The sequence below is a fragment of the Melopsittacus undulatus genome, chromosome 2 (assembly GCF_012275295.1).
Source record: "Melopsittacus undulatus isolate bMelUnd1 chromosome 2, bMelUnd1.mat.Z, whole genome shotgun sequence".
NCBI classification, from domain to species: Eukaryota; Metazoa; Chordata; class Aves; order Psittaciformes; family Psittaculidae; genus Melopsittacus; species Melopsittacus undulatus.
The window spans coordinates 120,449,797-120,593,975 of record NC_047528.1 but is presented as its reverse complement, the minus strand read 5'-3'; the positions used below and the strand labels follow the sequence as shown (position 1 = coordinate 120,593,975).

Sequence of the window (144,179 nt, the reverse complement as noted above, 5' to 3'; positions counted from 1 at the left end):
ACAGGTTGGTTTTGGTTTTGCTGTCTAGCTGTTGAGATGAAGAGGTTGGCAATGCCTTTATAAGCCATAAGAGAAGGAAGCTTAGGATTGCTGAAGTTTTAGCTGTTAATAAATTCTTCAGTTTCTGGCAACCAGCAATTTCTTTTGGGAAAGCACAACTTCGTCAATATTGTTTTCCAAATGGGATTTCTAACACTGAAGATGTATTGTACTACAACATTCTTTTCCCCACCTGGGGTTTTCTTTAAATCACCTGTCATGGCAAAAGCCAGGTACATCTTTATTCCATAGCATAAAGCAATGTGCGTTTATATTATTCCTTGAAAAAATCTGCTTCTGTCTTTCATTTCAATAAGTCCCATCAAAATGTGCTTGGTTTTGCTTTAGATAAAAATAGAGAGACAGAGAGAGGGGTAACGAAGCTCCAGCTTCTGGAGGTTTTAAAAAAGCTTCTGATTTCAGCAGCTGCAGAGAGTAATTATTATAAAGGCTGTAGTCCCAATTGTTTTGACTTGATGTTGTAGCCATGCTCTAGCAGATACTCAGCAGATGCAGACTGAAGCACACAACTTGAAACATATGGCAAGATAAAACCTGAAAGCTATGCTAGCTAGCTACCATAAAGATTTTGTAAGGGAAAAGAACCTTAAATCAACATAGACTTTTAAGGAAGGACAGCAAAAATGTTATGGGGTAGAAATAATGATGCCTCTCTATCACTTCTGCATCTGCAGCTGAAATCACTGGAAATGGGAGTTACTGTGGTTTATTCTAATTGAGGGAAGTTAACAGTGCTTTTTCCAAGGCATCCAAAATAACTGTCATAATCTCAAAGCTCAATTATTGCACATTCTATTATTTCAGAATCTTTCTGACTGAGGTGATATTCCCAAGAAGGCAGACTAAAATTCCAGGTAGTAGCAACAAGAAAATAGATTTTAACTGCAATAGATGTTACTCACTGATTAAACCACTGAGACTTCTGCATTTAGGAAATTGTTTTGGTGTTTTCCACATGATGTAAATAAGGTAGTGCCTGCCTTTTTCCTGGATGGACATGTGTAGTTTTAATTTCTGTGGTAGAATACATGACCGAAATAAAATTGACATTCATTTAATTTGAAGTATTCTGGGGCAGAAACAATTATATGCATCTTAGAAAGCTTGTAAAAAATTATGCTTTATAAACAACATATATTCTGACATTGATGGTTATCATGCCTTTGAACTGAGACAATTCCTTTTGCTTGTGGATGTGTATACCTCCCCCACGCGCACACATTAAATATACGCACAGACAGTAAGAATCTGTTATCTGTACTTGTCTGTCTATTAGCTTGGTTTTCCTTTCACAACTACTTAATACTCTGGTCTGCTAACTATCATTATTACCATGGTTTTCCATCTTTCACCCTTCTGGCACCCATCTTCTGTAAAAAGCTTCCCTGGCATGCCTGTTCATATTGAAGGAGGTCTGATGAGCGGTAGCAGACATCAAAGAACTACCTTAACATGTAGATGACATTTAAATTATGCATTTATGTTTTCTTCCATATATTTTGCTGAATGTATTTCTTGTTTCAATAAGATATTTGCATATATAAAATAAGTGCTGAGAAAGTGGGTGCTCTTGCATACAGTACAATGTTTTTTTCCTGTTTTGATAGTGGTTTTGTATCACACTGGTGCTTGCAGAAGTGTGTGGTTTGCCTAGTGTGTTGCTTGCCATAGCATCTTCTTTTTGCCTCTGAGCCTTTAAGATCTTACTTTTCTGGTTAGTGCTAATGGCACATGAGTGGGAAAGATCTTACAGTGAAATGTATTGACCCTGTCTGTATATATTAAGTGCCTGAATGCATTTTCTGTTTACTACAACAATGCTTAGGGGGAAAAAAATTGTTTCACTATCCATTGACCTGCTATCCATTGTCCTGAGCAGAAACTCACCCTCAGCAGATAGCAGGGTATGTCTGCATACATCTGAAACGCGTTCACATCTTCAGAGATAAGAAACAGCATGCATCATGACCAACAGATATGTAATATTGGAAAGGATGATTTATGTCATTCTGGGTATGCATGTAACTCAAGTGAAAGGCACCTCACACCTGCTGTTCAGCTGTGATACACCACAAGATAACTATGGCATGGCAGAATGTGATAGGATGTGGAAAGCTTTTACTTCAGAATGTTGTAGTCCGTATTGCTTGCTCTGAAAACCCTTGGTGATGGGGAGTGTCATCTGGCTGAGGCATTCCATACTCTTTGACTTAGGTGAAATATCTTTTGTTTTAGGAACACGCAGTCAACGATGTGGATGAGCTGTTCAGACATTCTGTTGAGACAGAATGAGCTCGAAAAAGAAACCCCATGGCGAAGTACAATGAAATGATCTTCATGAATGTGAAAGAAGACTGGTGAGGACTCTGTGCTGTGCTTGACTGTGTCCAGAGAGGAGCGTCTGAGTTAAATAAAGGTATGTGTGTTGCTGTTATTAATATTACTTTTGTGACTACTGGTGCATTCATTATAATAATTTCTGAGGTTACTGACAGATGTATTGCTCCAGATATATTTACCAAGACATTCTGTTTGTTAAGAAGTTAACTACTCCACAGTTTTTGGCTGGGAACAAAGCTTGTGAAGCAGATGAAAATGCAGCTGGGGAAAAGGGAAATGAATATGGATTCTTTTTCTTCCTATTTTGACCCAGATTTTACCTCATCCATAGAATTTACAGATGCACAGATGTCACATCTGACTAAGGGTTCAAACTATTGCAGAGGGCTGGATCGAGTCTTTCATGGAACCGCAATACCACATGTAGTACTTGCTGCGGTTGGGAGTTTACTACATGATGTTCTAGGGCAGAAAGCTGAATCCAGCACTTCCTGTTTTTCATTGCTGGTAATTTGCAGCTGTCTATGAATGTGAGAGGAGAGCCCATGTGTTTCTGAATTGTGCATTTCTGTGCTCTTTTGCAGTTTTACTTTTTGATATAGCTGAGAAAGGGCTTTGGAATAAGGATTAGTGCCCCATCCTGCACAGTTAACATAATATACATATCTGGACCTGGTTTATGGTCTGTGGAAGGGAGTGGGTAGAGTTCCAGTGACTGCAGTGGATGTGTGGATCAGGTTCAGGGAAGTAATGTGTTTGCCCTTGCAGCCCTGAAAACAATATGTCATAGTCAGTGAGCTATTAATTAACACATGTGTACAGAAAATGTACAAGTATTTGAAGTTAAAAGCAGTGTCCACTTTTTCCCTTCCCGAAAGTCTTGTGTTTTTGATGTCTTAGAGGAAGATGTTAATCAATTAAAAACTGAATTAGTAAGTGTTATTGGAGAGGTCATTCTGAGGAATGCATGCATTTTACACATATTTTTAGATGAGCAAGATGTTTTTCATTTACATAAATAGGTAATTTCTGTGTTATTTGTGTCCTTGTGTTCAGTCATGGTGAGGACAATGCAGCCCTGTAGGTAGGACCTCGTTTTCAGAAAGAGGTTCAGGCATAGCAATATCAAATCTAGTCATGTAATCAGCATGCTCTGCAATATTACTACATTAGGAACAGTGAAGTTTATAAATCAGCAAAACTTAGTAGCAAAAAGCAGTGCTTTTTTAAAATGGAAACACTGTTTAGAAGAATAATGATTAAGTGAGATGGAAATGATGTTACTCTTAACAAAACAATTTACTGAGACATTTTGTAAATGGAAATGCCAGCAGGCAATTTGTTTTGTTTTGAAATAGGCTTCAACATTGCCTTCTGCCACTGCGATGGTAGGATGAGAGAGGCATGTATACAAATACACGCTTATATACAGATAAATAAAGGTACACACAGTTACACATGTACATATACACTTATGTGTGTGTACATTTGTGCATAGAGATAATGCTTTCTTTTATATATTTATGTTGAGCTCTTTAAACCTGATACCTGCTGTAGTGGCAACTCTGTCTTAGAGACTGTAGAGTTGGGTTTTCCAGCCTAAAACTTGGGATCCTGTAAGTTTACCATTGTGTGCTCTTCCCATTCTCATTTTGACCAAATTTACTTCTTGCACAGCATTAGTAGTAAACACTGAAATCCTTTAACATCAGTTTTTCTTTTACTATGTTATGCTCATGTCTGTAGGCTTTGGACGTGCTGAATTTGGCACAGCCCTGTGATGTGAAAGGTGTCAGAGTATTTTGGAAAGAAACCAAAATACATGTGAAAGTGCATTTATATGCAAAATGTGCGTGGAAAGGATCCTTGTGTATGCTGGGGATCCCTGAGTATGAGCCTGTCCTTGCAGGGGCATTTGGCAACTGACCTTCTCAAGCAGTTGTCAAAATCATTATTGTCTTCCTTTCGAAGCTCAGATTTCGTCTCTGAGCATCTCCAGTGCTGGTATTTTGGAGTTTGTGTGAGGGACCATGCAGTCTTGTTCATAACCATCTGAGGTGACACTTCGGTGGCTCTTTCGCAACATGTGGGTATCTGCAAATAGGATTTCAGAGCCACACAAGCTAGGTGAAAGCAGGCTGGTCAAATGTACATCGTAGGCTTTCAGGCCCTAGGAAAAGCAAAACGTTGTGTGCTGTCTTGCTAGCATGTACACATCTCACCCATCAGAGAATGTCACTCCAGAAAGGCTACACTTCCTCATGTATTCAGCAGAATCACTGCAGTTTAAACTTGAAGTTATTCAAAGCCCTTAAAATCTGTATCTTTTTCTTACTGCTTGGGATACAGTTGTATATTAGTGAGTTAAAGCTAGAGGGGGTGGTCCAAGTGCAGGGTTGTTTGAATGAGAGGTACAAAGTGGTGGGAGCAGTAAAAGGAAGAAGACAGTGTCTACCTGCTCTCTTGGCTTATGATCTGCCAAATAGAGAAGCATCCAAGATAATGCCACCATGTTTTGTCCTCTGACATTCAGTTAGAAAAGATAATCCACACCTTAAGAAAAGCTATATTAAGATAAGGTTATCTTGCAGAATATCTGGGAATACCATGCTGCCTTTATGGCATGTAAAAATTTATCCAAAATACTTAATTTCAGTGTCAATCTTTATGTCTTCAGAGAACTGGAAAAACATCAAATCTCATAACCAGGAAGGGAATATGTTATTCATATAATGCGTTGCTTTTATGAGTGAAAATACTAAACCAGGTTGCAACCCTTCTTGCTCAAGAGGTGTAACATGTCACTTCATAGTTTTTCCTGTTGGAATCAATATAGGGCTGTTTGCAGAAGAAGGAGCTGTGCAGCATGAATCCAGGTGGTTTAACTTGGTACTGCTTATTGCCTTGCCAAGGGCACAAAGGGAATCAATGTCAGACACAAAATGGGAATTCAGATGTTCCAGGTGATAGTTTCAGAAGTATTGACATAGTGTGTTTCTTTTGCCCTTGAGAGGTTTCATATGAGACAGGGATATTAAGACAATACCTTAGGATCTCCTCCTGTGCACCTCGCCTTCTCCTGGACGACACTCTTGCCTCTGTACTTTGTTCCATTTAATGTTAAGCATTTGTATTTGTGGTTCTGATGCTATCTACAGTCTGTACTATGTAATTCCTGCCAGCGCTGGCTGCCCTGGCACTGTGCTGTGGTACTGTCACCTTTCATCCTCCATCAGCCACAGCTCAGAGGGGCAGCCCTTCCTGATTTCAGCAGTTAGTGACATCAAAGGCAAGAAAATCAGGTACGAAATCAGGACGCGAACTCCTCTCTGGAGTTTTCCTATCTGACAGACACACAAGTTGGTTGCTTGGGTTCATCTACACCTTCAGCAGCTTGATCTCTCTTCTGGCCTAGAGGATTCCAGAGCCACACTGGGCAAGTGGCTGTTTATGGCATAGTTCCCCTGAAATTAGGACATTAATTCTGGTTAAGAAGCCCAGGCTGCTCACTGACAATGCTGCATAAAGCATCTCTGCAAGCTGAGGGTTCTGCCTGCAGCATTTCAGTGATAGGAACAAATGTACCTCACCAAGGAATGACCCTTGGGACAACAGGAATCTGTCATAACTTCCTAACGCAGCTGTTTCTGATGCAGACATCATATTTTGCCTCAGAAAGTGAAGTTCTTTGTCAGTTCATAGGCAGCCTGCTCTGGCTTTATGAACTTACTGGAGAATTCAGAAAGTTATTCAAAGATGTGAGCAATATTGATACTGCACTTAAGGCAATAATTGGGCTCTGTACTAACTTGTTCTTTCATATTGTATTGGAACAGCAAAATACCCTATGTGATAGACTCTGGAGATAGTTCTTGATTTATTTTTGTACTTTTGTTTTATCAATATTTTTAGCATGGCTTTTTCTTCTGTTGTTTGGTTTTTCGTCACAACATGGAACAGATCCTCATCTTTCACTTCTGTCTGTGGGTCTCAGATTTAAGATAGAACCAATGCATGATGGGCTGAGAGACATTTTTGGTAAAACCCTAATTATCTGCTGCCAGCACAGGACAGATATTAAAGAGGTGGAGAGGATTTGTAGTAAATCAGTATAAGAAGTCTTTCTTATAGCATCCAATTAGAAGTCTTAGTTATGAAAACATCAAATTATGTTTGCATTCTAATTTAGCTTAAATAGCATCCTGATAAAAGGGGTTGAATGTAAATTTCTTCTGTCAGTTAGAAAATTGCTTCCCTGGGTGTTGTGCAAAGCATCTGAGCTAGTTTTAAACTCTGCTGTCAGGATAGACACCTGTACTAGCAGAGCTGGTATCTCTGCAGGATATAGGATTATTTCATAATGCCCCTGAGTTATAGACTGAACGCATGAACACCCCATACCAGATGCATTTCCTGCATCGTAATAGTTTTCCCATCTGATCACAAGGATTATTGTGCAGATTCTGAGGTTTTCCCCTGAGTATTGACCACAGGTGTAGCATGAGTCAGGAAATGAGGACCAGACAAGTTCCATCAAAATACTTGGGAGTTTTTGCTGTTAGCGTCAGTGGAGCTGGGATTCCACCCACTGTGCAGTGTGTAGTAAAGATAACCTTGGATAAACAAGCACAGGCACGTCCAGTGGGCCTGCTGATCAAATCATGCTGTCCAGAAGGAACAGGATAGATAATCTTAGCCCCCTTAGAAATACACATCTCCCCTCCCTTATACTGGAAAGGTTCTTGGCCCCAGATTACAAACAGATACTAAAAACCTGGGAGCCCCCTTAAGTCTTATCCTTGGCCAGTCACACGGATCCTCATTGCTATTAAAATCCCTCCACTGAAGGAATTCTGGGAATTACTAGAACAAGATTTTCAAGTAAGTTGTTTATTTTTTTCTCAGATAAAATGGTATCAAGTATCCAGTTACTGTCAGTGTTGGATGCTTTATTCCATGTTCCAGCTGCTCTAGCTCCATGTTTGAATATCAGCTTTCATTCTGAATTCAAGTTTGTATTTTGCACATTTTCCACGTTTTTCTCTGCAAATATCACCCAATGGCTTTTTAAAATGGTAAGTCCAAAGCATAAAACACTTCCCTTGTAGGTAAGCCCTTGTAGGACTCATGGCTTCCAGAGCCCTTTTCAGTGGGGTTTCAGCAGCCCTATACATTTTTCTAGTGCTTAACTCACTTTTGAGATCTGAACAGATAATACTGAGTAACATCAAAGGGGAGAGAGAAGCAGGCTGGAGAGATCCCTCAAAGCACAGCTCTAAACAAAAGAAAGATGGGGTTCTCATCCTGTCTGCTTCACATTCCTGCTGTAGCGATTTCAGTTCCTTCTGGCTTCCTTATCTCAGGAAGGAGATAGCCTGCCTTGCTTACCACACACAAAGGCTGCGGGAATTAATTGATGTAGACATACAGGCTGCTTTTGAAAGCCTGGAACATTATTAATATGAACCACTACCCACCAAAGACATGACCAGCTAACCACTGTACCCTCTGTGACAGTGCTTTACGGAATCACTGCAATCACTTCCACCTGCAAGGATTAAGGAGGCTATGCAGAGCTTTCTGTTCAACAAGTTCATTTCCCATTCTATCCCTAAACTGTACCCTTCTTCCTGCTTTTGCTCATTAGCATTCAGCTTCTAGACAGGCTGCCTGTGGGACCTGCCTAAGTAGGACTTTAAGGGGCTTCCCACATTCTTAGTATCCGTTTGTAGCTTACTTGGGGCCGAGAACCTTTCTAGTAGCTGCTTTGTCAGAGCAGGAATTCACACTGCTAATTTTAATGTCTGTAGAGCAGTTGTTTCCCTGGGGCTCCTGGAGGCATTTATCCATCTCAGACTTCCTTCCACAAACCCCTGTTTGAGCACTGCTTTTGAAATGGCAGCTGGTTGTGGTAGGCACCAACTCACTGTGCTTTAGTCGTGACTGTCGCTTCACACTTGTAAGTGGCACTGCACTGAGTTAGCTTCTTTCTTCCTGATTGCTTCCAGCTCAGCCCTGCACAGCAAGAAAGTATTTCTGTGCCTTGTTGATCTTCTGGATTGTGCAGATATTGTGGCATTGGCTTTAGCACCATATCCTCTGTGCCTCCAAGCTATTTCAGTACTTCTCGCTCCTCACTTTCTTTTTCACTTCAAAGCTCTGCAGTTATGCTTTGTTGGACAAGTTACATTCCAGCAAGAGTTAAAGTAAGCAATAATTTGCTGGCAAAGATGTGTATCTTTTATATAAAGTAAGCGTAGCAAGCCAGCATGTTACTTTAGCTTTCACATGTGTATTTACTGTTAGTAGTAGTGAAAATAGTTTGGAGTGATAGATTGAAAACTCTTTCAAATGTTTATGGGATTGAATAGAAACATTCTGTAGGAAAAAGCAGTTTTATCCATGTTCTGAATTGAACAAGACATTCTGTGGTTTTGCTTTCAGAACATTTTGCTGCGTTTCCTCTTGATGTTAACATTTTGATTCTGCATTGTTGCATGCACATTTTATAGATTATTGTGTGTGTGTATGTGATGACAAACTGAACAAAATGCTTTGATAAGTTTGTGCTACTGTTCCATCAATGTGTTTTTCATCTTGTACATGATTTTGGGTGGGGGAAAAAACCCAAGTTGTCATTCTTCAATGTGGAGGTACAGCAGGAGAAGGCACCATGGTGCTCTTACTCATGGACTAGAAGCAATAATGCACCAGTGTGTCCTGGCACACAGCTCTTGAAGAGTATTTTAGCCATTCCATCTTTTATATTCCATAGTATTTTACCTCATTCCATTGAAATATTTAGAAAATCCCTTCCCTTTTCTCTAAATAACTTTGCACACTTTCAAAACACCACAATGTTCTAGAAATGTATAGCAATATAAAAATGTGAAGACATTTTATTTAATGGTAATTGACTTGGGGATAGGCTGATGTCACTTGGCCATCACTAATCTAGCTCTCCAACACTCAATGACATTTTAGCTCTGATAACTTATATATTTCTTTCCCATAGTCCAAACTGAGAGGTGTTTCAGGGATTCAGTCATACTCTGTTGTAGACCACAGTTTTATGTTTTTATCTGGAACTCTATTTTCAGTAGGTAAAAGCTGGAGAAGAGATTTTAAAATAATGAAACTCTGGCTTTTCTGCGGAAAATGCTTCCGTATTTTTTCACTCTTGTATATATGTTATTCAAGCTCATCCAAAAATGGGGAGGAATAGGAGGCAGGAAACAACCTTCCAGCAAAATTGTCTTTGTAATTGCCAGCAGTCCTTTTGTTATGCAAGGGGAAGTGAAATGTTGTGACAAACTTCAGTGTTGCTTTATCCTCCCAAGGACTCTTAGACTAGCCCCATACACGAATCTGGATGAATTTAATCAGAGTTGAACTTCTGCAACATGCTAACTCAATAGGCATAGTTCTAGTCATGATTATTTCTCCTTCACTCTAAATATGAGCTGCCTCAGTTTAAAGTTCCATGCATAAAAATCAATTATCTGCAATTGTGTCTGCAATTCCACGTAATGATTCAATCCTTTTCAGAGAATTTTCAGGGTTTTTACTCAAAATCAAATTATCCATGTGGAGTTTTGAATGCGGAGAAAGGGATGGAAGAGTGATTTTTGACTCTTTACAAAGCTGTAGGAAGAACCCAGATATGTCAATTGCAGGCATCTTTTCCTGCACGTTGCTTCCTGTCTCAGTTTCATGGGCTGAGCGGAGGTCAGGTGTTCTTATACTGATAAAGGAGCTCTTGAGGGAGAAACTGCTTGACCGTCCGTATGATGAATGGCTGAAGAGAAATCAAGAGAAGCCAAACCTCAGCTTGGCATCCAGTAAAAACACAAATGTATGTTTTGTGCCAGACATCTGTGCTTGTTCCAAGGAAAACCCTAGAAAAGAGGCTCTGGCCTTCCTCCACCTGGAAGCATGAGAGCTCAGTTTGCTTTTCACTTAGTGTGTACTGTGTTATGTCCCAGGATACTGGAAGCTCTTGAAAGTGGAGCAGTGTATTTCTATTCAGACCCTAAGCTTTACTGATCACCAGCTGCATCGTATAATTTCCAAATCACTATCCTAATGTGGGCCAGGGGACAGTATTTCTTTAAGTATTTCTTGCCTTTGGGCTGGAAATAGAGCATATACCCTCATTGCATTGCACTTTGGAATATTTACATATACGTGCAATTATAGTGTTCTCAAGGAATGTGTGATGCTGTCAGTAGATGCAATTAAAGGTTCTCAGCAAGTGTGGGAATAGGGGTGAATATTTGCTTTCAGTCCCTTTGTGCTTTATTGTTCTCTTGAAGATGAACATCACATTCCTCTTCTTGTATAAAGGTCTCTGGGTTGATTGCTTTGTTTATTTGCTTTATTGTTATACAGTTAAAAATGGAGATCTTGCCTATTTTGAAAGACTTTTCAATTGAGTGAGAACACAGACTGTAAGGGTGTTCACTTTAAAGTATGCTTTGGTTTGAACTTGCCAGCCTCTTATAAAGTAGAATATTTGTCTTTGATTTGTCTTCAATTATCTCTTCAAGGAATTCTCAGTTCACATCTCTTTCTCATTCAAATGATTCTTCTACTAGAAAGGTTTCAAGCTCATTTTTTGTCATTGTTAAATCATGTTTTATTTCCTATGGATATGAATGGAACCTTTAGACCTAGCTCATGTTTTGGCAGTCTGAGCTGTTACAGTGTCTCTGGACAAATTAGGAAAATACTGTAAAGATGATTTATTTAACCATTTTTAGAGCACTTATAAATGTTTGCTTAATCTTTATGATGTAGAACCTAGAGTAAAGATATTCCTGCATTAATCATGTTGCTAGAAGAGGAGCAAGATTATAATCAAATGATAACTGCCCTCAAGAAAAACAAATCAGGCTGGTATACAAAATGGATGGTGGGGCAGAGGCAGGAGGAAACAAAGCAAATGATAGACTTAGTATTCATTTTTGCATATGGCACTTCAGTAGATTCTGTTTAGTTCTACAGAAAGTGATAAATTTGATAAGTGAGGATGCTCTGCAGATTTCAGCTGGGCTTTTGCAGTCCCCCAGAAGAGTTCCAAATCAGGTTCTGGTGGAAGAAAAGACAGCTTAGTAATAGAAACAGAGCTATAGCTGAGTGGACCTTATTTTCCAGTTCTAGTGTATCCTGTGTAAAACTACCAGGCTATTTCCCCAAGCACCCTTAATAAAGCGAAAAGTGGAATTTTTCAGGAGTCGTAACATCAGCCCAGATTCTGCTGAGTGTACAAGTATGGGTTGTTGCATGAGAAAGCAATATCTAAGCTGCAGTCATGGGACTGCTCGATGTATAAACACATGCATTTGTTTTATGAAATTCAGGATTGAAATAGGAGATGGGAGGTGAGACAAAAAGTGCCAGTGAGTAATGGGACCCCACTAGAGTTTCATAAAACTGTAATGTGTTTTGATGGATGTTTCAAGTATTTGGAGGGAAGTTACATGTATAAGTTCAAATGAGCTTGTAATACTGAAGAAAACCCATGTTCTGCACACAGCACAGAATTACACATCTGCCACGGGGAAGCCACTGCAGTGTGAGTCTTTAGCATGAAAGCCATAAGTTTGATGGAGAAATGTGAAGGCGAGCTTGAGTGCAAGATGACCATAACCTTGCTCATTGGCATTTGTTGACTTCTGTCATCTGACTCTGTGGCATTGACATGAACATGGCTATGTCAAACTATAAACATAGCACTGTGGCAGTGTAGTTTAGTTCACTGATTTTAGCTTTGAGAATGGCTGGGCACTGATAGTGGAAACCAACTAGTTCCTGGCATACTGGTTTAGGCATATTTGACAGTAATTTGCATATCTTGTCTATTTGAGGGCATTTTGGCTTGGTGTAATTTTAAGTCAGGTTAGAAGCTATTAGTTAGCTGACTACAATAAAATAATAATAATAATAAAGAAACAACCCAGCTCCTAAAATCCCAGGTGTGAATGACACACTTCCAGGATGTCAAGGCCAAATTCTTCTAGTCTTCTAAACCTGTAGTCCAGGTATATTCCTGTATTACATCAGAGGTGCTTGAGGACACATACAAATGTCTGCATGTTTATGGGATACATAAAGCTCTGTCCCTGGCTTTCACGCTCACTCATCCTTAACCCCTCTAGAATGAAGAGATATACATAATAAATGATTCATTATGAGCGATTATCTCCAGAGATTTTTTTTAATCTTATCAAAGCACAGACTATGTCAATCATACGCAAAGTCTGAAATGGAATTACTTCTCATAATAAACCACTCAAGTTTGTATCTCATTTTACTGTTGTTTTAAAAGGACGTCTGATTCTTAGTGCCTCTTTTGCAAACTGAAAGAAAGAAATGATGTATTTCTAAATCCATCTTCAGGACTCAGAGCCATCAGCTGAACGGTCTCTGGAGTCTTAGGGCTTCCAATAAACTTCCATCAACAGAAAATCACTTCAGGGAAAGAGACATGTACCCCAGTGACTGCACACAAACAGAGGAGAGGTAACATGTATTAAACCAGATGCCTTTTCATGTGGCACAGTAAAAATGGTGCTAATCTACATAGCTCATTGCAACAACACCCTGTAACACAGTGAACTGCGCTGTCAGCTTTACTAAATAAGTATTTCTGAATGTAGAGCAGATAACCAGATAGGTTTTGAGAAAAAGCAAATACACTAAAAAAATCAAACTTTTGAGGCTAAAAATGGAAAAGACATCCAATAATTATCAAGCTTCATGGAAACTGACTTGAAAGTTTCCACTGTGGATTTGTAATATGCATGTAGGGACACTACTATTGAAAACTTGATGAGAATTAGACAAAAAGGATTTTCTAAAACAACATTAGGGAGTACGTATGCAGTCTGAATTTGCACAGCTTCCATTAAAGGTAATGGGTACTTCAATGTGTATTTCTCGCATTGACAATTTGCCCTTAATAGTCTTATTTAATCTCACTAAAAGAAAATTCCAGACAGAAATGTGCTATCTATTAGAGTGTACAAGAACAACTGTGCACAGCCTTCATTTTGTTCACTTGCTCAGTACTAATGCAGAATACAGCCCTTAGACAATAGGACCCAGGCTGGGAGCTGCATCCTTGCTGATCCACAAGCCCATGATTTCTTACCCTGCCACAGGGTGATAACACAGCAATGTGGCCCAGGAAATACTTAGACCTTTAGCTAGAGGCAAGAAGGAAAGGAGCTGTTCTTGACCTGGACGGCTTTTGCTGGGTACTGTCCTCAGGTAGTTGCTGTGCAAGGTCAGTCCCACTCTAGTCAGCATTTGGGCTGGTGGCTCTGAAAGAAGGGAAGGGTCCAGTGAGAGTTTGTAAAGGGGGAACTTCCTGAGATGTATAAGGATCCTCCAGCCTCAGAAGGATGCTGAGGTCTAGGATACTGTGCGCTGCCACTGAGACATCAGCTGGAGACTTGTTTCCATTTAAACAAGCAACTTCTAAACCTTATTTTAAACGTTGGAGATAATTAAATCACAAAACAAAGACACTAAGGTGGGTGTGATTTTGACCTCTATGTTTTAAAGAATATGTTTTCGTATACCATATGAGGGTGCCAGTGAGCGATCAGTCTGTTCTCAGTGCACACGGTGTCTTCACATCTCAATAAGAGCAACATCCAACTCTGTGTCTTTTTAACAAATGCTGTCTGGAGCCAGGATCTTGAGCAATGCAGGTGCAATTGGAGTTTCCAGTGATGATTTGGCCACATGTATGTGAATTGCCAGACCTAATATTGGCAAGAGGAAAGGTCCCACCTGCATTTTGTGTGAGGCAGGTGTGACTCAGTCTGTTGACTCACAGTAGCAAGTGTAGCATCATTATAAACTCTGCTACGCTCTTTGCTAGGAGTCTTCATGCTGTGCTTGCAAAGAAGAGTACAGTGCACAGCCTTCTGCCATTTTCCTCTGTACTAAATACCTCCAATTCTGCTCCAGAAAAGGCAGAATGCAAGGGGTTAGGAGGTGGAGGATTGCAGCAAGGTTTTTAGATCCCAGAGTCCTGCGTGTGGATATTCTTAAGTCCTGAAATGACCAACTTCTATTTTTATACATATAGAACCATTTTCAGGCATCACAGCCTGGAAATAATAGGAATTAATGTTCCAAGGGGGGCTTTTAGGATTCCTTTGAGAGGACTGAGTACAAGTGTGGTTGGTGGTCAGATGAGTGATATTAGAAACCCTACTGTCTTGACAGCTGTTGTTCAGACTGTGTGGAGAAGCCTCTATCTTACAGCCCATATAGAACTGACTCTGCTTCACAAGAGTGAAGTGGGACAGGTCCTTGCAAGTCCTTCTGGAAGAGTAGTCATTTTGTATCATAGAGAAGAGGCATCTCATGGCCCTGTCACTTTTCCACTTTTTCCAGTAGCACTGGCAGGGTATAGAGAAAGATCCATTTCAAAGAAAGTGATATGCTTCCTGTGGTGGCTCCACATCATTCTCCATGTAAGCCATTGCCTCAGACACATATGTTAACTTGCTGTGTTCTGGTTATGTTATTATTATTACTATTAATCCTGAAAATCTGGTCTTGTGGTTCATGGATGATTTTGTTTCAACCTGTGGATTGTGCATTCAGTTCTAGTTTTCTGTGTGATAAAGGCTGTTGAACAGTTGCCAAATTCAATGCCAGAGGTGTTTGAATGTAATGGTAGATTTAATAATACCCACAAACCACATTGCTATAAGGGCTTCTAAAGCATATTAGGACCTTTTAGGGATGTAAAGCAATTGTAAACTGCAGTTATGATTATCATCCAGCTCTCATGTGTTGTTGTAACAGAATGAAGGGAAAAAAAGCTATATAATGGCAACTGAAGTGATTATGTGATGTGTTGATCTTTGGTAACAAACACAGCTTCTTTTTCATGTGTAAAGGTACCAAAATAGTGTCTGAATCACAATTTAGTAAAGTTTCATTGTCATCCTCTAGAGGTGCTAACCTGTATTTCTCAGTTACATTTAACATGACGACGACCCAGAAGCAGAGTAAGTGAGAGAGGAATTGACCAGAGTGTCTTAGCACAGGATATTCTGGAGTCTCAAAGTGTGCTTTTTTTTCTCAATTACAATGTGTCTCTCAGTTAGACTAAAAATGGTGATTTATTCTGAAACTGTGAACAGCTTTAATTTAATAATGCTGAAGCAGGATATTCTATTAAACCAAAAGTCTTAAGAATAATATGTAAAAAATTTGAAACCTTATAAATTAAGGGTAATCATGAAATTAAATTAAATGCTTCAATCGTTTAAAAATCCAAGTTTCTGGTACAACTGAATCAAAGCAAAAGGTGAAATGATTCAGTTTTATGTTTTTCTCTCAATTTTGGGATGAAAATTGGTATTCAGCTGTTTTAATTCAACATTTCCCAACGTGAAACAGTCCTTGGAGATGCTTTTGACCATATATTATTTATTAAGAAAACATGTACATTAGAATAAGACTTGGTTCCTTCACTCTGATTGCAAATCATTATGGTTGAGAGGTCTTCCTCACAGCAGAGAAGACACCACTCAAACAGGTTCCTGCTGGCTATATACTAGTATCAGAAACTGTTTGGCTTAGATGCATACCTAAAGGGATGTATCAATCTTTTCTCATCCTTAGGTCTTTTCTTCATACATGGTTAGTGCTGTGCAAAGCTAGTGTATGAAATTACAATGTGGTGGTGTGCACAACTCTGTCTACACTGAGGAAGAAGGAAATGGTGGTGTGGCCTTGTTTCATCACATGCTTTGGGAAACACAAGTACCATACTGAGTGATATTAGTAGAATGAGAGTACAGAATAAGGAGTAAGAGTACAGATGCATTTTCTTACCAGTAAATCCAGCCTTAAGCTGGGTACTCCATACCTGGTCTAAACATTTCTTAGCAGTAAGAGAGGTAGCTTACTTAGAAATGTGCTTTCTAAGCTGTTTGTCTCACAAAGTTTTGTTTAAAACTTACTCTCTTTGAAGATGGATTGAGGTACTTCATTCATATTTGTGCTGTTAATAAACTACTCACAGAGAGTGATTATGGAAAGGCATGTGTTCAAACCCATACTAACTTCCTAACTTGCGCAGCCTACCCTTTAGACCCAGTTGCTTCAGCTCAGGGTTGACACAGGGCCACTGGCAGTATTATCTTGTGGCTACATGTACACTAGTGTTTAACATGCTCTCCCTCTGCCAATCTCCAGACAGGCTAGCGTCAAGCAGCTGCCACCAGCAGCTGTGGGCATTCAGCACCTCTGAAAATTAGCTGCAGGGTATCTTAAGTCTGGTATTCCAAAAGTGGTGAATCATCAATTAGAAGCTGCAGTTGAAAACATAGCTGTAGTTATTGAATTTTTCATAAGAACTACTACAGTTTAAAGCCTTGTAGCAGATGAAAATAAGTAGGAAAAAATCCAAAGGATTGCTGTACCCACTTGAAAAGGAGAATTCATATGAATGATACTCACTGTAATTGTTTCAAGTAACATCTTAAAAGTGATGTTGATAATTCTGAAATAATAAATAAGATTGGTAAATTACCAGTTAAGTGAAGCTACAGCACAAGGTCAGCAGCTGGTGTGGCATCAAACTAAACAGCAAAATGAACAAATCTGTTGGCTTCAGGTTTGTGAAACTTACTGGGAGTTTGGCAGAAAAAGCTGAACATCAGTAGTATTTAAATTGGGATTGGAAATGCCTGGGGAAAAGGAAACAGAAATCTGAAAACTGAAATGCCTCATATACCCAATTTCACCTTACAGTTTCTTACCCAAAATCCCACATGCTTATCACATATTTGACAGCCAAGATATCTGATTCTACTCTATAACACAGTTTAAACAGATAGTGAGACATAGCCCTCATTTCTAAATCGGTATTGGTACTTAATTTGGTGCCAGATACCATCAAGAGTATTGCTAGAGTCCTATCGCATATCACAAACAGTGCCATGTGAGCTGTAAATCAAGAGCTCCAGGTCTAGGAAACCCCCTTTCCTCCAATCAAGCTTTGTAAATAAGAACTATTTAAGGCTCCAGAGTCAGTGGGACAATATCCAAATCAGTTCATGTTACTGAGCTGTCCTAAAGATCCATGACTCTTCTAAAAACTTCATGGATGCATCCACATTAGTGGTTCACTTTGGACTGGTTTTAGAGCTAATATCCTCATTGTCCACAGTTAGCAAGCTTGCACATCATGAGCTAGTCTGCGAGTGCTGAAAGTGCATTTCTTTTGGATGAAGCTAAACCAGGAGACATGGTCTAGTAGCGCTTCAAATGCACTGGGCTCAGAGCATGGGGCCTGTCTAGAGCTAGTTTGAAGTAAAAGCTTTCTGAAATGCAGCTAGTGCAGGTATCAGTTCCTAAGCACCAGCCACTTCTGTCTCCAGATCTTCTCTTTTTGGCCTGCATTACTTGATAATGTAGATATAGCTTATCTATCCATCTGCATTGCTGGCTGGAGATTGCCTGTGGGCCAGGCTGCCTGTAATTCCTACACTGCCTGGCTGCATGCAGCATCCAGACCCTTCTAAGAATGGTTTGCTTCTGCAGGGTTTGCAGAGGATAAAACAAGCTTTGCAATAGAACTTTCCTTGAGCCCACTTTGGATACAAGGCAAGCTGGGGTTTGAAAGGCAACAAATTTAAGACTGTGAGTCTTTGTTCCATCTTCATATGGATTTTCACCAAGTTTTTAGGAAGGAATTGTCCTGCATATATTTTTCCTCCAAAGCCCAGTTTCTTCCATTTCCATCTTCTTCTTGGAAATAGTGTTTTGCATTGACCCATAGATTTTTGTGGTCCTAGAAATGCTGGAGCACTCTGCATTAATGAAAACTTGAATGTCTGCGGCAAACCTCACCAGTTCTAAAACCAAGTGTCCATATGGTGTTCTAAAAAAGCCCATATTGTTTTTCTATGTCAGAACCAGCATGTAGAATCCACAGAAGGCATCCAGTCAGTGGCTTAAGGTTGTTGCAAGTCCTTAGTAAGCAAAGACTACTACAATTGGCTGTGTAGCAATTCCTCCTCTCTGGTCTTTATTTGCAGGCAGAGGAAGGTACCTCTCATGCCTGTCACCAGGAATAAAGAGCTTCACACTTCACATTCTACTGTTGTGGGTGTACAAGGTCTCTGTAGGGTAGCAGAGATGATGATTGTGGTGGTTGTGTTGCAGACTCAGTGCATCTGCTGAACTTCTATTTCTTTTAGGACGTTAGGTCTTGGTTTCCTTGGGGTTTTCTTTCTTAAGATGGTTGCATTAACAGACTTCTCCTAGCAGCCCATGGATGTTAATATTTCAGCGTTTACTCGCATATCCCAACTGATTGCCAAAAAAGTAGTATTTAGCAGTACACTTCATTTACTGCAATGAATTAAAGTAGTATTATCTCAGAATAAATACATTATGGCTCTCATGCATGATAGGATATTTAGTAAAGAACCAGGGGCTAGAAAGAAAGTAAAGAAAAAAGAAAGAGAAGAAACCAGTAGCCATAGACCCCCGTAAGCCAGACTGATGCCACAAAAGGATCATCTAATGCAGTGGAGTCATGCCAGCTGTCAAAAACTCATCTGAGTAGTCAGCGACCTAGAGTATGATCTGCTCCCTTGTCAAGTTTGTGAAGTTAGGGCACTGCCTCGCATTCCCTCTGCCTACATCCATTGTAATAAATTTGGATTGCGTGTCAATTACTGCAATTTATGACTACCCATCTCTCCACTGTGAATATGTATGTGATCTTAATTTAAGGCTTCCTTACTGTACAATATTTCTTATCAGTTCTCTTTTAACCAGCATTGAGATAACTGCCATTTTACACACTTCTAATATCTTCTCTTTTCAAGGTCATCAGTTTCGCGACATTGCTGAAAATGAAGTAGAACTTATGGTTCTGTTTAATCAAATTTCATGCTCTGTTGCCTCCTTCTTATGCCCTCTGTGCTAATTGATCAAGTTTTCAATTAAAGTCCTCCATCTTTGTTTTAATTCTTTGTTAAGGTTTTTATCCCATTACATGGTTTCATGAAATCTAAGCTGTTACAAGTGCAAACTGTGTCTGCCTTTCCAACTGTCTAGTTGCAATGATTTAGCTGTTTAGTTCTTCTCATTTCCCCTTTCTGATTATTAAAACCCTCAGTGGATTTAGACTTGAAGTCCAAAACTTTGTTTCACCCATCAGGAGACATTAGTTTCCCTCACAAATTGTCATGGCTAAAACATCTCTGTGTACCTCAGCACCTTACAGCCATCTTGTTCAGCCACAATTAAGCAAATTGCTGTTCCTAAAGAAATACTGAAATGACTCTCACTAATAAATGGGGCAGTGTCAGGCATGTGTGGAAAGCAAAGCCTTATGGAGAGGTTTTCCTAATGAGCAGTGATTCTGTTTTCATTCTTTTTTTGTGTTTATGTGGATCAAGTAAATATTAATATGGCAAATACATATTGGTGCACGGGGTTGATTACTCATTCTGCAGTTTATAACCCTGTGTTGCAGCCTCTAAGTAGCACTGTATCAAATGTGTTTTGAAATCCACCAACATGGTCATTTTTTAAAATCAAATAATCTTTGAATGTGATTGTTCTTTAAAAGGCCAAAAGAATGTGCTCCAGAATGCAGATAAACACTTGTTGTTTCTCAGGGAGGCTTTGTTCAATTAGGGACAGTTGTTAATTCTAAAAAGTGGGTTTTTTATTTCAGTTCTGGTACTTTCAACTCTGCTGAAAATAGACCAGATCATTCCTTGAAGGAATGGCAGTGACTGTCAGAAGTCTCAGAAGGTTTGTGATTTAGAGTCTTTGCAGTATGAAAAATCTCACTTTATGATAATCTTCTAATAAAGCGTGAAAGCCTATAAAACATTTTCCATTTCCCTGTTTAAGATGCAAAATCAGATTTGCCTTCCAACCTCAGTTATCTGAATGTTAAAACAGAGCCAGTGTGTCAGCAGGTGACTGTAGCAGACCAATTCCACTGGTATGTTTTTGCATGCTGTTTTAGTATAAAACCCTGTAATTCTTAAATTTTTTGCCCCATGTTGTGTTGAAGAGCATGCTACAAAGCTCTGTGCTTTGGAAATCTCTTTATCATGCTGAACATTCGGGCAGTCACCAGGAGAAAGCCTCGTGTCGGTGGTACTTGAGCCATGGGACTCCCTTAGTATGAGGTGAGATCCTGCTTCCATTGCAGGGCATGCCAGAATTCCTGCTGATGTCAAGATTTCATTCTTCCAGCCAAGATGAAATAATTCATAGATGATAACTTCCTCTGTGGCACCAAACTCTGCCAGGGATCCATTGGGTTTCTTTGGGCAAGTCCACTGATCACAATAAACACTACAAGTATCTATATCAGCATAAATGCCTGTATTTGTAAAGACCATCTTCAGACCTCTGAGGCATTTTTTAAGGGATGGTAAAATTCAGCTAGCTTGCATCTGTATTTTGACAGTAGTCAAGTACTGAATGCCTGAGGAAGATATAATAACAGGGCAAGTATACAATGGTGCTTCCCTGGCATATTGCCTCAGCTTTCAACAATCCACAGTGTAGCAAATTCCTTGGTTATAAATGGTATTTCTGGGTTTGTCAGCCTTGGTGCTCTTACTTCCATTAATTGTCCTGTTACTCTTTGAACTGTTAAGAATGAACAGTATTTATTATAATCTCGGGCAAGGAAATTCTCAGTTTAACTATTCTGCTTGAAAAAGTACCTTCTTAATCCAATTATTTTTACTTTGGACACTATTCATTAGTGTATATATTCTATATTGTATATTGCCTTTCTCATCCTAGTACAGCCTTTCTGACCAGAAATCCAGGACAGTGTTGAGCTATAGGCAGACCATGGGTTTATACAAAGGCATAATTACATTTGCAGCTTGGTTGTTTTCTTACTGGTAATTCCTAGCATTCTGTGTCTTTTTCTCGGGCCAACTGATGTTTTCATGGAACCAGCTGCTGTAATTGGGAATTCTCATTCCACAGACACAGCTGCTAATGCAGAACGCACCCTTGCACACACCAAGTTAGGTTGTGTCTCTCAGGTGCACCACTGGATGCTTACCAACACTGCTGCCTTTCTCTGCTGTTGTGCCATCTTTCTGTATGTCAGTACACTATCCTTTTACTTCCACTCTTCAGAGTAATTCAGCATTAACAGATTTATCCTCTCACTCTTCCCTCATTTTCCTGGGACATTTTTGAATATGCTTATTAAAAGCCTTTTGAGAGGAACCTTGTTGAAACCTTTTTGAAAGTTCTTTCACTGTGATGTGAAAAGCCCTTGAAAAGGCTTGCACCTTCCGTGTGCAGTGCCTACAAGTGGAACCACCTCAAATGCTCTTTCACTTCTGCTCACAACAATATAGGTCAATAATGCCCCTCTTTGCAAACTATTTTAAGGGTTTGAGGAGTAAAGATCATATAAGTGCTAGCTGTTGGTATTTCTTAATTTAGCCATTTCAATAATGTCTTATGTGGTGAATGCTTGAAGGAAGCCGTAGGAAGCGCACGAGCTGTTCTTTAATTGTATCTGGCAGCCATAATAATTAATAATTATAAAGCAAACATTGTCTGCATTTGAAGTATGCAACTACTACAGTGAAAGAAGATTATAATGTCACTTTGCTTTTAAAAATCCCTCAAAGCCATTATGGTCTTTGATAAGCATATTCTGGAGTGTATTTTCTTATGCAAGTGGGCAATTCAAGAAGCACAGAGATGAATACACTGCAGTGCATGTTTAAATCAAGATTAAAATATATTCAAAGACAATTCAAATTATTACTAAAGTTAGTGAAGTAAATTCCCGTATCCTTCCCATGATTATTCCACACTGCTGAGCTTGCAAGAGAAAGATTAGAAAGAGCGATTCTACATCCCCACAAATATAGAACATGCCAATAAATCGCTTTCATTGAATATTTCATTATTTTAAGAGAATCTGTTTGTGTTCTGTCTGGACACTGTGAGCCACAACACATAATAAATTGTAAACCCATTTTGTCTCTGGACACTATTGATTTAAATAGCATTTATTCACATTGGATTGCTTTAAGAAGAACTTACTCAGTTGTAACACCAAGTGCCATGCACACCAGTGACTTTCTATGTGGGCAAAAATACATTGCCAACAGTGGTTGCCAGCATGAGATTCCATCCCTCTTCACCTGTCCCCAGTCTCAGTATTACAAATGGTTGAACTGATAATGAAGATGAGACAAACCCCTGAGAACACTTCCGAGAGTACATTTGTCAAGCAGAATTTTAGTCAAACCCTTTCATGCAGGACCTAATGAGTATGCAGGGACCTGATGCTTTAACAAAACACCCAACAGTATTCATGCTTCTCCTGTGTCTGCAAACCTATCAGTACGTTTTTCTATGCAATAGGAAACACAGACACCCCCATCTTGTTTTCCAGCAATGGTAGCTCATAGTCTAATTAAGCTTTAGATTTTGCAGGCAGGAAAAATCCATGCATTCCTAAATTCACCCTCATTCACCTCACATTCATTTCCAGAAAAGCCATGTCTGAGATGCTGGTAGATGGGTAGGCACTAGAAGGCTTTTTACAGTTCTGAATGAATGGCGCAGCTGGTGTTGTCAGTTCAGTTTAGATGGTTTTAGAATACCTGAGATTCCCTGGGGGAAGTTGTTTTGCAGCTCAGTGGGCTTGGCAGGAGCAGCAGTCCTGCCCAGGTTGCCAAATTCCTTCCTTTTGCTTACTTCATGGGGAAAGGGATGCTCGTGTGAGGAGCAGCATTTGATCTTTCCCCTTACTGCCTAGGTAAGTAAAAGGACTTAGTAAAATAGAGAGCAGGTGATTAATTAGAGGCCCTTTCTAATAACACTTCCTGAGGATGCCACGAATATCACCGTTACACATGGGCTTCTCCCAGAATTTAGGTCTACCGACCCATAGACACCACCTGCATTTCTCATACTAAAACCTGCAAGTTTGTATCGACAGCTTAGTCTTGACTTTGAACCCCCCGTGTGGCAATAATAGTGGGATGCAATAGGATAAAGATGGCCGATGCCCACTGGTGGTGTGCGTGGGTTTGCCCTTGCTGCTGCACACAGAACAAGAACATAGAGAGAAATGTGCTGAGAAAACACAGGATGACAGAGCTCTGCTGGCCAGTCAGCCTAGAAAGTAAAGTATTATAAAAGTGGATTGCATAGCAGGCTTTACACAGTAAGAAAGCGAATAATAAAAATAATGATGTGGAAGCCCAGAAGGATGTTTTGAACTGAAGGTGATGCTTTAGATTTAAGGTTCTAAAACCAAAATATCCTCACCCCACTTTACAGAAAACAAGCACTCTATGTGAGGAATAAATACACAGGCTGTGTTATCCTAAGCCTAGCCTGTACTATGGTAATGTTTAGGTATTCTTAGTTGCTGGCCATCATGTATTGTTTTTTCCTTTTTTGAGAGTAGCCAATGTATTTGCAGAGCAGACAAGTTTGTCTTTGATTTCCAGGAGTTTTGGGGAAGTTCACATCATCACATGGTGAAGTGAGATAAAGCACTTGACACTTCACATTTCACTATGGAAAATTCCTCTGCAGAGACCACATGATGTGCACTGCTCGTAGTTTCAGATGTTGCTCATTAGGCTTACTTCACATGACAGTGTGGGCTGCACGTTGATCATACTGGACTGTTAGCTGAGCAGCTTGCTGTGTGAGTTCAGGGTGCTTGTTTCCCTCTGTGAAACAGCACCGCTTACTCAGACCAAAACAAGAATGAAGCTGTGCGCGTAAGAAAGCCGTTTCTGGATTACATTACTTCGAAGGGGAATCTGCGATCTTTAGAGCAGCCAACTTCCACAGGTGACGAGCCCTCGTTTCCTCTTCAGCGCAGGTGTGACAAAGTGTTGTAATCTCCTTGCCTGTACCCAATCATCTGCTACATCAGTTAAAACAGGTGAAGCTAATTATTAATTATCACTGGCTCCTTTTTAATTCTCCACTGCGGCTGGGGCGAGGGATAACATAGGACCCGTCACGTTTCTAAACGCACAACAGAACGCGCATTTTAAGTATTACCAGTTTTAGCTTTCGGTTTGAAATCCTGGCGTCCTACACGCACTCTGAGAGCAGGACTCGGACAGAAGCCCATGCAGCGAGCGGATGCAACGAGCGGTAATGAAGCGGGCCCCGGGGCAACGGCTCCTCCCCGGGCCAGGCAGGACCCGCGTCCCCGGCACCGACAGCCAGGCTGCGCCCGTGCCTTCCCCAGGCTCTTCCCCGCGGCTCTCGTTCCTCCTCCCCGCTGGACGGCAGGGGCGGGCGCACAGGGGGCCGGGCTGAGCCGGCTCCTCCTCTGCTCCGTAGCTCTCAGTCCTGGAGCGCCGCTCGGCTGCCAGACGGAAGCCGCCACCTGCTCCGGTGCAGAGCAGCTCCGAGGGAGAGCAGCCGCCCCGCCGCCAGCCCCGGGACGTTACCGCTGGGGAGGACGAGAAGCGTCCGCTCCGCTCGGCTGGAGCAGGAGCCCCCCTCGGGACAGCCCCGCAGCGGGAGGATGGAGCCCCCCGCCGCCGCCTGCGCCTCCTGCCTCCGCCGTCCGCTGCTCTGCCTGCTGCTCGCAGCCCTCTGCCTGCCGCCAGGTGAGCGCCCGTCCGCGGCAGGGAGCGACCGCACCGTCCTGGCCATAAGGAACTGGACGGAGGGGCGGTTGGGGCTGCAGCGGTTGGTGCGGAGCCGCTCGGCCCCCCCCCCCCCCCGTTCGCCTTTCCGTTCTCCGGAGCGCCCCGACACCGATCTCGGGGTCTGCTCGCAGCCATGCTCCGGGGTCCGCCCCGATGCCGGTGCCCTCGCTATCCCGTTTCGCCCCGGCAGGGAGCGGGCTGGGGTTGGTGTTCTGTGTCCCCGCTGCCGGCCCTGGGGAGTGCGGAGCGGGCTTGTGCCGCTTCTCCGGAGGGCAAGGCAGGAGCTGCCCCGGTGATGATGGGGCTGCGGGAGGGCTGTCGCCTGTTCCCGTGGGCAGCGCGGAGGGGTCCCGCCGGGGCGTTGCCAGGAGCTGCCCCCGATGCGGAGAGAGCCGTGGCTCGCTGCGGCTCCGGTTTCCCGTTCGGTGTGAGCCGCACGTCTCCGCAGAGAGCCCCCGGCAACTTCGGCCCTTCAGCCGCGGCTCCGCTCCGTGCCGACGGCGCTGCGTGCGGGCGAGGAGCGGCCCCGCCGCCGGGTCCCCTCGTCCTCCCCGCTCCGTGCGCCGGGTCGGGATCGCGTGGGTCACTTCCCTCTAGCCCCCCGTTCCGTCAGTGGTCCCTTGGGGCGGTAGGGCAGTGGGGAAGCGCAGGCAGTGCTCAGCACCCTGATTGTCTTGGGGCTGTTTTGGCCGTGAGGTGTTCGTAGGCTTTATTGTGTAAATATTTAGAGTGCAAGCGAAGTCTGAGGGAGAAGCTGTGAAGTGAGGAGCTCCGCATTCAGCGCGGGGAACGGCTCGTTACTCTTGTAGAAAGAGCGTCAGCCTGTGGTCGCGTTCTGTACTGCTTTAAGGAACGGCTTTGCCTTTACGTGCCTGCCTTTGCAACCGGGAAGGGTTTGCAGAAGTGTTGGAGTCGGTGCGTTTTCACTCCTGGCCTGTGCCTCATGATTACGGGCTCTCCACTTAACCATTTACATGCAGCGTGTTCTCATTGGCATGAAAGATAACTACAGACCTTTTTCACTAGATGTGTTTCTGTTCGTTTTGTGCAAGCTCTAGTTAAGTAGGAACTAGGTCCAGCAATAAGGTAGGGTTGCTGAAGCTTTAATTTCAATTAGACAAGTCAAAACGCTCCAAACAGAAGGAAAAGCAATATTGGAATCGTAAGCAGCATGCGAGGCTGTTTTGCTAGGCTTTTTCTTTGGTAAATGCAGTCACCGTAGGACATAAACCGTACCTGACTTGGTGGCAGAGCTTACAGATGATGCTGGTTTTTGTGATGCAGAAAAAGTCTTCAGGAAAGATAGTTAATTTTATGCAATCTTGAAGCCATGTGAAACATCAGGAGAGAACCACCTCAGCTTCTGAGGAGCAGGAGTTGGCTCCTGGGGAGAGATTGGTCTCAGTAAATGTGAATTGATCTCGCTGATTGTGCTACTGTCTACGTTTTCCCATTGAGGGGAACTTGAAACCGTAAAGTATTAAATCTGAAGGGTTGTGTTGATGCAGGTGTATAAAAAGGTAGGACTTGCCCAAATATGATCTAAATAGATTGGAGGTAAAGCCATTTACCTCTCTCTTTCTGTTCTTCATTTGTTTTTTGTCCTCTCAAGGAGAAGCTCAGGCTGTATAGGCAGATACATATGGGGAGAAACCAGCCCCACCTCAGCTTAGAAACTCCCTGTACTGCTGGAAATGCCTGGAAAACCTGGTATAACATTTAAGCCTCTAGTTCTGTTTCTTCTGGGGAATATAGAGGATCCTTAAACATAAAAATATGTATAAAAGATTTTACTATATACTTCACATTTATTTCTGCTTGATATTTCTGCTGGTTTAGATAGCTAATTTGCTGTTATCTACAACAAATTCAGGATCTATTACTTCAGGTGCTTGGCTTTTGGGAGTTTCCTTTCAGGCTTGCATATAGAAAGCAATAGATAAGGTATTAAGAGCATATTAAAAGCTGATGTGCATCAGGTGTAGATATGTCCAGCAGTATTCAAGCAGACTGGTGATTGGGAGTTTCTTCACAGAATAACTTGGCTAGGAATATACCCATTTAAAAAAGGAGGGGGTCCAAGCCTGCCTTTGGTGTGGGGGGACTACCTTTAAGTTGGGTTAAACGAGAACACCAATTAAAGTCTTACACTGATCTAGAGGAAATATTCTGTATGTGAAAAGAAAGTCAACTCTTAATCAGGAACTAATCATGATCTTTGTAACTTCCCCCTAATTCTGGTGAAGTATAACTGTGAAGCTCAGTCTCTCATACTATGTTTTATTACATTATTACTACAGACTTGTTACATATTGCTACATTGCGTACGGGTAGGGAGGCTGTAATGTGTAGTCTTCTTATCCACATGAGGCTGTGCTCTCACTCTGGAGCGTGCTTTTTGGTGGTTTTATTTTACTGGTTGTCGTGGTTTAAACCAAGTCCCCCAACTCCTGGAGAGTTAGGAAGGAGAATCCAAGGAATGTAGCCCCCACGGATTGAGATAAGAACGGTTTAATTGCTAAGGCATAACACAATAATAATGATACAGCCAATAACAAGTGAAAAGAATACAACACCCCACCAGCCACCAATCCATAACTCACTCCACCCTGCCCGGCCGAGCACCGCATGCTATTTCTCTACCCCTCCAGCCCTCTCTTTCCCAGTATGCATCCTGGGCATCACGTGCTATGGTATGGAATACCTCATCGGCTAGCCTGGGTCAGGTATCCTGTCTCTCCTTCCTCCCGGACTCCCCTCCTCCACCTGGTTGGAAAAAACCTTGAACAAAAACACCCTCAAAACATGCTCAAACCATGACATTATCCACCCCTTATTCCATACCATTCACGTCATGCCCAGATCCCACATTTTCAATACACTATCACTCTTAAGTCCACCCCTTGATCATGAGACATCTCTGGAATGATGGCCTGAAGTATCTGGGCCCACCAGGCTCAATATCATTCACCATCACCTTCAGCAGTTCTACAGCTTGCTGCTGGGGACTCCATACAGCTGCCTTCCACTTCCAGTGCTTCCAAAGCACTGGAGGGGCCCAGTGGATCAGATACTTGGCCATACTGTCCCACATGCCCTGCCACTCATGACTGTCCAGTCTTGGGGACAGTCTCCTGGTGCTCCTATGTACTTGTCTAACCTTAGACAAGAGCCAAACCTGACTCTGCTTAACTTTTGCGACTGGGGCTGATGTAGCTGCCCTGCTTGCCAGTTCTCCCACCACCAGCTTCTCTTCTCCTGAGTCCGGATCTTCCTTCTCTGCCTTGCTGGGAAGTGCTGCATGGTCTCCTGTATCCTGCTGGGGGTTGGCGGGTGACTTCCGGGGGACACCCTCGGCCGTCGGGGGGTCGGGAACGGCCGTGGGACTCACCTCCCCCACTGCCTGATCCTGCTGCTCAGCTACCGCCCTGCTCTGCTCCTCCCCCGCCTGCTCCCGCTGCTCTGCCACAGCCGTTTGGCTCCCTGTGCCGCTCTCCCTGGCAGCCTCAGCTGCCGGCAGCTCCCAGGGCCGCTTCTTCCTGGCTTCACGCAGCTCCACGCAGACGACGACGAGGATAAGGACAAGGACGGCGAAGAGCAGCAGGACGGCCTGGTACAAGTCCAAGTCCATGGCCACGTCCATCCCCCCCTGCTGCTGGAGCCCCACTGTATTACAAGCCTCTGACACAAAGTACAGTGAAACAAAAACCCTAGTCCAAGCCCCATGATCGACAAACACAAACACATCCAATCCATACACAAAGTACCCGGCAAAATCCCAAAACCGTGAGATCCAAAGAAAAACCTCTAAGAGCCAATAAATCAGCATTGTGACAAGAGACCATAAATCCGCTCAGATCTGTTCTTATCTCAAACCCTCGGGCCCCACATTGGGCGCCAAAAATGTCGTGGTTTAAACCAAGTCCCCCAACTCCTGGAGAGTTAGGAAGGAGAATCCAAGGAATGTAGCCCCCACGGATTGAGATAAGAACGGTTTAATAGCTAAGGTATAACACAATAATAATGATACAGCCAATAACAAGTGAAAAGAATACAACACCCCACCAGCCACCAATCCATAACTCACTCCACCCTGCCCGGCCGAGCACCGCATGCTATTTCTCTACCCCTCCAGCCCTCTCTTTCCCAGTATGCATCCTGGGCATCATGTGCTATGGTATGGAATACCTCATTGCCTAGCCTGGGTCAGGTGTCCTGTGTCTCCTTCCTCCCGGACTCCCCTCCTCCACCTGGCTGGAAAAAACCTTGAACAAAAACACCCTTAAAACATGCTCAAACCATGACACTGGTATATATGGTGTGACATTGATCTAGGAAAGCTGGGTTTCTGTGTTAAGATCTGAAATTTACATGTGTTTTCTGAAACTGAAGTCGGGAAACAGTTGAACCATGTACCTATGTTCCAACACCCTGTGTGTCTGTGGCCCAGTACATAGGTAGCAAAGGCAGACTAATTTTTAGGTGGGTTATAAATTGTCAAGTCGTTTGCTTTGAGAAGTGCTCAATATGTTTAAAACCAATCTTGTTTGCTTTTTCTTTGGGCATGAATATGCTGGAAAAGTCTCTTAACATGAATTATCTTTCTTGTACTCTGCTGGCTTTCTAGCACCTCTCGTAAGGCAGAGGGCAATAACAGAAATCATTCAGTCTCTGAAGTTTCAGCCCATTGATTTTTACTGGAGAAAATATATGTTATGTTCAGTAAATAAATATCTCTATCATAAGTCATATTTAATTCCAAGATGTCTTATCTCCACTTTGCAACCTATGTTAGAGTAACACCCATCCTTACAGTACCATCCACTCTCCTTCCTGAAAGTAACCTACGATGCTCATGGGTAAATCCCAGGGTAAATAGTTCCAACTGTCTTTGTAGTGAGATTTAACCTGTTTGGCTTATTTCTGGCCTAAAGTTTCAGGGAACAGAATCTCTCTGAGTATTTATGCAAGATGATGCATGACAGAGAAAAGAAAGAAAATAACATTGTTTTACGTAATCCAAATTACATCTGTGTTATCAGAATGAAACTACTGTTTTTACACATCTCCTACCTCTCTAGTGTGTTTTATGCTGCTAAGCTGTAAGTGCTCACTGCAGATATCCATGTCATACCTGATTACATATGGTGCATAAGGATCTCATATCAAAAGAGGCATTATTGTAGTGTCAATAGCTTCAGTGTGTTGGCTGGTCATACATCACATCACCACAGGCTTTCTGGAGAAAGGTAGCCCTTTCTGTAGGGCTACCACAGGGACTTCCCAAAGAGTATTTTTTGACAGTGGTTTTGGACTGGTTGAGTGAAACAAAAGCACATTGCTGAATAGGAAACCAGCTATAGAGGAGCCAGGCCTGTCTGTACATACTGTGAGCCTATTAATGCTTGAGACACAGAATGGACTTCGTACGAGCTATAATTTGTAATTGGATCTAGATGATCAATGTTCAGTTTCCTCTTTATGTGGCCTGTGCTATGCATAAGCATGACGGTCAGATATAAGTTGGCTCAGGGTCTGGTCTGCAGTGCTTGTTCCACTGGGGTTTCACACATTTATGTTACCATGATGATTGTGGAAACTGGTTTGTTTTGTTTGTTAGGTTTTTGTTTTCACACAACCAATAGTATAGCTGTGTGCAGACTGATACAGGGCTAGAGTGTTGAGAGAGATTGCCTTATCTAAACCCCATAGTCTTCAGGCTCTGTATTCAGTGCTCCTCAGGGTTCTTCTGGATTGGCTGGGGTCTTTCTTTTTCCTCCGGTAACACAGTCATCTTTTCATTAGAAAGTGAATGTAAGAGAATTGAGGACCTGTTGCCATGTGCTGATTCCTCTTGAGCTCCTCTGCTTTCAAGAAAAACAGTTCTGCTTCCATGCACCGATGCTCAAATGAGACTCTTCAAGAACTGTAAATGCTGTAGGGTGATAATTAGAATTGAATTGAACAGAACGTGATGTTTTCCAGGAAAACCCTGAGGGTTGACAGCTCCCCTTGATTTGCAGTTGTTGAGCCTTCTTTGACCTACATGTTCTGCATCTTTTCTTTAATAAGAGCAGGATGGATATTAAAGGAGGCTGTACATTCCTGTCTTAAATATGCTTGAAAATGAATCTTTTAAAGAGGAGGTTGTGGTACAACTGATATGCTGACACTGCACTACTGGCAGTGATCCGAACAAGTTTTTTCCCTTTATTTCCCAGTTTTGTTTTGCCTTTCTTCTTCCCATGGTGTTTTATTGAGGATGGCTTGGATCATAGTTGCTCCTACACCAGTGGATATTAGTCTGATCCTCCGAAGTGGTGGCTGGCTCTTCTGAGGACTATCTGTGTCATTTAAGATGGAATTGCCTTTCTTCTCATCCATATAGGTCTCTAGAAAGGCAAATAAATATTTAGTTACTAAAACAACTGCTGTTTCTATTGAACTGGTACTTTTGTTGTTGATAAGAAACATGCCTCTTCTGGGACGTAGAAACAGAGAGAGAGGGATAAAACAGTGGAGAGAGTGAGAGAGAACGCCTGCAGCTTTAGGGTATGATTTTTAGAGGTTATCAGGGGTTAGAGCAGTTCTGTAATGTTTGGTTAGAAAGCGTTTCAAGTGCTTTCAGTAGCAATGGAAATACTAAGCTGTTCCCTTGATAAGAAGCAAAAAGTGCATTTGTGATTTAATGAGTGATTTGGCAGTCTATATATCCAAATCATCTGCTTTCAGTTAAGTTTTACTCTGCATGGTTAACCCCTTACTGGTTTCTGCTGTGGCAGCCCCATCTGTAGAACCTCCTGGCATCGTTAAGCATGGGTATTTGTTGCAGCAACTTAGGTCCTGAGGGAGAGCACTCAAACAGCAGCCAGATTTTAAACATCACCTCAGGTCTCATGGACAGAAGTCCCCAGGGCTGGAGCCCTGGCAGGGGAGAGACATTTTGGCATGTGTCAGCTCTGTACTGCGGTGGTCCCCTTCCCTTGGCTGGTGCTCACATAGTGTTACCTGGTGGGTGCATCCCAGCTGGCTGGGCTGGAAGGCTTTGGGTTTTTAACTGAACATTGATTCTGACCACAGTTGGCATCCTTTAAACTTGAAGTGATATTGGCAGCTAATTCAATAGAGGGAGCTCCACTACCTTTCTGCTGAAGCAGTGTGTCTGATTTTCCCAGACATCTGGCTTCAGCTTAAAACTTACATTAAAATTCTTTGTTTCTTTGCAGTATTCTGTGGTGCCAGGCTTTGTTTCTGAAGGCATCTTACTTTCATCACAGGCTTCTTGTTGCATGAAGGAGAAGGAAGGGCAAATCTGAATCACATAATAGACCAACCCCAAAAGATGACTCAATTAGAGATGCTTCCCTTTTGGAGCAAGGCATTGTGTGTGTTTTAAATGGGTGCGCCACAGAATCAGGTTTTTAAATGACCTTTCCCTGGGTTTCATGAAGAAACTCAAAAAGAATTAGAGTAAAAAGAGGGTACTTTCCAGGGAAGGAATTGGCCAAGTGATGTTGCATGGTAAATAGGGTATAAGCAGGATAAGGGAATGGCTGTACTAGATAGAACTGTTGTGGCAAGAGAAAGGGATGGATTGAGTAAGACCTTTATTTAACAAAAAATGATTATTTCAGCATTTTTTTCAAAGGTGCTAAAGGAAAACTGAAATACGTCCATCATTCTGTAAACAGAGTCTGGGTTCTGGGCTATCTGAAAAGAAAGCCAGTTTAGTTATGTGCTGGTATCCTTTTAACCCATTCTGTGGCTCTAATACAGAAACAGGTACATACAGAAAGCTGGTAACAGGTCCTTACAGCAAGCTAGGGCTTTACATTTTCTTTGGATCCTTTACTTGACTGGAATTACTTTACTTGATGATCTTTACTGGATCATCAGACTGGTTTTAAACCAATTATGAAGCCCCATTAAGGACCATCCCTACTTAAAAAAACCCTTTGAATTGAGTCACTTTCAATGAAGCTTGTAACGAAGCCCTTCAGTTGGACGAGTCCAGCACAAATGCCATTTATCGTTTGATTTGTGCACAAGTTGTGTATTTTTCAACACCCCCCCAATTTAACTAGAGAAAATAACTGTAGCTGTTTGATAATGAAATAGATGTAGCTTGTGTACAGCTGGAGTTAAATGTGGTATTTTATATGTAATTATATATTTATATTTTTATATATATCATTTATATTATATATAAATTTATATTTATATATCTAAGATTTTGTTCTTTTATGTGAGTTTTGGGGGTTTTTTTGGGGGGGTGTTTTGGGTTGGTTTTGTTTTTTAGAAAGTGGAACAACTTATGTTCCAAGAACGTACTGGTGAGTGAGTTAGCATGCTGCCCAGGAAGAATTGCAAAGGCTCATATTTCAGAAAGGCAAGGGAGTGTTGATGTGATTTGTCTCGGGGGGGGGGGGTATGGTAAATGTTCACATAAAGCTCTGTAACTCGGTAGCTTACAGAGAATACCCAGTTTGGGCTGGGCTTAAAAACAGATGGTTGAATGCAAGTGTGAGGTCTTAATAGTGTTGTGAGATGCATTTCTTTAATTGCAGTTTCTGAATGATTTTGTTGTTGGTTATCTAGAGTATTAGCCTGGGTATTATTCCCTTCTGGTATGGAATGTCATGAAATGCATAAACCAGCATGCATGTAGCAAAAAGAGTTCTGGGATTCATCCAGGTAAAATCATATTTGTTTGTTGGCTTATTCTAGTTGTTTTGGAGAACAGAGTTGAAAATGGCCTTTACCTACAGTGCCATACATGGAATAGACAAAGAAGGATGAAGAATGGAATATTTAGGCAGGATGTGGGGAACTTCAGGGTAGCCATATAACTTCAGTAGAGAGAGGGGTTCTGAATTAATTTCTTTGTTCTTGATACTGCACATCAAGTTGTATAACAAGTGCTTGTGTATGGAGCATAGGGTAAGTAGTATCTTAAAAGTCAGTCATTGACACAGCATTGTGGGATTTGCTTTCTCATACTGGGGAAGTTGAATGCTTCTGACTGCCAACGAAGCGGTGTGCTGACAGCTAGTGATGTAAATCAAGAGAACACTTGCATCTTACTAGTGGCAGTTTGAAAGGTTAGGAAGGGGATAGTTTGTCCAGCTTTAACTCATGACTGAGATCTATGTCAAGTTTGTTTAACCTTATTCCTCAATTCTCAACTACTGCACAACTTACTGCTAATCTTGAGCCCTGCCTTTAGTAATGCAGAGCTTGCTGTGCAGGCAGTTTTATGGTTTGAAGCGGTCACCAATACGTAAACAGTTTACTTTGACCTTCCTCATCACACTACTGTTGAATGATTCAACAGGTTCTGTCTTAGATTTGAAGTCCTAAGTACAGCCTTTACCCTGGAGATTTAACTCCAGTTAATGTGTGGTGCCCCACAGCAGCAAGTTCCTAAGTGCCTGTGTGGATCTCTGATGTTGGTGTGGGGCATTTGAAAGTTTGCCTGCAGGTTTGGTAAGGGTCAGGTTCTGGTATTTCATCCAGACTCAGTGATGTCTGCAGGTCATTTCTTGTCATTGGTTATCGCTTTAAGTACCCTGCAGTGTTAAAGGAAAACTTCTGCACAGCTTCTGGGCAGCAGGGGGTGAGGGACTCCAAAGCTTTTGAAATAGTGGAAAATAAGCAGCATGTTGCAAAGCTGATAACTGTGGATGTGGAAGCAGCAGGTTAACCATTATTTGGTTTAGATTCACAGAATTTATTCTGTGCATCTTAATGTAGAGTTTTCTTGCTTTGTTAGAAAGCTCTTATCTCAAGAGAGCTGTGAGCCCTTGGGTGTCTGCAGCCACAAGGAAGCTGGTGTAGGACCAGGGAAGGCAAGCATTGTGGTCTGCTGTATCAAACTATTGCTATATTATTGATATTGCTAAAATATTGATATTGCTAGTATCAAAATACTGGCTAATATGGGCCAGAAGAGATGTATCATGTGCGCCAGAGAGCCAAAGCAAGGATTGGAGCTGCAGAAATAAGAGTTGGGCTTTCTCAGAGGTCTTGCTGTGGAAGTGGCAATGTCACTGGGTGCTGAGGCACACTGGCTGTGTTAGGCTCTGAAGAGCCTGCTGGCTGTCATCGTCACACAGACAGGGACTTGGAGCACTGCTGCAGCCAGCGTGGCAGCTGATGGCTGTGGCATCACTCTTGGACAGCATACAGCTCCAGAGCCAGAGGTCAGCAACTCTTTGTAATGGTGGGCACCTGTGTTGTCCATGGCAGCTGTTTCCATTCCACTACATAAAAGGGGAAGGGAAGGGTCTGTATTCCTCCAAGCACAAGAAATTCCCTCTGAACTGCTTCAGAGAGTTGCTCACTTACTTTAGGGGTGTCTCATGTTTTCTCCTGCTCTGAATGGTGTGCAAAGCACTCTGCAGGGCACTTCTTAATCGTCACGTACATCTGCAAGTACAGCAGTGATGAGGAAGGATGGCCTTCAGCGTAATCGGTATGCTCACAATCTTTGTCTCTCCTTCCATTGCATCAGTGGCACAGGGCATAGGGGAATGAATAACTCAGTGTGTTCCTTTAATGAATGCTGAATGAGCAAGTGTGAGCTGCCAGAAGAAAAAGGCAGGGTGTTATGAGGGGTGATAGCCACAACTGGAAAGGAGCAGGGACAGCTTAATTCGTTTTATCTGGAATTCATAGTCTGGTTTTATTAGATGTGGGAGTAGTTTTGAAAACTGAAGGTGATGGTTCATCCCAAAAGCATCTTAATTTTTCTGGTCAGAAGTGATTTTAAACTGTTTCTTGAAGTGAGTTACTGTTACAGTTGTATATATGGTTGTTCCTGAGGGCCATGTGGAAGCTTCACATCTGGAAGTTTAGCATAAATATATATAAAATCCTATCCCTCTTGGTATGGTGCCTTGCATTAGATGTACATTCTAATTCACAAAAACCATCATCAATAGGTTGCTGTTTCTTGCTTTTCAACTGATTGCTAGTCTTCATTTGAGGTGTTGTCATCTATAAACAGCGGTGATTGAGAAGCTTTTCATGTAAGTGCGGAAGAGCAGGGTGCTGAGCGTGCTGGGGACTGTGACTCCTCGTGAAGAGGCTCTGTTTGTACAATGGAATAACTATTTTGGACATACTGTACAGCACAGACTTTTCTCCTAACCATAGAAAGGCTGGTGGTGCATAGTCTGCAAGCTCTGTGACAGGTTGGTAAGCTCTACATAGAGCTCAAGGGACCATGTTAATATGAAATGGTAATAGAAGCTTTAAGTTGGAGCATTGCAACAAAAATCTTTCATTTTCTTGCTAAAACCTTCCATAAAGTCTGGATGGGGGTTTTGGTGGGATTTTTTAGTAGTGTTTTTGTTGTTCTGGGTTCTTTCTTTTTCCTTTAAAGCTGGACCATTATCCTATGCTTAGGAAAGGAGGGGAAGGATAAGTAGTAGTTAAAGCAGAAGTTTATCCAGGCTTGCATCAATTCCGGGTGTGAGGTTAAGACTGAAGTCTTCCATCTGCTAATAAAATGCTCAGCTCATCAGTTTCCCATTATCCTCCTCAGTGGCAATTTAAGGAGAGGGAAAAACCCTATAAAGTGTCTTTGATTCCCTGTGCTCAGGGAAGGCTGAGGGTTGAGGGTTGGGTGTATTTGTTCAGTTGTGTGTTTTCTGTTTTGGGTGCTTGGGGTTTTTCTTATTCTGGGTTTTGTTTGGTGGTTGTTTTAATATCATGTAATGAAAGATGAAAATTATAATTGTCTCTGGAGTAAGTGGCACTCTAAGCCAGGCTTCTCACACAGTGACATTTGCAGAGAGAAGGAAACTGTTGTGAATTGGGACTGAAAGAGGCTTGGAAGAGCCCCTTTTCCCTTGGACAAGTCAGCACTCCTGGACTGTTAAGCCAGGGTGAAAGTACCACAGAATGCATTGCATTTAAGATGGTTTGAGTGATTAAAATGTGGTACTCTAGTGGTGAATAAATGATCTTTTATGTTTCTAATGGCATATTGCCTTTGCTTGAGCTACACTTCAGGACAGAGTCAACACTTGGTAATGCTTTAGTTGCAACTGCAAGGCTCGGATGTTTTATATCGTCTGCTGCTGCAATGGATGCACCTTCTTGGTAATTGCTATTGCCAACATGCTGTTTGTGAGTCTGCAATGCTTAACCTTGTACAAGTTACCTTTGCAGCTCTACCAGTATGTTAAAGAGTTCTCCCTGTGTCAGGGTAGCCAAACTGTGCCCTGCAAGGCTCAAAGGGTGGGAATTGCCATGTGATATGATCCTGAGCAGCACACATCCCAGGTCAGAGAGCTCAGGGAGGTCCAGCAGCAGTGATCCCTTTGGGATGCTGTTTTATCCCTGTGCATGAGGATTCACAGTAAAAAAGCTTCTGCTTTTCTACTGCTTTGTTTGCAGAGGAGTCTGAACTTGTCTTTCCAAGACCATTGGAAAGGGGAAAAGACACAAAAAAGGAATGCTGAAACTCTTACCCACTGGTTTTTATTACCATCTGGTGTTTAAGGGAACAAGTGTAAGATCTTCAGTTTAAAGAAAACAAAACAAGGTAATAGAGGCATTTTTATTTGTAAACTGCACTTGAACATCAAAAGATATTTGTAAACATTTCAGGCTGAGAAATAGAAAATGTTGTTTTGCTAGCATTGTTTGGTAAACTGCGCTGTCATTGACTAGTAATGTTTGTGAGCTGTAGGTTTCACAGAGTGAAGGCTTTTGAGGTCAGAATGGTTAAGGAAAGCTAGAGTAATATTGCAAGAGCAGCACTTAGGATCTTTGATGAAGGTGCATAAAGGTTTTATACTTGAAAGTTCATTTTTTGCCCATTGCTCTCTAAGCACATGTTATTGACTGGAGCACACATGAACTAGCTGAAAGAGAAGCTTGCTGTCTGTAACTGATGGTAGGGCCAAAGACATGGGTCAGCATCTCTGCAGGGAGTGGCATGCACAAACAAGGCAGATAGCTTACTTCCAGCATCTTAAACCAGGTATATCCCTAAAGCCTGTGCAGGGAAATAATATGGCAAAATCATGGAAAGGAGTCATTGCAGCGGAGACTGGGGAGGATGGGATGTCATCAGGGAAGGCCTTTAGAAGGATGCTGCCTGCACAGGAGGGGTGGCCCTGTTGGTGGCAAGAGGAGCTTGCCCATGCTGAGGAGGCAGTGGCAGTGCTGTTGGGGGGTTAGAGGAAGGAAGCCAAGGGCCCACTGTTATTTCCTGCCTTGGGAAGACATCGGCTTCCCCACAGGATTTCTCAAAGCTGAAGTGCTCCTACCAAGGGCTTCCATAGCCTGTGCTTGTGCGACTGTCTGGACTGATGCAGCCCAACCTCCCTTCTGCACTCTTGGGTTAGTGTAGATAACATGGAAAGCTGTTCATGCCAATGAGCTTTTATCTTTATTTGGGGGGGGGAGGTGAAAACCCTGTATGTGTTCTTGCAGGAGGTTTGGTGTATGAGGTGATGTGTCAGGGAGAGGATAGTGTACGCTGAGCATAATCACTGGGTCATCTAAATGTCTGGTGCTGTCCTGTTCAGCCATTAGCTGTGTTCTGGAGTACCGTGCACCTTATATTGTGGTCACTTAAGATAGTCAGGGAAGTCAGATCTCTGGAACAAAGCAGCCCATACTCTGACATTTCTGTGGAATTGGTGAAACCACATTCTAACATTGGCTGTTGAATATGAGCACTGTGATAAATGTGGCTCTGTGACCCACTGCTGTGGAATCTGCAGCTGTCGACCATTTTGTAGTGTGAGCCTTTTCATGCTGTGTCAGTGGCTGAAGTGGGGAGCATCAGACTGTGGTGGCTGACAGACACTGTGAGCCTGCAACAGCAGTTGTGCCAAGTCACAAAATCCAGATATTAAGCTAATGTAATGGTTGTAGGCCATGATCCAGCATGTGTTTTAAAACCCAGCTTTGGAATGGTTTGAGTATTTAAATATATTCTTAAAGACTTAACTCTTAAGCTAGAAGTAGGGTCCCTACAGAGGGCCCAAGAGGACATGGTAAGTGATGCTGTAGAGGCTCTCAAGGGGTTGGTCACTGCCTGTGAGTTGTAGCATCTTCCTGCTCCTTGCAGAGGATGTCTGGCTAGCATGGCTTGCAGGGAAGCACTACAGGTAGGGAGTTGATCTAGTTCAGTTGTCCTGAGTATGGTTCAAGTTCACCTTTTCAGCTGACTTTTTTAGCCTCTGTTTTTAAATTGGTTTTTCCACATATAAAATATATGAGAAAGGATATTTGTATTTTGTTTGGTGCTGTCAACAGGGAGCATGCAGCTTACAAAGCTTTCTTGGGTATAATTTTAAATGAAGAAAATGCTTCTGTATAGAGCGAGATTATCTCATCACTTTATTTTTATGATTGTTAATTAAAATGTGAGGAAATCCTTCAGAGCAGATTTGCGGTTTTGGCACTTTTATGAGGCTTAACATGGGAGATCTATTTTTATAGTTATGCCTCTTACTAGTTTTGAGATTAGGGTATATTTAAATGCATGGCTATCAAATTCTGTGATGATTACTTGTTTATTTTGCAGTGTAGACCACTTTAGTTATGGCCCCATTCATGGGTTGTTTGAGTCCCACTTTTCAACAGGATGGTGTAGTGCTTTATTGTTACTGCTATTTAAAATAAACTTGCATACCTTTTTCAGTGCTAGTTTCAGAGAAGCATGTTTTGTTAGATTATGAAGATCAATTTTCATTGGATGGGATGAATAAAATGGATATGGAGGGTCACTGTGACTGACTACAAGAGGCTTAAATAATCAAAACACTGTCTTGACGTAAGTGGACACCTGTAAAGTCTTGGCTTACAGTGCCTAAGATTGTGATAGGGAGCAAGAGCTACAGAAGGCTTACTGGGAGAAACTGGGAGTTATTCAATACCCTGTTCTCTGCAATGGACAGGTACCTCAGTGGAAGACTGAGGGTTTTTAGACATGGTGCTTTCTGTTTGAAGTTGTCTGAAGAAAGAATTGGAGTGAAGATCTGAACAGTGGTAAGAAAAAAATAGGGTTTGTTTTTTTGCCTTGCTCTAACTATGCCTATAATAACATAAATCTTTTAATCATAGGCTCTCCTGTCATCTCAAACAACACCTCAGAGTGTTTGATTGCAGAATATTCCCAGTTTAGGAATAATTAAGGCATGGAGAGAAGTGATCGGATGTAAATTGTGAAGGAAGTCAAGAGTCCAGCAAAAGTTAACACGTTGAGGGTTCAAAGTCATTTGTGTTGACCTACTTGTGTAAGTGACCATGTGGAGAGCCTTGTGCACTAGGCCAGCAGGAGACTATGTAAAGGAGAGGAAGATGCTTTTCTTTTCTCCCTGTGGGCCATTAAACACGAGATTTTTTTGGCAAAGATCTAGAGAGGAAACACATCAGATAAACTATCAGGTAGAATAATTAGGGCTAATTATCTTACAGACTTTAAAGGCAGCATTTTATTAGAGGATCTCATTGTTCAAGACTATAATATGTGCTTCCCTGATGCTTCTATACTAGCCCAGGCACTAGCATGAATGTGCTTACATGAGCAGACTGCACTGTCAAAAGCAAAGCAAGGGAGAGGAAGAAGGAGGGAGAATTGCTTCCTATGCTGGCAGGAATACACATACTGATGTGAGCTGTGTTTATACTAGCAGACTATTCTGATACAGCTAATTAGTCAGAATGTGTCTACTAAAATATGCCTCAGATTGTAGTCCTTTTGCAGGTGTTAAAGGAGAAAACAAGGGGTGGAGTCTCACTGTTGGTGATGTTTAATAGAGGAAATGTGTTAAGGCTTTTATATTTCTATAAACACATGGACGAAAATGAAGGAAGTTGAAACAAGAAAAGAAAAAGAAAAGCAAAAAGGGAATAAGTGGAAGAAATAAAGGCTGAAGTGGTTTTTGTGTGTCTTCAGAGAAGCTCATAGAAAGGTGGGGTGAATATTCAGAGGTGTAACTTTGGAGCTGTGGAAGTAGACTGCCCATTCCCTTTTGGTCCTGCTGGAGCTCTGAGTGCTCTCTCCAGTGATGGTGCCAACAGAGACACAGGATTGCAAGATTCACCAGATTCCTGTGACACAGATCTGCTTGGGAAACTTGTGGCATTATGACTGATGGCTCCTGTCTCTTAGATTCCCTCCCAAACCAATATTAACTTCAGGTGATTTTTCATCTCATTGCGTCTTGGCTCATTTACCCAGTATTAACACCATAAACACTGAAGCAGTCAATACAGTTTTTGTGGTGATACTCAGTCTTTGTTCATAGAGAGAAAATAGGCAGCGAAACAGGTTGAACTGTTAGATGAAATATCAATGTTTCACATACAGGCTTTCATATTAGTGTAATTGGATGCATACTGAAAGTGAGAATCAATTATATAGCTGGTGCTTATCAGAAGTTAGCAAATGGCAAATGCAGTTTCATTTTTATAATCAATTACCTAGCCCTGGAACTTGTTAGCAAAGGTTAGAAGCTGTGATAATTTCCAGTAAATGCCTACACATTATATCAGTGTATTTCTACACACTGTTTTAGGGGGATGAGGGAGAAATGTTTCTCTTCCCTGAAGTGTTTTAAACCAGCTTGTAAAAGATGAGGATTGACCCCTTCAGTGTCTAAGCACAATTTGCATACATCCCATGACAGAGATGATGGAGTATGCTTTCTCATTAGTCAACACTTTCCCCCTCCACACACTTGTAAGCATAGATTGCTTTCAGCTTTGTGGATTTCAAGGAGGTTTGCATCCCTGCAAGGTTTGTTTATCCACATCATGGGCATCATTGAGTGATAAGGGGGACAGTAACTAAAGATAACCTCCTTTATTATTATTTCTGTTTTCCTCTGACTTTCTCAGTAAAGATCCAAAATGCTTTTGAGTGCAAAAGTTACCTGTTGCTGGTGGCAGGCGAGGAACACACTGTGCCATAAAATTGCCAGTCTCCCAATCCTGCTAGCCCATTCAAGCTGCTGCTGTTCATACGCAAGCTTTCATGTTCCTATTCTTAAAGTACCTTTTTACCTTGTTATCAAACAATCCTTCAGGTTTTTTTCACTCGTTCTAGCATTGTTGTTTCCTTATTGACTCTTTTATGATGGTATTTCTGAGGCTTCAGCAGGCTTTGTTTCAGTTGCTTCTCTGCTGGATGGCAGCGCATCCTGTCAGAGCCGCACGCTGCAGTACTAACAAAAGATCTTGTGTGCGCTGTAGTCCTTTTAATCTGAAAGTGCAGCTGTCAGAAATGGTTGGATCAAGTTGCTTTGCTGGCCAGGCCATTATTTACCAGTAGGATATTCCATTTGTTTGTTTAATTTCTTGTGAAAATGAGGGTCTTGTGCCTTTTTAGGTTAATTCTTAGAGTTTACAGTGATAAATACTGAAACATCTTGCTCTACCTGTTGAGATTTTGCTCATGTAAAAACATACATTAATTACAAAGAACCCTTGTTCTGTGTTCATTTTACAGTTATTTACCAGAGCTATCTGTTGCTTCTTTTTCAAGACTAGCTTTTATAGACGGCTTAGTTTTTCTATTGCAGTGTATTTTAGTGCTAGTTAAGCTCTTGTTAACTGCTTCAATTTTCTGTCTCAAGATCATCTGGTTTTATTATCTAACTTAAAGTGGCTTCCTGCTCCTCTGCTTCTCAAAGTGATTTGTAATATTTATGTAGATCTTGATGATCAGCCCTTCTAAGCCTGTAGATTTCTGTTGTGGGTCTGTTTTTTGCTTCTCAGGTCCTCACTGGGACACTCAACTGCCAGGTGCAGATTGCAGAAGCAGTGAAAATGAAAGCATTGCCTTGGTACACTTGATACCTTTATTTACCAGAAATGTCTATTTAACGGGAAGTGATGCTAGGAATAGCAACCTCTGCTAGCCTGTCTGGTTTGATTCTCATTCAGTTTCGATATCTATATTTAGTGGGGCTGTTCTGTTCTCCAGGATTGTGCACATGTTCTCAAGTTGCCCCAACTTTCCATACGAATCATAGTGAGAGGAATCCAGGTTACATAGATGGTTCAATAAACTTTCTGGTGAGCAGGGAATTACAGGGCAGGGCAAGTTTATTCTGGCAATGGTGTTCTGGGGTGCTAAGTGCTGCCTGGGGTTGTGCAAGGATCCTGGAGTGAGCACTAGCAAATGCTGCTGTGCTTGTGATCAGTGCTGCCCCATGATGGGCTGGGGGATTTGTAACTGGCTGGCTCACTTCTGGACAGCTCAATGGAAGTCATTCCCATCATCACCTAAAATGACAGAATGAAAGATATTAAGGAGCTTGTAAAGGGACTCTCTTACTGGATGAAAAGAAAAATTGGATAGAGATGGAAAATGTAAGTGAAAGATGAAGGAAAAGAAAAGCTGAGGGAATGAAGGCCATTATAGAAATCTTTTCCATAAATAAAAGTGATGTAAAAAAACCCAACAAAACCACAACAAAAACCCAGTACAACCACCAAAGAGCAACCCCTACCAAAACTCCCCACTCCTACCAACATGAGGCAATTTCCAATAAACCTTTGTCATTCTCTGCAGTGAATATTATTAACGTTAATTTTTGCTGTAAATTTATCCTGATGATCAGTTGTTGAAGTATTGTTTAGACTTCAGAAGACACTAAACAGGAGTAAGATGAGGAGTGTGTGTGTGTAGGGAAGACATGTATGTATTTTGCTTTTGATCGAGGTGCCCTTTGCAAAATGAAGTGACATGACATCTGTATGCTTCCAACGTAAAATCAGAGCATCTCTTCTGGGCCCTGGTGAAATCAGCATGATGTGGTTTCTTATATTCTTTTATCAGTGTCTCAAACACACTGCTTTCAGCCATACATAGAGCATTTCTGTAGGACAGGAGAAGGGATCTAAGCACTTCACAGAGTTTGATTCATGAGAACCTCTGATTAGTGAAGAAACCCAAGTTGGTATTTCCAGTGTCTCAGTAACGGTTGTGAGACACAAGGTTTTTTGTTGTAGTTTTTCATTTTTTGGGGTTTTTTGTGGTTTTTTTTTAGGGTTTTTATACACATCCAGCTCTCCCCACACACACATTAAAACCCCCCAGATTTTTCCTTTTGCTGCTGAGTAACTAGACCTTGAGGGAGCAGAGCGATGAAGTTACTGATGTGAGATGGGGGTGTCTGCACAGTAAGGAAGCTGGACTGAGCAATGCCCTGTTTCTGGAGGGTCTGCCTACTCCTTTAGTTTCACTAATGTTGGGATACAATGTCTGTTAGAGTTGCTTATCTTTTAAAGGGGAAGAATGTTTGAGAAATAACAACCCTAAAAGCTGGTGGAAGAATATTGATTCCCAACCAGCGTTCTGAGAGGGGAATGATCCTGAATATCTTTCCTGTGCTACTCTGTATATCCAGCAATTATTTTGTCCTCTTTGTTAGTGAAAATAAGCAGTAATTTCTCTGAATGCCAGTAAAGCAATGCCCTGCTATTTCTCACTTAGCTGGAAGAAAGGTTGCTCATTTTGTGCACTTGTGAACCAACATGAAGAGCTGGTTCCAAACAGGCAGGGTGTGCTCCCTTGCTATTATGGAATCAGGACTAATGGCTTTCCTTTTCTTAACATGTGTCATTTCTTGCTGCTGCCCACACAGTGTAAATGCAGAGATAAAATGAAGAAGAGAGGGGAGGGAGGGGATTCTGTCCTCTAATTGTTTTAAATAGGGAGCCATGTATAATTCTTTGGAGTGACACAGCTGGACTTCACTTTCAAAAGTGGCACTGTAATGAGACTCATGCTAGCTTTATATTTGTGTGTCTATAGTTTATGGTCAAATATTTGCTACTGTATATTTCCAGTAAACATTAGCTGACCCTGGCTGTTTAACCGAGGTAAGAAATTGCAGTGGAAGTCATTTCTTCTTAGGGATTTCTGAAACAAACAAAAACCAATGGAAAAAAACAAACCAAACCCAAACACGCCCAAACCAAGCAAATGAAGGAAATAAACCCCCAAAAAATATCGATGCTGTAAGGCGTAATCCTTTGGAGTTTGATGTTTGACTTTGGAGTTAGCAATCAAACCTCTTTGTTCATAACACAAAACAATACAGTCGATAAGTAGAATGCCTTGCTTTTGTATTCTGTCCAGCAGAAGGAAATTGGTGGTGAGGTGATAAAGCATAAGGCAACCAGTGATGGCTGGTGCTGCTGAAATCTCAGCCTCCTTCATTATGACAGCCAGTTTCCTGCAGTAGCAGGCAGTGATGATCTGTGAATGTAGTATTACTCTTACATAGCAGAGATTGTGCAGTATTGAAGTGCTAAACTGGCTTATTTAAACTTGCTTATTCAGTTTAGTTTCTTTGTTGTCTTGGGGTGTTTATACTTTTTAAATAACGCAGATAACCCTGAAAAAGTGTAGAAATACCCTGAAAATCTCTGCACTGACTTCTCTGGGGAGTGGTAATTGTGACTCTTAACGAGGAAAAACTGTATACAGTGTGGGAGATGGTTTTGTGTTTCCCATTACCAGTTTAAGACATATGTCAGGAGAATAGGCTGCTGAGGGGAAAAAAAGTAAATCCTTAAATCTCTGTTTTACTTTCAGACATAGAGCTATAATATGAGCTGTATAATATGACTTCTCAGTTTTGCAGGCTAGCTGTTAAATTCAGTTTTGTCATTTTTCCTTATGCTGAAGTAAATCTCCAAGAGAAGGTGGAAAGATGTAGTTTATACTGAAATAGCATCTTGCTGTAGAATAAGTTTTATGTTGATGTGCACAGCTTCCGAAGTCATCTTCAAATAGAGCTTAAAAGTATGCAAAGCTAAAACTGGACATCTCCTGCATGTTTACTGTGGTTTCTCAAACAAATTCTTGTAATCTTATTCAAATACTCAGAGTATAAACTGTCTTGTTATGGTTGTGTGGGAAGAGACTGTTAAAACAATAAGTAGTATGCTTTGCTGCCTTTTTCCCACTCCCACCTTGTGTGGGAGGGATGTGGAAGGAAAGGACAGCTGAAGTGATCAAAACTGATAGAAAGCATACATAAGACAATCAGAGTAGAGACCTGTCTGCTAAAAGGAGTTGATCTGTGCAGATGAAGACTTTGGGCTTCAGCTGTCTAAGCCAGAAAGTCAAATATTAGAATCTTTCATGAAAATAAAACCTGATATACTAAACATGAAGCATTTCAACAATGTGAGCAAAACCAGAAGAAAAGACTTCACAAAGGCATTAAAGATGTTCAGCTTTTCCTAAGAGCAATTGGTGTTTGGCATGGGAGCCATGGTGTAATTTTCTGAGGAGCTGGAGATAGCAGTCTGAGGCCCCTTGGTCAGTACCTGAGCTGTGGGGCAGTGCGGGAGCTCTGAACAGCCACCCCATGTATGTTCATGAGCATGCGCTGCAGCAGAAGCATCTTAACCCCCAGAAGAAGTCATTTCCATACAGACAGCTCATGCAGAAAGACAGGGAGGGTCATGGCTTTTTGTGGCTCTGTGGTCTTGCAGCTGGGGTTGCTGCTATGATGTGCTAGCATTGCTGCAGCCAGCTGAAGAAACTGAACCCGAGGGTCTGAAACAGTCCCAAAAGCTGAGGGAGGAGAAAGAAGTGCGTGCTTTTACTTGTCTTGTGGTTGGTGTTCTTTGTAATGGGCCTGTAAACATTGGTGGGTAGTGGGGAGGGCTTGGGTGTGGGATTTTTGTATAGTTTTGTTCCCTTTAACAAAAGCAGCAGATTTTGGAGGGGGGGAGAGTGTTTTCTTTTGAACTGGCTATGGTTTGAAATACCAAAGCATGAAGCAGTCACTGCCCAGCCACAGTTCCTTGCTCTCAAACCTTTCTGTTTGTGCCAGCGCATATGCTTCTTGTTTCTAAATTGTGGATTATGGCTGTGATGTGCAGCATGCTTGCATGAATCCGATATGAGAAAGGAGATTTCTGTTGGAAAGCAAGATCCTTGGAGGCAGGACCCTTATTCCACAAACTTGAAGCTGCCGCTACAGTCCTAATGAATGGACTTCCATCTCCATTAGTGAGCAGAGAAGGCAGGAATTAGATGAAGTCATTTTGTGACTGCTGGGGATGTTTATTTCTTCCTCTTTGGCAGACTTCACATTCCCGAATTGCTTAGATTACTTCTTGGAAGTCCAAAGATGGAATCGTTAGAATGTAGGTGGATTGGGTTTGGTTTTGTTTTTTCACAGAGTTTAGTAGGAAGAAATGTGTTGTGTAAAGGTGATGTCAGGCTATGAAGCATTAGGCTGTTTTTATCTGAAGTGTGAAGTTTTCATGGCCATTTTAAAAGCTGTTATGAAGCACTGTTCATATCCCACAAAGGCTAAGCTTTATAGCTTTTTAAAAATGCCGTGTGCTTAGGTTGCAAATGCATTTTGAATTCTCTAGTACCATCTAAAATGTTAGTGTAGGGACAGATACTGAATCTGAATGGGTCTCTTCTAACCAATGGCCAAAACAATGAAATGTTGGGGTTTTATAATAGGCGATTTTTCCTTTTTTTTCTATAAAAGTAAACTACATATTTCTGAACAGACAGGCTGGATGCTGGTATGCAAACGTATCAAGTGTACTGTGTGCTATGAATGTCAGTTCTTGAAGCCTTAAAAGTGAGGTCAGTGAAAAAATAATGAGGGAGTTTACAGGTGCACACTTGAAGCCTTCTGAAAGACGGTGTAGTCTGATCCCTCAACATCTGTATCAGACTCTGGGGATTACCCTGGCCAGTTCTACGTGATGAATGATGTGTATAATGGCATGGGCTGGTCTAAGCACTTGGAGAACTTCCCTGGTTCAGCATTTTCACATGTCTGGGTTTAATCAGTGTAATTCTGTGTGTGGTAGCAATTGCCTAATTACAAGTATATGAAAGCATTTGGTTTATTAGGACAGAGACCAGTAATAAGCAGACTGTTCTTTTTCTCTGTATGATTCAAATTAAAGTATGTCTGAGAGTTCTTGGTGTTTGATAAAGCTGTGAATGTATCTTTTTGGTGATTGCCTTGTTAAAAAGTGTGCAGTAATTAGTACAGCTACAAAGGGAGCATTGAAGCAACGTCACATTTAACTGTACTTGTTAAACAATGAGTGTGAATGGAGCGTTGGAATGTGCTGGCAGTTTTGTGTGATTCTGGAAAATGTGGGGTCACAGATTAAACTTCTGGGCTACTTTGCAAACTCAGAAGTATCAAAGGAGCTAATCTGAACCCAGTGAAATACTTTGTATTTCAGGGGTTTTTTAGATGGTGTTGAAAAAGAAATATACTAAATAGACTGAATATACTAAATATATAGAGATATACACAAGTACAAGTGAGGTACAGTTATTAGCAAGTGTGTAAAAAAAATAGGGGAAAATCTCTTAAGCCTGTAAATCTTCTCCATATTAATTTATGCCAACTCTGGAAGTTTGAACCCTACTTATGGGAATACACAAAGGATAAAGTGGTCTTGCTAAGAAGTTCTCACTGCTGTACTTATGAAGCAGTAATTTAAATTGCAAAGTAAATATGCAGGTTTGCTTAATGGCTTATTGCAGAAAGTGTAGGTCAGTACATCCATATTTCACTGCTTTGTTTTTTGATTTATTAACTCAACCCATCCCAAGTCTGAACCAACCATAACTGATGCCATTTCCTATTCACATGAAAACAGGGTTTCTGTGGTAGTGTTCTTTGGCAGCTGTGCTTTGTCATGGCCTGTGCTGGAGCAGGTGCAGAACTGCCAAAGGGCATGTGGGCACAGGGAGCATCTACCCTGGCCCTATGTGATCTTACCCCACCCCATCCTGATGTATGTGGTTGTGTCTGGGGAGCAAACAGATGGGAGTTTGCAGACAAACCCTCCAGTTCCCTCCATTAATCATATCTCTCCATCAAGCTGTTCTGAAATAAAGCTTTAGGTTTTGAAAGATAGAACTAGAAAATAATCTTACATCTGCAGACTCAGTGTTTTAAACTATCTAATTTGAATATTGCTTTGTGACCCCATTCATGTATTTAACCTCAGACACGTGAACAGGAAGCTGCTATTGAGGAAAGTCTTCTGGTTCATAAACAGGGCAAGATTCTGAAATCTCAGTGTGACCACTGAATACAAGTGTACGAGCTTACTGGTGTGGGCTTGCAGTAGTGATATTGGTGCTGAACACTTCTTTTGCTGCTGTTGTCCACACAGACCCATTAGTACAGAGTCTGTTAACGTAAGAAAAAACAGGGAAATTGGAATTTCTAAAGATATAAACAGCACAATTTTGTTGTAAAGATGTTTCGTATCTGGGGCATTGAGAGGTTTGCAAAGGTTTTTTTGGTCAGTAGAGTTTTCTCACTCCCAAGTTCTTAGTTAAAAGTTAAAACAGAGGCAAATTCTATTTGGACTAGCAGGATGTTTATTAGGATTTCAGTCCTCTGCTACAGAGGATGCCATGTTTTGGTTTTGTTCTTGGGGGTTTTTATTCCTCTGCAACTCCTGTTTACAAGTGTCTTTGTAAATGGCAAATGCTTTGTAAGCTGCAGATGGAGTCTAGTGCCAGCATTGAAAGAAGGGGGAGGAAAGAAAATGAAGCTAGAAAAGCTACTTTTTTCTGGTTTTCCTGACAGTAACTTCCAGTTTGGATGAAGACAGTTGAAGGCAACAACAGAAACAGCGTAGTTAACAAATACCCAAGGCTGTGTGGTTTTGACGTGGTGTTAAATGCTTTTACCCAAGAGTAATTGCCCTAATCATCTTTATGTAGTTCCGATAGTTACTTTCTGAGGCATTCATCCTATAAACCTATAATTAAAGCAGTTAGGCACTTGCACAGGTGCAATTTAGTGATGATACAATAAGGGCAACAATGAAGCTAATTTCTGTTCTAAGGGTGTTTTAAAGTAACTGGATTTCATAGCAAGATATGCAATTAGATCTGTTACTGTAGGAGGAAGGTTATGAGGGTGCTGCCAGGTTGCAGTACACCGAATGCAATAATTTTAAGTTTCAGGTCATTGTTGGTTAATGAAAAACACAAATCTTGAACCCCACTGTAGCTTTTTCTTAACAACTCACTGCTCTTTATGATACATAATCCATCAAAAAACACCCACAGATAGGCTCTTTTGAAATTCCTGCGTGGAAACATCAAAACTTCAATGCTTTAGCATAAACAGCCTTACACAAAATTGTGCCTTTTTAATCCATGTAAATGTCATTGTGATTGTTTCTCAGATTTAATATTTGGGCTTTGCTATTGGAGACCATTAAGAAGGTATGGCTTTGTTGAAGAAGAGTGACAACTTCGTTGCTGTTTCTTAAGTAAGGACTGTGAAGAGTCTGTGCGTGCTGTTAGGATTTGAAATTACTTGTGTTCTGTGCCTTGTGTTGGTTCTTAAATACCTGGCTACCATTTTAATAGAGGCCCCTAAGGAGGGGATTATTTTGCCTATGCTGTTTTCCTGAGTATGTGCTCCATGCATAACCTTTTCAGGTATTTAGTCAGGAAGCAGTGTACAGCTGTATAAACCATGCACACAACTTGTTTCTTGTGAAAGGCTTGTCCAGTCAGGTTTGCTGAATGAAGCTCCTCCAACATTTTCTCTCTAAGAGAGGACTAGAATACAATAGTGCTGCCTTACAAAGGCTGTTAAAATTGTCCTGAGACTGTGATCTTCTCACTGTGCAGGCAGCATCTGAAGTTTCTGAATGGGAATGTATAGGACAGACACTGTGGGACAAGATCAGTAATGGGAACGTACTCGGAGGTGAAAGCCTCGGAACGGAGCCTATGCTAAAAAGAGTGTTGCTCTGGAGTAAGGAGTTAATTGTGGGAGTCAGCAAAGCTTTCAGTCTGAGACTCTAAGGAAGAAGCCTCTTTTTTATGGATGTTTTCAGTCCTTCTTAAGTTGAAGGATACTCCTCCGTATCTGGCTGTGGAGCAAACACACAATGAGATTTTTTTAATGGCATAGGGTTGATACATTTGTGTTCTAACATTGATGGTCACTCAGCATCTTGTACAAGTATCTGTTGCCTGCATTTGGCTGGTTAAATGTGTTTTCTTTTGGTGAGTAGGAGCATTTGTTGAAGGTAGGCTGCCTGCTTCAGCATGTTGTATGTGTGTTAGAATGGGCAGAGCAGGTGTTCCAGATGCAAGCTTCATCAAGAATTCATGAGAGCACCCACACTCTCATGTAACACTTGGAAACCCAGGGGGCTGAAGAGAGCTCTGCTCACATGGCTCAAACAGTGCGTTTGAGAGTTTAGAGTGGTTGGGGAGGTGCTGGTTTGTGTGTGAAGTCCATCTTTACAGGGTTGGTAAATACATGGATGAAGCTCAGTGTTTGGATGTTCCCACTGTTCTTGTTCTGCTGTGTGGAAGTTGTTTTCTAAAAGAAACAGGCTGTTGCACATCTGAGGATTCTTATGAAAATTAGCCTTGCAAAAGTTCTCTAATGTTATATCATTAACCACTTTTGGAAACAAGGCAAGACAGATTTTTGAATGTGTAATTTACACTGATGTCACATAATCCATAATTCAGGAGATAAGGGATGGGGTTGTTTGTTGGTGATTGATTGTAATTGCAACCACATTTATTAGAAAAAAGAAAGGGGGGGAATTCTAAAGGTAATTTTAACATAGGGGAAAAAAACCCAGACCATGGCACTAGTATGAAATTTGTGACTTATCAATGTAAATGAACCAAATCTTAATGTTTTATTACAATATTCAGTGATGATGTCAAGCAGCCTTTGGCCTCTTTTACTTCATGTTGATCAACTGTTTTCTGAAGATGTTTTATTTTTAGCCCCCTGAGCAGCTTCAAATAGCAGTTATTTGAAGGCAGGGGAAGATGTTCCTGCTGGAGCTGTCACATCTCATGCACACCAGCTCTGCAGAGAAGGGAGCATTCACTGTTTGCTGTGGATCTTGTTAAGAGCTGTGGAGGATGTATAACTAGAGGAGACAGGGTCAGCTGTGACCATGTGCTTGAGCCTCTTATACACATTGGGGCAGGGAGTCCTTTAAAAGTAGTGTAATATAGATGGACAATGGGTCTAGTTAGATACTGAAAGAAGGTTTGAACTGTCTCACTCATGGGTGAGAAGTTGTTTAATGACAGGTTTGACTGTGGTTATATACAGTGGTTTATAACAGAAGTACAGGACAAGAAGAAAGAGTTGCACTTGGACTGTCATGTGGACTATATTAAGAGCAGACAGACAAAGGGCTTTCCCCATTTAAAATGCTAATAAGTTTTTCTGTGTCACAGTGGAAGTTCCAGGGAAAGCACCAGGGAATGGGTAGAAGCCATTGGTCTTCAGTAATTGTTGCCTTCTGTGAGGCACAGATACTTTATTTTTCACTTCAGAAGAGAAGTGGATGGTTGACACAGAAGGAGCAGAGTCTTCTCATTGACCTCCTGGTATGAATCAGACATGGGTAGCAGATCTGGGAGGAGAATTGGTGACACTTCTAGGGGAGATAAACTTCTGTTTTTGGTGACCTGGATAAAAATAGGAATGAGTCTGGAGTGTTCTTGTTTAGGAGCCCTTCCTAAAGTGTTTTCTTCAAAAGACCTATGTGAACCATAAGGGTAAACTTGCCCCAATGCTTACAAGGCAGAGATTTCTTTTGTGCTGTATACAAACAACACAAACTATGGAGTGAGGGCACATTTTAGTGTTCATCTCTTGGTACTGTTGAATGGGGAAATGACTTATGTGATGATGCCATGAAAATAGCCTTACCAAGTGCTGCGGTTTGGCTATTGGAAATTCAGACATTGAAGCAAAGATTCTTGAAATAAGGGGGTTGCTGTTAGACAAAGAGCCTGTGAATTAGAGAAAAGGCTGATGGTGATCTCTGAATCTGAATCTTGTCCTCTTATAAGGCTGTAATATTCAGAGTAGATTGCTTGGTTTTTCTTAATGAAGGCTAGCAGCTGTTTGCAATGCTGAATTTAAGCCCTTGGAGATGTGCATTAGTAAGCAGTAGTACTCAAAAATACATGGTGAGTGAATGTTGTATGGCTGCTTATTCAGCATATACGCCTGTGTGATGGCCATGCATGAAGTAGGATTTATGGTAATGTATTTCACTTCAAGGGAAAATAGCCATAATAGCCAGTTGGGAAATACAGTAAGTGATCCTGATTACCCTCCCACCTTGTTTACTCAAGTTCAAGTCTGCTGTGTGGCAAGCAAGCAGTTAAACATAAACCTAAATAATTGTGTTAATCAGTGTATAATTTATCTTTGTATTTGTTTATTGCCTTGGGTACTTGATGAGACAGCTCTAACATACAATTAATCAGTAACCTTCAGTGTTAGCTTCTCAGCACTGTTTAATTAATGGGTTGTGTTGTAGAGGCTCCGCTGGCTAGGAAAGCCAGGAGCTGTGCCATGTAAACACTTCTGTTAATGTCAAGTGAAGGTTGAGATAGGCTTTATTTTTTTCTCTATTAGCTTAATTGAACTAATCAGCCTTTCAGGGTCTGGGTGCAGGTTCTAGAGGCAATTCTAATAGACAAAACCCATAGAAATGATGTGTCATATCAATGCTGAAAAGGTTTTGTGCCTTAGTCATTATCATAAGTCTTTCCAAGTGTACTGATCATCACATGCTTATTAAGTATCAGGAGAAGGTAAAGACAAAGTGAAATCAGTTATGCTGATTGTATATTGCATTAGCACTGACAATGTGAGGATTGATTTTTACCTTTTCTAGACGCAAAACCAGCTACCTGCAGATGTAGTTAATATAGAGGGTTTTCATCTTGGCAATTGCTATAAACACAGGTACTGATGCCTTTTGGGTACTGGATCTTTGTATATGTTCTGTGTGTAAAACATCTTGAAGTTCTCTGCAGGTGTCTAGCAGAGAGTGAAGGGGGGGGTCTGGGATTTTACAGAGAAGTCATCTGTCAAAGTTGAGCCTTAACACACCTACAGTGTTATTCAGACCCTCAAAATACCAGGAATGTAAAGAATACTGTCTTCAAGGTTACAAGTCTTGATTACTCTGTAGTAGTTATGTGAACTTGGAAGGGAAATTGCACATTTCAGTCTTAATACTTCGAATTTAGTTAGGTTTATGACAATTGTATGAACAATGTGGGTGTGGAAGTGCTCTGTGTACATGTTTGCTTCTGTGAAGAGCCAAAGGAAAGAGCAGGATGAGAAATTAAAGAAGGGCTTGTCTTGGTAATAGTTTGGGGTTACTGCTCCCAGGACACCATTTTAGTAGCAAGAGGAATATAGGGTTTAGCAAGAGCAGAAGGCTTGCACTCTGCTAAGACAACAATGTAGGTGACTACTCAGAACACAGTGTCTTCAGCCAGCAACAGGCTGATGACAGTGAGGTTGCAGCATATCACCCCTGTGGTTTTTCTTACCTGTTAGCTCATGAGGGTGCTATTTCAGACAAACAAGGAGCAATAACCAGTGAACAACAAGCTCTCCTAAGATTTATGGAGGCTGAAGTAAGCAACACTTAGAAGCAAAGGACTGTGCTCTAACAAGTGTTGACCCCAACTGTTTACCTGAGAATGATAATTCAGGACACTGACATTCAAACCAGTGTTGTGCACAAGAGATGCTGGCCAGGCCACTTGGGCACATGTGCTTTGGTACTTCAAAGTCTGTGGTTAAAAGAGTATGAATGAATGAAACCTGCGTGAGAATGGAGCAGGTAGAATCAACTTGGAGGTATGGAAAGGGCAAGTGACATTTATTTATCATATATTCCTCTATACAGTTCTTTTGCAGAAATTTAGTTGTCAAGGGTGGTCTTTCCCAGAATACAACTCAGGACATGCTACTGTACATCTTGATTGTGTTGGTTAGACTATACAAGTTAATATTGATTCCTAACTCAGCATGTTCATCAGCAGGCACAAGAAATAATGAAGTCTTTCAAATGGTTTCATGTTGTCTGTCCCACGTCTCCTTTCTGTCTCTTCAGACTGCTGAAACCCTGAGGTTCTCTCCATAATAACCCTTACACTTCCAAGGAGAATCAGCCAGACATGACTTAATTTCCCCAAAGGGGAACAAATTCAGATGAATGTGGGTTTAATATAGTACTCTGTTAAGTAAGAAAATTCTAAGTACTTAAGATCCTTGAGGCTGACAGCTGTGTATCAACTCTGAGATATTTTCAGGCTAAAGTAATTAGGGCTCAGCTGATGGACAGGTACACAACTTGGTATGATTACATGAGCTTTGTTTGCACTGGACACAAGGCTCCGCAAATGACTCTTTATTGTAGATGAGCAAAACCCATCGTGGCTTTCATCCACTGGAGCAATAATCAGGGAGTCTTCTCAGAAAGCAAATGAGAAGTGGTACTGCTGACAAAAATGCTGGACCAGGAACACAAACAGTGAAAAGATGGTATTGCAAAATCAGTGTAGGTCCTTTACACAGTAATATAGAGAGGTCATCCGTCTTCTTCCTAGCAGACAGTCATCTACATCAGACATAGCTGAGTATGTTAAATGGGAGCCTCATCCAAAAAATGTATCAAGGATGGCACTGCTAAAGAAGAGAAATATTAGTGCTACCTGGTGCTTAAGTTGGCCTAGAGTAGAAAGGTTGCCCTTTGTCACACAAAAAACATTGCTGTCTAAAGGGAGCTAAGAAAGCCTTTTGCTAATAGTAAATTAGTTAGAGAATGCTTTAACTGTGAAGGAAATACTCTTCTTTATGCTTCATCATTCAAAAGTGTGCTATTTCATAAAAAGAAGACTCAGGCACTCTTTGTGTTTGTTCTTTTGGGTTTGTCATGACTTGCAACACTGCCATATATTCAAATGCAGGATTCCCTCTGCCAATATTTAACTTGTGTGCTCAAGTGTATATTTTTCTAATACTGAAATGCTGCAGAGGGGACATTTTTATTCACTGCACATATCTGTTTGCTTTAGGTAAACTAAGTCAAAAGAGGTGAAATACTGATTATAGTATTTTTTAGCTCAGTCTTTTATTTTCTTGTACTTTGCCATAAGCTTTAATACCAAACTATTTCTTTGCCTGGAAGTTCAAATTACATTTTTTTTCTAATATGTGGACTAATCTCAAGACATTGAAAGACTCATCACTGCTCTAAGTCTGGATACAGTGACCACTGGTATCAAGTACAGCTCAGTATCTGAATTCTTATGGCCCCAAGTTATATGTCTGAGCAAAGTAGCTACATTAAATCACTTAAGTATCAAGAGACTTTAAAGTCTAGAGGCAATTTAAATGCATTTTCACAAAATCTATAATTTACACAGGATTTAATACCTTAGAATTATAAAATTGATACTGAAGTACACTTTTAATTACTTTCTTCTTTTGTTAATACGGATGCTAATGGACCAGCCAGGGGGAATATTTTCCTGATCTGTGACTCTTGAACAAGGAGAAACTGGTTGGTGATGTAATCAATGATTATAGTCTTGATGTTGGATATATGTGAAGATTACATAAAATGTATTCTAAGAGAAGAAAAAGATCTTTTTTTATCCCCTTTGGTTTGGGAAGTTTCTCTAAAAGTAAATTAGAGTAGGTTGCAAACTGGGTTATGCTGGTGCAATGTGGATATGCTTGGAGTTTGTTTTCTGAATTGTGACTTTTTGTTCCTAATGGCAGCCTGTTAGCAATACATAATGCTAACACAGTTCAATGATTTCCTTACTTGTTTGGGAAGTGTATTGTGCTCCTGTCTGGTTTTCTCTCCTCCCATACTTTACTACAAAAGCTTGTGTCACAGCATTCATTTCTTGTTGACACAAAATAGCAGGAATCTAATGCTCTGTGCTTGGTGTGCTGTGTATTGTAAGTATGGGATACCAGACACACTGGTGCCAAACTAACAGAATCATTTATCAGATCACTTCAGGGCTTTGCCTGCATTTCCTTTACCACTCTTCAAAGAGTGATGTAATAGGCTCTGACTGACTGCTTGTCAGCAGGGAATATACAATACGATATCTTGCTTTTGAAATCAAACCTCTAAGGGTACACTCTATGCAGAGAGCTGTAATATGACTCTTGAATTCTCAATATAGAGAAGTCCACTTTCATAAAAATGACTGTCTGAATGACAATGCAAAGCACCAGAACTTAATGTTCAGTGTTTTTATTAGGGAACCGTTTCTCAGTTGTGTGTTTTTCAGAAAAATGATGGCTTAGGTGAGGCCACTTGAATTGTTTAGAGCAGACAAGGTGAAGAACTTGTGAGTACAGCATATCCTTTTCATACTGTGTAAGACAGTTGTTTTCCTGTCAGGGCAATGCTCTAAATTATTGATTGCTTTGTAGCGTGGTCTCTATTATATATATGAATGTATAATCGTAATGTTGTCGCTCATTATGCCAACCATGAGTTCTTTGTTCCTTTGTCCAACAACATTGTATGAGAACATCAATATAAGGAAAACCATATATGCCTTTTTGATGTATTTTGTCTACAGGGGTCTTTTTAAGCCCCTACTTTGACTAGCAAATAGTTCATCTGGGTAGTTTCATTGAAATAAACTGTTAGATTGGCAGGTATCATGTGCTTTGTTCTTCTGAGAGAAGGAATTTAAAACTAAGTACACTGAATTGCCTATTTCTTTGGTGTTTTTTGTGCTTGGGGTGTTTGGGTTTTTCCTGTGGGTTTCTGACCAGGGACTTCTGGTTTTGGACTTTTCTTCTTCAGGCAGAAATAACTTGGAGGGTAGAGTTTGAAAGTCTCTGTGCTAGAAGGCTTGACACATCTTACTGTAATGTGTCACTTGCTCAGTTCCCACTCCTGAAGCTTTCCTTGTCTCAGGATCTTCCTGAGAAGCTGTTGGTAATTGCAATAAGAAATATAATCACTAAAGGCACTAAGAAATATCATCAATAAAGACAATAAATAGTACTCCATCTTCTCTAAATGTGCCAGTGTTTTTTACCTTACTGTTCAGGAGTGTTGCTTTGAAGAAGCTGTGTATTTTGGTTCCTATATCCCACTCTCATCTGAATTCAACACTGAAATAAGGTACCAAGTGTTGTACTAATCTTGCTAAGCATCTGCCAAAGGTGAATCGTGATGATTTTGAATAACTGGAGCAAGATTTTCCCAAGGGCTTGGTAGTGTAAGGTGGAAAACTAATTTGGCACCATAAATGGATTTATTGCCACATAGACATGTGTAATTCATAGACTCTTACACCAGCGTTCCTTTCAGAGTTCTCTATTATATAATTTAAGCCTGCATTCTCAAATTCTTGGCCTTTAATCCAGGAGTTATGTGATCTGTACAAGTTAACTAAATATTGTGGATGTCATTTTGTTTCTTCTTTTCGAACTGAAGCTTCACACACAGCAGGCTAGCTGTTGTGCCTATGTAGAAAGCAATGAATAGCTTACTCCATTTGAACCAGGGTGTGGAGTTGAAGGACCTGACAGCTGCTGGAACTGATGCAGTGGAGTTGAGTCCCATTACCTTAATCTTGCGAATTTCAGTCTATTAAGAAGCATCCTTAACATCTAGCTTTTGCTAATTACAAACATAGAGTCACCATTTGCATATCTCTTCCAGCTACTTTGGGAATGGGAACTGCTGAGGCTCCCTAGGTTGCCAGGAGATGCTGCCTCCCTGTGGTGTTCAGCATGGTACTTCCAAGGTCCTTCCTTCAGTTAATCCTCTTTCCTGCTTGCTGGTCCTATTGATACCAGGCCAGTGACTTGATATGCTTGCAGAAATGTGTGTGTCTGTCAGGCTGGTGGCCTTGTATATAAACATGCAGAACTGTGGTCTGATGGGACCTTTAATGTTCATTACTTAGATAGATATGAAGCTGAGACTCTCTAAGCTTGAACCTCTGTTACTTAATTTTTCTCTTTTATTTTGTCCAGTTTCTGTGCCTGAAAAATAGAAATTGTAACAGGACTCTTTCTAGGTAGCTTATATAGACATAGCAGAAATGTCTGTAAACTGAGTCATTCAAACCATTTGTTATTTAGAAATCAAATGGTATGAAATTAAACATTAAAATACAGGGGGGTCCTTGCATGTACAGATTGTTATATTGACTTCAGCATGTTTACAGTACACTGGTACATGTTTTGCAATTAATCTGAAATGGAAAAAGGATGAAGTGACAATTTTTTCCCCTTTGTCAGCTAATTCTCTTTCTCTAGCATTGTTGAAACCAGTGTAGTACTTGTCATGTTGTCTGCTGGATTTATGAAGCAAGATGTAATTAATTAATACTAATCTCTAGAGCTAGTTGCTAGAGGTTTCAGGTGAAACCTCTGGCCTTGTCCTCTGTTTTGAATGTGTGTATGCACTTCTGAGCAGTGGAACAGAGACATCTATAGAAAACTTACTGGCTTGCTTTCTGTTCAGAGCATCTAGTTTGTTGCTTGGGAAGGCAAAGGGCAGGAGGAACAGGGGTTGTGACCGGATGAGCTGTCTGCTCTTGCTTGCTTTCCCACTCTAGTTCTTGGAAACTTTATGGTGAGGAAATGTGGCCTTGGTCTCTTCTATGGAGAAGAGAAGGAGTAGTGGATAGATCAAAATAGTATAGAGGGATTGGAAAGCAAAACTGTCAGCAAAGGACTCTCCACTGAAGCTCTTGATGCTTCTGTGACCTAATGTTTTTCCTCTGTCTCAGATAGAGCTAGGGAAGCAAGTGCTTCCTGACCAGAAACACAGCCAGGATTAGGTATGCTTTTTAAGTTCATCAGCAGAATAGCCTGAGGGCTTTTGGATAGCTGTACCTTGAAGAACCGATCACTCAGCTAGTCCTGCTGCGTGCAAGAGTAATTCTGACAAGATCACGTATTAATAAGGCAGTAAGTGTGCAGGGTTTCTTTTCTTAAATTGCTTTTTGGCATCTCTCAGGAACAACCGATGCACTTAAAATTGCCTCAAAACTTCTAATTTATGTTGCCACATGAAGTTAGAATTCTTGTAGTCTGGAGTTCTTATGATATGGGAATACATCTGTGTCCCAAGTCTCTGTAGAGTACTGTTTCTGCTCTCCTCTGGTTTAAGCATTTTGCATAGTACTGGACTTGCAGGGGAGGAGAGTGGCAGAGTTAGCCTCCAGTCTGTTTGCTCTCATTTCATGGTCAAGAGCATGTGTCTTGATTTGGAAATAAAATATTTAATTTTAATGACCATAAAGAATTGACTGTAAAACAGTTACCTACCCAATAAAAAATAAAAGCCCAAGCAAAGCCACTCAATCTCACTCTGTCTGCCTTTGTGAGTATCCTCTGTCTTGCACTCAAGATATCTCCAAGAAAAAGCCCACTCCTCTGTGCGTATAACTCTTCTGGGAGGAATTGCTTTTATGCTGTACCTCAACTGCTGAATTTAAAGCCTGCATGTGGCAGTGGAAGACAGCCAAGGTAAAGTCATGCCTGTAAACTTTTACAGTCTGTTGTCACATACCTTACGGAGTCAGCTTTTGTACTTCAGAAGGGATGTAAAATACAGCAGTCATAAGGACGATTTGTTTGCTCTTGGCTTAGATGCAGTGCTCACAAAAGGACTGCAAATAGAGCAGAAAATAAAACTCTGGAGAGAGTACCTGTCCAGTGAACTTAATACAGTACATGGAGGTAATTTTCACCAAGTGTACTTTGTTCCACCCTTGATTCTTGGATGGTAGTACAGATTATGCTTAAATACTTCGATTGTTACTTTTGCTGTAGGAAGAAAATGAAGACATAGGGTATGTAAAATCCATTTTCATCCCATCAGTATTATTCTCTGCCATCAGGTTAAACAGAGTGAACAACCTGTGGTATCACAGAAGTTATCAGTGCTTGTATGAGGACGGAAAGACAATAATTTCTGTATGTTACTTTGTGATCTCACCAAAGAACTGCAGCATATATCCTTCCCTGTGACAGGCCACGTATAGGTTAATAGTTAATCCAGTTACTGATATGAGGGACAACAGTTGGTCACTCGGTGCTGTTATATGTGAGAAAATGAAATTCCTGTAAGCATCCCCCAGATCAGTAGATAGCAGCTAATTTCTTTGTCCAGTAGAGCAGCTAGATATCCATCCAAATACCTGATCCTGGTATTCTGAGGTGGCAGAATAACTGAGTTAGTAAATAATGCAGATCCCTTTATTTCCCACTCAAGGACAGAGGATACTGATTCAAGTAATCCTGATACACTAGCAAAACAAACATGCTTAGGTGCTGTGTTAGGGCAGTCTGCAGAATAGGATTTGTTACAACAGGACATCAGTCTGAGACGGACAATAGCACATTTAAACACTGGAATTAGAAGGTTCTTGCCTGTGTCTCAAAGCAAGTCCCCCTGCTCTTCATGGCTTTGGGAGATAGTCTTCAGTCCAGTTCAGTTAGGCTGGTCTTTTACTGAAGAAATGTTAAGTTTGAAAGGCCATGTGTATTGGAAAGAGAGCCTAGATCAGCTGGAGAAGATGATGAAGAAATGGAAAAGAGCCAGTAGCTCTGTAAAAGATAGCAGCTTACAGTGTGCAAGGGAGAATGTGTGAAAGATGACAATGATATTGCTTGGGATGGGAGATAATAAGAGATAAATATTAATCTGTTTTCTTGAAATTGCTTGTCTCACACCAAAATGTTCCTTGGGAAACCTTGTCTGAGAACAGGTGAGACAAAAATTGAGATTCTTGCTTTGAAACACAATCTTTGTGTGAGTTATAGAAAAACACGTACTTCCCTTCTGTGTTAAAAGAGCAGTGAGTAGCAGAAAGGACTTGTTTCTTTAATCCTATCTTTCTCACAGGAACAAGCTTTCCTTTGAAAATTCAATTCATACATCTTTAATTGTTGTCTTCAAACGGTAGGTGTAATACATTTTATTTTCATCTACTTTACAACATTTATTTCCTTCTTGTGAGGGCAAAATCAGTGTCACAGTAGTCCACCAAGAGTTCCTTTGGTATTTGCTTGACAGCAAAATGGTGTTAGTAACTCTAGTTATTATTAATTGAAGATATAGTTATTTCAAGAAGTAACATAGAACATTGTACTTAATTTTTTAATCTTGGTGACTTAGGGTAATAATGTATTTCAAAAACTGAGCTTTTTAACCGAGATATCTAGAGAATCTTTATATATCATTTGCTTAATCTGGATATCTCAATGACATTGTTTTATACATTGGTGTCATTGTTACATCTTCTAAATGCTTTGAATGTTTTAATACCACACACTAGCTGAAATGCCTGGGCATCATTCTCTTCTGTATTTGATGTCAGTAAAATACCTGCTGGTCTTTGGGGAAAGAAATCCATCAGTTGTTATCAGTGAAAAGTAATATTCTCAACACTGATCTATTACATCATTCTGCAAATGTGTATTTTTTTTCTAGTTGTATAACTGTAAAGATATTGGCAGCGCTTGCAGCAAGTTCATGTCAGCATTTTTACTGAGAAACCTTTACTTTTTGTCTGCAGAGATTGTAAAATGCTGGAACTGTTCATTCAGCATTTCAGCTTCCAAACAAGTGACTCTACAAAATCAGCATGAGTGTGATGGGAACTAGGATGCTTTTTTACAAGCACATGAACTAAAACCTGATAAATAAGTGAACAGTCTTTCAGGCTTCATAATACTATAGTGGTGTTTTGTGTTTGTGGCCCTCCTCGGATACCCAGAGTCGTATGATTGCACAGCTAAGGGAGGATGTCTGCTGTATGAGCAAATCTGGAGCAGTAGTGAGTGTGGGTTCACTGGGTAGCCCTGCTCTGCAGGGAGGACTTCGATACCTTCAGGTGTGTAGATGGTACACAGCATCCAAGACAGGGCTGGAAACAGTCATAAGCTTGTGCACAGTGTATTTGACTGTCAGCTTCAGTTAACAACTTCTGTAATGATTGCTCTTTTTGTCAGCTTTTGTTGTTGTTGGTTTGTGGGGTTGTTTGTTTGCTTGTTTTTAATCTGTTTTTATTTGGACTTTCTCTGACAGCTTGGGGATGTGTACATCTCAGCCAGCTGTCTAGCCTGTGTTTGCTCACAGTAAAGAGGGTGTGATTCACTATAAGGAAGACTATTCATTATTGGCTCCCTAGAAGTGCCTTTTTCTCTTACCTGAGCATAAAGGTGATGGTAGAGGGGTCTAAAAGCCTATACCAAAGGTAATTACAGTTGAGGTAATTAATCAGGTGAGATGAGTTGTACCTGAGATTACTGCTCTATTATTTTTCTTAGAGTAATAAAATGGCTTTAGATGGTTCTGTGATAAATATCTTCTGTTTATGAGTTCGTGACTCTGTGTTTCAATAACAAAATAGTAGGTAAGCTTTACATCAGCATACAGAATATCAGTAAAGTTTGAGATGCATACTTAGCCTTGATAATACCTGCCTTTTAAAGTGAGAAAAGCGGAGGTGTAGCTTAAACCACTTGTGGAGGAGCTGAAATGGCAATTTTACAGCACAAACAGCAAAGGCAAGAGTGGTAGTGTGTTCAGCTGCATTTTTATTGTAGATTTGCTGTATGCTCCTGGTACTGCTAGAAACAACTTATTTGTACTGCTCAAGAAGGACTGTTCATGACTCAGAATTAATTTGTATAGTAAGAAAAAGAGGATCTTGACATTGCTGAAACACACAGGCCACAACATTCACAAAACCCAACCTACTAAACTGCAGTTTTGACAGATACATGAGATATATTGATCTCAGTAAATTTCTGTGAATTTTGGCTTACCCAAAAGTCTCTTTACAGACTGGGAAGTTTAAGGTGCTCAAAGTATTTGGTGATTTAATAGAGTCAGAAGAAGGTTTTTTCAGTGTTCTTTGACATTTTATTGTATAGCATGACACAGTTTTACATGGCACCTGTGCATTTGCCTATGCTTGGGATTGAATCACATTCAATTCAGGTAAAACCTCATTAGTTAAATTGGTTTGGTACCTAACCACTTGTTGTTTAGTCACTTCTACTTCCTTACCATTTTTAACTGGTATTTTTTTTGTTGTTACTAGTTTTTAATCTGCTTATTTCTGTGGTATTTATGAGAGCAACCTGGAGTAACAGGAACATAAATTTTCAGATGGCTCTGGAGTGACATTACTTACATAGTAAATCACTATTTTTTTCCTAATAATTGTTTTGGAGATGGGTTTCATTTGATTTGTTGCAGATAGTGTTTCAAGAAACATTACCTGTTACCATAACAGATACTATGGTTAGTGATAGGTTATGATACCAATCAAGTGAGGCATTTCTTCATACACACTTGATGGTATACCATCTATAGATTGTGTCCTGTCTGCATATGTGCTACAGAATGATTTCTTTCACAATAAAACATTAAGTTCTTGATTTCATCTTTTGGCTGCAAAGTCTGTTTCTCTTACTACTCAGCATCAAGTTCAGAATAGTTAATCATAGCCTTAGTAGATGAAGTGCCTTTCCAGCTGTTAGCCATGTGTTTTGGAGACTGGCCATCTAGGCATCTCTTACACTACTGGTGTAATTCTTCCTAACAAGTAGATGGTGATCCTGGTTTCCCACTAGAAGTCTTTGATAAAATCCATAGAGGTGGCTACTTAAAGTGCAAATAGCACCTATTTTAGCAATCAGATGTAGAGTTCAGGGGGAAAGAAAGCTGTCTTTCACAACCTGAAGTCACATTTTCTTCTGTTTTTTTTTCCTCTTAAAATACTCCTTTTAACAAATCTGACATTCAGAAGATCTTTCTTCCCTGTGGTCTTAATCTGACATTGAGTTTCTTAATGGAACCACCCTTTGAGCCTTCCAGTCTTGATTGGTTGTATTTCTTCTCTTCCCAAGTGCCTTTACTGTAGTTACTTGTTCTGCCCAGAGTGTGTTTCAGATGGTTCCTTACTCTTCAGGACACAAGTTTTCCTGCTTTCAGTTGTGCTTTTCCTGGCGTTCCAGAGTTCAGATGAAAAGTTAATTTGCCCTTTAGTTAATCTAGACCATATTCTGCTTCCATTCTCATCAATATCAGGCACATTTTAGCTGATTAGGAAATTGTTAAAACTGATTAACCTTAACTGTGGATTAAGGACCTCACAATGTTTGTTCTGGTCCTGGAGGAGGATCATTACAAGTTAAAAAGAACAACTTGTCCTTTACAGTTAATGACCAGCTGCTTCTTGAACAAGCTTTGAGATTGGCAAAGACTTTATAAAGCTGCTTGTATTCTCACGTGTGGATTTGGTCCAACACTTACTGAAGTTATGTTGGTAAGCTCTAGACAGACCCAAGACTAAAACAAAAGAGGTATTTGGGTACAGCCTCCACTGTCTCACAGTAATTCTGAACCAGGTGAGCATATTCTTTCTCTCTGTGACTAGAAAACAATGCAGTGGCTTGAGCTTTGCACTCAGTGGCACCTGGAATACAGGGTGTCTAGGATGCTTTGCTCAAGTCTGTGGAGCTGTGTCTTTATTGGTGATGTTGTCTCCACATTGTTCTAAAACTCCAGAGCAGGAAGATAGTGGGTTTGGAGCAACTTTTTAACCTTGCTTTTAGTTTCTAAGTTACATTAGAAGTTCTTATTCCTTAAGTGGAAAGATTTACTGAATGAAAATTGATCAAAATGAAAGAGCTCCATTAAAGTCAGGACCTATCTGACGTTTGAGTGTTCTTACTCTTGTTCCCTAGTTTGAAAAGGAGAATTGGATAAAACCAGTATTTCACTATAAATACTTAAGAATTTACTTTGCCATGAATAACCTTATCTGGGCCCTGCTTTGGACAGAAGGTTAGGCTAGATGACCTCCAAAACCCTCTTCAACCCAGCCTTTTCTATAAGTCTGTGATTCTCCAGTCTCTTTAAGGTGCATAGTGGGTACATATTCACCCAGAGCTGACTAAACCTAAACATCTGTGTTTAACTAGCCTTCTGCTCATGCTTTGTATTCCCACCTCTTCTAAAACCCTCAGTATAAAACGAAGTTGTAAGTGATGTACACCAGAATTGGGAGTGCTGCTTCTGTACATGGCAAGAGCTAGCTTTTTGGAGCATGTTACTGTTAGCATTTTAGGCTTGCAAGCAACAAGTGAAAAACCAAAAGGAGCACTGGGAGCATTGATGTTGCTCCTGGCAGACATGACAACAAATGCAGGTAAAGTGGAGTAAAGAAATTGTTACTTGGTTCCCTTTAAAAGTTGTGTGATGGGCCTTAGACTGTAAGACTGCTTAATATAACACAGAGGATTTCAGGCATGTTTTACAGGTTAAAAAAAGAAAAGCATTTATACAGCTTACCTTTGTAGCCCTGTTTTTAGGGTGCAGCATGATTATGTTGGGAAACAGATGTAGTGAAAAAGCATGTGGGTTAGGTCTATAATGGGCTCCCTCTGTGGTTTTTACTTCCCCTCTAATGTCCTGTCGTGTGTTTCTTCCATATGGAGATGAGGCCAATTCAGGTGTAGCTGGGGAAATGCCAGCTGAGTTATACTCTGGACTTTTACTTTACGTACACACAGAGGGAACATTTGGCACTCCGTAGTGTTCTCCAACTGAGCAGGAAAAGACTGAGCTAAGTGTGGGGATTGTGGCTATCAGCAACTTGTCTTGTGGATCCTGTTGTGGATGGGGAGTTGCTTGCTGACACCTTTTTAAAGCTAGGGAAAATGCTCTGAATTTACAGCACATGTGTGTGCTTGACAGACATGGAAGGGTCTGTGCTCTTCATATGGCTCTGTTTGCTTTGTTTCCTAAGGTAAGAGGCCTGAATTCCTAGAGCAAGCTGAAGAAATCCACAACTAAGGTTAAACTCTTTTAAACATCTTATTAAAAATCCTTATTCAAAGGCATGGCAATGGAATTTGGGGGGGTATGTTGTGCAGAGGCGTAATAGTCATAAATAGCTGTGTAATTTGTTTTGCTTAACCTTGGGATGCTGAGCTGGATATCTTCTGAGTGTGATTGAAGGGAAACATCAGGAAATCAGATGTCTCCATTATATGGCACTCTGATCACCTCAAAACAATAGTGACTCTAAATTTATGCTAATGGCTATGCTGTCATGCTTATGCAGAGATATATTTCTCATTGTATTAAGGTTTTTTGAGGAGTCTGATTTATAAATGCTCTTTGTTAATAGTTAACTGAATTAAAGTATATATGTGGCTTTTAAGGCTTTCTGTTGTGTAGTTTCTCTTGCTTATTCTTCTCTTATTCTCTATTGTCTAGGAACAGCTTTACCGGGTGTGCTTCCCTTTTGTATACTTTCCCTATTGAAATCATAAAGATGAGATGAATATGGACTAAAAGATATGTAGATACTTGTGTTTATCGCTGTAGAGCAAAACAGTACATCACTGGGTATGCTATTGAATCACTTACTCTTAGTTAAATGCCTTGCACCAAAGGATACAGACTGTGTGTCCTTCCTAATGCAGGTGAGACTATTCTGCAGTGGTTTGCCTACCATGTAAGATCTCTTGCCAAACTAGAGCCCAGTAGCAGTGGTGCATGGCTCCACTGTCCAGCTCTTTGGTACAGCTCCTCACTCAGAAAGCATATTGGTGGCTCCTTGCTGTTTCCATGGCTACTTTAAGGGTGGGGAGGGTGTGAGGAAGAGACGGAAGAAGAAATATTTTACTTCTCATAACTTCTCTCTGCTATTTGCTTGTTTGGCAAGGTGTTTGTGGCAGTCTGCTTCCAGAGATGGGTAACGCCTGGTACGGTGGAGGCTGTCTTGTTGTTTCATGCTGCTACAATAGAAGTTCTAACAATGCCCACATTTGAAACGTGGAGAGAAATCGTGGTATCTTTTATCTGAGCAGTATGGAAGATTGCAAATCTGTAGTAACAGATAAAGAATATGCTGACATCTCTGTAAAATCAAGTAGATGATATGTGTGATTCAATGCTACTCTGCTGACTGCTTTTTTGCTGTCGTGAGTTTTGAAGAGAAAATATAAAAGAAGTGAAGAGGAGTAATTCTGGGATTTGCAAACAGTGATTTTAGATGTAAGTGAAATAGCAGTAAGTTGTTGCAAGAACTAATCAATGTGCAGAATCTTGCTTTACGTGGTTTTGTGACAGGCAGCCCAGTCAAATTAAACTGTGTTCAGTACATGAGGTTAATACCTAGGAGACCTGAAATTACCTTTGTAAAATAGTGTATTATGGTTTTAGTTTTCTAATGAGCCGTGCGTCCAAGTGACACAAGCAACAGTTTAAAGCTGTTTCTTCCCACCTCATGTTTTATGAAGAATGAGCTGAAAGCACAATCTGTTTTGTTCTTCCAAAACAGAAAATGGTTTTTGTGGTAGCAGTTGGGTGCCAAATTACAGCTGCCTTTTTTCCCCAAAAGCTTAGAATCTCAGAAGCAATTTATGATTTCATACCTCACCTTGCAGCACGTATAGAATAACTGAAAGAATCACTTGAAAAATAATTGTCCTGTTGGTTCAGTTTAGTTATTCCCCATACTATATATTCCCCCTGTACTATATATCTCTAGGGTAGAAATTGAGATCAGCCAAAGGAGTACATGTGCTGTAACCCATTACCAAAGGGTTAGGTAAAACTGGATGTGCCTCAGTGGACCTCGGCCTCTGACATTGTTTCCTGTGTTGTTCCATCTTGAACCTGAGTGTGTTGACCTGTTTTGGCCAAAGGCAACAAAATCACTCATATCTGTTTAGTTTGTTGTGAAACAAGTTATTCATTAGTCTGAAAGGGACTGAACAGAGAGTGCCATAAGAGTTGCTCAGTGAAGACTAAAGGCAGGAGTATCATTTGGGCAAAAAGGCTTTTGTTTGTCAAGGTTTCTTGCATGTGGACATTAGCATCATTCACTGTGTAAGTTTAGGTAGATATGATGTTTCAAACCCAGCCTGGTTTACAGTTCATTTTGATCTTAAGGATGTTACAGGACAGTTCCAACCTGGTTCATGATCTATGGGTAAAGCCAACACTCAATAACCAATAAATACAAGTGAATGCAGTTATATACATCTGAGGAAAATGCTGGTCAAGAAAACTTCTGTCCCACCTCTAACTTGGGCACTTGGGCTAGGTATGAATACACTGCACAAAAAGCAATCAAATAGCCATATGATGGTAGAGTTACCTGTGAGAGAGGTTTCAAAATACACACAAAATCTTAACTACAGGAGGAGGATTGTGGTTCATCTGAATTCCATATTGTAAAATACTTGGAGTTTTGGTTCCATTTCAATTTTCATTATGTAACTCTGTAATTTCTTAACTCCATAAGTTGTTTGGGTAACTAAAACCCCTGTAGGTAGGAAAAACTGTGAGCATAGACTTGTAAGCAAGCTGTGAAGGAAGATCTTGAGTCTTAACCATTGAGATACACTTACACAGACCTAGAAGGCTGAGTAAAGAGCTGTTCTCCTCTCTGGAAGCTTTTCCACATGACATGCACAGGATCTGAAGTGTGTGCAGTCAAAAGCAGGCAAACCTGAGACACAAGTGACTACATTAAATAGGTGTACTGAGCTGTAGCAAACTCTGCATGCATAGCAATTAAAATGTTCTTTTCTTAAATGCAACTAAGAGATTCCCTGTTGAGGAGAGTCACCATTCTCCTAAGGCTATTAAAACATAGCTTCTCACACAAGATTCCTTTGCTTTTATTTCTTATTTCTCTTCCATTTGTGCGGTGCACAGTGGGTGCCACCATTCTGCTACTGCTGCTAAGCTTTTCAGCTTGGGGAGGTGTTATTTTCTGCCTGCTAACTTGGGTGTACTTTAAAAGTAGTTTGTTATGAGTAGATTTTATAGTGCCTTTCATACTAAAAGTCTAATGATACAGAAACCACAGTAATTGTTTTACATTAATGAAATACAGGTATTTGCCTTTATGCCAGAATAGAGTTTGTCATCATTTATTGAGTCTGCAACCTCAGCATTTAACCTACAGAGTTTAAAACTAGATACTTAATGAAAACTGGAACTGCATATCAATAAGTGTTAGATCATTTTGCTGAACTTAACAGCATAATGATGTTTTCAGTAGAATGTATTTTTATTTAAACACAGAATACTATTCAGTTGTTTGTTTCTTTAAAAAAGGGGGGTTTGAAAGCAATTTGCCTTAATAGCTGCATGCACACTGTTTTAGATTTCGTTGACAAAACAAGAACACAAGTGTCCTTGTTTGTTGTTTGGACCTTTAGCCAAAAGACCTTCCTATCATATTCATAGACTGGTGATGGCTTTCTGTTGATACTTGTTACCCTAGTTATAGAAGGTATAGTTTTCCTAGCAGTAAATCTTTGTATATAAGGTATTTGACTTCCCTAAACTCTTCAGCCCTGTTTTACATGAAAACTGACTGGTACTTTTAAGAGAATTAGTTTAGAAGCAGCATGAAAGATAATGCTGCAGTGGGTTGCCTGGCTTGAGCAGCAAGGACATGCAGATTTGAAATTACCAGCCTTTAATGTTTTGTTTTGGTGGCCATAACAAAATTTTCCAGTAGGATTTTGGAAATGCACATGACATCCAAAATGCAGAGCCAGATCTTAGTTGCATTATCTGGAATAACTCTTAAATTTCAGTGATTTATGCAGGTGTAACTGAAATCAGAACCCAGGTCACAGCTATTGTGTTTCATCTCCTTTTTGTGTATTTAAAGAGTAGGAACTTGTGGCTGAAATCTCAAGGAACTGTCCTGGGTTCATTAATCTGTTGCTTTTTTGGTTTTAATTGTAGTTGGAGCTTCAATGAGATGTGAGTGTGAAATAGAAAAGAAAATGTTCAGTTAAATGGGTCTATATTTATAGAGTGATTATACATACAGATAAACAGGTATGTAGGTACGTACATACCCTAAATTTGAACTAGTTTCTCTTTCCAGAGACCATATATATATATGTATATTTAGTTGAGTGAATAAAGCAGCTTCTTAATATTTTGATAAGTCCCATCTTCATGTGCTGGTTTGATGATTTCATATTATTTTATATCTCGTTCCATGATATCTTAAAGAATTTGTAGCTGAAAGAATAATGCAGACTGAATCCTAATGCATCAAAGATTTGACATCTTTATAGTCCTCAGCTTAGTTATATGTAGGGTTCTGCAGAATTGCATAAAGTTCTTTGTAAATCAGAATTCGCACTTGCCAGAATTAGTTGCCTTGGAACAGCTGAATTGGATCCCATCTGTTGGTTTACATTGGTGGTAGGGAGGAGCAAGGGCACAATCTGGTTATGAATGTGGTTTGTCAACAGCAGCAAAAGCAAATTACAGAGTACACATAACTGTTGTTAGGTTTCCAGCCAGCAAGTACCAAAGTTTAAGTTCTCAAGTCTTTGCAACACCTTTTATTTTGGGGATAGCAAACAAAATGTTGTAACCAGGGAAGGAAGGGGATGGTTAATGGCGTGTGTATTTAAATAAATCAAAATCTCAGAATATGTCCTATGTATCTGTGATTTGTTAAACTTGTTATTTGCAATGTAACTTGATTTGCTCATAGCAGATATGAGTATTAAAGCTATCCCTCCAGAAATATGATAGCTAGAACTCCAGTATCTGAAAAAAGTTACACATGCATCTCTTTGAAACAGTGAAGATAAGAAATGCTGCATTCTGTGTATGTTGGAAGGCAAACCACAAGTTAAGGTGATGAACCATAATTCTGAGGAACGAATTATTCAGAAGACTCTTTTTCTTAGCTTCAGGTACTAATGCATATATAATGTAGACATTAAGAAACAAAACCAAAACCACCTAGGATTAAGAAGCCATAGAACTGAAGATACCAGTTTAAACATGTTCTTTACTAGAACTACAATTTGGAATTAGGTGGAAAAGAAAATTGTGTGTTATCCTCAGCATATTGCTCCTTTGAATATGACAGAGCCAAAAAGCTGCTTGTTAATACACACTCTGCAGTACCTATATCCAGAAGACAAGAGTGGGTTTGTTTCTGTGATAAATATTATAAATAAGGCAGATGCAGGAAAGAAGGTGTCGACACATAGCAAGTGCCTTTCCAAAGAGGAAACGGCTCAGGCCATAGTTTATCCTATCATTAGCTTTTATGCTTCGAATTAATCTGTAAAGTAATATTTAGTGAAAATCACAGAGTGAGGTGTTCTTTTAGTAATTATTCCCAAGCACGTGTTTATGTTAGAGTGAGTATGCGTAGCAGTTCTGGCAGTGATGGAAAAGGGAAGAGTCCTTGCTTTGTACAGACTATAGCTAGCATGGGTATATCCAGGGAGGTGTGCCCAAACCAGCTGCAATAGCTATTGTTTTACCAAATAGATGCACTTTATCTCCTGGGGTTTTATGGGTTACCAAAAGGTTTGATGCTTTTTCTCCTTGCTAGATAATTTTAGCAAGCTTAATGATATTAAACACTTGAATTAAAAGATGCATTCATCACTGTAAGACACTGCAGCTTTCTACGGTCACAAGAGCTTGTGCAGGCTGAGGTTCCTAAAGGGTGCAGGTGCATGCTTGGTTTTTGTTGTTTCTTGTTTGTATGATAAATGTGTGTTTGAGGTGATAGGGTATCTCATGAAGTGTGCTCAATGTCCTGAGAAATAGCAATTGAACCAGTTTCATTGTCCTGCGTTATAGTGTGATTTATGGAAGCTCTCTTAGGACAGATAGTATGGGTTTGTTTTTTCAAGATCTTGAATGCATTGAGTATTTACTTTCAGTTGAAACATGTAATTTTATGAGATGCAATTGTGAAGACTGAGAGGAGAAAGTTAAGTGCTGGCATTGAGAGAGCTTTCCTGTTCTCTCCCTCTTCCCCCTGCTGAAAGGGGAAATCAAGGTTGAATGATGCACACCAAATTACATGCACTTGGTTTATAACTCTGGAGGGTGACATATGCAAATCCAGCATTCAAAACCATGTCTGGTTGATTGTGCAAACTGCATTATCTCATGCTATTGCGATGCAGGATAGAGGAGATAGTGTGCAAAAAGTGCTTAAAGACTAATATGCAAGCATTTTCAGTAGTTAAGAGAGCTTAGTTACCTCCCAGTGCCACCACTTTGACTCTTAACTGGCATCACACCCATGATTTTTGAGTGCTGCTTTTGCCATAGTTACACGTTGTTGTCATGTGAAAGGTGACCTGGTCAAGTTTTTGCAAGGCTTCTCTGTCGCATATCTACATACAGCCTTTAATGCTGCAAAGCTGTGGAACCCAACAAATCAACCCGCAGCTGTGTTCTTCTATTAACCTCTTGGAGCTGAAAGTAGATAACTTCAATTATCTAAGGGTCCCAGGAGTGCATAGATTATGTAGCTTGGCCCTTAGAAAATTATCTCCCAAGCAAATACACAAAGCTAAATAGTTGAAGCTCCTAATCATAAAGCAGAAGAAATCCTGCCTTGTTGTATAAGCTGTACTTTAATTTATCTGACAGGTCTATGCCAAAGGCCAGCAATCTGGAGGTTTGTTAAACCTTCATCATTTACCCACCATAGCTTTCTTTCTTCTGACTGATCCTTCTGGATTGACTGTTCTTATCACTTGTGTGCTTTCAAGTGGTGTTTAAAAAGTCCTCCTTTGCTTTGGTGTGTCAAAAGGGGAATAGAAAAGGCAAGCAGAATTGCTGTATCTGTGTTGTTTAGCAGGTTGCCACTTCATGCTTCGTGTTCCCATAATTTGGAAGGAAAAGTACCTTAACATTTCAAATTCAAATGTAAATCTTATTCAAGAGCATTGTCAGTAAAAGGGGAAAAGTTATCCTCAGAGACTGCTGAGGTGGAATGTGGGTGAGCAAATGAACCATACTTAATCTTCTGGGGGGATTGTAAGTTTTGTTTACGTTTCTTTTGGCTCGGCATGATTCAGGATCGGCTCTATCCCCATCCTTCTGTCAAAGCTGTGCAGAACTAAGTGAAGTAGGGAAAGGTGCTTACGCCATTGACATTGGGAATAAGCAGCGATGAGTCCACAGGTTTAAATGTCTGCTGAGGGCAGGACCAGTGAATAAAGCATCACCATTATTTTCATTGCTCATTTTCAGTAGAGCCTGAGCACTCTGAGGATTTAAAGAGTAGTTCACAAGGATTAAGAGTTGATGTGTTTCAGCAGGAACTTTTTCCTAACAGAAACAGAAGTGTACGTACAGTTCAAATGAGATACTACTTGACTACAAGACTTGTGCCTTTTTGTCTTGGGTTTAGCTCCGGTACCTTTGTATTTGGTTTGCAGAGCTTTAAGTGGAGAAGTATGTCTTGCTGTGTGTTAGTACAAAATGAGTGTTTTCTGACAACTTTAGTCTCTGGCAAAGCTCTAAGTAAAGGCAAAAAAGGAAACATTACTGAATGAAAAGCTAATACTGCACACTGGTAGTGCTTGGGTGTACCCGGTATAGTGTGTCTGTCAGCCCACTCTTGTGAAGCATCCCTTAAATCATTTTAATGTCCCTTTTTTCATTCTTACTAATACAATTTGCTGTTCCCTGCACTGCTGCCACATTGTGTTACAAGTACCTATACATGAAATCCTCCCTGCACTTCAGTCACCTCCGGGTCTTTTCCAGCACGAGTTCTACCCGTACATGTCCTACTCCTTTCTGCTGACACTTGCTTTTGATTGTTTTCCCCCCACAATACATTATTCATATTAGTTGTTGTTCTTGTTGTTGCTTTAATTAGCAGAGGTTGCAATGCTGTGTTGCCAGGTTTTTTATAGGTGTCCCTAAATAAGGTAATACATGACCTTTACTGGGCTCTAGTCTTTGATGCAAGTAGATTTAAGTCTATTGTGTTGCAAGTTTGAGTTGTTTCACCTTAATAGTTTTAGAAAAAAACTAATTTTTCTAATATTTACCAGGTCTTACACTTGGTATAATCTGTAAAATAATTTACAACATGATTCATGGATGAGCTTTCAAATTTGAACAATTTTTAAAAGGGGTGCTTTTTAGCTCTGTTAAAAAAATAGTTCAAGCTTCATAGTCACAAGTCATCAATGTTGAGTGAGAATAAGTTTTAATCCATCTTAACATAAAGTGTGTGCTTTTTACAGTTTGCCACATTATCTTAACAAAATGAATGAGCTTTCATTAGGAAGCAAGTAAAAAGTACAAGATTAAAGTTGATGAGCTAAATCAAGGTGTCCTGCTTGGTTGATTTAAATCCATGATTAAAATCAGTGATTTGATTTAAATCAATCCACTGTTCTTTCAGCCAGCCTGAAAGGAACTGTTCTTCATTTCCTGCCTAATTAGAATTGCTTCTGTAAGATTAGTTAGTATTGTGCCTTGATACAGCAAATCTGCTGTACTCTTTGAATTCCTTGGATACAAGTTAGGAGGCTGGAGACCTTTTTTTCCTGTTGCTTCCCTGCTTTTCAAATAATAGCTTTAATGAAGTGATACTTCTGCTAGAACAGTGTACCCCTGTCTTGCCCTTTAATAGCTGGGGATAGAAAAGAAGCAGGTCCACAATTGTAGCTCAACTTGTCTGCTAAGGATCATTACAGCTGGATGACTTATTCAGGTGATGGGGAGAGATGTGTCTTCCTGCTGCCTGTCCATTACACTGGGACTGATGTTCCCAGGTGCCTGACTCCCTGATAGTTACATCTGTGCAGCCTGATGGCTGGTGCTGGGTTACCTTTCTCATAGAAAAGGCTGAAAATCAAGGTGTGGATAGGTAGCTAAGTAAATGAGGGGTAGCAGAGCTAATAATCACATCAGTTTCATTTTTGGTTAGGTGGAATGGCACGCCTCTAACATAGAAGGTGTATCATACAAACTGTACACCAGTTCTTAAGAGTATGGAAGTATCCTGTGATGACAAACTGCGTTCTTCTCTAAAGTGTAACTAAACAGCAATTCCTATTGTAGCTATTGTATCTGTCCCAGGAAATAGAAGTGATTTCATCCTGGTGTGCAATCCAGGATAAACACAGAATGTCATCCTGCATTTTATTTGGGGCCAGAGGGGATTTTTTCACAAAAGCCTTTGGTTCATTAATTTCCTTACTTTGGTGTGTGAGATAAGTCATAGGAAGGGGTGGTTCTCTGTAGCAGGACTGTGGAGAACCCAGCTCCAAGTAATCACCTTGCCAAGTGCTGCCAGCCTGGCCTCTGCTGTCACAAGAGCTTTGTGCTGCGCTTCCCTGCAGAAGCAAAAGGGCTCTTCTCTGCTTTGCTTTCCTACTCAGAGTGCATGTCTGTTTAAGAAGGAGATTCCCACATCCTCTAGACCTTGCAGTGCTGGTATCATGAGATACAGGGGAGGCACAGCGCACCTATCAAATATTACTTTAGTAATAACGTGCAGAGATGCTATATGTAAAAATGACACTACTGCCAGTTCTAAAAGCTCTGAAGACTTTACCTTTACAATAAAATGAAAACCCTCTAAAAGCTTGCTTGAACTTCGGACAAGAAAACGATGTTTTGTGAAACAGAATGTAATTTAAAAGGTGTTATGGGAATTTACATCTTCTAAAGAAGGAGCTGCCAAATCAAATTAGTTTGAATTCAGAAAACCTCTTGCTGAGGGATTCAGACAAGCCATATGGTACTCTTGAAAACATCAAGGCAAAGCAAGTATTGTGTGGGCTTTTATCACATTTTAGTCATTTTGAGAAGAAAATATGTTTTAATATTTTTATATGTACAAAATGGCTCATATTGCAATTTAATGAGAAAGAAATGATGTGTACCTAAGATAAATCTAGATAATGAAGACCTACTAACATGCATTCAGTTTGATTTAAGGTGCCTTGTTTTGATCATAGAGTACTTAATATACTGAGGATTTTTTTAAAGAGATACAGTGGATATTAATTTTATGTTGGACTCATTTCAAGGCTGCAGCAGCAAATTTCAGGTGCTTATATGGGCTGTCCAAAGAGGAAAAATGATTCTTGGAGCAGCTGTTGGTGCACAGAAGGCAGGGTCAGGTGTGGAGCTACTTTTAGGGACTTGTTGGTATTTCAACCTCAAAGAAGAGGTTTGATGCTTATTAAACAGTGCCTTAGGATAATGCCAAGGGTATAATGTGAATGGTGCTGCAGAAACCCTCTTACAGCTCTGCAGCCTGGTGGTCTGTTCTGTAATTCAAATCTTCTTTGTGCCAACTGTCCATTGTGTCTTCCTACCATTCCTGCCTGTGTTGGCAACAGCTCTCCTCACCATGGTGGGGCAAGGTGTTGCATGTCTGCAATGCTGTTTTCAAACAAGGATAAAAGCAGTTATGTCTATGGGCAAGTGTGAAAACAGCAATCTGTATGTGGAAAGTTTGGGATCTGTAGGCTCTTACTTTTAAGAAGATACTTTTGTGCTGTTTCTGAAGGTCCAGGTTCACAGCCCTTGTGTGCAGAAGCTGCAGGTTCCTGTTCAGAGGTCCCTGTCCTGCTCTTTGTGGGAAGGAATGACTGGGGACCAGCTGGTGAGCAGGGCTGCGCTAAAGCCCTGCTCCAAGGGGATTACACTGGGTCTCAGAACCCAGCCTCCTCACTGTTCTGTGGTTTGGTTTAGGCTATGAACATCTATCTTTCATATTGTGTTTGCATATGAAACACATTTAAGAAAGCAGAAACCATATGAAAAAGTTAAACAATGAAAATCAGCCTAAAAAACCCCAGATTTGTACCTGTGAGAAGCTAAAGGCAGCTGCTGTTTTACTGGAGGATGGTGGCATCGGTTACTCAAGAGCTTTGTTTGATTGCATATGTAGTGGGTCTGGGTTGTTCTTTATTAGTTTGGGGTTTTTTTTGCAAGACCCAGTTAAGACCAACATAAAATTAGATACATTATCTCAGATACCATTGATTCCCCCCATGCATAGACAACCTGTGTCACACACTGTGAGCATGCACACGTGCTGCGGCATCCCTCTGTTCAGTCAAACATGGTGATGTTGACATTTCTATGAGGATGCTGACATTTGTGCAAGGACCCTGGTCTCCTAAAAAAGGCAGCTTCCAAAGAACAAAGCTTTGCAAAGTCAGTTTTATCTTCACTGTGCGACACTTGCTTCCCATTAATTTAGAGTAAGAGGACTTTGTTGTCGGTATCAGGGCATTAAAAACATACATCATTCTCTGCGCTGCTCAGATGTGGTCAAAGCTCATATAAATAATTCTCTAGAGTTGGTATTTTGGGAAGGGCACCATCTGGCTCCAAAAGGGATTCCAGAACTAATAATTAGTTTTCAGGATTTCTTTAGAATAATTAGGCATTTTTTGTTACATTTGTGTGCTAATCAGTGCCTTTACAGCAGCTAGAGACTATCAAAAAGTGTTCTGCTTCCTAACAAAAGACAGAATAACAAGGTTTTTCTCTTTGGGGGCCAGATCCTTAGCCCCACTGAGCCATGCCAGCACCCCTCCTGGCACTAAGAGATGGCTTGAAGTAGCTGTGAGATTGTTTTGGCCTTTCAGAAGTGTTTTCTGCCAGGTACCCAGCAGGATCACGTTCCTCTTTGTACATAGTAGGGGTTAGGAAGGGCTGTAGGTAGTGGGGTGCTCTCAGTGTGATGGCTTTGAGAGATGCAGTGCAGCAAGACAACTTGTGACTGACTCCAGGATGCTTTTACCTTGCCAAAAGCTGAAGTGGTCCCTTGCTGGGCCCTTTGTGAATGCTGTTTCTTGGCAGAAAGCACAAGATGGCTCTTGGGAAAGAAGTAAGGTACCTCTTCTGTACTTTGCAGTACTACAGTATAAAGATGGGCATGAAGGCTCTCCGCTTTGGTAGGTGATGTACTTCAGCCTGGCATTGCAGTAGCTTATGTGCTTGGCTTGTGGTTGTAAACATCTTGTCTGCAGTGGCTGTTTCAAAATGGTAATGCTCTGAGTACATGGTTATGGTCAAAAAATGGATAACTAGCAGTGTACAGGTAAAAGGTTCTGTCACAAAGGAAAATAACTCGGGAAACCTGTCTTTTGTGTTCTTGCTCAGGGAGGGCTGGCAATATGGGCTGAACCAGTGCCTAGATAAGGAAATGGGTAACTGTGGCCCAAATATGTAGGTCAAAACATCATGTTGAACTGTACTGAAAAGTGCAGCTGGGCATTAATGCATTTCACAGGAGCACGATGCACTGCAGAAGCTGTCATGCTAACACACAATCGCCTTCTCCACAAAGAGTTTCTGACAGGTATATAGAGAAAACAGCTGTCTTCCACACAAGGATGTGTGTTCACAGAGAGTTTCAATGACAACATAATGTGGCCAGTCTGTGCAGGAGCCCACACATCTAACCGAGGTGGACTGCTCTGAAGGCATTGCTGTTTACTCAACCATTCACATGGAAATCTAAACCCACACACATCCATGGCTGTGCTGCTGCTGTTGTTTCTGATACTGCCAGGACTAAGTTGAAACAAGTGGCATGGAGAGAATGCCTTCCCTAAAGCCAGCACAGTGTATCACCTGGCTACACAGTTCCTCTGTTCCTGCAGGCCATATACCAGCTTTTATTGATGGTAGAGGTGCGTTTTGCATGCATGGGTTTAGGGGGCTCATTGAGCAGGGGTTGTGCTCTGGAAGTAACAGTGATGCCATGGGGTCCTGAGGTGCTTCACTAAACGCAGGTTGGGCTGGGTCCCTGGGCAGTTTTTTGGTCATGCCTCTTTATTATCATATAAATGGGGTCCTGGGCATTCATGAGACTACCACAGTATGTATAATAATAGACAGGGAAACCCAGTCAGCAGACCTGTTTTCTAGCAGTAGTGCTGATGTTTTGTGCCCTCATCTTTGTGCTTTGGGACTGTTCTCAAGGATAAATAAGTGTAAATACTTGAAAGACTGAACTTCTGTATTGTTTCTATTTGTGCACACTTACAGTTACTTTTTGGTACCGTTTGGGGAGTACAGATAGGCCTTACAGTATATGCTGCTGCTGCTTTCAAACTTTATATCAATACTTTATCTACAGAAAGCAATGCCTGCAGGTTAAAAATCTAGAAAATAACTCATATATTAATTTAAAATGGAATATGAGCCCTACTTTGCATTTTCTAACCCCTCCTGTATTTTTCCAGGAGGCAACTGAGGCTTAGAGCCATTTGTTCAATAACTGGACAGTACCCCTATGTTCTAATGTCATAGTATATTGGAAAATCATTGTGAGCTGTAAGCCCATCCACCACATTTGAGCTGTGATTGTATGGTCTTTTCCAGCAGTTCTATGTATGCAGCAGTGTTTTAAGCAATGGTTGGGGTTTTTGGTAAAAACAATAAAGAATTCATGCTGATAGCCCATCAGCTGCTAGCTTATATATGCATGTACATATATATATATGAGATGGAAACAGACCCGGTATTTAGCAGCGTTTCATACCATCTCACATCAGTAATACCCAGAAGAGGAAACGATGGGCACCGAGATCACACCAGCCTTACGTATTTCCATATCCTTGTCTATGTTTCATCATTGTATAAAAGTCTGTGTAATGTTAACTCTTTCCTGTGTAGTTTGCAGTGTGTGCTGTTGGCACACCTCTTGATTTTCAGCAGACTGCTTGAGAAAGGCAGGCAGAGATGAAGCTTTCAGAAACAAAGGTAGTGCTGATTTCTCCCATTGGTGTAAGTCCACATCTGCTTCAGCTCATCCTCCTACAGCAGCAGACAGCTGCCAGTACTAGGGCTGGCTACAGGCATCAGTGAAACTTAAAAAGCCATGTCTGTGAGGAACCCATTAAATCTAAAGAGAGCCTCGGAGGAGCTGTCAGTTACTTTAGCATAAACCACAAGGATTTATAGCATTAGTCTTTCAATGAACTTTTTCCCTCACACACCTATGTCGGTTTTGCTATGGGTGAAATGATAGGTCTTGTCTGCAGGTAACAAAGACCTGTTGATGGTTCAGGATGGCTATATTCATTTTATCTGCATCACTTTGTCCTCTCTCTTATCAGTAGGGAATGCAGTTGGAAAACAGATGGAGCAGCCAAAAGCCTATTGTCAGCTGGGAGGGAGTGTCCATCCCACCAGAACCACCTGGTGGCACATAAAGCTCACACTTTCTATTTAGCAGCCTACTTTCCTTCTTAATTTAGAAGGACTGGACATTTTCTCCTGAAAGCTTTTCCACCCACTCAGTGTTACAGAAGGATAAATGTGTCTTTCATCTGTGCCCTTGAAAGTTGAAACTTGTGTAAGCCTTTCTCTTCTTTCTCTTCTTCCTTTGAGGTGATCAGCGCTTGGTTTTCGCCACAAGTAAATGATGTTCAGTCACTGAAAATAGCATTCTGTGCACATTACGCACATTACAGTCACGAGTTCTGATTTGCTCTGTTGGTGAAATCTGGCTGGTTTCTTTGGGAATAAACAGATCTGGTAAGTGTGACTGCAGTAGGGAAGTGTGGCAGGACACTACCTGTTTATCTGCTTACCTCACAGCCTTTGAAGGGCAGGTAGGAAGAAAGTGTTTGTGATGCACAGTGTTTGATGCATGATTTCAGGACTGGGACTTCTGCAAATGTTTCGGAGCACTAGTAAGGAAGGAAAACCAGAACTGATGCTTTCTCAGATGCTTCTCTGCCTGCTGGAAGCCCTCTTTGCTGCAGAGGGGAATAGTGGTAATGGATAGCAAGCTAGGGAGCTGGACCTTAGGATAGTTTTGCGTGAGCAAGCAAATGGCCAGGTGAATGTGCAGGTAATGGAGAGAGTAAGGTTTGCAAATCTGGAACATAGTTAATAGTAGAGATATGGCCTTTTTCTTAGCATAGATCAATAAGCATACATTTCTTAGTCCCTAACTTGTTAACTAACCGTATATGGAAGGTCCATCTGCTCCTTGTCCTCATACCTCCTTAAGGATCCTCACAGGCCAAAATCTTAAGTGATGTACTTACAAGGGATACTTGCAGATAGACAAGCTAGCATATGCTTCACTAGCATATATTTTATAAGCATATGTGGGCCGTAATGTGTGTGAAATAAATCTTTTTCTTAACCCTGTGTTTTCCATAGTTGGAGAGGAACACCCTGGGTTGGGAACTCAGGCACACTGCTGGTTTTTGTTAAATGGTGATCCCAGCAAAGTCTTAACACAGTGCTGTGCCTCTTTGTTGTCTTGTGCTTGCTTTTTCCCATTGGCTTCATCCTGTGCAGGCTGTGATGGTGGGTAGAGGTTAGTGGCTGTGGTAAGAAGGGGGCGCCTTAGTGTCTCCCCCTATGAGAAACAGTGCATTTGCTTCCAGATGCCCCAGAAAGGAGCCAGTGGGTTTCAGCCCCGTTTGCCATCTGCAGTCAAGTGCCCCCGTGACAGCAGTCTCATTTCCCAGGCTTCTTGGTGCAATGAAGCAGCAGTGCACACACAAGGAGAAGGATGCAAATGGCAAAAGTTCAGCCTCCTCTTTCAAAAAGTTTTCTCCCTTGGTGCACTGTCAACTTGGCATTGACTTAAACTGTAGGATGACAGGTAATTTATTTGTAGTAGCAAAACAAAATCTGTCTAGTTTTGATGTGAAAAGCATATACTGTTTAGCTTTTTATTCAGCATTTCTGTATAAATGATGGTGGGTTTTTTTCTGCACTATTAGCCTGTGGGGTGTATTGAGCCACGGTGTCAATATCAAATTATGAAAAAGCAAGAGCTCTTTTTTTAGTATGCTGTCTATTGGCTTTCCTTTTTGTGAAAGGGAAAAAGAATTCATAGCAAAATACAATGGAGGATTTTAGATAATTGTTTTTTGAGCTGCTGATTTTATTTGATTTATAAAAGCTTTTATGTCCCTTTAAACTATTGGATACACAGCAACGTTGCTAGTAGTTTTAGCAAATGGGTGAGTGCTTTGGAAGGGCAACCAGAAGTGTAACAGAAGTACACTGCAGGAGCAGCCAGAGGCTAACTGCAGAAGGAATGAGAAGTTTCACCAAGCTACAAAGGTCTTGTTGATCCCATTTTGCCTATAGCTATACCCTTTAAAGTTAAAACTCATCACAGTATTGACTCAGAAGCTATTTTGCTACATTTGCTGCTCATCTCTTGGCAGATAGCTTGTATCATCAAACTTGAGTAAGCTGCAACTCACTTTCCTGGCAGATGTGCCAGACTGCTTGTAAAAAATCACACCATATGCTGGTAACTATTTTCATCAAGTAAATTCCATTTTCTACTATGTTAAAAGAAATTACTCATAGCTCCTTTAGTCATGGCTGCAGTTTGAACAGAAGTATTTGTAAGAAGATGCATTGTCCATCCTCACTCTTCCTCTGAATTATGGGAACTATCTTAAGCAATGTTTTGCATTGAAGTAAATCATTAACAGAGGCTTTTCAGTGCTCATAGAAAACACAGCTAAAGTTACTGATGCTGACCACAGCTTGCCAATGTTGGACATATCTTCTGACATGGTTCCACCCAGAGCTTGTGAAAACAGTCTCTGCTAGCCTTATACTGATTCAAGCATTTTTAAGTAGTAGGTGTTTTTTCACTATTTGCTCCTATTTGCAATGGCTTAGAATTACACTACATTTTTCCCTTTTTATGCCACCACCACTATATATGTAACCTTTTAAAACCTGTAAGATCTACTCAAAAGACTCATCAGCCTGCAAAACAAACTGGTTTTGGATTAGCATTGAATCCAGAAATAGAGTTGCAGAATTCTGAGCCAAAAGCTAGGGTTTCCATAAAATAGTGTGATTAGAAAGCCATAGAAATCCCAGGTGATGTTTTGGGGTAGTAGTTTGTGGAAAGCAGCTTAGGATTTCCCTTTGAAAAGAACATTTTGCTATAACAAAGCCCATGCGGCACAGAGGCAGTGGTGGCTTTCATGGGTTTTCCTTCCAGTTCTTTAGGAGATTTTGGAGCCTTCCCGATTTAAAAGGGACGAGATTAAAGAGCAGAGATGTGCTTATTGCTGCCAAGCAAAATGCAGCTTCCCTGGTCTCATTTCAGAGCTGGTCTTAGCAGTTTCCTTTGTCTTCTTGGAGCTGGGCATTGGAAGAGAGGCTGAGGTGGGAAGGTGGGAAGGTTGATGTGCTGACACAAGTAATCCATTTTGTGGTAGCATTTTGCATCAATTACTGAGCTTTGAGCTGCTCATTTGGTCTCAGGCTTTGCAGAAGCTTATGCTAGAACAGCTCTTTTTTATGTAGATTGAAAGCTTTCCTAACTTGGAAAGCAATATATGTTTTACTTTAAGTGACAAAGAATGCATTTAGTGGACATTTGAAATTTAAATTGGTATGACTATGGACAAATTTCTTTTGTATACCTATGAAAAATGCCAGACACTTTTGATGATTGTAATTACTGTCATGATTATTGCTTTGTATATAATATTTGATGTTCCTAACCTGAGAAAAGGTTATTAGTCATCATTATTTAGATGCATTCCAGGGGTTTTGGTACATTCAGACTGGAAAAAGCTTTTCTTCTCTATGTTCCCCTGTGTACTCCTTTAGCAGCGATGATGATAGCAAGTGTTCAGAGAAGCACTCAGTGTGAACATCCCTAGGGTAAAGCTTACAGTAACCCCTGTAAACTATGCACTGTACCATCTGCTCTTGGAAGGACAGAACCTTCTAAGACCTCTGCCTGGCAGATTGAATAGCCCTTAGTGAAATAAACAGCAGTAGTCTGTTTGTGATCAGTTGGTGATAAATCCTAGAGTTTTATATGGGCATGTTGTAGGACTTTAAACACTGTGGTTAAAGTGCTCCATGGGATTTTTGACCTAAACTCACGAAGGCCTCAGCCTTGAGCTGGCATTTAGGATTATGTGGAAAGCCGAGCTACATGCATGTGTAGAAGAACTCTGCATCCCATGTGATGCACAACTGGCTAAGCTATAGAGCAAAACACCATGGAGAAGCATGCACTGACCTCAGTTCTCTTGAGGAGGGGGCTGAGGCTTTCTTTACTGATGAGGTGATAGACCCCTGCAGGCTTGGTCTGATGGGATAAGTTATCTGGTTTCTAATTATAACTCATTTCTTTGTAACTATAAGGAAAACATTTGATGGAATTAGGAGTAGGAGTATAGTATTTATTAAGTGCTCATAGAAGGAAGGGTTTCTGAAATGTTGACATGTTTCAGGAGTTTTTCCTCATTTGTAAGGAAAAGCTGTTTTAAACAAGCATTACGCTTCCTGTAGGCTAATGATAGCAGAGTTCTGATGGCATTTAATGCCTGCTCTCTGGTGGTTTTACTATCTTCTTAGCTTTAAATACTTAGCCTGTTTCCTGATGTGTACTGCCTGATGCTTTGATATTGCTGGGTGCCAAGCTCCATCTTCTTAATCTGCCCTGAGTACTTGCCAACATCAGTGTTAAGCACAGAAATAGTTCTGTTTGTGTGGGCTTGACTTACCTTGTGTCTTTGGAGTTACGTAGGCATTTCTTTGACCAGCTTGTCAAAAGCAACTCAGCATCCTCCAGAATCACAACCATGTTTTGGGTTGGATCTTTCCCCCACCCCCAAAAAAAGGAAAACAACCCCAAATGTGCATTCCCATTCAATTGCTTCACATCTTCAAAGAGCTGAAGTTAACAGGGATGATTCCAAAGGGTAATTGCAGTCCATTGCATCAGTGCTTAGATGACCATAAAGGAATTTTTTTCCTTTGGTGTTAAAATTGCCTAGGCTCCAATATTATTCAGGTTTTAAAGCTCATTGAAGGAATACTATGATAAAGTATAAGAAACCCTTCAGCAAGTTCTGTTATGTTGATTTACAAGCGTTTGTTACATTGAATACTATTGGATATATTTATCTGAAGTTAATTTCCCTTGAGTTGATTCTCTTGTAACTAGTAGTCCTTTGAAGTCCTAATTACCCTTATATGGATTTGTTTCACTGTTTAAACAGGTAGAGATAAGAAACTATATAGTGTTTATCTATATCAGATAGCATATCCACAAACACATACTCTTTTGGTTTTAATCATATTTGTATGACAAGCATAATCAATGGTAGAATTTTCTTGGAAGTATTAACCCTGCTTCCCTACTGTGGTGCCCCAGTGTCTGATACAGGAAATGATCATAGCACCAAACTGAAATGGGACCTGTTGTATTGCATGAATCTTGATAACACAAGCCTGTTGATGTTTTGCTTGCTTTAACCCATCTTTTGATATCCTGAAGTGTATCTTGTGTTTTCAGTGCTGGCAGAAGATTAATGACCACAGGCATGTCTGTGTGAGCTGTGCGTAAGAGTGCCTCTTGTATCTCATGTGAAGAGGCCATGTAGTGAGCGATCCCCATACCCTGAGCCTTATTACTGTAAAGTAAGAAGATTTTTGGCAGGCATAAGCAAGGTCAATTGTCTTGTTAGGCCTCTGGAATTTTCCACTGAAAACATGCAGAGAATGATCTCTGCCAAGGTTGTAGTTTCCCACTGTGTTTTTAGAGTAAGGTATTTAATTGCAATTATAACAGGTGATAAACATTAGCTTTGTAAATGGTAGTAACCCCTAGACTAACCAATTAGAGCTCAGTATCCAAGGCTGTTACATAAGAAACTTAAGGGTGGAAGGGTATAAAGGGAGCACTGTATCTGAATAAACTTTGGTAATGGCTTGATCACATTGATGGTCTCCCCGTTGTCCATGACTCCTGCGTCAACACAGGGGAGCTGGCTGAGCTCTTAAAGGTGCATCAGAAATACAGATATGATGTCTAGTAATTTCTTGTAAGTATTATTCCCAATAGTTGTCTATGTGCTCTCCTGCAGTTAATGAGGTAGGAGGGCCTTGACATTGACCCTGTGTGGTGTTAGGGCATGGAGCAGTTCATTCTATATCTGTAGATCTTGCTTTATATATCTATTATTTAATTTCTTTAGAATGAGCTGGGAATTATGTCAAGGGCTCTCAAGAAATGATGGCTGATGATAAGGTCTGTTGTATCATTAAGCAGTCATTCAGTTTTCTTCTTCATCCCATCAGTTGACAAGTATACCCAGTAGCAGCAGAGAGGAGTTGCTGGGTTTGTTTCTTAAAGGTAAGGTTTTGCAGTGTTGCTTTGTGACGATTACTGCAGCTCCTACAGTGGAAGTTTGCAGTTACTCAGCTAGTTTGCACTCCTTAAATGTCCTGTATTTGTTGCTGCAGAAGTGGGATGAGAAAATTTTAGAGCAGGGCCTCTTGTATTCTTGTAAGGATCCTTTCTGTGCATTTAAAGTAAAACTTGTGTGGTTTTGGGTCTGTGTTAACAGATTCCTAGAAAACGGCAGAATTTATGGCAAGACATGATTTTGGGGTGGTTTGTTCACCGTAGGGAATGCTTTTGAGATGAGATTTTCTGAAATCAGAGGCCAATCCTGCCTTTTATCAGGCCATTCACTGATTAGTGTTCTGAATGATAAATGTAAATCATTGCCAGAAACAGTTTCATTCACATTCAGGAAGCTGTTTGTCAGTTCTCCAGGGAAGGATGCTTGCTGCCTTAGGGACTTGCAGGGCTTGAACAGGTGTATAGGGGAGAGCATCCTCACAGATCCCGCAGGGTCCTTTTGTTTTTCCCTAATGACAAGGAGTATGTCCTGGCAGGAGGAGCAGTTTCAGGTTTTCCATGTAATGCAAAATACCATTACAGAATTCAAATTACCAAATGACACTAGACTGGAATTTGAATGGGAACTAACCAGCTTACTAATAGAGTGTGTATTTGCAAACCTCATGTACTTACACATCCATGGGAGAGAGGAACCAAAAGGACTGCTTTTTCCTAACTCTCAACAGAAGTGAAAATTAGGATTCAACCTGCAAAGCCAAAGCTGCACTGTTCCCTTCCTGGAGATCAAAATGAGGGTGAGTGTAAGTGAGGGCCAAGGGAAGAATTTGTTCCCAGCTTCAAATTTTACTTCCATGTACAGTTGTGAAACATTGGTCCTATTTCCATAAAATCAGACTTAGCTGGTTTAGTTTTTAGTTTAAAGACTGCTCTTACTCAGTACCATCTAGTGGGCTGAGCTCTTGTCACTTAGAGAACTGCTGGTCTTTGTAAACGGCACAGCAAATGAGAGCATGCAGTCCTTGTAGTGTGAATAACATGTTTGTGACTAATTGTGTAACAGAACCAGAAGATCAGCAGTTGTCCAGTTGGAAAGGAGCAGTGTGAAGGAAAGGAAGTTTAAGATACATGCAGGTAGCAGTGCCTGTCAGCTCTTGCGTTCCTTTGGTCCCTCCAGCCTGTTTACCTGTTTCTCTGCCTTACTATGGAATGTCGACCAGGTTGTAAGCATCTCTAAGGAAAGATTTTGGAGTACTGTTTTTGTGTGCATTACCACAGAACCCAAGTCACAGCCTCACTTATTACTGTGATACAAATGGCATGTATGATGTTAACAGTAAGCTTTGAAATCCTCACCTGAGGAGAATGCTGTGGAGTCTTTCTAACTGGAATTGTAGGCACGGGAGTCAGTGTTCAGCTTTTTGAAAACATGATTTTGTTGAAAGAAAAGTAATCCGTTGGGAAAACTCTCCCTATAGAGAGCTCATCTGCAGTCAGTGTAATTGTCAGGCCATCACAGTAACTAGCTGCCTTGGGGTTTGGGGAGAGGTAAGTGATCTGAGGCTCAGGTCCTTGCGGGTGCATGGGAACGGGTTTGATTTTTCCAGCTCTAGCAAGAAGGGCTGAATCCCCTGGAAAATTAATGTATCTATAAGGAATGGATGTCTCTGGGGCTCTGGCTACATCACCAGCATCCTGCTGCTCTCCCTTAAATAAGGTTTCTTTGGCAGCAAGCATTTCATTTTGCAGATCCAGTTGCAAATGAAGGGAGAGCAAAGTGGGAGAGACCCCGAGTCTTGGGCAGAAGACACTGACAAAAGCTGCAGACATTTGGGTAAGAGCAGGCAGCAATACACTCAGTGACACCAGGCAAGCACCGGAGACAAAACCTTCAGTGCAAGGAGCAGGGGCAAATACAGAAAATAGGAACAAAGCAGTTGCATTAGAGCAAATGCACCAAGTTGTAACAGCTTTCCCTTTAAACTTCTTGTGTTGTAACGTTTCATCACTTTGGGGGGTGCTTTTTTGTTCAATTCACATGTTTGGGCAATAAGTGGGTCAGTTTTATCCTGTACATTTGTATGTATTAGCACAACAATATTGTGCTGAGCTTTCCAAAGAAGCTGTTCTTAACTATTTCATGGAAGTACTTCACTTTTCCCAAATCTGAATGTATGAACTAATTTGTTTCCCAAGTTTAAGGGTACCCAACATTTGAATAACATTGTTTGATTTTTTTCTTCCAAGTGTTTAATACAGTGCAACAGTCAGAGCATCACTTATCTGCTGGCCTCCTCACAATATTGCATTGCAGCACAAGCTCTGCAGGCAGAAGTGGCTGGGGTTTGAGGTGAATAAATGTTTAGGGTTTTCCCTTCTCCTGAAGTTTTAAGTTAGAGACAATAGCTGTGGTTACTGATGGCAATATACACATTCATCTGATTGAGTGGGTGCAGTCCTGTTTGGAAATGTACCCCACTTGACTTTAGCAGGAAATGTGGGTCCAAAAAGGTTGCAATGTTTAAATAAACAAAGTTAATGACAGGAATCCTATTTTATTAGAGGTTTGGGTATAAATCCTACATGCTGGAAAATAACCATTTGTCAAGGAGGTGGCTCTATTTGTAATAGCTGTGAACCACATGTTAGCTAGCATATGGGGACTGAAGAAAACACTTAAAATTGTTTCTCTTTCTGTTTCTCCTCCAGCTCTGGGATTGTACACAGTAAATGCAGTATATGGAGATACTATTACTATGCCTTGTCGTCTAGAAGTACCAGATGGTCTTATGTTTGGAAAATGGAAATATGTAAGTATAGCTTACCTTACATTCACTAAAGCTGGTATGTTATTTTTTGTGTGTGTGAGATCACAAGATTCCAATTGGTAGGATTTCTGCCTCAGATCCAGAGACATTCATTCCTGTGGTTGTAAGGCTACAAGATTCCAATCTGCAGAATTTCTGCCAATGGTAGAGTTTGAGGAATTAATCTCATTGTTCAAGAGGAATAATTATTCGGGAGTTTTCTGCCAACCTGTATTAGAGATCTGGCACATTTACCCAGTGGTGTCTCACTTGCTTGATAGAGCCATCGTTGTATGCTCAAGTACTTTTGAAGTAGGCTGCCTAAAGCAGGACAGTGCTTTGTCCATGAGAAAGTGATGTCCTTTACTTGGTTGGTCTGACAGTCACTGAACACTGTTTCATGCTGTATTGTATTTAATAAATGCTGAAGAAGAGGGCAGAGCTCACCTCGGAGTTTCTGGTGGTTTCACTCTATTTCTGGTGCACAGAAGACAAACATGAAAATACAGTGTCCTCTTGGTTCTCTTGGTCAGCTTGAAGTAGGAACATCACCTGATGGGCTTCTATATGTGATTGGTACCCCAGGCCAAAGGGAGAATAAGCATATCAGTCAAATGAAACCTTGAAGGCATGCATACTGAAGAATACCAGAATACCAAAACCCTTATGCTTTTCAGACTGACATCAGCACAGTTGGTTTTCTTGCTTCTGTGAAGTTCAGGTGATTTCTACTCTAACAGTGGATTTATAGTTATATAGCTCTCTCTTTGTAAATGGCATCTACCAGCCTGTTTTACATTATTCTGGTCTGCTGCTGGGAGGTATGTCATAATCCCTCCCTCCTCCTTCCTTTGTACCTGGAGGTTTGCAGCTCTTGCAGCCCTCATCCACTCAAGAGTTCCTTCTCTACAAACATGTTTTGGGAAGTGATGGCAGAAGTCAGTGGGGAATGTTATGCCAAAACATTCAGTGAACCTGTTTCACATGAGCGCTCAGAAGATGCAGTGCCTGCATTTTGCAGTGTGTTTGTTTTAGTCTGCTGGCTTTTTGGGGGAAGACACAAGTCTATATGAAGATGCAAGGATATTTTGAGGGAAAAGAAACTCATTATCTCTGTCTGGTGCATTTGGATTGCTCATCTCAGACAAGTACCAAGCAGCAAATGGTATAGCTTCTTCTAAGTGGAAAGGGACTTGAAACCCAACATACAGAAGAGCCCATCTAGTTGCTATTGTATAAATTCTTGACACAGTGCATATAACCAAGTAAAAATGGTATCTGTTCTCACAGGACATCTCCCAGCCAGGCGGTGCTTGGTGTGTGAGGGGATGTTAGGGTGAATATTTCATTGGAAGGAGGAGGAACTATGTTTGCTGCTCTGCTGCTTTGGGAGAAGCAATTCATGTTCCTGGTGGGAGCCCAGGAGCACTGGGTAGGCTTAGAGTTAAGAGCTCTTCTGCACTTGACAGCCAGTTTTGTGTGTATCAAGTCAAGGCAATACTTTCTTCCCTGTGTGACAGACATCTAGAGTGATGTGAAAGTGGGAGAAGGAGAAAGACTGTAAGGGAATTGAACCTTCACATTAGCTGTTGCCTCTTGCTCCTTGCCCATCTCTGGCAGCACCCATCTCTTGTAACAGCATCTTCCTGCTTTTGCGGCCTCTGCAGTCAAGCTGAGGTTTTGTGCTAGGAACGCAGCTTTTATCAGTGGTGCAAGGTGCAAGGGATAAAAGAGAATGGAAACCTCCTTCAGCCCCCAGCACAATAGTGAACATAGAGTCAGCCTTTGACCTCACTTTAAATAAGGGCAAACAGAACCCGTCCCTGCTCTGTGTGTAAGGATGGGGGGAATCAAATCCTGCAGAACTCCACCTGTAACTTTGTCTCTCAAAAATGGTTATTTTTTGTATGGGAGTCTTGTGCAAGGTTGTCAACTTTGTATTTCTCCTTAGGATGGTAACAGCAAATACTGATTAATACAAGGAGGATGTCTAGAAAATGGTGTTTTGCAGATTATTGGGGCATGCATAAGTAACAACATTTGATTTATGTATAGTCCCATGCCACAAGCTCCTGGCTCCTTTCAAAGCAAACAAAAAAATAGTTAAAAACTAATTTAGAATAAAATAGGCACTTTTGCCTGATTAAATCCTGCATTTGGAATGAAGTCTGAATATCCCAGACAAACAGTGTGAATATGTATAACAATCATGGAAAGGAAAAGGAAACTGAAGCTTCCAAGTCAGGCTCAACAGAATGCTTCTGTTTCAAGTACTTCTTTTTGTACAGAGCAGCTGGTGCCAGAACCACCAGGCCTCATCAGAGAAGACCCTCTGCTATGCTGAGATTGAGCCAAGGGATTGAAATTATCTCTACTGATGATATTCTCTGTGTGTACCACAGCAGTCTTAAACTAGCTCTTGTATTACACTGAATTTCTTGTTGGTATAGCAGAAATTAATCAGGAAAAAACCCATCTGATGTAGTTATCAGATTTTGCTATCAAATGATGCATTTGTACCAATTGCAGATCTTGAGGAACTTCTAAATGAGCATGCAAACTAGAGGTATTTATCTTTTTATTATAGGAAATGCCGAATGGATCTCCAGTATTTATTGCCTTCAGATCATCAACAAAAAAAAACGTGCAGTATGATGATGTACCAGAGTACAAAGACAGGTTGAGTCTCTCAGAAAACTATACATTAACCATCAAGAATGCAAGAATCAGTGATGAAAAGAGATTTGTATGTATGCTTGTTACAGAAGATGATGTTTTTGAAGAGCCAACGATAGTCAAAGTCTTCAGTAAGTAGATCTAGTTGTTACTGCTGTTAACATTCATCAGCATCTGAATTGTAAAGTACAGAAACTTTTGTTTAAGGGAAAGATTAAAGCCAAGAAAGTAAGTTTGGCTGAGTCAATTACTAAGACTAGCAAATCTCTGCAGCTTTCCAGAATGTAATCTACTGGTGGCATTTATGTAACGGGATTGCCTGCACTTGCAGTTTATTCATGATAAGTGCTGGCTCAAAGAGAATTTTAGGCTTTGATAATGACTCACTTATATGATGTCATTTGGCCTTGGAAATGAAAACTGTAAAATTAGCACTGATTATTTTCCATTTGTTGTCCAAGTGAATTTTTCTGCAGGAGGGAAGCATTAACTGTGTGCAGTCTGCAAGATGAGATCAGGGAGAGGTTTAAAGCAGCACTTAGCAGCCTATATGCAATGGTACAAACTGTGAGGGAGAGAGTGAGAGGCTGGAAAATGAGCTGCCAGCCCCAAATGCTTATTCTGTCCTCTCCAGAGCTACCAGGAGGAATACCGATGTGCAGTTCCCTCTTAGAGCACAGTAAAGTTTTAGTGATACTGCTATAACCCAACTGCAAGGCTGATCTGCAGTGCAACCCCCTGTGCTCTGGGGCACAGTCGTGCTCAGGTCATACAGGAGTGTGGACAAACCTGGCCTTTTCCCAGGGCTGATTCAGGGCAGAAATGTAATCCTGCAAACCCTGACTCTTGTTGGTGGCATAAGTGAATTTGAAGCTAGATTAGGAGTCAACAGTAAGTCTGTTCCTTTGTTTCACTTTCAATTTGACTGCAGGAACAATTGAATTAATGACAATAGGGAGGAGTGTGCTCAGAGCACACATAGTGAGCACAGTGCTTCAAAGGAAATGATGAAGAATTATCATGTTTACTTACCACGCAGCAGTAAATAGGTAGATGAGACAGTGGTATACAGTAAAATGAAATGCTAACTGCTTGAATTACTGTGTATTGTACTAAATATTAATACAAGGCTAACTCAGCCATGGAGTGGATTCGGAGACAACTGCAGGAACAAACTTGCCAACAAAGTTTTCAAGCTGACAAGCAGGTATTCTTTATTGCGGCACCGGAAGACATGGGGGACAACTCCTCCTAACGTGTGTCTCTCTATTGCTACACAAGCCGTCCTTCTATAGTCCCTGGGCATACATACGTATTCAGGAGGCTACATATGGATTATATCACTTTCCAGAAAGCTCCCTGCATGCGTACAGAACTGTGATGCTGGTCTCTGAGGGGTGTTCACTTCTTCCAACAATCTTCATCACTTCTGGCAGCCTTTGAAGCACGCACAGTAGATGCTTGTACCAGTTTAATTGGTTCGCTAGCACCAGAGACATAATAATTCTCCTGTCCTCCTACTTCTCAAATTAGTTTACCTGTAGCCTATCCTGGACACCTGCTATTCCCAGATACTCCTTATCCCTGCGTCCTGTTCTTCTAGACTGTTTTTCTTAAGACTACATCAACTCTAATGTGCCCTGATGTTCTCCAGCTGTACTCTATTGTTTTTTCTATGTACCATGCACCTCAGTAATTTTCCATTGCTACTGTTACAAAGCCATCAAACTTAACATTGCTTAAAACTAATTCTAAAAGTTTATATTTTCCATTTTGTGTTCCCCTTGTTTCAGAGCACAGGTTGTATGTTTTATTGTATGCATTAGTACTAATAGAGAAGTCTTCTATTTGTGAGAGAAGATTAGGCTAGAGGATGCCACACGTACTGTGGCAAACTTAGCACTACAAGGAACAATAACCCTTGCAGCTTTTAATGTTGAGTTCACAACTTTATTTAGGGTTATTTTAACATTTCTTTGTGTTTCACTTCCTTAGGTCTGGTTTCTGGTTTTTCATTTTTGCTTGCTTGCTTTCTGGCTTGCTTGTTCTAATTACAAAAGAGTTAAGAATAGCCTGCAGGCTTCATTTATTTAACCAGCAGAGTTTCTAACTTATTGAACCACAGATACAGAGCTAAACTGCAGCAGTGCGGACCCTCATAAACCAAAATCTTGTGCACCTGAAACTCAGCTGTATCCCAGAAGTGGTGCCTGACACTGGGTTTTACTGGAGCTTGTCATGTCCTCAACTGTGCTAACTGATTAACTCAGAACTAAGGAGCTGAAATGGTTCATTGCACAGGTACCACCTGCTAGTCTCATTTACTGGACTGCTCCAACAAGCTCTACTCACTTTCCAGATGGATCCTGTCAGCATCTTTTTTGTGGAATTAAATGGCCAGTTTCCAAAGCTGAGCAGCCCAGCAACCATAAGCTGCTGTCCTACCATAGCAATGCTTGGCTTTTGCAGGCAGTAAGCTTTTCCCCCCCTATTATAGGACCTATACAGAGTTGCAAAATACTCTGGCATGCTCTTAAGCTGAGAGATAAGCAGTGGGCTGAAGCTGCAAACCCACCGAAGTGGGCTCTGCTGCTGCCAAGTTTACAGTTTCTTATTGCTTCAGACCCTGAGCTAGTAATGCCAAATAAGTCTCCTGTCGGGAATTACCTTGGTGCACGTGCTGTGGCTGTGGGAATCTGGCAGTGGGTATTTGCTGTCAGAGGCTCCTCCAAGGGAGAATGTGGCTGCTTCTCAACTGGTACATCTCTCTGCTCAGTGACCAGGTCACTCAAACAGGGAGAGCCACACAGGGCTACAGAGCAGGAGTCTTCCCTTCAGTAGGAGCATTGCAGGGCTGGGGAGCCCAAGGACCAAAAAGTGCTGTTCTCAAACCAGACCTGAGGGAGATAGGAGATGAAAGGAAGCAAAGCTGAGGCAGGGAAGGGTGTTTTAGCTTAACCAGCTGGTGACTTGTAACAGGCAATGAAACTGTGCATGTTTATGGAACCCAAAAATGTGAACCAGGAAGCCTGTTAATGGTGTTGTGAAACCACACTTGCTTGAATTAACATTAAAATGTTTTGTCCTTGACAGGTTCTTACAGAGACAAAGTTAACCTTTTTCCATTAGAAGTAACAAAGGAGAAATAAGTATGCACATATCTTAAAAGAATAATCTTTACTAGCCCTTTGGAGAAACTGTGGTGGTTTTGGTGTATAGCTTTGATTTCTTTTTGGTTGTTTCAGTTTTTTAAACTGTCAAATTAATAGGTTCTTTTATTGCCTTTCATTTCCTTTTTGAGCTGTTCTTGTTCCATCCTGGTGTAGTCTTCCAAGTGAACAATATGTGTGCGTTTGTATGCACACAAATACACACATATAAACGCACACGCCTACAGAGCAAATGGATTATTGTTGAACCATGTTGGCTTGCAGTCTCTGTGATAGCAGGAACAGCACACCTGCACATCAGCTCATCAGTGGGTAGAGATTTTGGCAGGGTAGTAAGTTCACTTTGGGCTGGGATTAGTGGCACACACACATTATTTATTTATTGTACAGCTTGATTTCCATAAGCTTGCATGGTTGAAGATGTTTCAGTCTTTACAAGTATATAATATGAATGCATTTTAATGCAGTATAGCTAGGTGCAGAGGCTTTTTTTGACTGTATAAACATTGATTTATTTTTTTCCCCTTACTCTTCCCCTCTCCTTATAAAATTGTGGGGAGAACTGTCTCTTTTGAAGATAAACATTTGCATTCCGGGCTTCATGCCAAACTATTTTAACAGACAAGTTATATAGTCTCTAGAAAGTACTCTTTTAAGATGGAAACATTGATAGATCCTCCACTTTGGCAGGCTAAGAGGTCCATCTACCATAATAAAAGCAAATAAGAAGACATACTGGCACTGAAGAAAAAGTTTGTTTTTTTAAGGATGTCATAACTAAGAATCAGTTTAAGTAATTACATTTATCTCTATCATCTGAATTCCTTACAAGTAACAATCACAGTTAGAAAAGTAAACATTAGAAGAATGATTACGTTGAATTGGTTCCTTTCTAATGTGACAGCTCAGCTACAGTAATACCCACAGTAAAGCTGCTTTTCTGTTGCTATCGTTTCTATACCACTCATACCTTCTCCAGTGTGTGTATCACATAAATCAGATCAGGTTCTCTTCCCAAGTGCCGCACTGGTCTGCCTGGCTAAAAAATGTGTTGTCAGAACACGTGGAATTCATTATGACATGTTTTAAAGTGATGGCTTTTCCCTTCTCAATCCATTTGCTAATACTGAAATAGAAGTATCTCAGTTTTTCTCCTTGTAATGGCAAAGTGTAGGTAAGACCACACCAGACCAGATTGTTCTATTTAGTCTCAAAGTCCATGAGGGCTGTTTAGTAACATTTTGTTTTTCAAACAGCTGTTTGTGCTCCCTTCACTGGTACATTTATCCTATTTATGTTTTAGAACAACCCTCTCAACCAGAAATCTTGCATCAAGCAGACTTCTTAGAAACAGAGAAGCTACAAATGGTAAGAGCAGCATTCTCCCTCCAAGTTTGTGCCTGACAGCTGCCTGAAGTCACCATGGAGAAAGGTGTTGGGATGAGGCTCAGAGAAGGGTGCATGTGTGTCTGTGAGAGATCATGGTCTATAGCCATTTCCCTCACCACTGCTGTACTGGTCCATCTTTGTCTTAGACCCACCAACAAACCCTCTTCCAAACTGCACCAAAGCCTCGTTGATGGGTTTTGTCCTATTTAAGAAAAACAATTGGGAATTAAGCATTTGAACCTATGAGAAATTTTTACCCAAAGCACCACAAGCAAATACTGAATTATGCTAAAACATAGAGGAGAGAAACAGCAACTAATTCCTGTCTGTTCTTGCAGCTTGGGGAGTGCGTTGCGAGAGAGAGTTATCCTGAAGGCAATGTTACGTGGTACAAAAATGGGAGAGTTTTGCAGCCCATAGAAGAAGGTATGTGTCAATAATAGCCAAGATCTGTAAATCCTCAGGCAGGTGTATGCGTGAAGAACTGTCTTTGTAAGAGTTGCTCCACTTCAGTTTAATATATTATTCCTTTAAGGAAAACTACTGGAAAGATGAAACTGGAAGGAAGCTTGTAGGCCATTCAAAGCACCCAAGCTATGCCATATAATCTCTTCCTTTCAGTTCCAGCTTTAAAACTACATCATGGGGAATGAGGGTTGCCTTTGTTAATACTATTGTAAAGCTATTCTTGAGCCTGTGTAGCTAGTGGAAACCTGAATCTAATTTCCAGCTTCTTATTAGGTGTTAACTGTCTCAGTTTCATACCTGGCCAATATTGTGTTTGGAACATGTAGATAATCATGTCTTTATGCAGGTCTTCATTTTCCAGGATATTTACGAAGAATGATTATTTTCTCACGTTCTTTCAAATTTGATTTTGACAGGCTAATCAGACTTTCCATAAAATAGACAATACTTACAAAATTCAGTTGTAAATATCCTAAAAACTGTTTTCCCCAGGATTTTTGAGGCCTTCTTTCTGCTTAAAGATTGAGCTGAGCTTTGTATTAAAACCCCCACCAGTTTACAATTAGTTTTCTGGTTTGATTTGCTCTAAGATGTACAGCATGTTAGGACTTCGTTGTTGATAAAATGTTCCTGATGTACATCAGTGGCAATACTAGAGGAAAACTGTACAGTCTCTTGGGTAATTTGTTGTGTTGCTTGCATGCTTGTATCCTGATAACAATACAGAGTAAGCAATAACATGTAGGAAAAAAGGCTTCAGGTTTGCCTGTGTGACACTGAAGCAGTATTTCCTTTTCAGTTGTGATCATAAATGTGCAGAAGATCGTGGACAAGTCAACTGAACTCTTCACCATGACATCATCTCTTCAGTACAAGCCGACAAAGGAAGATGCGAACGCCAGGTTCACCTGCATTGTGACATATTATGGACCATCTGGCCAGAAAACAATACAGTCTGAACCAGTTATCTTCGATGTTCACTGTAAGTTATTAGAAAGCACTTGTTACTTTATGGAGTCTAACTCGGGTGTGGGAAGCAGAATCAGAGACATTCTACAGAATTACAGACATAGCTGCTTGCCTGTTGAGATGGTTTCTTCAAAGCTGATTTGCAGCAAGAAGGCCTGAGTACACTGTGTAATTTTTACTTCAGATATACCTGATACTTCTTCCTAACATTAGAATGCTGAATCTCAGGACTGTTGACAAGATGAAAGTGGTAGCCACAAAAGCTTAGTGAAACACACTTTTCAGAGCTCTAACAGAGGTCAGAGTGGTTGATCAGTGACTCTTTGTACCCCCTGAAATATGCAAGAAATACACAATGTGGTTTTTAGTATACTAAAATGTTATCATTTTTGCAGAGACAGCACCAAACAGCTAATGCAGGCAGACTACCTTGCACATAATGCAGTAGCTTGTATACAGCTGTAAACTGCTGATATTTACATTTAAAATGTATCATTTGAATACTGGTAGATTTTTACATAGAAAATCTATAAATAGTGACTTCCAGCTGGCCTAAGTCCTAAAGCAGCTTTCTTACTTTATTACTGACCAAGTGGAAATTGTATTTCTCCTTTGGATAAACGAAACGGGCTGTTGGCAAGGAAAGGTCATAGTTGGTGGTAGCAATTAGAGAAAGGGGGAAGAGGGTTGCAGAAGTCTTGTAAAATGACCTTGTAAAATGGCCTTCTGCTTCTGAAGGACTGTATAAGGCAGCAGGTTGTAGCAGAATGTAGAGGAACAGGAGATACGCAATATGTCCAGGCAAGTGTTACCTTTCTACACATCTCAGGTAATACTTGAATTTATAAGTCCTTGTTTTGGGAGTCTCCTATGTTGGAGATATTCAAGGCCCACCTGGTCAAGTTCCTGTGTGATGTACTCTAGGTTACCCTGCTCTTGCAGGGGGGTTGGACTGGATGATCTTTTGAGGTCCCTTCCAACCCTTGGGATTCTGGGATTCTGTGAATGATGCAGTCTAAGTATACAGTCCAACGGCTAATGGGATCTTGCTGTACCTTGTGTAACAACTCTGTAATGTGCTTGAATACAGGTCTTCCGAGGTTGGGATTAACTTCATTACATAACAGGTTAGAGTCAGACACTTTATATTCATGCTGCTTCCAGCACTGGTGTCTCCCTTGCAATTATGCAGTTGTGGCCATGGTGGATCTGGGATAGCAGCATTTGTTTAGTGAGTAACTGTCTTTTGGATCCCAGACAAAACACTGATTTGCTCTCTACTTCTATAAATGATTTTTTTTCCAGTTTGGAGTATGAAATCAAAGATTTGCTTCTGGTTGATTGCAGGAGATAGAAACGTAACATATTCCAGCAGGGAAGACTGGTGATTTGTAAGAAGTCATTCTTATCTGTCCATTTTTAATCCCATTCTGTTCATCTCTGTAGGAAAACCTGTTCCAAATTAAAATCCTAAAAGTCATCTTCATTATAATTCATAGAATCATAGAATAGTTAGGGTTGGAAAGGACCTCAAGATCATGTAGTTCCAATCTGCCTGCCATGTGCAGAGATGCCTCATCCCTTTTCATTCTTGAGACAGCTTCAGCTCTGAAGGCGCTGAAATGGGAGCTGTTGGACATGGAAGGGAGTCGAGGCTACTGTATCTGAAGGAGGGAGGATGTAGCTTGTTGAAACCCAATACCCATCCTATGAGGAGGCTGGATGCTGTGTTGGGGTTCTCAGTCATTAAGAGGCCACAGCAAAATGCAGTTTGTGTTATTGAGGAATCCCACAGCAGAAGACAGACAGGATGAATGCCTTAAGGGTCGGCAGGGCTGTGAAGCACACGCTTCACTAACCATACAAAATCAACTGTCAGGCAAGGGTTTCTCTGCTATGTAATTTCCTTTTTAGTGTCTAATAAGATGTGCTCTACTGTGTCTTGATGCAGGACTGGCATCTTTGGTGGGATTTATTTATCTGTTAAAGCTAAGGCATTGAGAGCTGTCTGCCCCTCTTCCTGTACTTCTGTTCATTATCCTCTTTTTTTCCTTTTTAAATATATTTAGGTTTCTACTTGGAAAGAATAGTATCTATTAAATATATTCTGTCTCTGTTTAAAAAATTACCAATGTGAAATGTAAGTTATAGTTCAACTTCACTGAACATGACAGAAGTATGTTACATTTATAGTTTTGTTGGCTATGTTAAGGGTCCTATTATGTTCACCAGATTCATCTTTCTGGAAGCCCGTAGTGTTCAGCATATAGAATAGGCTGAACATAGTCGCTTAGTTCATATTTCTTTCTTTTTAATGCAAGAAGGTTATTATCTAGTACTGATGCAAGGCATTGAGAGCTTCAGTTGTTCTTCTGATTGCTGCAGTCCTCCAAACAGTAAGCTTCATGGAGAACAAGTTAATGTCTCATAATGAAATCACACCATGGAACTGTTTGTACCCATCAGGGTTTTTTTCCTTTTAAGTACATGACATGGTTGTAATCATTGCTGTTTCGGTTACAGGTATTTTGGTGAACAGAAATGAATGAAATCATATGGCTTATTTGCACTTACTTCATTGGCAAAAATGCAGAAAGTGTGATTAACGTCAGTTCTTCTTATGTATGTGAATACCTTCACCTGCTGGATGATAAAATCTTGTACTCTTCGGCCATGAATATTGACTACATAGTGTAAGAGTGCAGGTTTTTTTGTGGAAGCTGTTAAATGTGTACATTTCCTTCACAGATCCAACAGAGAAGGTGACTATTCAAGTGCTGTCACAAAGTAGTACGGTTAAAGAAGGCGATAACATCACTCTGAAGTGCTCAGGAAATGGCAACCCTCCTCCACAGGAGTTCCTGTTTTACATTCCAGTAAGTCCTGCCTTGATGTCACTGTGTAGTGATATATTCTGTATCATCCCTTCCTACAGATACTGCTGCATGCCAGTGTATCTGTGGTTTCTCTAACAAATGAAGGAGGGAATTCAATGCAACAAAACCTCAAGATAGACATCAGCCATTGCAGCTGACTCTCAGAATACCTATCGTGAGTTGGCAAGTTATTCTGAAGAAGCATCTCCTACACCCCACCTACCTGAACTTTCTTGAGGCTTGGACCCACTAAAAATTACTAATTTTGGAGTAAAAAAATGATTTCATACTCATTTCCCATCATCAGCTATTCTGTGAAGAAGCAGTTTTGACTAAAGCCATTCAGCATCTTGAATGAAACCGTCTCATCTGTTGTCATAACAAGCAAAGACCTAGCAGGGAAAGTACAGGAAATCAATTCAGCTGGGTTTTTTTTTGCTTTCACAGATGAATCTTTGTGCAATTCCTTCAGTTAATTTATTAATTGTTGGCATAACAATACCAAAAAGAACAAGTGTGAGAGCACAGAAGAAAGGGTAGAAAAAAATCTGTCAAATGCATAAGATGCATGGGACCATTAATCTTAGTATTGGTGAAATCCACAGGCAAATGAGGCTTTATATTCCTAGTCCTGCTTCTCTTCCTATTTTATATCCCTTTTTTGTTCCTACTGCAGTAGCAAGCAGAGCTGTTTTTGAGGGAGGCCAGAGGCAGTGGCATGCTTCAAGGTATTTCGAAAACAGCATGTCACCTTTTGAGCGTAATCCTCATCCACTTTGGACTCCTGGCATGTTTGAATGGCTAAAGAGCAGCAAGGGAAACTAGGAGCTGAAGTCCTCCTCTCTCAGAACAGCCATTTAGATTCAGTGAGTCACCCTGGGAACCCACTGCCAAGGAAGACAGTATATGGTATCTCCTCTTGCTCTGCTATCACAGTGAGTGAGCTAAGCACCCAAGTTTGTTTCACCTTCAGTCTCCCTCTACCTGACACTAGTCCTTTTTCTGTAGGTGAGTTGGAATTGGTGATTTCTTTGCCAGACTCATGGGTATATTAAATCTGTTTCTGAATTCAGAGATACAAATTAGGGGTTTGTTCTGCGCTTGTTTCAAAGGTAGTTTAAATCAGTCAGTTGTAATTGGGGCAGGGGGGAACTGGAGAACTGGGCAGCCAGAAAGCAATGCTTGCTGCCTAATTCAAAACACCAGTTTTTGTAGATAAATACATATAAAGTAGTGTATACCCTAACAGACTCCATACCGTGATATGGATAGAGCAAGGTTGGTTTGTGCTGTTTAAAAACTGTGCACTGCAGTACACTTCATGATTTTTCCTAAACTGAATATATAATTTCAGATACAGATTTAGAAACACAATTTGTTCTGCTGTTGTGATTTCTGCAACACTGTGTCTCCTGCTTTCTCCCATTTTCTTTCTGCTAAATGTTTGGATTTTGTATGTTAATATCCTCATAAAAGAAGTTAATCATTCAATTAAAAGAGTAAGCTCTTAATTGTAGGTGGTTTTTAATACTCTGATGTCATGCAGGAAATAAACCTTAGTATTACTAACAGGTAATTACACTTCAGTGATGCTGTGTCTATACATATTCTGGAGTATTTCACTGCCCTTATAATAAAAAAATCCTCATAAGAAACAAATGTTTTTAGCAGGCTCATATGCAATAAATGTTCTGTTTTCCATCCACAGGGAGAAACAGAAGGCATAAGAAGCTCAGATACTTATGTAATGACAGATGTGAGGCGAAATGCAACAGGAGAATATAAGTGTGCTCTGACTGACAAAAGCATGATGGACTCGACCACCATCACTGTGCACTGTAAGTCATTGAATTTTGCACTCCTAGTTAGGATACAGACCTCTCTTGGACCTTCTGGGATGCTCTCTCTCTCTCTGCTTTATGTAGGTAGATCAGTCTAGTTAACATCTAGGAGAACTGTGCAAGGTCCTACACCTGGGTCAGAGCAATCCCAGGCACAGCTACAGGTTGGGCAAAAAGGAAATTCATGGCAGCCCAAGGAGAAGGACTTGGGGGCATTGATGGATGAGAAAATGAACATGAGCCATTAGTGTGCGCTTACAGCCCAGAAAGCAACTGTATCCTGGGCTGCATCAAGAGGAGCGTGACCAGCAGGTCAAAGGAGGTGATCCTGCCCCTCTACTCTGCTCTCGTGAGACCTCACCTGGAGCATTGTGTGCAGTTCTGGTGTCCTCAACATCAAAAGGACATGGAACTGTTGGAACAAGTCCAGAGGAGGCCATGAGGATTATCAGGGACTGGAGCACCTCCTGTATGGAGACAGGCTGAGAAAGTTGGGGCTGTTCAGGCTGGAGAAGAGAAGCTGCATGGAGACCTCAGAGCAGCCTTCCAGTATCTGAAGGGGGCGACAGGGATGCTGGGGAGGGACTATTCATTAGGGTCTCTAGTGATAGGACAAGGGGTAACGGGTTGAAACTTAAACAGCAGAGGTTTAGGCTGGATATAAGGAAGAAATTCTTTACCGTGAGGGTGGTGAGGCACTGGAATGGGTTGCCCAGGGAGGTGGTGAATGCTCCATCCCTGGCGGCAGTGTTCAAGGCCAGGTTGGATAAAGCCTTGGGTGATATGGTTTAGTGTGAGGTGTCCCTGCTGAAAATATCTGTACATATTCCATTTAATGAATATTTTGCATTTAATAAGGTCATCTGCTGTTTTCCTACCCAGTCTTTCTCTTTGCCAAGAGCCTGGGTATGTAAGATGTGAAGAGAGCTCTGTACTACTGCCACTAGCTGCTCAGTAACGAAGGTAGCTTGCTGGTAGTTCACTGTGGTAGACCTGACCCTTTTATTTTACTCCAAGTGGATTTCATGTCTGCTTGTACTTCCATAGTTACGCTAAATAATGGCTTCCTCAGCTCCAAGTTATTTATAACAAGACAGTTTTTCTTTCTCTGCTATTTCGTCTGCATGTCAGAAGAGCTTTACTACAGAAGGGAAGCATGTATTTTCTTGACAGAAGTCTTTCCAGTGTTGGCAGCTAGAACAGCTACCCAGAACTCATAGGTACACTGAAGTACCCTACTGCTTCTCATCGATTATGGTTCATTTTGTGTAGTTTTGCTTTTGTTACAACACCTCTATCTGCAGTAAAGCCTTTGCTTAAGTGAGGCACAGTGACCTGGAGTAGTTCTGAAAACCTTGAATGCCCAGACCATGCGTTATCTTTAAGCAGGTTCAGTATCTTGCTGTGTGCTAGTCTAAAGCATTTATGCAGCATGTTTGCTTGTGAGAAGAGCTCCCCTGAAAAAGTCATAAACCTCTTAGATGCTCTTTAATATCCTCATGCATCTTTTAATTGCCTGCATTATATCAGCTTTCCAGCATAACTCAGTAATTTTTACTGCTTTCTCCTTATATTATTTTTGGTGCTATAGCTTTTATTTTTTAAATAGATTTATTATGTTAATATTATTTTAAATTTAAATTTAAAATTATTTTAATATTATTTTAAATAGATTATCATTTTTAAATAGATTTTATTTTTTTAAATGACTGCATAATGGCTTTTTGCCCTCCAAATAATACTTATTAACACCTATCAAACCATCCCACTTTTTCTCCGTCTTTTGCTTTATTGCTTACTTTTTCACATACGGGTGAATATTGCTGTGTATGTTCTTACACTGACAAAGCCTTTGTTCTGAGTTGGGGCTTTTTGTTTCCTCACATCCAATCTTGGCACTTCAGATTTTTTTCTTTTCACTTAAAAAAACAAATGAAACAAAAAACCCAACCCCACAAGCAAACAAAACCACAAAAACCCCAACCCAAAACCACAACAAGAAGCAGCAATATAATCATTTCAGTTTAAATCTGTGAAACTAGTGATAGTGATTTGTTACGTTTCAACTCTAGTGCTTTTCCCCAAACAGATTTCATTGAGCATTATAATTACACTGGTTCCCTTCAGTGTCTAGGTTAGGGCAAAGTGTGTTGCACTGGTATGAGAGTACATCAGCACGTTATAGACCTTAAATATTTGTTGTAGCAGAATATCTGATGATATATGAATGCCAATTGTGAGATTAAAGCATCCCAATTACTCAGTGTTTTATGTATAAAGTAAAGCAAGGGGGTAAGAAAGAGCCTCTTCCTCTACCCACAGAACATAAGGGACAAACCTGACAACCTGAGCTCTTGTCCCCAGAGCAGGTGCAGGATCTGTGCAGCACAGTCTCAGTTTAAGGTCTGGCAGATCCGAGTGCTTGCAGTTGGTGCTGTTTGTCCCTCCACAGAGGGTGCAACCCGACAGGATTGATGTGGGTTTGGGTTGTTAACTTCCTGCCAGCTCTGCTGCTTGAGTGAGTTTGGTCAGGGTCAGATGATGGAAGCCTGCAGGGGCAAAGCCTTCTTACCACCACTTAAGAACTGCTATAGTAGAGAACACTGCACGGCAAGGAAAGCATCTAGCAGTACAGGATGGGCATTCCTTCCCTCACCTGTGAAGAAGCAGATGACTGTTTCGACTCACAGTTCCTTTTATCTCTTCCTGTAGTTGTTTCTGCATGTAAAACCCAGTATGGAGCAGGGCTGTGGAACCTGATCTGTGTGATGCTTTCCTTTCTGCTAAAATGTACTTTTTGGGGAAATAGGTTTGCAAACCTTCCAGTGAATCACAGACTTCAGCATTTGTGTTTCTCTGTAGGTACTTTTAATAGTCTTGTGCTACAGGCTCATTGAAAAGACAGGGAAAATCTCCTTTTAAATGTCGCATGGAAAAATCTATTCTCAGTATACTAGGAGAACTTTCTGGTTGTTTGCTGGTATATTTAGGGAGTTGAGACTACAGGCAAGAGCTGTGCATAGTTTTCCCAGTTGCAGCACAGTATTCCTTTGTAGACTTCCTTTAAATGCTGGGAGCCTGTCCTGTAAGGGCAATAGAGTTTCACAACAGAAAGGTTTGCTACATTCTTCCCCACATTAATTCCATACCTCTCACACATGATGTGTTAATACATGCCAAATGCATTCTCTGTCTGTTCCCTGTCCTGCTTGGTATGCACAGACAGTACTGAAATCAATGCAAGACTTCAAGTGAGACCACATTAAGAGCTATCATATATTGAAAATGGTGCCTGATGAAAAGTTTGTTTATGAAGAAAGGTTCAAAGCCAAACAGGAAATGTATGGAAAAATCTTTGCAACAAAGTTTTTCTCTTTTAGTGGCAAGGAAGATGAATTTTGACAGTCTTCTGAATGCAAGAAATGTTTTCTACTCACACTTGTGTACCAAGAAGAAATGATTTACTGGTAGAGCATATAAGTTGAGAGGTAGAAGTATCTATGTTGCTTTGTGGAGCCTACAGATAACATGGCAGAATATTAATCCAAATGAGATTTGCTTCTGTAGAGTTCCTAGCAGGGATCCTGTGCTAAACAGTAGCTTAATTCTGTACTTGCTTCTTAAGTCACTGTAGAAATAGTGCTCAGAGGTATGGGGTTCACCGCACACATTGTACATCCTCCTGAACTTCTAAAGCAACCCAGACCACTGTGTGAGAGGGATTGTAGTCTGTTACAACCCCCCAGGCAAAAACCAGGGTAGGGGTGTCACAGGCATGCTGTCATAGAATCCCTCCTGTATGGTCTTTGATGATTTCTGAGGTTTGAGGTGCTTGCTTGCTCCAGAGAACAGAAAGTTGCAGTAGACGCTGAAGAAAACTCATCCTGAGGGCAGGAAATAAAAACCTCTTAGGTTTGCCTTCAACCACCTCTCTGCCTTGGTAGTGTGTGCTCTAGAATAACAGCAAGAGAAACCATCCTGTACACTGAATCTGTGTATCAGTGCTCCCTGGCTGCATCCTGTTCTTAACTCTGGGTTTTGTTTAGGTCTTTTGTTTGCTTGTTGAAGCAATGGTGAGGTCTGGAGAATCTTGTTAGTTTGGTTGCATGTAGTAGTGTGGGGAGGCCATGTGAGAAATCCCCATAGGAATACAGAAACAAAATGCCATTTGATCTTGTTGGTAAGGTCTTTGCAGAGATGAAAGTACAATTCTTGTGACCTTTCAGGCTAGGTATTAGACTTGTAACACAGATAATAATATAGATGGACCCTTGTTGTTCCCTCAAGTTCTGCCTTTGATTACCATAGTGTACCCAGGGCAGCCACTGAATGAAAGCTAGAGCTGACTTCACTGTTTTGTTATGGAAAACTCACTGTTTTCCCTTTCCTTTACCAACTGTGATTTTTACCCCATTTTTTTATCCTTTTTTTTAGTCTGCTTAAAAGCCAAAAGGGGAGTTTTGTAGTCCTTTGCCAGCAAGGACAATATCCACGATGCAACCACGTGTGCTTGCCATTTGATAGCATGCGCCTGTGTGTGTGCATCTGTGGTGCACACCAAGCATCTTGGTTTACAAGCAAGGAACCATGAGAGGGGAAGCAAAGCAGAGGTTTAGCTTGCCAAACTCTGCTTTCTCAGTGTAGGATCTTCAAAGAAATCACTAGACCACCAGATCTATATAATAGAAAACAGAGAAGTGTTCCATGATCTTTCTCTTACTGGTTTCACCCTGTCTTGTGTCAGACTCAAGTAAAACTGGCTGTAATAACCCTGGAGTCAAAGCAGGTCAGGCAAAGCCTGGACACAGAGTGAAACAGTCTTGGGGTGAACGTCTGACACGTGTTGTTTCTGTGGCAGATCTGGATGTGCAGCTCACTCCCAGTGGAGAAGTGACCAAAAAGGTTGGGGAAGCTCTGCCTGTGTCCTGCACCATTTCCTCGAGCAGAAATGCCACTGTGTTTTGGATCAAGGTAGGTTCTGGAGTGATTTCCAAGGCAAGGCAAGGGCGATTCTATAGAGTGTCCCAAAAGTTACGTGGATTCCAAATGGGAAGAGTGGAAGATCACAAAGTTTTTGGTTTTCTGTGTCTTGGGTATTTTCACGTTACATTGTAGTGTTGGTGTATGTACACTCTGAGCGATTGAAAGCACCTTTTTTATTGTGGGTCACAAAACATCAATAATTATTTTTATGGAAATAATTTATTTTTATGGAAAAGAAAGAAAAATTATCTAACAATGAATGGGACATTATGATTATCATCATCTATCATCTGTCTGTCATCTATCTGTCTACTTATCTATCATCTATCTATCATTTATCTATCTGGCAAGGCTGCCACTCTTTCAGACAGTTTTCGACAGTTCAGTATTTTAAGGCAGTCAGGTTTGTGATGTTCACATTTTGTCTGTGTTACAGTGCGTTTATGCCTTGTATGTATTAACAATGTAGCTTACAGAAATTTCAGAAATCTTTAGTACTTTCTACTTCTCTTGTTGTTGTCTTTCTACCACGTATATGAATTTAGTCACTAATGGGGGAACACTTTGAGAGTGAAGCTCTGATCTGCCACAGTTTGAGAGTAGTCACATTTGTCATTTAGAAATTCATGTACTGTGAATTGGAATTCTCAGAGATTAACTCCTTCTGTTATCAGGACAATACCAGAATGCAAACGAGTCCATCATTTTCAAGTCTTCAGTATCAAGATGCTGGAAACTACATCTGTGAAACTACTCTACAGGAGGTTGAAGGTTTAAAGAAAAGAAAGACACTTAAACTTATTGTGGAAGGTAACAGAGCAGATAGACAGCTATGATTATTGTCCTGTTCAGAGTGGTTAACTGTAATGTTGTTGTATAGGAAAACCTCAGATCAAGATGACAAAGAAAACTAACACGAATAAAATGTCTAAAACGATTGTCTGCCATGTGGAAGGTTTCCCCAAACCAGCGGTGCAATGGACAGTTACTGGCACTGGAAGCATCATAAATAAAGCAAGTACCTTTATTATTACTTTTGTCACAACTCAGAAAACCAGAAAGTGGAAAACTTGGTAGCAAGAGACAAATTAGACCCTAAGTGTTTGGGGGTTTTTAAGAGTTTTATTACTTGGAGTATTTTCTTTATAACCAAAACCCCAAAGGCAAACATAGAACGTGGTTAATTTCCTGACAAAGGCCTCTTTAACAATCAAGTGCTCTTAAAAAGCACTTTTTCATCTGTAGCTACATTTTGTATAAGTATATATAAGTATACAAAATGTATATAAGGATACAAAATATAGTTATAGCTGAGTATCTTAGCAAAAGTGTTTTTGTACAAATACTAATGAAATAATGTATTATTTCTATTGCTGTAGCTTGAAAACTGAAATATTGGTTAAAAGTTATTTCCCCCTATACATTTTCACAGTGTGTAATACAGATAACGCATGCATTGTTCTTTGCATTTTCAAGGAAAGTAATCTTCATGTTTTACCTTTTCAGACAGAGGAGACCAAATATGTTAATGGGAAATTCTCCAGTAAAATTATAATTGCTCCTGAGGAAAATGTGACTTTAACTTGCATTGCAGAAAATGAGCTCGAAAGGACTGTGACCTCTCTGAACGTCTCTGCCAGTGAGTGTCTTGTGAAGACCATTTCCTTACAGTTGCAGTATCACTTAAAATACCCCCTTTACATTCACATGAAGAGTGGGTCTGTGTGGTGATGCTGGTAAAACAGATATTTGACCTTTTCTAAGTCAAACAATTGTAAATCCACTCTGTAGGGTAGCATGGAAATACTGAGTCAGAAACATTTCTGAATTCATGTTACAGGTTTTCAATAAGGTCCTTCAATAGGATATGTTACAGTTCTGAAGGCAAGATTTCTGTTTAACAATAAGATTAATGACCTTGTTATTTGGCAGACACCACATTAAGTTTTTGTTTCTGTCATTGCTGTAAATAGGCAATTAAATGTGATGTTCTGCTATAATACATTTTGTCTTTAATTTAATGGTAATATCTTTTCATTCCAGTAAACATTCCAGAATACGATGAGCCAGAGGACAGAAATGGTATGTATGGTTTTCTGTCTCCATAACCTTTTGTGTTACCTGTCTCGGTTCTAGACCTATGTAGTGCCATTGAAAAATTTCCACAGTCCCTCAGAGATGTATTTGATTTGAAATAGTGGGGCCATGACTGACTAAGCCTCATAGCATCAACTAGGTTGGAAAAGACCTTTAAGGTCATCAAGTCAAAACATTACCCCAGGACTGCCAAGTCCACCACTAAACAATGTCACTAAGGGGCCCATCTGCATGCTTTTTGAACACTTGCAGGGACGGTGATTCCACCACTGCTCTGGGCAGCCTGTTCCAGTGCCTGAGCACCCTTTTGGAGATCAAATTTTTCCTAATATCCAATGTAAACCTCCCCTGGCACAGCTTGAGGCCATTACCTCTTGTCCTATGGCTTGTTACTTGGGAGAAGAGACTGACCCCCACCTCACTACAGCCTCCTTTCTTTCTGAGCCTTCTCTTCCCCAAACTAAACCTCCCCAGCCCCCTCACCTGCTTTTCATAAGACTTGTTCTCCAGGCTCTTCATCAGCTTTGTTGCCCTTCTCTAGATCCACTGCAGCTACTCAATGTCTGTCTTGCAGTGCTGGGCCCAGACCTGAACACTGTATTCAGGGTGCAGCCTCACCAGTCCTGAAGCTTATTTAAGAATAATGCCTCATTTCTTTCCCTTTTAATGTTGACTTTCAGATCCTTTCTCTTGTTTTTGATGGAAATTCTTTAAAACCGTGTAATGCTTTCACCTCATGGACTTTTCTTCTTTGCTTCAGATGACAATAGTGAAAAGGTTAATGACCAGGCAAAGCTAATAGTGGGGATTGTAGTCGGTCTTCTGCTGGCTGCTCTGGTTGCAGGTGTTATCTACTGGCTCTATGTGAAGAAATCAAAGTAAGAATTTATGGAACACTTGATACTAAATAGAGAAAAGAATAATGATGAGCAGAAATGTATGTATGGCTTACATGTTTTCCTCCCTGCAGCACTCCAGTAGTCTGAGGAAAAGTTGATAAAGCAGGTAGAAGAACAAAACTTCTTACCTCTGGTTAGTTTGTCCTAATGCTTCCCAGGCCTCATTTGCTGGAAGTGGTGATCCAGGACCATTCATAGCTCAACACCTGTAAAGACATTTTCTTTCATTACAGCCAAGTCTGTGCTTATTTTTGCATTTAAATACAGTACCTGCTACTTAATTGTGGGATGTCATTTCTGTGTGGCTTTACTGGTGTTAGAAACCGGCCTCCATTTAGAAGTTGTGTAGCTTGTGTGCTTTAAAAATAGAATAAATGACAGAATTTATCAGGTTTACAGCATCTGAGGGAGAAGAGAGACCCTTAATTGATTTATTTGTGCATGTGCACTTTGAGATCACTGAAGTAAAATTGAGAATGACAGACCTTGTGTTGCTGATGTCATCTAAATCAATATGTTTTATCCATCCCAGACATAGAACAGGATTTGCCAGTGAGGCCAGGCAGCTTTCAGGTTTCTTCATCATTACACAGGCTCGCTTTAGACTAGATGATCTCAAAAAGTAGCCATGTTTCTCAGTCTTTTTAAGCATGGCCATAACCAGGTGCCATTTGGCCTTACCCCCATACACTTGTCTCCATGGAGAACTGAGGGCAAGCTTATTTTCCAAAAGGTTCTTACAGCTATATCTTTGCAGGTATTATTAAGGTAGTTTTATGCATACCGTGCACAAGTCAGTACAGGCAGAGAAGCAATCTTAAAGTTCAGTTGTTCTTTCTGTGACCTTTTGTTAAAATTAGATCGAATGAGATCTAAAATACCCAGTGGGATTTTATTATGAACAAAAGTCTTCATGTGTAAGTACAACAAGGAATTCTCCATCTGCTTGCAAATACTCTTTTTAGATAGGATTTTACTACAGCCATAACTGAGCAGGTGTAATAATGCCTAGAATAATTGCCTTTTGTCTTTCCTTTTTGAATATGAGAATGTGGAATCATGAAACTGTGGTTCACTGGTTTGGGTTATCTTTTCTTCTGTTATGTAGTATAGGGAGAGCTAATGAGCTTAAAATATAGCATGTCCTTTGCTGAAATGAGGTTATGATTTCAGAGAACTTCTCCAGCTTGAAAGATAGAATACAGCATATTCTAAATGGACACCACCTCCTCATGCTCAACTTCTCTCCTGCAAGCTTAGAGTAAATATCAGAGCTAGAATTACTGAGACAGGTTCAGTGCGAAAAAAATAAGAATCCCTTTATAGTTAAATAGTAGTCTCCCATAATTAAGATAGGGTTGTGGCTTCTGAAACCTTTAATTGATGCATAATCGCTTAAAATCTCCTGTTTGCAGTATATATTTGGGTTAATCTGTTGTTATCCTCCCTGCTTTCAGCACGCCATACCTGCAGGAGCAAGTGCTGTCAGTACCTATTCTGACAGTTCTCATTTTGAATTAGAGCCTAGAAGTAGACCCTGCAAAAAGGCCCTTCCACCTGTAAACAGCTTGTGACTAATCACAGCCCCTCCACCTCTATACAAGCCAACAGTTAGCAGTTATTTTGTGAACCCACTCGTGAACAGTAACTCACCTAATCTCTGTCCCCAAAGTGACGCCAAAAGACAGTCTGAGAAGGCAGCAGCACAGAGCATTCCAAGTCTACCGAGGCAAGAAAAACATTACTTGTTCATTCATTATTGGTGTTGTGGTTTGTATAATCTCCTATTGTCTTGTCCTCCACGCTAAGTAGGAATTCACCTGTAGCTTGGGGGTATATTCACAATAAATCACTTATATTGTTATTCACTGCCTCAGCTCTACTTGATGCAACAGCTAATTATTGCCCCATTATTTTTGCTATGGATATTATCCCATAAATGAGGGGCTCATGTATTCCACGTCCTGAACCCAGCCCCCTGTTGGATAAAGCGTTGAGGCTACCTACCCCAGCATGCCATGTTTCTCCTTCATCTGAGCAGAAGGCCAAAAAGACACATTTTCTACAGGTTTCTCCTTTTTCCATAAAGGATATTTTAGACTAATTTGTGCTAAAGAGAATATAACTTAGCAATTCACAATCGTTCTAAAAACTTCTGTGTCAGACCTCAGCTGAGTGATTCTAGGACACCCATCTTCAGTAAGTCCCTTACATGACATTTTCACCTTGCTAGAAACAGCTGAGAGTACAACAGAAATGAAAGGTTTAGAAAGGAAATAATACACCCAGCACCATGTCTCCCTGTTCATGGAAGTATTACATGTAGATTGGACCTTGTCCCATTTTTGATCCTTGGGCTTGGAGGGGAACAAATCTCAAGTCACCTGAGGCTAGAGCAAGGTTAAAGTGGTTTCAAATGCAGTGAAGGGAAATGGAGCTGGGAAATTGAAGCACAGCAGCAGTCTTAAGATTGTTCATACTCGCAGCATACCAAACTCTTGACATTATTCGTAGGCCATAGTAATCAAGGCTGATATTAGTGTCTCTGACACTGAACACCTGAAGCATAGCATTTCTGCTTTTCTGATACTTTAGGGGAAATAAGCATATGAATCTAAATGGGGCAGGCCAGAGAGGGAGGAAACTCGCTGCATGTTTTAGGACCAGCATTTGTACTGTTTTCATGCAGATCACTTGCAGGGAGAAGACAGTTACAAACCTGTCTGAAAGTGTCAGTTCATAAGACCACTACCTCCTAGAAAACCTTCTGCAGCTATGCAGCTGAGTGCATAACATGCCTTTCAAAAGCAATACGTGGCTCTTGCTTCAGCACCCAGAACTACACTGATGTGTATTCTTCTTACCTGTCATTATCACAGACTTGGGAACAGAGGACAAAGAGCACAGCAGATTATCTTCCTTAACCAATGCTGGGGGCGAGGCCTAGATTTGTGAGAACAAAAGAAATTAGCAATTAAATGACAACAGCAGTTTCTGCATCATCTATATGCAGTCTATAAGTACTTTACAGCAGGCAAAACAACTGAGGTGGGAAATGGTCTTTATATTAAAAGCAAACAACACCATTAGCAATACCTGAACAAAATCTGTGAGAATGACAGCCCCTCAGCACACACACACATTCCAAAGAAAACTGAAAACCTCACTGTGGTACCACTTATGGAGAGGCTTTGATTGGGATTCCCTGAGGATGATTATTTTCCTGAAGAGCAAGCTCAGGTAAATGTAGAATCTGAGTCATAATTTTAGCAAGAGCTCAGACTGATCCATGGTTTACAAATGAAATAAAATAGAAATAGACCCAAAAAACAAACAGTTGAGAGACATAAATAAACTCATGTTTACAACCAGCTTCTCACTCTTCAGAAAACCACAGCCAGAGCATGGTAAGACATGGGCTTTCTGTGGGGCTGTAGAGAACGTCAGAGTGTGTGAGTGTATCTGCACAACTGGTTTAACCTCACTAAATGCTACCTCAGAATAATTCTGGATTCCTCAAGAAGTAAATCAAACCCAAATACATGACCCTGCTGCAGTACTTCCTGTGGTGCTACTGCCAGCAGGGAACCAATGCTATTGAGCTGTTTACAGACATATGCAAGCTTTTTGCTCTGCTCAGGAACTGTAAGAGTTCTCTGTTTTACTGAGAGGGGAGGAGACAGAATGGAGCAAAATGCTGCAGGCATGCAAAAAATGACCTTCCTTTTTCATTACAGGACAGCATCAAAACATGTAGACAAAGACCTTGGAAATATAGAAGAGAACAAAAAACTAGAAGAAAACAATCATAAATCTGAAACTTAAGAGAAAATGTGTCAGACATCACCCCAGGTAAGCATTTCCTATTGCAGCATTTAACATCTCTTTGTCCATCGTTTCTTTTTTAGTGATCACAGTTGTAGCATGGAGTCTGGTGCTCACCTTTCAGAGGTTAGGCATACTTTGCGTGGTGATAGTTAGCGATACTTTGAGTGGTGTAGTATTAGGACAGATAGACTGGAGCCCCCAACCAGCTCTGCATTGTTAGTGCCTCAACAGGAAAGCTGTAGACAGTCCTGATCATAAGGAAATAGCATTGGATACCTCCTTGAGATAGCCTGGGTTTAAAGCATGTAGTGGAATTATGACATTCCATTATTTACATTAAAAAGATCCTTATTTAAATAAGGGCAGCTCTCAATAATTTAAATCTATCACTATTGTCTGAAATTATCAGTTTTACTGCTTTGGAAAAGGGGATTGAGAATACACAAAATGATGCCCTGTGAATGATTTGAAAGTGGCACAGAAGTAAATCTGGATTCTGAACGAGTGGCCATGTAAATACCCAGTATTTCTACTGCAGTTTTCTGGGGGAAAATTCTGTCATCTTTTTAGTTAGGTGTATTGTTTGGTGTATTTGTTTGGAACTGGTACCTTCTGTAACATGGGGATATTGAGGTGAGGTGATGGAGCTGAAGCCACCTGGGGGTATTCATTGAATACAGGAGTTGAAATAACATCGTGTGCCTTTGGTGCAATCTTTTGCTCTACCTATTTTATTTCTTCAGATCCATAGATCTACATAAATGAAATGGACATAAATCCATTACTTACCAGATAAACTTACTGGATTTAGTGGGAATAATATTGCAACAGCTGTTTTTATCGTGAAAGCACGTATTGTCATCACTGAGTGATAGAACAAAGCACTGTTCATGTAGCTGTTTTCTGAAGGTTCAATACTGAGTAGTTTGGTTAATATTAATTAATAACTAAGTTGCTTAACATATTTCCAAATGTTTAAGTGTCTTTATCTTTCCTGTTTGCAGAGAATACATATAGATCAATTGAAGCATGAATGTGGATTGTATTTAAACATATACGAAGAAGTGACAGCTATTCATGGTTCAAGTATTAAACAGATCATACTCCCAAGCTTTCCAAGGATTTTAAACACGATTATCTCAAGCTAAAACTACCCCAACAAACTAATGTTGGCAACAGCCATGGTATCGGTCACCACGTTGTGTTCTGTTTGAAATATGGTTTTGTAAATGTCTGCACTGAAGAGTTCTTTTTTGTTTGCCTTTATGTAAATTTTTTACGTAGCTATTTTTATACACTGTAAGGCTTTGTTCTGGGAGTTGCTGTTAATCTGATGTATAGTGTAATGGGTTTATTTCGGTTGTTTTTATGACACCCTTTGAGCAGGTCCATGTCTAATTCTGATTGTTATCAGTGAAGCCTCTGCTTGGTAGCAAGTACCTAAAGTGTAAGACTGTCTTAAAGGGAAACGTCAAACTCCTTCTTCATTCCCTGAAATCACAGTGATGGGGAAGGGTGAAAGCTGTGACAACAATAATTGGTAATAAGAGTGAACGCTTACAAAGCCGTGCGAAGCTGAGCAGACAGAAGGGGAACAAGGAGTTTCCACAGAGAAGTCTGGCTATGAAAGCAAGGAAAACAATGACAATTCCTAGCCTGTGTACAGACGGTGTCTAATTGTCCTTTTCTTCTAGAGCACGACACAGCTGATTGATAACGTTAACAGTCATCTTTCACGTTAGAATTAGGGTAAGGAACCGGAATTGTGGATTACTTTTGATTCCTTTATGTTATCCGCTGCCTTAAAGTACTGTACCTTTCCTTCATTTCACAATGATACCAGTCAGAATTGGAAACCTTTTTTAAAAAGTGGTCATATCAGAGCTGCATTTTTTCCACAAAAATAGAATATATATATATATTTTTTGTGTGTTTTTGTTAACTATGCTACAGATATTGAATGCACCTTGAGATAATTCTAGTGTTTTTAACTGGTACCTAATTTATCGAACAGTACATATAATTGTAACAATGAAATGTCTCTGTACCTTTAGTTACATTCAAGTTTGTAACTTTATAAACTTGTTTTATGCTTGAGGGAGTTTTTAGAATGGGACTGATCAGAAGTTAGAGGGTAAATGGCCAACAGAAAGTTGTACTTAAGGGAGAGAAGTTTGATCTTAGGCAGAAGATGAGTCTGAAAGACAGTAACAGGTGGCTTTGATGGAGGGGAACAGTAGAGTAAGCAGAACATCAGGTTTCCACTTACAAATATCCAGGGAAAAGTAAGTTTTTATAGAGTGGTAGGCAAAAAGAATAAATAAATAAATAACTAGCAGAAAAAGACGGGCGTTAGGAAATGTATTTTGCCACTTTTGCATTATTTAGGGGGAAGAAAAAACACTGTTACTTGTAAATTTGTGAAGTGTTAAATGTCTGGGCGGTAGTGACTGATGTCTTAATAAAAGCTTCCTGTAGTGCATTGGCATGGATTAAAATACAGAAGATGTCCTTTAAACTCTATGATGTATATTAGAGGGAAATCCTGGTTTATGCCTCTAAAGTTTGATTTGTTACTGTTTTATTTGGCAAAAGGCAAAAAATTACAATCTTGGTCAATATTTAAACCAAAGTAAAATGAGGGGAAAAAAACCAAAGTAATTTGTTTTGCATGGCAAAGCCATTCTGTTATCTGTAAATATTGTGATTTTGTTCTTTCCTTTTTAGAATTTTGTTTAAAAAATTCTAAAATTTTTAAACACTGTTTTTTTTTCCAAAAATAAAAGGTGAACACACAAAAAAGTTCCTTTCTGTACAAATGGATCTTTTGGTGCAAGAACACTGCCAAGTGATCTGTATTTTCTAGGAAACAGCCACCACCAATGCAGTGGGCATGACTCTGACCAGGACCAGCGGTACCCGAGTCCTGTGCAGGAGCGTGCAAACATCACCTGTCTGTGTTTATAACACTACACATAGTCCTTAAATGCAGAGAAGAAACCTCCGAAGAGCAAAGGGAAAGCATAGGGAAGGGCTGAACATTTTCATACCACTGTCTGGGGAACACAGGGGAGAGGAGAAGAAAGAAGTCCTTCAACTTCCACAGCTATGGACAAGGAAATAAAACAGCTCCTCACCTTTTGGGATTCTGCTGGATCTCCTATGCACTTTAAATTGCCAGTCCTGGGAGCTGGGTTTTTCGCTGCTCCGAGTTCACTATGGGCACGTTTCAGGAACCAAGAGTGCAAAAGAGTTAATGTTTCTATCCATGCCTAAACGACAATAAAACCGAAGTATGTCTTCACTCGCTTGTCTGCAGTCTCCATTGGCAAGACCAGCACAACGGAAGGGCACTTACCGAGGCCTCGCATTTGTGCAGACTCCAGTCCTCCAGGTTTGCTTCCATAGAGTCCAGCTGGGATGAAAAGTCCCACAGAGCCATGGGGGGCTCAGTGGGGGTGTACGGGTTTGGGCCTTCAAATGGAGCTGGGTCAGGGAGTGGAGAGCATCAGCACTGGCTTGGAGAAAAGCACAAGTTTACTGCACATGGGGAGAAGAAGATTCCCTGCTCACAAACAGTTTAAAGGCACAGCAAGGAACAGAGGGAAAGAGCTGATCCTCTTGTTTTAAGTTGGGAACTCTGGTGTTTGTTTATGGCTGTACAGGAATGTGCCACTGAGTGTGGAACAACCTGATGGGTCTGTCTGCAAAGGCAGCAGCATGCAGAAACACCCTGTGGGCTTCCCAGCCAACTCTTAAGTTCCCAGAAGCAGTAATACCAACTATAGCTCTACTGCGATGGATATAGAATCATAGAATGGTTTGGGTTGGAAGGGACCTTAAACACCATCTAGTTCCAGCCCCTGCCATGGGCCAGGGACACCTCCCACCAGACCAGCTTGCCCAAAACAGCTATTAAACACTTGCACAGTAACATGATAATGTTGTGGCCAGAAGGTGAGGCCTTCTGCAGAAATAAAGTACTTAGGTTTGACGTGACCAAAGGCAAAGCATTGGGGACATTTTAGCCAGCCATATATATGTAATTACCTCAGTTTAGATAAAGCAGTGACATTAAATGAGATCATGACCTCCTGTGTCAGCCACATCTGTGCAGATGTGTTCTGGGTATCTCCATCAAGGTGTCTGTTTGCAAGGACTGCCCAATAGAGGCTTTTCAAACAGGTTCTTCTCCAGGCAGAAGATGATGAAGGGAACACAGGAGGTACATGACTTCTAGTCTCATACTTCTCCTAACCCCTGAAAGTCTCCCACACTCTTCTGGCAGAGGGAAGCATCCTCAAGCTGGCATCACTCAGTGCTAAGCAAGGCTGACTTCAGCATTCCCTCACAGCGGAGTGGCAGACAGGGGAGAACCACCTCCTTCCATGGAGAAGGTAGGAAAGGAAGCAGGTGGGATGCAAATAAACCAAACAGGCCACCACTACTACCCCCTTAACTGAGTGTGCTTCATGCGTGATGCAGCACACACATTTAATAACGATTCGCTACATGTCAGATTACAAGAGAACCAGAAACTGAGCTTATTACTTGTTATCAAATTGTGTCAAAAAGCCAGTTTTTAAAATGAGGCTCACTCCATGCACCCAGCCACTCAAAGTTCCTTAAATGTCCTCTAATGCATACATTTGTCTCATTTACATTCTATCTAGAAACATTTATTCTATTAGCAGCAAGGCATTTACTTTGATGTAGTGATGGATTTCCAAAGTCTCCCAGAACTGAACAGAATCATAAAGTCTCCAAGAGGATTTACTGAATCACACACCAATGAAGTGGTTGCGTGGTTGTGTCTTCTCATGCACAGAACATTCATTTGATAGAATGTCTCTGGGGATAGGTGAGGAAGAAGACCAACCAGCTAACAGATGGAACAAAACCCCATCATAACACTGCAATCACACCTCACTCTGTGGGCCCTGTGGATAGAACTAGGATTTTCCATTGCTCTTAGGTGCCTCCTTAAGGCACTGAGGGCATTAGTAAGCCTTAATGACCCTAAACAGCCTCACCTGTGCACCAGACCACACCCAGGATTTAAACCCAGCTCTGTGCCTCAGTTGCTCTTTGGGCTCTGTAGAAGGAATGCTGCTCTTCAGCTCTGTCCCTGCCTGTGAAGATTCTGGAGCAAATTGTGTCTGTTTTCCAAGTGCCATGAGGTGCTGCTACAGAAGTACCACTGCAAGGCAAAGTATGTGGGGCTGGTGTGCCCCTTCTCTGCTGTATGTGTGATTGGACTCGGAAATGGCTTTTAATTAGGGTTTTTTATACTTTTTATAATTGTTGCCTTAACTGAAAAAGGAGAGGGTGAGGGTGGATGGGATGGACTATTGATCTTGTATGGGTTGTTTCTGTACCACTATGATGTTTTCTTCCCTGACTAGAATTGTTACAATTCTCTCCATAAAAAAGGAGGGGGTTGGGGTGGATGGGACTGACTATTGATCTTGTACTTGTACTGGTTGTTTCTGTACTACTATGATGTTTTCCTCCCTGACTGTAACTTGTTATAATTGTTGTCTTAATAAAAAAAATGGAGTGGGTGTCTTATTCCTGTGAGGCTGTGTATGGTTTGGATGTTGTTTCTGTTTTGCAGGTAAGTATTGCAGGTAAGTCGATTAGATAGGTAGACAGATAGGCAGACAGATCTCATAGACAGACAGATGATAGACAGATAATGATACATAGCTAGACAGATACATAACAGATAGGTAGGTAGACAGCTGATAGATATGGAAACAGGTAGGTAGATAGATAGATGCTAGATGTCAGATAGATATATGATAGATGATAGACAGATCTGATAGACAGACAGATAGATGATAGGCTGATAGATAATGATAGGTAGACAGATAGATGATAGGTAGACAGATGATACCTATGGAAACATATAGATGAGTAGATGAGTTCATGATAGATGAGTCCATCAGTCTGTGATAGGTGTGTTGGTGATAGACGAGTCGGTGAGTCAGTGATAGGTGATAGATGGGTACACGATAGCTGATAGCTGATAGATGGGTACACGATAGATGATAGATAGGTACATGATAGCTGATAGATGATACATAGGTACAGGAGAGCTGATAGATGGGTACACAATAGCTGATAGATGATAGATAGGTACACGATAGATGATAGATGGGTACATGATAGATGAGTCCATGATAGATAGGTACACAATAGCTGATAGATGATAGGTGGGTACACGATAGCTGATAGATGATACATAGGTACAGGATAGCTGATAGACAGATGATAGATGAGTCCATGATAGATGATAGTTATATGATAGATGATAGGTACATGATAGATAGGGAGACAGACAGGTAGATGATAGATGACAGACATAGGTAGACAAATAGATGATAGATCTGATAGGTAGATTATAGATAAGTAGACAGATAGATGAGGCAAGTATATAGTATATGTACTATAGGTAGACAGATGATAGATCGACAGATAGATAGATGATAGGTAGACAGATGAGAGATAGATGATAGATCGATGATAGGTAGATGGGTAGACAGATAGATGATAGGTAGATGATTGGTAGATGATAGATGATAGGTTGATAGACAGACAGATGATGGATAGGTAGACAGATGATAGATAATAGATGATAGAGAGATGATAGGTAGACGGATGATAGTTGATAGATGATAGCTAGACAGATAGATGGTAGATAGATTTATGATAGATGATAGGTAGACAGACAAATGATAGACAGATGATAGTTGATAGATGACAGGTAGATGATAGATAGATATGGAGACAGATAAGTAGACAGATGACAGATGATAGGTAGATGATAGCTAGATGATAGAAAGATACATGATAGCTAGCTAGACAGATATATAGATTTGTGATAGATGATAGGTAGATAAATGATAGATAACAGGTAGATGATAGATATGGAGACAGATAGGTAGACAGATGATAGATAGATGATAGACAGATGATAGATAAGTAGATGGATAGATGATAGGTAGATAGATGATAGATATGGAGACAGAGGTAGGCAGACAGACAGGTGGAGAGATAGATGATAGAGATGGAGATGGATAGGTAGGCAGACAAATAGGTAGACAGATAGATGGTAGGTAGACAGATGATAGGTAAACAGATAGGGAGACAGATAGGTAGGCAGATAGATGATAGGTAGACAGATGATAGGTAGGTAGACAGATGATAGGGAGGTAGATGATAGATAATAGGTAGGTAAGAGACAGATGATAGATGATAGGTATACAGATAGGTAGACAGAAGATAGATGGGTAGATAGATAGGTAGACAGATAGATGATAGGTAGAGAGATAGTTGACAGATATATAGATGACAAATGATAGGTAGATGACCGATGATACATAGATGATAGATTGATAATAGGTAGATAGATGATAGGTAGATGAGGGATGACAGGTAGATGACAGATGATAGACAGATGACAGACAGGTAGACATAGACGACAGATAAGTAGACAGGTAGATGATAGATGGATGATAGGTGGACAGATGATAGATAGACTGATACATAAGTAGACAGATCTGATAGATAGATGATAGGTAGACAGATAAATGATAGATGATCGATAGGTAGACAGATGATCAATAGATAGATGATAGGTAAACAGATAGATGATAGGTACATGATAGATAGAGAGGATAGATGGGTAGACAGGTAAGTAGATAGATGATAATTATAATGTCCCATTCATTGTTAGATATTTTTTCATATTTTTTTCCAGTATTAATTAATTATTAAAATTTAATAAATAAAATTATTTATTAAATAATTTCTAAAAATAAATATTGCTATTTGTGACTCACAATAAAAAAGATGCTTTCAATTACTCAAAGACTCCGTCCACCAACACTGCAATGTAACGTGAAAATACGCAAGACACAGAAAAACCAAACACTTTGTGATCTTCCACACTTGCGCAGACAGGGGCACTTGGATTTTTGGGGCGGTTCTAGGTTTTGGGGCGGTTCTAGGTTTTGGGGCGGTTCTAGATCGGACAGCACACGGGGCACTTGGATTTTGGGGCGGTTCTAGGTTTTGGGGCGGTTCCAGGTTTTGGGGCGGTTCTAGGTTTGGGGGCGGTTCTAGGTTTTGGGACGGTTCCAGATCGGAGAGCACACGGGGCACTTGGATTTTGGGGCGGTTCTAGATTTTGGGGCGGTTCTAGGTTTTGGGGCGGTTCTAGGTTTTGGGGAGGTTCCAGATCGCCCAGAAGACGTGGGACGTGTATTTTGGGGTGGTTCTAGATTTTGGGGCGGTTCTAGATTTTGGGGCGGTTCTAGGTTTTGGGGAGGTTCCTGATCGCCCAGAAGACGTGGGACGTGTATTTTGGGGCGGTTCTAGGTTTTGGGGAGGTTCTAGGTTTTGGGGAGGTTCTAGGTTTCGGGGAGGTTCTAGGTTTCGGGGAGGTTCTAGATCGCACACTATGACACACGCAACTTATGACACACACGTAAAGTGTGGCATCATGGGTGAGGTATGAGGGCTGCTGTGTGTGGTGGGGGGTGCGGGTAGACCAGGCAGACCTCGGCTCTGCCTATGCAGACCAGAATATGAGGGCTGCTGTGTGTGGTGGGGGGTGCGGGTAGACCAGGCAGACCTCGGCTCTGCCTATGCAGACCAGAATATGAGGGCTGCTGTGTGTGGTGGGGGGTGCGGGTAGACCAGGCAGACCTCGGCTCTGCCTATGCAGACCAGAATATGAGGGCTGCTGTGTGTGGTGGGGGGTGCGGGTAGACCAGGCAGACCTCGGCTCTGCCTATGCAGACCAGAATATGAGGGCTGCTGTGTGTGGTGGGGGGTGCGGGTAGACCAGGCAGACCTCGGCTCTGCCTATGCAGACCAGAATATGAGGGCTGCTGTGTGTGGTGGGGGGTGCGGGTAGACCAGGCAGACCTCGGCTCTGCCTATGCAGACCAGAATATGAGGGCTGCTGTGTGTGGTGGGGGGTGCGGGTAGACCAGGCAGACCTCGGCTCTGCCTATGCAGACCAGAATATGAGGGCTGCTGTGTGTGGTGGGGGGTGCGGGTAGACCAGGCAGACCTCGGCTCTGCCTATGCAGACCAGAATATGAGGGCTGCTGTGTGTGGTGGGGGGTGCGGGTAGACCAGGCAGACCTCGGCTCTGCCTATGCAGACCAGAATATGAGGGCTGCTGTGTGTGGTGGGGGGTGCGGGTAGACCAGGCAGACCTCGGCTCTGCCTATGCAGACCAGAATATGAGGGCTGCTGTGTGTGGTGGGGGGTGCGGGTAGACCAGGCAGACCTCGGCTCTGCCTATGCAGACCAGAATATGAGGGCTGCTGTGTGTGGTGGGGGGTGCGGGTAGACCAGGCAGACCTCGGCTCTGCCTATGCAGACCAGAATATGAGGGCTGCTGTGTGTGGTGGGGGGTGCGGGTAGACCAGGCAGACCTCGGCTCTGCCTATGCAGACCAGAATATGAGGGCTGCTGTGTGTGGTGGGGGGTGCGGGTAGACCAGGCAGACCTCGGCTCTGCCTATGCAGACCAGAATATGAGGGCTGCTGTGTGTGGTGGGGGGTGCGGGTAGACCAGGCAGACCTCGGCTCTGCCTATGCAGACCAGAATATGAGGGCTGCTGTGTGTGGTGGGGGGTGCGGGTAGACCAGGCAGACCTCGGCTCTGCCTATGCAGACCAGAATATGAGGGCTGCTGTGTGTGGTGGGGGGTGCGGGTAGACCAGGCAGACCTCGGCTCTGCCTATGCAGACCAGAATATGAGGGCTGCTGTGTGTGGTGGGGGGTGCGGGTAGACCAGGCAGACCTCGGCTCTGCCTATGCAGACCAGAATATGAGGGCTGCTGTGTGTGGTGGGGGGTGCGGGTAGACCAGGCAGACCTCGGCTCTGCCTATGCAGACCAGAATATGAGGGCTGCTGTGTGTGGTGGGGGGTGCGGGTAGACCAGGCAGACCTCGGCTCTGCCTATGCAGACCAGAATATGAGGGCTGCTGTGTGTGGTGGGGGGTGCGGGTAGACCAGGCAGACCTCGGCTCTGCCTATGCAGACCAGAATATGAGGGCTGCTGTGTGTGGTGGGGGGTGCGGGTAGACCAGGCAGACCTCGGCTCTGCCTATGCAGACCAGAATATGAGGGCTGCTGTGTGTGGTGGGGGGTGCGGGTAGACCAGGCAGACCTCGGCTCTGCCTATGCAGACCAGAATATGAGGGCTGCTGTGTGTGGTGGGGGGTGCGGGTAGACCAGGCAGACCTCGGCTCTGCCTATGCAGACCAGAATATGAGGGCTGCTGTGTGTGGTGGGGGGTGCGGGTAGACCAGGCAGACCTCGGCTCTGCCTATGCAGACCAGAATATGAGGGCTGCTGTGTGTGGTGGGGGGTGCGGGTAGACCAGGCAGACCTCGGCTCTGCCTATGCAGACCAGAATATGAGGGCTGCTGTGTGTGGTGGGGGGTGCGGGTAGACCAGGCAGACCTCGGCTCTGCCTATGCAGACCAGAATATGAGGGCTGCTGTGTGTGGTGGGGGGTGCGGGTAGACCAGGCAGACCTCGGCTCTGCCTATGCAGACCAGAATATGAGGGCTGCTGTGTGTGGTGGGGGGTGCGGGTAGACCAGGCAGACCTCGGCTCTGCCTATGCAGACCAGAATATGAGGGCTGCTGTGTGTGGTGGGGGGTGCGGGTAGACCAGGCAGACCTCGGCTCTGCCTATGCAGACCAGAATATGAGGGCTGCTGTGTGTGGTGGGGGGTGCGGGTAGACCAGGCAGACCTCGGCTCTGCCTATGCAGACCAGAATATGAGGGCTGCTGTGTGTGGTGGGGGGTGCGGGTAGACCAGGCAGACCTCGGCTCTGCCTATGCAGACCAGAATATGAGGGCTGCTGTGTGTGGTGGGGGGTGCGGGTAGACCAGGCAGACCTCGGCTCTGCCTATGCAGACCAGAATATGAGGGCTGCTGTGTGTGGTGGGGGGTGCGGGTAGACCAGGCAGACCTCGGCTCTGCCTATGCAGACCAGAATATGAGGGCTGCTGTGTGTGGTGGGGGGTGCGGGTAGACCAGGCAGACCTCGGCTCTGCCTATGCAGACCAGAATATGAGGGCTGCTGTGTGTGGTGGGGGGTGCGGGTAGACCAGGCAGACCTCGGCTCTGCCTATGCAGACCAGAATATGAGGGCTGCTGTGTGTGGTGGGGGGTGCGGGTAGACCAGGCAGACCTCGGCTCTGCCTATGCAGACCAGAATATGAGGGCTGCTGTGTGTGGTGGGGGGTGCGGGTAGACCAGGCAGACCTCGGCTCTGCCTATGCAGACCAGAATATGAGGGCTGCTGTGTGTGGTGGGGGGTGCGGGTAGACCAGGCAGACCTCGGCTCTGCCTATGCAGACCAGAATATGAGGGCTGCTGTGTGTGGTGGGGGGTGCGGGTAGACCAGGCAGACCTCGGCTCTGCCTATGCAGACCAGAATATGAGGGCTGCTGTGTGTGGTGGGGGGTGCGGGTAGACCAGGCAGACCTCGGCTCTGCCTATGCAGACCAGAATATGAGGGCTGCTGTGTGTGGTGGGGGGTGCGGGTAGACCAGGCAGACCTCGGCTCTGCCTATGCAGACCAGAATATGAGGGCTGCTGTGTGTGGTGGGGGGTGCGGGTAGACCAGGCAGACCTCGGCTCTGCCTATGCAGACCAGAATATGAGGGCTGCTGTGTGTGGTGGGGGGTGCGGGTAGACCAGGCAGACCTCGGCTCTGCCTATGCAGACCAGAATATGAGGGCTGCTGTGTGTGGTGGGGGGTGCGGGTAGACCAGGCAGACCTCGGCTCTGCCTATGCAGACCAGAATATGAGGGCTGCTGTGTGTGGTGGGGGGTGCGGGTAGACCAGGCAGACCTCGGCTCTGCCTATGCAGACCAGAATATGAGGGCTGCTGTGTGTGGTGGGGGGTGCGGGTAGACCAGGCAGACCTCGGCTCTGCCTATGCAGACCAGAATATGAGGGCTGCTGTGTGTGGTGGGGGGTGCGGGTAGACCAGGCAGACCTCGGCTCTGCCTATGCAGACCAGAATATGAGGGCTGCTGTGTGTGGTGGGGGGTGCGGGTAGACCAGGCAGACCTCGGCTCTGCCTATGCAGACCAGAATATGAGGGCTGCTGTGTGTGGTGGGGGGTGCGGGTAGACCAGGCAGACCTCGGCTCTGCCTATGCAGACCAGAATATGAGGGCTGCTGTGTGTGGTGGGGGGGTGCGGGTAGACCAGGCAGACCTCGGCTCTGCCTATGCAGACCAGAATATGAGGGCTGCTGTGTGTGGTGGGGGGTGCGGGTAGACCAGGCAGACCTCGGCTCTGCCTATGCAGACCAGAATATGAGGGCTGCTGTGTGTGGTGGGGGGTGCGGGTAGACCAGGCAGACCTCGGCTCTGCCTATGCAGACCAGAATATGAGGGCTGCTGTGTGTGGTGGGGGGTGCGGGTAGACCAGGCAGACCTCGGCTCTGCCTATGCAGACCAGAATATGAGGGCTGCTGTGTGTGGTGGGGGGTGCGGGTAGACCAGGCAGACCTCGGCTCTGCCTATGCAGACCAGAATATGAGGGCTGCTGTGTGTGGTGGGGGGTGCGGGTAGACCAGGCAGACCTCGGCTCTGCCTATGCAGACCAGAATATGAGGGCTGCTGTGTGTGGTGGGGGGTGCGGGTAGACCAGGCAGACCTCGGCTCTGCCTATGCAGACCAGAATATGAGGGCTGCGTTTCTGCCTTCTGCCTTCTGCCTTCTGCCTTCTGCCTTCTGCCTTCTGCCTTCTGCCTTCTGCCTTCTGCCTTCTGCCTTCTGCCTTCTGCCTTCTGCCTTCTGCCTTCTGCCTTCTGCCTTCTGCCTTCTGCCTTCTGCCTTCTGCCTTCTGCCTTCTGCCTTCTGCCTTCTGCCTTCTGCCTTCTGCCTTCTGCCTTCTGCCTTCTGCCTTCTGCCTTCTGCCTTCTGCCTTCTGCCTTCTGCCTTCTGCCTTCTGCCTTCTGCCTTCTGCCTTCTGCCTTCTGCCTTCTGCCTTCTGCCTTCTGCCTTCTGCCTTCTGCCTTCTGCCTTCTGCCTTCTGCCTTCTGCCTTCTGCCTTCTGCCTTCTGCCTTCTGCCTTCTGCCTTCTGCCTTCTGCCTTCTGCCTTCTGCCTTCTGCCTTCTGCCTTCTGCCTTCTGCCTTCTGCCTTCTGCCTTCTGCCTTCTGCCTTCTGCCTTCTGCCTTCTGCCTTCTGCCTTCTGCCTTCTGCCTTCTGCCTTCTGCCTTCTGCCTTCTGCCTTCTGCCTTCTGCCTTCTGCCTTCTGCCTTCTGCCTTCTGCCTTCTGCCTTCTGCCTTCTGCCTTCTGCCTTCTGCCTTCTGCCTTCTGCCTTCTGCCTTCTGCCTTCTGCCTTCTGCCTTCTGCCTTCTGCCTTCTGCCTTCTGCCTTCTGCCTTCTGCCTTCTGCCTTCTGCCTTCTGCCTTCTGCCTTCTGCCTTCTGCCTTCTGCCTTCTGCCTTCTGCCTTCTGCCTTCTGCCTTCTGCCTTCTGCCTTCTGCCTTCTGCCTTCTGCCTTCTGCCTTCTGCCTTCTGCCTTCTGCCTTCTGCCTTCTGCCTTCTGCCTTCTGCCTTCTGCCTTCTGCCTTCTGCCTTCTGCCTTCTGCCTTCTGCCTTCTGCCTTCTGCCTTCTGCCTTCTGCCTTCTGCCTTCTGCCTTCTGCCTTCTGCCTTCTGCCTTCTGCCTTCTGCCTTCTGCCTTCTGCCTTCTGCCTTCTGCCTTCTGCCTTCTGCCTTCTGCCTTCTGCCTTCTGCCTTCTGCCTTCTGCCTTCTGCCTTCTGCCTTCTGCCTTCTGCCTTCTGCCTTCTGCCTTCTGCCTTCTGCCTTCTGCCTTCTCTTCTGCCTTCTGCCTTCTGCCTTCTGCCTTCTGCCTTCTGCCTTCTGCCTTCTGCCTTCTGCCTTCTGCCTTCTGCCTTCTGCCTTCTGCCTTCTGCCTTCTGCCTTCTGCCTTCTGCCTTCTGCCTTCTGCCTTCTGCCTTCTGCCTTCTGCCTTCTGCCTTCTGCCTTCTGCCTTCTGCCTTCTGCCTTCTGCCTTCTGCCTTCTGCCTTCTGCCTTCTGCCTTCTGCCTTCTGCCTTCTGCCTTCTGCCTTCTGCCTTCTGCCTTCTGCCTTCTGCCTTCTGCCTTCTGCCTTCTGCCTTCTGCCTTCTGCCTTCTGCCTTCTGCCTTCTGCCTTCTGCCTTCTGCCTTCTGCCTTCTGCCTTCTGCCTTCTGCCTTCTGCCTTCTGCCTTCTGCCTTCTGCCTTCTGCCTTCTGCCTTCTGCCTTCTGCCTTCTGCCTTCTGCCTTCTGCCTTCTGCCTTCTGCCTTCTGCCTTCTGCCTTCTGCCTTCTGCCCTGCCTTCTGCCTTCTGCCTTCTGCCTTCTGCCTTCTGCCTTCTGCCTTCTGCCTTCTGCCTTCTGCCTTCTGCCTTCTGCCTTCTGCCTTCTGCCTTCTGCCTTCTGCCTTCTGCCTTCTGCCTTCTGCCTTCTGCCTTCTGCCTTCTGCCTTCTGCCTTCTGCCTTCTGCCTTCTGCCTTCTGCCTTCTGCCTTCTGCCTTCTGCCTTCTGCCTTCTGCCTTCTGCCTTCTGCCTTCTGCCTTCTGCCTTCTGCCTTCTGCCTTCTGCCTTCTGCCTTCTGCCTTCTGCCTTCTGCCTTCTGCCTTCTGCCTTCTGCCTTCTGCCTTCTGCCTTCTGCCTTCTGCCTTCTGCCTTCTGCCTTCTGCCTTCTGCCTTCTGCCTTCTGCCTTCTGCCTTCTGCCTTCTGCCTTCTGCCTTCTGCCCTGTGGACAGCAATTTTTCTACTACTATACTCTTTACTCTTTTATACTGTATATATACGCTATATACGAATATATATACTAAATACTATACGAGTATATATAGTAGTATATATACTACTTTACCTATAGTAGTACTTTACTACTTTAGTAGTACTTTAGTAGTAGTACTAAAGTAGTAAAGTACTACTATAGGTAAAGTAGTATATATACTACTATATATACTAGTATAGTATATAGTATATATACTAGTCTATAGTGTATATATATAGTATAAAAGAGTAAAGAGTATAGTAGTAGAAAAAGTGCGGTCCACAAGGCACAAGGCAAAAGACAGAAGGCACAAGGCAAAAGACAGAAGGCACAAGGCAAAAGACAGAAGCCAAAAACCTGTCTATGACCCTGCCTGCCATCTCTCTATCAGCCTACCTGCCATATCTCTATCAGGCTGCCTGCCATGTCTCTATGAGCCTGCCTGACATCTCTTTAAGAGCCTGCCTGCCATCTCTCTATCAGCCTGCCTGCCATCTCTCTAAAAGCCTGCCTGCCATCTCTCTATCAGCCTGCCTGCCATCTAGCAGTCTACCAATCTAATCGACTTACCTGTAGCACTTACCTGCAAAACAGGAACAATATCCAAACGATGCAGAGACACACAGGAATAAGACACCAACTCAATTTTTTTTATTAAGACAACAATTGTAACAAGTTACAGCCAGGAAAGAAAACATCATAGAGGTACAGAAACAACCAGTACAAGATCTATGGCACATTACATCCAACTCAACCTTCTCCTTTTTATTCAGACAATAATTATAACAAGTTACAGTCAGTGAAGAAAACATCATAGAGATACAGAAACAACAAGTACAAGATCAATGGTCCATTGCATCCAACTCAACCTTCCCTTCTTTATTCAGATATTGTAACAAGTTATAGTCAGTGAGGAAAACATCATAGAGGTACAGAAACAACCAGTACAAGATCAATGGTACATTGCATCCAACTCAACCTTCCCTTCTTTATTCAGATATTGTAACAAGTTATAGTCAGCGAGGAAAACATCATAGAGGTACAGAAACAACCAGTACAAGATCAATGGTACATTGCATCCAACTCAACCTTCTCTTTTTTATTCAGACAATAATTATAACAAGTTATAGTCAGCGAGGAAAACATCATAGGAGTACAAAAACAAGCAGTACAAAATCAATGGTCCGTCCCATCCACCCTCACCCTCTCATTTTTCAGTTCAGACAACAATTATAACAACTTATATTCAGGAAGGGAAACATAATAGGGGTACAGAAACAACCAGTACAAGATCAATGGTCCATTACATCCAAGTCAACCTTCTCTTTTTTATACACACAGCAATTATAACAAGTAACAGTCAGTGAGGAAAACATCATAGAGGTACAGAAAAAACCAGTACAAGATCAATGCTCCATTGCATCCAACTCAACCTTCTCTTTCTTATACACACAGCAATTATAAAAAGTTACAGTCAGGGAGGAAAACATCATAGACGTACAGAAACAACCAGTACAAGATCAATGGTACATTGCATCCAAGTCAACCTTCTCTTTTTTATACACACAGCAATTATAACAAGTTACAGTCAGGGAGGAAAACATCATAGACGTACAGAAACAACCAATACAAGATCAATGGTACATTGCATCCAACTCAAACTTTCTTTTTTATTCAGACAATAATTATAACTAGTTACAATCAGTGAGGAAAACATCATAGAGGTACAGAAACAACCAGTACAAGATCAATGGTCCATTACATCCAAGTCAACCTTCTCTTTTTTATTCAGACAATAATTATAACAAGTTAAAATCAGCAAGGAAAACATAATAGGGGTACAGAAACAACCAGTACAAGATCAATGGCCCATTGCATCCAAGTCAACCTTCCCTTTTTTATTCAGACAATAATTATAACAACTTACAGTCAACGAGGAAAACATCATAGAGGTACAGAAACAACCTGTATAAGATCAATGGTCCATTACATCCAAATGAACCTTCTCTTTATTATACACACAGCAATTAGAACAAGTAACAGTCAGCAAGGAAAACATCATAGAGGTACAGAAACAACCAGTACAAGATCAATGGTCCATTGCATCCAACTCAACCTTCTCCTTTTTGTTCAGGCAATAATTATAACAAATTACAATCAGTGAGGAAAACATCATAGAGGTACAGAAACAACCAGTACAAGATCAATGGTCCATTGCATCCAACTCAACCTTCTCCTTTTTATTCAGATAATTATAAGAAGTTACAATCACGGAGGAAAACATCATAGAGGTACAGAAATAACCAGTACAAGATCAATGGTACATTGCATCCAACACAACCTTCTCTTTTCTATTCAGACAGTAATTATAACACGTTACAATCAGTGAGGAAAACATCAGAGAGGTACAGAAACAACCAGTACAAGATCAATGGTACATTGCATCCAACTCAACCTTGTATTTTTTATTCAGACAATAATTATAACAAGTTACAGTCAGTGAGGAAAACATCATAGAGGTACAGAAACAACCAGTACAAGATCAATGGTCCATTGCATCCAACTCAACCTTCTCCTTTTTATTCAGATAATTATAAGAAGTTACAATCAGGGAGGAAAACATCATAGAGGTACAGAAACAACCAGTACAAGATCAATGGTACATTGCATCCAACTCAACCTTCTCTTTTCTATTCAGACAGTAATTATAACAAGTTACAATCAGTGAGGAAAACATCAGAGAGGTACAGAAACAACCAGTACAAGATCAATGGTACATTGCATCCAACTCAACCTTCTCCTTTTTACTCAGACAATAATTATAACAAGTTACAGTCAGTGAGGAAAACATCATAGAGGTACAGAAACAACCAGTACAAGATCAATGGTCCATCCCATCCAACTCAACCTTCTCTTTTTTATTCAGACAATAATTATAACAAGTTATAGTCAGCGAGGAAAACATCATAGAGGTACAGAAACAACCAGTACAAGATCAATGGTACATTGCATCCAACTCAACCTTCCCTTTTTTATTCAGACAATAATTATAACAACTTACAGTCAACGAGGAAAACATCATAGAGGTACAGAAACAACCTGTATAAGATCAATGGTCCATTACATCCAACTCAACCTTCTCTTTCTTATACACACAGCAATTATAAAAAGTTACAGTCAGGGAGGAAAACATCATAGAGGTACAGAAACAACCAGTACAAGATCAATGGTACATTGCATCCAAGTCAACCTTCTCTTTTTTATACACACAGCAATTATAACAAGTTACAGTCAGGGAGGAAAACATCATAGACGTACAGAAACAACCAATACAAGATCAATGGTCCATTGCATCCAACTCAACCTTCTCTTTTTTATACACACAGCAATTATAACAAGTAACAGTCAGCGAGGAAAACATCATAGAGGTACAGAAACAACCAGTACAAGATCAATGGTACATTGCATCGAAGCCAACCTTCTCTTTTTTATACACACAGTAATTATAACAAGTAACAGTCAGCGAAGAAAACATCACAGAGGTACAGAAACAACCAGTACAAGATCAATGGTCCATTGCATCCAACTCAACCTTCTCTTTTTTATACACACAGCAATTATAACAAGTAATAGTCAGCAAGGAAAACATCATAGAGGTACAGAAACAACCAGTACAAGATCAATGGTACATTGCATCCAACTCAACCTTCTCCTTTTGGTTCAGGCAATAATTATAACAAATTACAATCAGTGAGGAAAACATCATAGAGGTCCAGAAACAACCAGTACAAGATCAATGGTACATTGCATCCAACTCAACCTTCTCTTTTTTATACACACAGCAATTATAACAAGTAACAGTCAGCAAGGAAAACATCATAGAGGTACAGAAACAACCAGTACAAGATCAATGGTACATTGCATCCAACTCAACCTTCTCTTTTTTATTCACACAACAATTATAACAAGTAATAGTCAGCGAGGAAAACATCATAGAGGTACAGAAACAACCAGTACAAGATCAATGGTCCATTGCATCCAACTCAACCTTCTCCTTTTTATTCAGATAATTATAAGAAGTTACAATCAGGGAGGAAAACATCATAGAGGTACAGAAACAACCAGTACAAGATCAATGGTACATTGCATCCAACTCAACCTTCTCTTTTCTATTCAGACAGTAATTATAACAAGTTACAATCAGTGAGGAAAACATCAGAGAGGTACAGAAACAACCAGTACAAGATCAATGGTACATTGCATCCAACTCAACCTTCTCCTTCTTATTCAGACAATAATTATAACAAGTTACAGTCAGTGAGGAAAACATCATAGAGGTACAGAAACAACCAGTACAAGATCAATGGTCCATTGCATCCAACTCAACCTTCTCTTTTTTATACACACAGCATTATAACAAGTAACAGCAAGGAAAACATCATAGAGGTACAGAAACAACCAGTACAAGATCAATGGTACATTGCATCCAACTCAACCATCTCCTTTTTACTCAGACAATAATTATAACAAGTTATAGTCAGCGAGGAAAACATCATAGAGGTACAGAAACAACCAGTACAAGATCAATGGTACATTGCATCCAACTCAACCTTCTCCTTCTTATTCAGACAATAATTATAACAAGTTACAGTCAGTGAGGAAAACATCATAGAGGTACAGAAACAACCAGTACAAGATCAATGGTCCATTGCATCCAACTCAACCTTCTCTTTTTTATACACACAGCATTATAACAAGTAACAGCAAGGAAAACATCATAGAGGTACAGAAACAACCAGTACGAGATCAATGGTACATTGCATCCAACTCAACCATCTCCTTTTTACTCAGACAATAATTATAACAAGTTATAGTCAGCGAGGAAAACATCATAGAGGTACAGAAACAACCAGTACAAGATCAATGGTACATTGCATCCAACTCAACCTTCTCTGTTTTATACACCCAGCAATTATAACAAGTAACAGTCAGCAAAGAAAACATCATAGAGGTACAGAAACAACCAGTACAAGATCAATGGTCCATTGCATCCAACTCAAACTTCTCTTTCTTATTCACACAACAATTATAACAAGTTACAGTCAGTGAGGAAAACATCATAGAGGTACAGAAACAACCAGTACAAGATCAGTGGTCCATTGCATCCAACTCAACCTTCTCTTTTTTATACACACAGCAATTATAACAAGTAACAGTCAGTGAGGAAAACATCAGAGAGGTACAGAAACAACCAGTACAAGATCAATGGTCCATTGCATCCAACTCAACCTTCTCTTTTCTATTCAGACAATAATTATAACAAGTTACAGTCAGCGAGGAAAACATCATAGGGGTACAGAAACAACCAGTACAAGATCAATGGTCCATTGCATCCAACTCAACCTTCTCTTTTTTACACACACAGCAATTATAACAAGTAACAGTCAGCAAGGATAACATCATAGGGGTACAGAAACAACCAGTACAAGATCAATGGTCCATTGCATCCAAGCGAACCTTCTCTTTTTTATTCAGACAATAATTATAACAAGTTACAGTCAGCGAGGAAAACATCATAGGAGTACAAAAACAAGCAGTACAAGATCAAAGGTCCATTGCATCCAACTCAACCGTCTCTTTTATATTCAGACAATAATTATAACAACTTAAAATCAGCGAGGAAAACATCATAGAGGTACAGAAACAACCAGAACAAGATCAATGGTCCATTGCATCCAACTCAACCTTCTCTTTTTTATACACACAGCAATTATAACAAGTAATAGTCAGCGAGGAAAACATCATAGAGGTACAGAAACAACCAGTACAAGATCAATGGTCCATTGCATCCAAGTCAACCTTCTCTTTTTTATTCAGACAATAATTATAACAAGTTATAGTCAGCAAGGAAAACATCTTAGGGGTACAGAAACAAGCAGTACAAAATCAATATTCCGTCCCATCCACCCTCACCCTCTCATTTTTCAGTTCAGACAACAATTATAACAAGTTATATTCAGGTAGGGAAACATCATAGGGGTACAGAAACAACCAATACAAGTACAAGATCAATACTCCATCCCATCCACCCCAGCCCTCTCCTTTTTCAGTTCAGACAACAATTGTAACAAGTTACAGCCAGGAAAGAAAACATCATAGGGGTACAGAAACAACCAGTACAAGATCAATGGTACATTGCATCAAACTCAACCTTCTCTTTTTTATACACACAGCAATTATAACAAGTAATAGTCAGCGAGGAAAACATCATAGAGGTACAGAAACAACCAGTACAAGATCAATGGTACATTGCATCAAACTCAACCTTCTCTTTTTTATACACACAGCAATTATAACAAGTAATAGTCAGCGAGGAAAACATCATAGAGGTACAGAAACAACCAGTACAAGATCAATGGTCCATTGCATCCAACTCAACCTTCTCTTTCTTATTCACACTACAATTATAACAAGTTACAGTCAGTGAGGAAAACATCATAGATGTACAGAAACAACCAGTACAAGATCAATGGTCCATTGCATCCAACTCAACCTTCTCTTTTTTATACACACAGCAATTATAACAAGTAACAGTCAGCAAAGAAAACATCATAGAGGTACAGAAACAACCAGTACAAGATCAATGGTCCATTGCATCCAACTCAAACTTCTCTTTCTTATTCACACAACAATTATAACAAGTTACAGTCAGTGAGGAAAACATCATAGAGGTACAGAAACAACCAGTACAAGATCAATGGTCCATTGCATCCAACTCAACCTTCTCTTTTTTATACACACAGCAATTATAACAAGTAACAGTCAGTGAGGAAAACATCAGAGAGGTACAGAAACAACCAGTACAAGATCAATGGTCCATTGCATCCAACTCAACCTTCTCTTTCTTATTCACACTACAATTATAACAAGTTACAGTCAGTGAGGAAAACATCATAGAGGTACAGAAACAACCAGTACAAGATCAATGGTACATTGCATCAAACTCAACCTTCTCTTTTTTATACACACAGCAATTATAACAAGTAATAGTCAGCGAGGAAAACATCATAGAGGTACAGAAACAACCAGTACAAGATCAATGGTCCATTGCATCCAACTCAACCTTCTCTTTCTTATTCACACTACAATTATAACAAGTTACAGTCAGTGAGGAAAACATCATAGATGTACAGAAACAACCAGTACAAGATCAATGGTCCATTGCATCCAACTCAACCTTCTCTTTTTTATACACACAGCAATTATAACAAGTAACAGTCAGCAAAGAAAACATCATAGAGGTACAGAAACAACCAGTACAAGATCAATGGTCCATTGCATCCAACTCAAACTTCTCTTTCTTATTCACACAACAATTATAACAAGTTACAGTCAGTGAGGAAAACATCATAGAGGTACAGAAACAACCAGTACAAGATCAGTGGTCCATTGCATCCAACTCAACCTTCTCTTTTTTATACACACAGCAATTATAACAAGTAACAGTCAGTGAGGAAAACATCAGAGAGGTACAGAAACAACCAGTACAAGATCAATGGTCCATTGCATCCAACTCAACCTTCTCTTTTCTATTCAGACAATAATTATAACAAGTTACAGTCAGTGAGGAAAACATCATAGAGGTACAGAAACAAGCAGTACAAAATCAATATTCCGTCCCATCCACCCTCACCCTCTCATTTTTCAGTTCAGACAACAATTATAACAAGTTATATTCAGGTAGGGAAACATCATAGGGGTACAGAAACAACCAATACAAGTACAAGATCAATACTCCATCCCATCCACCCCAGCCCTCTCCTTTTTCAGTTCAGACAACAATTGTAACAAGTTACAGCCAGGAAAGAAAACATCATAGGGGTACAGAAACAACCAGTACAAGATCAATGGTACATTGCATCAAACTCAACCTTCTCTTTTTTATACACACAGCAATTATAACAAGTAATAGTCAGCGAGGAAAACATCATAGAGGTACAGAAACAACCAGTACAAGATCAATGGTACATTGCATCAAACTCAACCTTCTCTTTTTTATACACACAGCAATTATAACAAGTAATAGTCAGCGAGGAAAACATCATAGAGGTACAGAAACAACCAGTACAAGATCAATGGTCCATTGCATCCAATTCAACCTTCTCTTTCTTATTCACACTACAATTATAACAAGTTACAGTCAGTGAGGAAAACATCATAGATGTACAGAAACAACCAGTACAACATCAATGGTCCATTGCATCCAACTCAACCTTCTCTTTTTTATACACACAGCAATTATAACAAGTAACAGTCAGCAAAGAAAACATCATAGAGGTACAGAAACAACCAGTACAAGATCAATGGTCCATTGCATCCAACTCAAACTTCTCTTTCTTATTCACACAACAATTATAACAAGTTACAGTCAGTGAGGAAAACATCATAGAGGTACAGAAACAACCAGTACAAGATCAGTGGTCCATTGCATCCAACTCAACCTTCTCTTTTTTATACACACAGCAATTATAACAAGTAACAGTCAGTGAGGAAAACATCAGAGAGGTACAGAAACAACCAGTACAAGATCAATGGTCCATTGCATCCAACTCAACCTTCTCTTTTCTATTCAGACAATAATTATAACAAGTTACAGTCAGTGAGGAAAACATCATAGAGGTACAGAAACAAGCAGTACAAAATCAATATTCCGTCCCATCCACCCTCACCCTCTCATTTTTCAGTTCAGACAACAATTATAACAAGTTATATTCAGGTAGGGAAACATCATAGGGGTACAGAAACAACCAATACAAGTACAAGATCAATACTCCATCCCATCCACCCCAGCCCTCTCCTTTTTCAGTTCAGACAACAATTGTAACAAGTTACAGCCAGGAAAGAAAACATCATAGGGGTACAGAAACAACCAGTACAAGATCAATGGTACATTGCATCAAACTCAACCTTCTCTTTTTTATACACACAGCAATTATAACAAGTAATAGTCAGCGAGGAAAACATCATAGAGGTACAGAAACAACCAGTACAAGATCAATGGTCCATTGCATCCAATTCAACCTTCTCTTTCTTATTCACACTACAATTATAACAAGTTACAGTCAGTGAGGAAAACATCATAGATGTACAGAAACAACCAGTACAACATCAATGGTCCATTGCATCCAACTCAACCTTCTCTTTTTTATACACACAGCAATTATAACAAGTAACAGTCAGCAAAGAAAACATCATAGAGGTACAGAAACAACCAGTACAAGATCAATGGTCCATTGCATCCAACTCAAACTTCTCTTTCTTATTCACACAACAATTATAACAAGTTACAGTCAGTGAGGAAAACATCATAGAGGTACAGAAACAACCAGTACAAGATCAGTGGTCCATTGCATCCAACTCAACCTTCTCTTTTTTATACACACAGCAATTATAACAAGTAACAGTCAGTGAGGAAAACATCAGAGAGGTACAGAAACAACCAGTACAAGATCAATGGTACATTGCATCCAACTCAACCTTCTCTTTTCTATTCAGACAATAATTATAACAAGTTACAGTCAGTGAGGAAAACATCATAGAGGTACAGAAACAACCAGTACAAAATCAATGGTACATTGCATCCAACACAACCTTCTCTTTTTTATACACACAGCAATTATAAGAAGTAATAGTCAGCGAGGAAAACATCATAGGGGTACAGAAACAACCAGTACAACATCAATGGTACATTGCATCCAACTCAACCTTCTCTTTTTTTATTCAGACAATAATTATAACAAGTTACAGTCAGTGAGGAAAACATCATAGAGGTACAGAAACAACCAGTACAAGATCAATGGTCCATTGCATCTAACTCAACCTTCTATTTTTTATACACACAGCAATTGTAACAAGTAACAGTCAGGGAGGAAAACATCATAGGGGTACAGAAACAACCAATACAAGATCAATAGTCTATCCCATCCACCCTCACCCTCTCCTTTTCCAGTTAAGACAACAATAAAAAACAAGATATAGTCAGGGAGGAAAACATCATATAGATACAAAAACAACCCATACAAGTACAAGATGAATACTCCATCTCATCCACCCCCACCCTCTCCTTTTTCAGTTCAGCCAACGATTATATCAAGTTATAGCCAGGGAGGAAAACATCATAGGGGTACAGAAAAAACCCATACAAAATCAATAGTCCGTCATATCCACCCCAACCCTCTCCTTTTTCAGTTAAGACAACAATTATAGCAAGTTATATTCAGGGAGGAAAACATCATAGAGATACAGAAACAACCAATACAAGATCAATAGTCAGTCCCATCCACCCCAACCCTCTCCTTTTTCAGTTCAGACAATTATAACAACATAGAGCCAGGGAAGAAAACATCATAGGGGTACAAAAACAACCAGTACAAAATCAATGGTCCATCCCATCCAACTCAACCCTCTCTTTTTTATTCAGACAACAATTATAACAAGTTATATTCAGGGAGGAAAATATCATAGGGGTACAGAAACAAGCCATACAAGTACAGAAATCAGTAGTCCCTCCCATCCAAGGCTGTTACATAAGGCTGTAAGGGTATAAGAAGAGCACTGTATCTAATAAACTCTGGCCATTGCTTGATCCCGTTGATGGTCTCCACGTTCTCTGTGACTCCTGCGTCGACGAGCGGCGTCCGAAAGGTGACCTGCAGACCGGTGACCTTCCCGGAGGGCTCGAAGTCCGATCGGGAATGAGGGGGTAGGAGCCGGCTGGAATCGACGCTGTCCTGGCGCTGCGGAAGTCAGATGGCTGCAGAGCTGGGATAATGATGGTCTGGGTTCTGTGGTTCCCATATTGTAGTTGGGTGAGGTGGGATCCCCTCTGTGTGTGTTGAGGCAGATGCTGTTCTGGATACTTTTTGTTGTCAGGTTCATGTACAAGTTGTCATCAGTAGCAGTTTAACATTTCAGGCAAGAAAGAGTTAAAGCAAAAACCATTTTGTAGCCACTTACAGCAGGGTGAGCCACTTCTGAAACAAGTTTGGTCCCCATGTTCAGATGAACTGCCCTCCAATTCGGATCCCAGTGCTCCCCCGGTGGAATGGCCTGGATGGACACTGGAGCTGAGGAGTGGGAAAAAGAAAAGCATTAGAGCAGTTTGTAACCTGGGGGTAAACACAAGACTTGGATGAGCAGTTCAGTTGGGACGAGAACTGCTAACAGAAGAAGCTGTAAAGAGTATCTGGATCCCTCAAAACCAAGAAGGGGATTTGTGGAATTCTTCAAGAGCCAAGGCCACGTAGTGAGCGATCCTGATACCCTGAGCCTTGTTACTGTCATGTAAGAACATTCAAGCAGGCATAAGCAAGGTCAATTGTCTTGTCAGGCCTCTGTAATTTCCCATGTTCTCGTGCACAGAATGATCTCTGCCAAGGCTGTAGTTTCCCACTGTGGTTTTACAAATACAATACTACAAAACATACAAATACAGTTCTACAGATACAATAACAAACAAGTTATAAACATTAGCTCTGTAAATGGTAGTAACCTCCACACTAACCAATTAGAGCTCACTATCCAAGGCTGTTACATAAGGCTGTAAGGGTATAAGAAGAGCACTGTATCTAATAAACTCTGGCCATTCCTTGATCCCATTGATGGTCTCCACGTTCTCTGTGACTCCTGCGTCGACGAGCGGCGTCCGAACGGGGACCTGCAGACCGGTGACCTTCCCGGAGGGCTCGAAGTCCGATCGGGAACGAGGGGGTAGGAGCCGGCTGGAATCGACGCTGTCCTGGCGCTGCGGAAGTCAGATGGCTGCAGAGCTGGGATAATGATGGTCTGGGTTCTGTGGTTCCCATATTGTAGTTGGGTGAGGTGGGATCCCCTCTGTGTGTGTTGAGGCAGATGCTGTTCTGGATACTTTTTGTTGTCAGGTTCATGTACAAGTTGTCATCAGTAGCAGTTTAACATTTCAGGCAAGAAAGAGTTAAAGCAAAAACCATTTTGTAGCCACTTACAGCAGGGTGAGCCACTTCTGAAACAAGTTTGGTCCCCATGTTCAGATGAACTGCCCTCCAATTCGGATCCCAGTGCTCCCCCGGTGGAATGGCCTGGATGGACACTGGAGCTGAGGAGTGGGAAAAAGAAAAGCATTAGAGCAGTTTGTAACCTGGGGGTAAACACAAGTCTTGGAGGAGCAGTTCAGTTGGGACGAGAACTGCTAACAGAAGAAGCTGTAAAGAGTATCTGGATCCCTCAAAACCAAGAAGGGGATTTGTGGAATTCTTCAAGAGCCAAGGCCACGTTGTGAGCCATCCTGATACCCTCAGCCTTGTTACTGTAATGTAAGACGATTTTTGGCTGGCATATCCAAGGTCAATTGTCTTCTCAGGCCTCTGGAATTTCCCATGTTCTCATGCACAGAATGGTCTCTGCCAAGGCTATAGTTTCCTACTGTGGTTTTACAAATACAAGATTACAAAATATACAATTTCACAAATACAATAACAAACAAGTTGTAAACATGAGCTTTGTAAACAGTACTAACCTCTAGACTCACCAATCAGAGCTCAGTATCCAAGGCTGCTCAGCTTTCTCCTTGAGTCAGCTCCATCCACCTGCTAAACATGCACATAGTTACCCACATGGATTCAACCTAAACAGATTAGCCTAAAGAGAAAGAGGTTCAGTATCACAGCAAAAACCTGGACATTCCTCAGCTTTGCAGAGGTCAACATTTACTCCCAACACAACCTTTTCTTCTACGCATTCCCCATGAGCTGTTCACACACCAAATCCCATGTTCATTTTCTCCTGCTCCACAGCTCCCTGCTGTGCCCGAAGACTTGCTGGTGTAGCTGAAAAAGGGACCTGTTCTTTCTGTGTGCTGACCGGCAACACAACAGGACTCCTGCAATGAGATCACAGAACAATTTACAGCTTAGCTGGCTTCTAAACATGCAAAAGCTTGGCCCAACAGGAGCTAAGCTTGTCTGACTGTTCCAAAGCAAACACCATTACATTTATAAGGAAGCAACCTATCCAAGGACACTGTGATACCAAAGGAAGGCAGTGCAAAAAAGCAGACAATGCTTCAGATGGAGCAAACCTCTGAAGAGTCAATGACTTCAAGAGAAGTGATTGTGCTGCTGGACAAGGTAGTGCCTTTGCCCTGAGCTTTCAAAGCAGATCAACAAGATACACGCTTGCCACAGAGCTGAAGTTCCACATGGATGCACTGTTATTCCCTCTAGTTCCACCTATTTACCATAAGCAGCTTCCTCCGTATGCTTGTCCACAGCACCACTTATTTTGCTGTATCAAACACAAGGCCAGGAAGTGCATCCAATAAGAGACCACAACAAGAGCTGAAGGACAGGAATTAATAAAAAGAATAATAATTATAATGACTAAAATAGTTGCACTGAAGTAAAACAGAAAACTGATGTCAAAGCTGGAAACACAGAGCTCCAATTCCAAATCTGCTTCATGCTTCTAGCCCTTCCATTACCACTCTGCAGCCCCACGCAATAACTCACTCTAAACTGTATGTGCATTCTCACTAGCTCCAGGTCAGTGGCACAGAGGGAAGGGACTGGCTTGACAAGGGTCCGGTTTGTTCTCATTCAGGAACTTGCCATCCACCGGTGGGTTGAGCTTAAAGCCGACCTCTGTGAATGAAGAAAACATTATTATCCAACTGCACACGCATACGGCCTCACTGCACACAATTAAGTGTGTGACATTTTGTCATTTACCATACTTTCCACACACTTCTATTGGAGGAAGTAATGCACTCAGGGTTATCACATCCTTAAATCAGCTTTTATCTTTACTACAGACTTAATTCTGACACTTACTTGTTTTGGTAGGTACTGATGGTCACTTGTGTAGAATAGGAGATCCCAGGAGGAGCGCCAGCTCAGTGAATAGTCCCTCTTGGGAAGTACAGCAAGTCACCTGGCTGCCAGAAAATGAACTGATTGAGGGCACTTGGTCAAACCTAAATGTGGTCAAAATAGAGACAATAGTCCCTGAGCAGACAGACTGACAACAGCTGTTCTTTAAAGTCACAAAGTAAGAGATCTGCCACTGTACTCTTTAATAACACGGAAACTAATAGAAACTAATAACATAGAAACACTCTTAAGCCAGAAGTCCAATACCTTAAACTGTCCAATTTACTGTCAACATTTACTATACACCAGTCTGAAAATAGGAAGCAAGCTTGTACCATGATTGAACAAGCATACCCCAACTGAGCTGCATAGAGGAGACAAGCAGCTGAGATGAACAATACATCTCAGTATATACATGCTGACAACATATCTCAATATATACATGCTGACAATACAATGGGTTAGCAGAGGAGCAATACAAAGTAAATTTGGTAAATCACGTCAAAAGGTCAAT

The 144,179-nt window shown here is 41.4% G+C and overlaps 1 protein-coding gene and 2 long non-coding RNA genes across 5 annotated transcripts; 1 reads left to right on the top strand and 2 right to left on the bottom strand.

The window, feature by feature from the left end:
* Positions 1–24,827: 24,827 nt before the first annotated feature.
* Positions 24,828–118,229, top strand: ALCAM (activated leukocyte cell adhesion molecule). Its single transcript, XM_034060071.1, has 16 exons — positions 24,828–25,052; positions 89,632–89,732; positions 92,317–92,536; positions 96,879–96,943; positions 97,303–97,390; positions 98,232–98,414; positions 101,150–101,277; positions 102,986–103,115; positions 107,977–108,089; positions 108,776–108,911; positions 108,982–109,115; positions 109,608–109,740; positions 110,145–110,183; positions 110,959–111,076; positions 114,835–114,949; positions 115,930–118,229. The coding sequence occupies exons 1-15, from the start codon at positions 24,968–24,970 to the stop codon at positions 114,920–114,922; spliced, it is 1,761 nt and encodes a 586-aa protein (XP_033915962.1). The 5' UTR covers positions 24,828–24,967; the 3' UTR covers positions 114,923–114,949; positions 115,930–118,229.
* Positions 118,230–140,155: 21,926 nt separating this feature from the next.
* On the bottom strand, positions 140,156–142,664 carry LOC117438984 (uncharacterized). 3 transcript variants are annotated; one of them, XR_004551121.1, is made up of 5 exons: positions 142,472–142,664; positions 142,315–142,387; positions 141,785–142,220; positions 140,778–140,887; positions 140,156–140,679 (listed from the first exon to the last, which is right to left on the bottom strand). It is a non-coding gene; the product is annotated as an uncharacterized lncRNA (long non-coding RNA). The 3 variants fall into 3 exon arrangements; XR_004551123.1 differs by having other exon boundaries at positions 140,156–140,646; XR_004551122.1 differs by having other exon boundaries at positions 141,785–141,894.
* Positions 142,665–143,078: 414 nt separating this feature from the next.
* LOC117437254 (uncharacterized) lies at positions 143,079–143,673 on the bottom strand. The gene is made up of 3 exons (XR_004550418.1): positions 143,627–143,673; positions 143,306–143,437; positions 143,079–143,134 (listed from the first exon to the last, which is right to left on the bottom strand). It is a non-coding gene; the product is annotated as an uncharacterized lncRNA (long non-coding RNA).
* Positions 143,674–144,179: the final 506 nt, after the last annotated feature.

What these genes read in the sequence shown, in the direction of transcription:
- ALCAM (XM_034060071.1), top strand. Translation starts at nt 24,968, where the DNA reads ATGGAGCCCCCCGCCGCCGCCTGCGCCTCCTGCCTCCGCCGTCCGCTG. An exon ending in CCACTGTGTTTTGGATCAAG is followed by an intron (nt 108,090 to 108,775) that starts GTAGGTTCTGGA and finishes TTCTGTTATCAG; the next exon opens with GACAATACCAGAATGCAAAC. An exon ending in TGAGCCAGAGGACAGAAATG is followed by an intron (nt 110,184 to 110,958) that starts GTATGTATGGTT and finishes TCTTTGCTTCAG; the next exon opens with ATGACAATAGTGAAAAGGTT.